This window comes from Neoarius graeffei, chromosome 7, assembly GCF_027579695.1.
Source record: "Neoarius graeffei isolate fNeoGra1 chromosome 7, fNeoGra1.pri, whole genome shotgun sequence".
Taxonomy (NCBI): domain Eukaryota; kingdom Metazoa; phylum Chordata; class Actinopteri; order Siluriformes; family Ariidae; genus Neoarius; species Neoarius graeffei.
The window spans coordinates 58,490,207-58,634,385 of NC_083575.1; the positions used below are offsets into that span (position 1 = coordinate 58,490,207).

Consider the following 144,179-nt stretch of genomic DNA (forward strand, 5'->3'; position numbering starts at 1 on the left):
ACACAGAGAGAATAGAAACCCCTGAACACAGCCCAGCAAAGAGCTTAAAAAAAAAAAAATCTGCACTGAGCTCTATTCTGCATGGCTTCAGTATTCAGTATCTGATCCAATCAGTGTATCTATTGCAGTGGAGTCATCATTTTTAAAAGGATGTCATGGCAAGAGTCTTGACTGCCTAATGATAAAGTTCTCAATTCTCTATTTGGGACTGAAGCAAATTCAATTTGTAATGTGGACAAATTTTGGATAGTGACTCTCAAAACAGTACACAATCCAATGTTTTGCGTTTTTTTTTTTTTTTACCAAACATAATGTATTGTTCATCAAAGAACAAAACGAAGCAATTCTTACTTTTTAACAAAGCACATCTCATTGTTAGTCGTCTTGTCCAGGATTGAGTATATTAATCTCATTTAATCACTAACAGAATTATACTCTATGTTCAACATCAAAATGGCTTTAAAAGGTAGGAAAGGAGAAGTAAAGAGGGGAGAGAAGTAGAGAGGAAAAGAGAAGACAGGAGATGGTAAGGGACAAGAGGAGACATGAGGAGAAAGCTGCAGAGTCGATTAGCTCTATACTTTTTGGCTGGGCCCCTTAACCAGGATACACGGCCTATTTGGGCACACACATGTGCGCGCACACACACACACACACCTATGCTCACTGCTCTTTTTTATGTACACACACACACACACACACACACCATTCCTCTGTGACAGCAACTGCCTTTCGTCTCTGTGAGTTACTCTATATGGGAATTGTGATGTTACATCACACGTGTAGCCTCCATATTTGGTGGTTTTGATAACACTCTAGATGTAATTAGTTCAAATCCTGCCAAGATTAATCTTAAAATCATACAGATTATACTGATTATAGCAACAAAAAACAGTCCCAATAATAATAATAATAATAATACATTTCTCCAGCTCACCCCCTCACACATACTGTACACTTTACTCCTGTTTAGTAATATGGCTAATTAATATTTCTTTTGACCTGCCATAGCAGTAACACAGAGAGAAGATGGTAAGGTCCTTCCCACAAAACTGCTTTAAAACATCACAAGCACACATAATACCAGTGACCCAGTGTTATTAGCTGAACCCTGTTACATTATGATGTAAATGAGTTTAATAACCCGCTTAGGGTCTGACAGAAACATGAGACGTGTGTGCGATAGCTAGCGAATATGAAGAGGTTGTATAATTTGCACTGAAATGGCATCAACATTTTTTTTTAAACAAAGGGGTTAACTACACATAGCTGACCCGCTTACCACAACTATATATTCAAACCTACATCAATCTAATGTATGTGCTGGCTTCGAGAACCATGGCTAACCACAGTGTTCGATGAGAGTCACTGACTCTAAAACGTAAGTGAGAAGTGGAAACAGAAACAGCTGTACGACTGAATTATGGGGCTGATAAAAAGCCTGTAGTGACAGGCCCAAATCACTGGAGATGGGACTGAGCGGCCCAGGCATTTCCTAGAACCTGATCCTTGAAGCAGACCAGAGAATTGCCCGATGTTAGAGCGGGGCAGAAAAACAGGCTGGAGAGACTCACTCACAATTTTTTCCCTACTCTCTGCAAATGCTCCATCTAAATCAGCTCAAGCAGACACACACACACACACGCATTTGTGCAGTCATCTCTAATGCTACACAGATCACAAGAATGACATATACGCTAATGTTATTTAGTACTCAAGACATACGATCACCTTAGGTCATATTTTAACACTCTGGGTTCCAAACACTTCTTTTAGAAAGTTGACGACCATCAAAGTGATAAACTGCCTTGTAATTTATTTCCGGAGCAGTATTTAACGTTTTGTTGTGCCTTATTTACTGCAAGGAGATATTCAATGAAACATGCTCTAATTTAAATAAAAGGCTAAATAAATAACTATCAGTGTTACAAGAGTGTCCTATAACATCCAAGAATAACCGACTGGCCGACTGGTGGTCTTTGATTTTCAGTCAGAAATGCACAGGGTTACACTTATATGGATAAGAAAAAAACAAACAAACAATGAACTCAAGATGCATCGGAGCAAACCACATGAGAGAGTATGAGCTATACAGAGCAGGAATTCCCACAGGCCTGTGAACACACACTGAGGGGACAGGCTCTCCTGAAACACCAACGTCTTCACCAACCAGCCCTCAAGTGTCCCAACTACCCTTTTTGTCTTTCACTCTCTCTCATTTCCTCATTCTCTTGACGGGTATGTACCCTCCTCCTGACACACCCCAAGTGCTCGACTTGCCGATCACAAAATGGCAATTTAAAGTCAGGGTTGGATTTAATTACTGCAAAAAACACACCACTATGAAACCATGATGCATCAATACCTGAGCAGGTTTAACTGCTTAACTGCGCTGAAAGATAGACAACTGAAAGGACAGGAGGTAAAACTAGACATACTCATTTGCCAAAACAAGCATACAGCCAGTGGTTTCGACAAATGATATATGCTATAAGACTGAGTTTAATTTAAAAAAAAAAATTTAAAAAAATCCCCCCCAGTCAGAATTCAGGGTGAGAGCTATGCTGACTCAAAACTGCACTGATCTCTTGATGATAAATCACAACAAAGAATTTTTTCTTCATCTTTATGCTATAGTAGAGCCATTCAATATTATGATATGTAAGCCCCCATCCCTCCATCCCCACCCTCCCAACACTGAAAAGTGTCTCCAGAGTTGTGGACGAGAACTCCACAGAGAGAACATGTGTTTGCAATATGCGGACTACACATCCACAAGTGCATCGCAGACATCCTTAACACATACCTGCGAACAAACATGCATCTCAGTTACAGCATGCAACCCAAGCACATATCATTCCTGTCCCCATCACAGTCTTTTGGGATATATTTACCTGTTATGTTTTCCTGTTTGGGACAGATTCCTCGAGAAGACGTTGACAAGCAATCGTCGTCCTCTGGCGTGACCTGGACACCCACCTCCACGGGATTGGACGCTCTCCTCAGCTCGCCATGCGAGGGAGAAGGGGGCTTATCCACTGTCTTGTCCATGCACATGGTGCCATTGCATTGCTTCCTTTTGTGCTCAATAAAAATGAGGATATCCCCCAAAGGGAAGTTCATCTGACACTGGCCGCAGGTAAGCAGGTCCTGATCCCCTTCCGGAGAGACCTGTACCAGCCCGTGCTGTTCCTGCCTTTCCTCCGAGACCACGGACGACAGGGGCTCGGCTGCTCACAGGAGACAGTGGCGTTCAAGACACAACAAATAAGAGAGACAGACAGAGGGGGAGACAGGAAATCAGTGATTAGTGGTGTTCTGATGGATACAATATAAATGAGTATTCATAGCAAATTCATAGCAATGATAGGCTATATTATTAATCGTTCTAGACAGAACCAGCCCTCTGTAACGAGATCAAGTTAATTATTATTATTATGATTATTATTAGAATTGTTGCTGTTCACAAAGTAATAAAAATCCGCATGTTACAGTCCATTCTATTTGCTCTTCCACAATTTGGAAAACTTGCAGTGAAGATTTTTTTTTCTTTGACCAGGCAGATGAAAAGCCAATAGCTTGATTAATGTAATATTTTGGACAGGAAAGTGTATTTCTCAACCAGCATTGTTTTCATGGAGGTTACAGGAGGTATCATGACCCCTTAGCCTACTAAGGTGCCAGAATCATAAACTTCAAAACCACCCTCAAACAAGTATTATTATTATTATTATTATTATTATTATTATTATTATTATAGGAAATACATACAGGGACAGGTTGTTGATTTTTTTATTTATTTTTTAATAATTTTCAAGTGTCTGGATGTCGTGCAATAATTTAACCTACACTTTAAGAGCACACACAATATGCAGTGAGCACAACCTTCACCACAAGCTGCGGAAGATAAAACGCGGAATAAACGCAATGTGGCCACAGACTGACTGCTGCTTTAGAGCTTAGGTTCTTCAACAAAACCCTGAGCTTTTGGGTTCCTGGGTTACCTACCAGAGACATATGAGCTCTCTTTTGTACACAAATTCCACAACAGTTCAACATCAAGTTGTTTCTTTTTGAAAAATAATAATAATACATTTACTTCTCTTTTCCTTGACGTTATTCTCGTTTTCCTAGCAGCTTAAGTGCACAGTTCTTATCACTATAAATCTGTAAATACACTCGGTGCTATATTTAAGGAGTATATAGGCTACATACACAGGTTCACTGATCATCTCCAGAATGCAGGCCATCATGCTTTTATAGGAATCATGTGTGATGAACAATCAGAAACGTTGAATCAATAGCCTAGGTTCACTTCACTCTTCATTATTAAGCTGTCCTGTATTCAATATGTACAATTATAGCTATAAAACACTGCCTTATCTCGTTTTTTATATATATATATATAAGGTTCTAGTGAGTGAAGAAACTAAAGCACTTGCCATACATGTGAATGAGCAGTTTAAGAGCAGTTTTAAAAACGATTTATCTGACCCCAGTGTATACCGGATATGGATTATAGTCTAATTATCTAAAACGTTCAGGACTGTTATGCTTTAAATGCTGTTTCATGCTTTTTCAGATCAAGTTAAAGCAGTGTGGGAAAAGACAGAAAATTTGATACTTTTTTTAAAATGATTTACAAAATCATATTTTACTGCTGATCGCGACTGATTGATGTGTTTGTTACTTAAGTGTCTGTTTCAAACAGGACGGAGTGTCTGTTTTTCTTTCTACAAGTTGTTTTAAAGAACTTGTGTCACTAAATATGTTTTACACAATACAAAACAGCCTTGTCAAGTCTGTCTAAATGCTCTCTAAATGCTGTCTAAATGGTTTGTTGACACTATTTAAATTAAAGCATAATGTGTGTATGCATGGTTTCAGTTTGGCTATATATATATATATATATATATATATATATATATATATATATATATATTTTTTTTTTTTTTTTTTTTTTAAGTGCAGTTTAAGAAACAGGCCAAAGCACATGAGTCCAGGAGAAGAAACAGATCGATTTTTTTTTAAAGCGGTTTGAGGTGTTGATAAAACCTCTACCTCTATCCTGTCGTTAAATATGTAGATAGAGGTGGCGGTAAAATTGCTCAGGTTCAAGTTCATTTCCAGTTTGTGATCGTAGTGTGCCTCCTAGCGACGGGTGTCACAGACACACACACACACACACACACACACACACCGATCACTGAGGCTCTACAGAACAGCTACGGGACGCCGCTGAAAACCAGCGCGCGCGAGTGTGTGTGTGTGTGTGTGTGTGTGTGTGTGTGTGTGTGTGTGTGTGTGTGTGTGTGTGTGTGTGTGTGTGTGTGTGTGAACCCAATAACGTTACACGAGATGTACCGATGTTACTTCCAACAACGCGGATTTGTGTCTATCAAGAGTGTTTATCCTTAAAAAAACAAAGTGTAAGACTTGTGAGCTCAGTGCCGTGTGAAAAACTCACACTCCCATCGTCCTGCATGGCGTTTTCTATCAGCACCACAGTCCCGAGCATGGTTATGGCTTTATTAGTCTTGAAATCACTTTGTGCGCCTTTTTTTTTTTTTTTTGGTGATCTGTTTTATCAAAAAGCACACGAGCTTCCAAAACATAGTGGGATTTTTAAGTCTAAAATTGTGTCGATCTATTCAAATAGTTGAAATTACAGTGCAATGGCGTGTTACCTTAAGGTCACCAGGTAAAACAATATGCAAAATAATAATAATAATAATAATAATAATAATAATAATAATAATAATAATAATAATAATCTATATAACCTATACCTGACTACTTCTATGGTAATGCGTTCAAATGGTTATGTGACAGTATAGTCGGATTCCTGTTGCTGTCAATACAAGCTCGATATTAACTCGGGTTAATCCGCTGAACCTTTACTTTCTGATCAATACTTCGCAGGCTTCAACTTTGGAAATAAAAACGCGTGATTGTAGGTGGCATGGATGTCACTGTGGCTCGTACAGGATGTGTGTAGTTTGGTAAAAGCGAGCCTCCGTCTTTACTCCCGGCTCCAGTGCTGCTTCTTACCGGTACGGCGCACGCGGCGCTTGTAAACAGTCAGACACGAGATATTTTTTTCCCAATCAAAATGCACTTCCACTTTTTTTTTTTTTTGAAAATCTTCCAAAAACAGCGCGCGAGGAGGATAAATTGTGCCAGTAGTCACTCTCGGACAGCTTTACGACAGAGTCGCAACAGTCAAACCGAAGCGTGCGTATATAGGCACCTACCAGGGTCCGACACCTAGGTGGCCGGAGACACCGTGGCACGTGCGTGCAAAGAAATTAGCGCTATAAAGGGGGGGGGGGGAACTTTGCACATTTAAGAAAGCAGGATTTGGAAGGAAAGTAGTTTTTTGTTCTGAGTTTGAGTAGAAAAAGCTACGCGTAAAGGTGTTCTGTTGAATGGAAAGGCTGCTGCACGCGCTCCTCGGTGAAGTCCACTTGACTGCGAATTGCACGCGCTGTCCGCCGTCCGGTGTGTGCCTTCGGAGTGTCACGCGCTCTGCTTCCCTTCTTTACGGAATATTACAAAACCGAACCAAGAAAAGATGAAGGTGGCACAGGAAAGTGCACAACACATAGAGTATATACTTACGCGAAAAATCCCGTTTGCTTAAGTGCTGGGGTTTGCCTTGCTTGCGGCGAGACATGGTGGTTGGCGGCGGCTTTCAGCTCGGTTCACATCGGGAGAGCCGGGTTAGCGGGGAGACTCCAGAGAAAATATCTTCATCAATGCCTTTGACATCCAAAATAAATTAGAAATAATACAAAGATGGCGCAGGGAAGATGGATTGTGGGATAGCCGTCATGGCTTTTTTTTTTTTTTTTGAAAGAGGGAGAGAGAGAGAAAGAGAGAGAGAGAGATGAAAAAAATGGCAAAAGCCCCCCTGAGCTGCAAGTTCAAGTGCGGACGTGACGTCCCTGCGAACTTGAACGTCAGGAGATGGATGGACACAGACATACAAAACATGGGCAGGGCAAAACCGGGGAGTGGGAGGAGGGAGTGGAAATAACAAAACCAATGGACACTCATTAGGGGCTGGACATGAAAAATAGACCCGGAGAAGCCAATGGACAGAGAGATCAGGGGGCCGGACAAGAGGCGAGAGAGAGAGAGAGAGAGAGAGAGGTGTTTAATGAAAGCAGCGTGCACACTCTGTCTGTGTGTGTGTGAGGGTTGGACGTAGGCATACAGACCACGAAAAGCCAATGGACATGGGGGGGCTGGACATGCGATATGCAAGGGAGGGGGGGGGACCTTTAATATAAACGGCTTCAGTGGACACCGATCGGGGCTACTGAGTAGGTACAGTGCAGCTGAAGCACACGTTCAGCTCCTGCTCGGGATGAAGTGCACACCAGACCGGGCACTTCCTTCAAAAGGAAAGGAAGCGAGAGAGATTGGAGCACACCAACACAAACAGTCAGCGCCAACAGGACAGACAGGTTATGCGCGTGTTATGACCCAGACAAGACGTGCTCTCCAGGAACCCCTCAAAAACAAAACACGAGTAGTAAATAAAGCGTAGACTGCCTAAAATCGAACTGAGTTGTTTTTGCGAACGGTGTAGGTGGGGGCAATACTACAAATACTACACAAGCAAAGTTTTAAAACGCACAACAGTGACGAATATATCACGGGAGCAGCCCACTAAAAAGGGGGGCCGCGGTAATAAGTTTCAGATGTGTTCGGGTCAAGACGCACTGGGGGGGGCTGGGGGGGTTTGAGGCGGGGGGGGGGGGGGGGGGGGGGGGGTTGGGTATGTAGGCTTTTCAACTCCGCGCGGATTTTTGGTTATAAGATGCTCAAAACAGCGCCAGAGCTTTCTAAATAATGATACGTAAAGAGCGTATTACAAAGGCGATGACTAGAAAGGCTTCCATACGAGGTGGGAGGAAGAGAGAGACGCATCCGTGCCGAAGTATTGCTCAAGTCAGAGTAAAAGCGAGCGCGCGCCACAGAGAATCGCAGGAACGAATAACCGAGGACAGTCTGCAGGGGAAGGGGAGAAAGAAATAGGTGATTCTGAGAAAAGCAAAGGACCTGCGCTGGAAGGGGAACCTCCGAGATAATGTGTGGCCAGTGAGTGAGTGAGTGACAATGTTTTACAGGTTATGTGTGGTGTCTTGCGTTGTGGACGGATATCGATCGGTAGAGCTTTGCGTTATCTACAGCAGCAATAAGTGTCAAGCCCCATCCGAAAGTGTCACGGGTTAGATCAGACCCTCGTCACGCAAGATAGACAGGTCATGCTCACTGATGGGCTTTAAAAAAATATATGTTATGCATTTTCCCTGCGGACTTGAACAAATTATGGCAGTCCAGCTGACATATCGATGGGTATAAAACTGTCGTGCAAACACGAGCAGGGCAGACCAAGAACTATGTTACCTAATGTTATCTTAATGATTCTCATGTTGGCTGCTCGTGTGCATGACCCAGCTGCAAGCTGCTTGTGATGGTCTGTCGGCAGCAAGCACTTGAGACGACTTTGCTTCCTGTAAGCATTCCGACTCCGACTGGCGCTCACTGATACGTAATGGAAACGAAACACATTTCTGTCTGACCCATGGACTGTATTTAAGGGTTATATAGGCTACTACAGACTTTATGGTCTGACCGTTGGCTACGTCGCGCGCTTTGCGATGCGAGTTGAAAAGCCGAGTTTACACTTTCAGGACATTTGGCATTTCCATTGCAAGTGTGTTATTGAATCCGATTAAGTATGCAGTAATGCAAAGTCGTTCCAGGATGCATATTGCACCGATTAAAAAAAAAAATGCTGTATTAAACTGAATTAATGATTTTTTCCCCCCACCAGCCGATCGCGTTGCGCAAAAAGGGCACCGAACGCAGAACCCTTACAGTGTTTAAACTACGGTATACCTTTTTGTGCTTTTCACATAAATGTTATAACTGATATTGTGCACCTCGGATCATCCTGCACTTGGAGCCGACTGGAGTAATTAGAAACATGTATTGTACTTCCTTCTCAAGCGAGATCACAGCTCATATGCAGCGACCACTGATCAAAGCAAATCAAACGCTACACCTCCTGCGGGGCTTTTGGAGGGTGTACGAGCAGGCAGCAAATCCTGCACGGGAGAGAAGAATCTCAGTATGTAAACGACAGCACGACTGATCCTAACACACATGAGCCAGCCGGTGTATTGAAATATCCGTCTCATGCCCGACACACGCACTTCAGAGCTGCTGCTTCCATTATAGACCTTAATAGTGTGTGTGTGTGTGTGTGTGTGTGTGTGTGTGTGTGTGTGTGTGTGTGTGTGTGTGTGTGTGAGAGAGAGAAAGAGAGAGAGAGATGAATATATTGAATTGACCGACGCTTATAAATAAACACTTAAAGCTCAATTCAAGGGGCTCTGAGAGTAAAATGTGAACTGCTGCAGCCAGATTGACAGCAACTTCCCACTTTCATGACAAGTTTAGTCTAAACGCACAAGGTTTACTTTTCATTATATTCTACAATATTCGGTTAGGGACAAATCAATTAATATTCAATTAAAAATCATGACAACACGTACAGGATAAGTTGCATGTCTTATGCACTCTGATCATGTTTCACTCCTTTTCATATGTATATTTCATCTAATGAATCTAAGATCCATTTCACTGAAATCTTTATCATGCCGTCAAACCCACAGGCGTGTTTTGTTTGAACATGACCTCCATGTGTCTATCTAATAGAAATGGAATGGATATGTAAATGTAAATTAGGTTGTGTATGGACGATGAAAAAAAAACATATTAAACCACATCCTAAAGCAACTCGATATATAATCAATGGAATAGAATGCTCAGTCATGTCAGTTCAGGTTCATTCATCTTTTATCACACTTCACAGGTGTGTTTCAGGAAACAAATACTGCTGTGATTGTAAATGTGAGTATAAAAGTTGGCACATCTCATCCTGCTATCAAATTAACTAGCCCAACTTTAAGGAGGGGAGGAGCCTAATGAGTGATATGATAGCCTACAGTAGCAGATATGCAAAGTTTTGGTAGTAGCTTTATGAATGGTTACGCCGGGTAGTCTGTTGTCAGAAAGCTATAAGCATATCTTCTTTTATTATAGCATATCTATATTTAACAACAATAACAACAAAACAACAACTATTATTATTATTATTATTATTATTATTATTATTATTATTATTGTTGTTGTTGTTGTTGTTGTTGTTAGGCTAACATTTTTTCTCGGCAGGCTACATAAAAGATTTGTGCTTAAATAACTGTTTTCATGCACTTCACACAACCTAATATGTATAAGTTAATGTACATCATGAGCCATAGTATGATTGATTGGTTGATTGGTTATTCATAACCAACATTATTGTTTACAAAAGGTACTTTCAATTTAATAAATGTATTACCCTGTTCCTTTTACCTCTTTCCATCTTTTTATCGTAAAAATCACAATGTGCATTTAACTCCTCTGACAAAAATTATTAGTTCATGCAAGTCGACGTAATTTTCACGTAAGGGCTTTTAGACCAAGTAGATAAACGCAGTACATTCCGTTGATACACAGTTGTCTTGTGTATCAGACGTCTTTAGTGTGGTCGGTCTTAAACACAAGAGCGCAAATTAAGAGTAGACTTAAAGACTGAGGTGGAGAATTTAACCAGATCCACTGACGCATTTAAAGTAACAAGGCCTCGGTGGTTGTCCTGAACACGTCACCAATTTTTCTTTGGGGACTTGAAGATGGTGAATAGGCCTACCTTTAGCAGCTTGTAAACCCGTGACAAATACCTTAATAGTCCTATTTTCAATCGCATAGGAATTAAGCAGAATATGTATTAAGATTAAGGGTCTACAAATATCCTGGGAGTTAAATGGGAGACGTGAAAATCATGAAAACGTGAAATTCTATATGGTACTCGTCTTAGACTGTGAGCAGAAAATGGAAACCTTTTAACCACCTTAAGCCAAAATATTGGATGTGATTCTCACTTCAAAGGAAGGGGAAAAAAGAGGTGGAATAGGAATTATCTTTAAAAATCCCGAGTAAGTCATGCCATGGCTTTTTGAAGAAATTTCAAGCCTTAGCAGTTCAGACATTTGCGGAGACTGAAAATTAATATTAATAGGTAGATTCCACAATGGTATTATCACAGGGAGCGATGTGTGGGCATGCCACCTGGGTTTTGGCAGGTATTAGATATAATCAAAGGGATTATGGGTCTGTGGGGAATATATATATATATATATATATATATATATATATATATATATATATATATATATATATATATATATATATATATAGTGAGCACTGGTTGTTGTATTTTTTAAATCAACGGTGTGTGTCTGTGGAATGAAAGACAACAGAGACACAAACAGATGGGAAGGTATAGGCGGAAAAAATACAACAGACAGAAAGAAAGAGCAACCGAATCCGCAGGACAGAGAGCGAAAGACAGAAGTAAAGGGAAGAAGAAATGGAGTTTTATCGTTCACTTTGAATTATCTTTCATTTGGAATTCTAAAATGCTTAAAAATAGCAGTTTGTTTTGACATTTAAACACTTCCATTTTCTCTCTCTCTCTCTCTCTCTCTCTCTCTCTCTCTCTCACACACACACACACGCACTTTTGTCCATCAGTTCTGGAATCTGTCTTGCTCTCAATAATGTCTCATACAAGCTAATACATGCCCATGTTTATATGCCGTAATCGTTAAATCGTTGTTAATTTTACACTAAACGGTAGTTATGATGATGAATATGGAGACCAAGATGGCACACACGGGACTCTGGTGTTTGTCTGTAGGCCTGCTGTGAAGGCTTGCCTTATTCTTTAAGCCTATTTTCTTTGGAGTAGTCTCATATTGAACAGCAAAAAAAATTGTGACTGTTTCTGGACAGGAATCAGGAATATTATTAAAACACTATCCACACGCTTGGGTACCTGAGCAGTAATTTAAACATATGCTTTCCAAATGACTGGAATCAGTGGTACAGGATAGATCTACATCTGTACAGTTCTCTCACTCACGCAGAAACTGTACTTTAATAAACCATATCTTAAAATCAAAACAATAATTTATTTCACGACAAAGGAGTAAGTGTAATTTTACTTTATGGTATAGAAATGCAGTGGCTGCTCGAAAACGAAACGGATTTGATGATACCTACATAGTGTTATAATACCGATCGGTCGTGATCCAAGCCCCCTCTAGCGCCTAAATATATTATGACAAGAGGTATTCTCTTTTTTCCCCCCCTTTGATCGCAGCCCATAATAAAGTAATACGGTGTTTGGTTTCACAGTAGCCCGTGTTAGCATTTAGCACATTCACAGTACTGACATTCAGGAACGATAAACTGAAGATAAAAGCATTTCTATAATCGGCTACGATACCCTTAATTTTAGCAGTTGCTGACCATATACAGCAGTTAGTCCAAGCTAGTCACGGTTTGAAATGTCTGCTAACTACTAGAGAGTAGATTAATTCCCTATACCAGTTTATCTGATGGAGCTTACTTATCCTTAACCTCCCCTGACCTTATTCTAAAGTTATGTATAATGTACTGCTTAAAGCACAAAGGACACTATTATTACTTAGTGTTTTACATTATTATTATTATTATTATTATTATTATTATTATTATTATATTGTGGTGGTGTTTTGTTTTGTTGACACTATGACAAAATAAATTTTCAGTTTCTTTGGAAAGAGTTGTAACCTATTAATAAAACTATAACTATTTCCAACAGATATGCGTGCTACTTCAACTATATAAATAAATAGAATAAATAGTTCCTCAAGATTAAACTTGAAATGTATTTATTTATTTATTTATTTATTTATTAAATTGCACTACCTTGCAGATTTTTTTTCAAACAGTATTCTAACTCTTTTATCAGAGCAACTAATTAAAACATTTGTATTTTCCTCTAAATGGGTCCTGGATATTTTTCACTGAATGGCTCTGGGTAAGAATGCGCTTGAAGTGACTGTGTAAGAGTGATTCAGAACCATGGATAGCGCCAATTCCACTCCGACTTCACCAAGCGCTTTTGCATTTCTGTTCAGACTAAACATGATCAATCAAGTACATACTATACAAAAGTTTAAAAAGATTAAAAAGAAGAACAATGGCCTGAATATCAATAAAATAACCCTTCGAAAAGATCTGCATATTTTCAACCACAATGCGAAACCAACTTCGTTCAGACTGAAGCTTTTCCTGAGGTTCGTTTAGACCGAGGCTATTCTGTGCAAAAACAAATGAATTCCACAAAATTCTTCTTTAAAATACACGATGAAGCAAGCTAATATTGGAAATGATTGGAGATGAATAGTGATTTAAGATTATCAATCCGATCCGATCAGTCAGACCTAATATACATTTTATCATTTTATCACCATTTTATCAACTCTTTCCATGCTCAGGTTTGAGTGAGACAGAGAACGATATTAGTTTTTTTTTAAACCTTGATCTAACAAAATTCAACGATCTCCTTATTCAAGAGAAAATTACTTGCTTGTACAAGGACATTGTGATACATCAACATGTCGGTCTCTAGGTCCTGAATGTTCTTTTGAAGCAATGACAGTCATGTTTTTGCGCAACAAAAATTAACCCGTAATCAGTGGGGAAAAAAAAGAAAAAAAGATGGTGCACTGTGCCATAATATAATAGCCTAAATTCACTTAACATAATGTTTCTGTTAGCCTACTCTGCATACTCTTTATTGCACGTTATCTTTCTTCGACTCGTAAGATTGCATCACTTCCATTTTGACTGACTCACCTGGGACCATCTCTCTCTCTCTCTCTCTCTCTCTCTCTCTCTCTCTCTCTCTCTCTCTCTCTCTCTCTCTCTTTCTCTCTCTCTCTCTCTCTCTCTCTCTCTAGTGCTTATTTCTGGTCAGTTAATGTGCCTAAACTTTATCTTTGTATCACTGTCAGCATCCTGAACAGATGGAATTGGATTCTGCATTAGGAACTTATAAGTCGATGCCAAAGGAACAGCACAGGCCAAATGTAATTAGAAGAGCAGCGTCTTGGTATTAGTATGGGTACACTTCGTGGAAACAATAGACAACAGTGATGCAAGAATATGCAATATTGGTGCAGCTCTGCTAGAAACAGTTATTAATTTGCAGGCAAACCATGTCAAAACAACTTCAGCAGTCAACCAAAGACAACAACCTTTCTTGTGCCTGTCTCAACGATCCGGACAACAATGTGACTGCATCAGCCTGAAATCCAGATGATAGGCCTACCTGATACATCGCTGCTTCTCAGCTCTAGCCACAGACGAATCTAGCTTCACACTAGTAATTAACCAAATAGCTAACACAGCCACAAACAGAAATTTGACTGGATTATGATATACAGTATATGGAGGTTAGGCTACTAAAGCTCCGAAGAGACTGCAGTACAGTCATTAACCACGTGATGGCGCTCCAAATCATTTAAAAAAATTAAAATCGTAACATGACATTTGTTCCTTTCATCTCAGCTTGCTTTGTGGAAATAATTCTGAGCTTTGTTCTAAAGTATATATTAGTATTGTTGTTGTTGATGATGATGTTGATAATAATAATAATAATAATAATAATAATAATAATAATAATAATAATAATAATAATAATAGGATAACCCTAACTTGACAATTTAATATTTACATTTCATGAAACATTTCACAGACTCAGTGATTTATTTATTAATATTTGTCATATGTTTTCAGTTTCTTGGAATAGGTTACATATCAGGAGTGTGCACTATCCTGTGTATTTTCCCATCTATATGTATCTCAGAAAGCCTTGCTGACAGCTAATGGTGTTATAAGTGGAGATGGCACAGATATAATACCCAGTATCAATAACAGACCAATATCAGCCAAAAAAAAATGTATATCAGATATTACAGAAATCATATCAGATATCAGATCCTGTAACAGATGGTAAATAGCAAAGATCAGAAATGGATTTAAAAAAGAAATGTATTTTTTGGAACTACTTGAAGACTTGACTGTTTTTTATTATTTATTTATTTATTTATTTATTTATTATAATGCATATCTAGTATATAAATATATAATAAATTATTATTATGTTTTCATATTTAATAACTATATGTTTATATTTATACCTCATACTTTATTACATTTATAATGTCAATGATTCATGTGTGAAAAGGGTTAATTTTTAAATAAAATAAAAACATTTTAAGGCTTAGTAGTTTTTAAAGAAAACAGTATCGGATGGATATCAGTATCAGCTGATACTCAAGGTTTCAGTATCAATATCGGAAAAGAAAAAGTGGTATCATGTCATTTCTGGTTATAAACCTTTTGTTGTTGTTGTTATTGTTGTTGACCATATTACACAGAGTATCTCAAGCTCCAAGTACACCCAAATCCAATATCTGTCTTTTCTCAGATAAAGACAGATTTGCATTGATATTTATATTTAGTTCTTTGGCTTATGCATTAATTTTACTGATGTGCAAAAAATGTGGTGAATAGTAATTAATAACTTAAAGGTTAGGATACTGCATATTTATTCTGCTTATTAATAATATTAACACATGATCTATACTTGTGGAGTTAAATTAAAAATATATTTACAATAATTACTAAAAAAATTACCTCAACATTGTTAGAGCATTTAAAAGACTGTTGGTTTGTGAATGATTATGAATTATTTTTTACAATAAAAGAATTTCTATTTCTTTTGTAGAAGTCATTTGTACAATAAAAGAACCAACCTGTTATTCTGAGAAAATATTTGCAGTATTGACAGATTATACTGTATTAAAGGAGTTTAATGTATACACAGTAACCCTGCTGTAGTTATATTGATAATATATGCAAAATGTACAGTATTATTAACTTTGCGTTCAAACTAGGCGCAAAAAAAAAAGCCATTAACATCATCAAAGCAGCCAAGGAACATCATCTGGCTAATTTTCCATTTTCGATTATGTTGTCATCCTAAGCTTTGATTTAAAAAATGTATAGCTTCAATTATTTTAGCAAAGCAGGGTAAGTACAATATTAAAAAACTGGAAGTTAAGCTTGGCAACACTAGATAATGTTAGTCTCACTGGGTAGCTAACATTTTCTAGCTAGCCTGATATTTTATATAGCTTGCTTTAATTTTTTTACGGACTGTAACCCACTGATTCTGTCTCTGCTGTTTGTACTGTCCATTTGAACTTTTTCTTATTTTAAATGTTGATTGTTCTTGCTGTATAATTTGATATGTTTATTATGTAAACTGAAATGGAATGATTGCTTTAATAAACAGATATTTTCCAATACATTTGTTATGATTTCAAATATTCATTTTTAAAATAAAATTACTTTAAGTTGCTGTAAATTTACAGGGTAATTTTCTACATTGCATAACAATGCAAATGCCAGTCCTTGCTTTCTGTAAAATATCATCGAGCTTACATCATTTCATACAACTCGCAAGCTACCTATTTCAGTGCATCCTACCAAATTCAGTCTAGGAGCTGTCTGGATCATTCAAAAGATGTCTCAAAGAAGTCCAGAATTATATCAAGGGATCTACAGGAAAGTTGCCAAGATCACTCTCAAAGAAAAAAGAAAGCAAGAAAGGGGGAAAAAAAAGAAGAAATGAAACCTCAAGAGTCAACCCAAAAAAAGAAGACCATACCAATGCAGCATACACCCAAGGTAACATAAGGAAGAAGCATCTAGTCTTCAAAGGAATAACTGCATGGCTGATGTTGGGAGGCTCTGAGTAAAGAACAGGACTTCTGTAATATTGTAATTAGGATAAATACAGCACAGTTACGTACAAATACTAAGTTAAGTTTCTTTGACTCTATACAGAACATGGTACTGGAAATGGTATCAACCATATAGGAATCATAGCTCTTTTATACAGAGTTTCCACTTTTCTGTCCAGTTACATACAGACTGTATTGTAACACAAAGGTAACATGCCAGGCAGTATCAAGATTTCAGTAAAGTCCTTGTAGCAAGCTGAAAGTATATAAAGTTGATCAGACAAAAAGAATGAGCACAAGTAGACCTTTCATTAACAGGAATATAAAATACTCATGCAAATGGTGAGTCAAAACATGATCTTATTTTATGCTTTTGGGTGACTTGAAGTTTGGTCTACATAGTGAAAATCTTGTGCATTCTGCATTTTAATATTTATATTAAGCATTTATAAGTGAAAAAGAGGGAAATTGGCTGGTTAGTTTTAAGCATCTTGGAGAAACTGCCACTTCCGGAAATTTTGACTGTCAGACAAAAAACCCAACAGCCTTCATTATGTTTCTTTCTTTACTGACATACATTTTCTCTAACATGTTGTTGTTGTTGTTGTTGTTGTTGTTGTTGTTATTGGAAAAAGCAACATTCAGAAATGTAAGATGTATTTGCACAATGCAGAAGTCCATCCATCCATCCATCCATCCATCCATCCATCCATCCATCCATCCATCTTATCCTGTGCAGGGTTGCAGGCAAGCTGAAGCCTACCCCAGCTGACTATGGGCAAGAGGCGGGGTACACCCTGGACAAGTCACCAGGTCATCACAGGGCTGACACAGAGAGACAAACAACTATTCACACTCACATTCACATCTACGGTCAATTTAGAGCCACCAGTTAGCCTAACTTGCATGTCTTTGGACTGTGGGGGAAACCGGAGCACCCGGAAAAAAAAACACACAGACACAGGGAGAACATGCAAACTCCACACAGAAAGGACCCCGTCGGCCACTGGGCTCAAACCCAGGATCTTCTTGCTGTGAGGTGACAGTGCTAACCACTACACCACCGTGCCACCTTCAGTGCAGAAGTCATAAATTAAAAATTTATAACAAAATTTATAACAAAAAAGTTTAAGGTGCCTATGACTTTTGCAGACTACTGTATATATTACAATTCAGTGAAAATGTCCCAATAATTATTATGTTTGTATTGTCTTCTTCTTTGTCCATCCAGTGTGTTCTGGGTTGGGCCTCTTGCCTAGGGATTCTTGGCTAAGTAAAAACAGCCAGCTAGCCATTCCTCTGCTGCACTGCTTTTGGTCATGGACAATTTAGAGTAGCCAGTTAACCTAACTGTATGTCTTTGGACTGTGGGGGAAACCAGAGCACTCGGAGGAAACCCACATATTGTAGACACGGGGAGAACATGCAAACGCCACATAGAAAGGCCCCCATTGGCCACTGAGCTCGAACCCAGAACCTTCTTGCTGTGAGGCAACAGTGCTAACCATGACACCACTGTGCCCCCATTTGCATTGTAGAAGAAACCATTAAAATGAACATACTTTAGCAATAGAAACACATGCCTTTTTATAATGCAGTGATCACAAGATGGCAGTGTGGGTATAATATTTCCAGCCAACAATTCCCTTCTTTTCTGTTTCATGGACCACTGGAGAGAATGAGAACAGTGCCAGTAAATATAAATGTACAAAATATGATTCACCAACTTATATGCTGATTGATAAATAAAGAATTGTGGTCACAAATATGTTTCCAATATGCACCCAAATTTAACATAAATGCTATACAATTTAAAAATATAGATTTTCATCTGTTTGTTAGTATTGTTCAGTTTAATTTCAAATTATTGTACGTGCATTTATACATTTGGACATTATTTCTGTCTAAAATAAAAGCCCATACTAATATTCATCACAAATGATCTTCAACAATTCTAATCTCTGAAGCATGATATAAACCTCATTATCATGAACATGTTAATATTCGAGGTTGTGGGATTTAATGTACTGAGACTGGGTTATCTGAAGAAAGATAAGATAGGGAAGTGAGTTTAAATGTCTTTGAAATACAAGAAGACTATGATATAGTCATGATTACATAGCCATTTTATTTATTTTTGCAATGTTTATGAAATTTGTCATAAAAAGGAATAAAATAAGGCATGGGATACCCAGTGAGAAATGACTCACAAGCAATGTCGATGTATGTCCATAACTCATCTCATCTCATCTCATCTCATTATCTGTAGCCGCTTTATCCTTCTACAGGGTCGCAGGCAAGCTGGAGCCTATCCCAGCTGACTACGGGCGAAAGGCGGGGTACACCCTGGACAAGTCGCCAGGTCATCACAGGGCTGACACATAGACACAGACAACCATTCACACTCACATTCACACCTACGGTCAATTTAGAGTCACCAGTTAACCTAACCTGCATGTCTTTGGACTGTGGGGGAAACCGGAGCACCCAGAGGAAACCCACGCGGACACGAGGAGAACATGCAAACTCCACACAGAAAGGCCCTCGCTGGCCACGGGGCTTGAACCCGGACCTTCTTGCTGTGAGGTGACAGAGCTAACCACTACACCACCATGCCACCCTTCCATAACTCATCATGGCTTTAATTAAATTGGGCCATAAAAGATAGTTCTGGTGGCATTGTTTTTATTTCATTTAAACATGTTTCCTAAAATATACTGTATATATTCTTTTGTGGTCTGGGTTTGGGATACAACTACATTATCTGCCTTTGACCTCACTAGATGTTCTAAAAACCTTGACTTCAACAGGAAATTAGACATTCCATGAAAATGTTGCTTTTGAATCTTTTAACAATCTTTTTTTGTGCTTACTCAGTATTGACCATTTATTAATTTATGCTGAAGGACATGTGTTCATGAAAATTGTCCATGAAGGACATTTGTTCATGAAAGCTTAAGAGTGCCTTGATATTTTAGGAGGAGAAACAACCTTTTTCACTCTTAATCTGCAGGGTGAGTACACTATCAATGAGTAAAAAAAGTACAAGACTGCCTACGAACTATAAAATTCTGTGCAATGACAATCATGTTCTGTCCTGTAATAGAGTTCTGTAGTAGTATAGTCTCCTCAAGAAAATTGATTGAATACAGCACAAAACAAATCTGGCAGTGATCTACCCATTACTTCATGAGTCCAGTGTATATGAACAATATAATATTTTCAGATATGTAATTATTCTACATTACTGCTGCATTACACACATTTTATACAACATGGAAACTGCACATCAACACTTCAGCGACTCTGCATTCAAAACACTCCAGTGTTAATCACTGTGGTCTTTTACTCTATACAGTGTGGTGATGTGTGGCTAATAATTTTTTTTTAACCCTCGTGTTGTCTTAAGGGTCAAAAATGACCCACTACTATGTTTGAGAGCAGAATAAAAAACTCTAAATGATATCTTTTCAACTTGAAATTTAATGACTTTTCCTAGAGTGACCCCAACATTAGAAAAAAAAGAAACATTATCTCTGTTCGTATTTCCATGACAGCTATACACAACTATGGTACAAAGATTGTCTTAGGGGTCAATTTTGACCTGGCACAGATGTACACACACACACACACACACACACACACACACACACACACACACACACACACACAAACACACACTAGAAACTAGGATTGTGTGCTACTGATTGAGCTCTCTCATCTTTCCTCCATGACCTCAGACATGACTCAAGTTCAGACAAAATAAACATTTCTTACTTGTCTAGGGTGTACCCCGCTTCTCGCCCATAGTCAGCTGGGATAGGCTCCAGCTTGCCTGCGACCTTGTAGAACAGGATAAGCGGCTACAGATAATGGATGGATGGATAAACATTTCTTGTGAAAGCTGTTCAGGGAGCTGAATCTTGTTCTGCTCCATGTGAGGCTGCAGGTGGGGCAGGGAAGAGGACTAGATGCCAATTCTGCGCCCCCCCCCCCCCCCCCCCATAAAAAAAGGATTGTAGTACAAATAGTACGTGCTCGACATGTAAAAAATAAACATATCTGCAAAGTGCACGCACACACACACACTGTTCTATTGTCCCACATGTGATAATTTGTTTTGATATGTTACCAAAAGGTTGATAGTTATTTTAGGGGAATGGGGGAAGTCATGGCCTAAAGGTTAGAGAAGCAGCTTTGGGACCAAAAGGTCACTGGTTTGATTCCCTGGACCAGCAGGAATGGCTGAAGTGCCCTTGAGCAAGGCACCTAACCCCAGGCTGCTCTGGGTACATTGTATGTCGCTCTGGATAACAGTGTGTGCTCAATGCCATTAATGTAATGTATCATAGTTGTATTGATAGTTATTGTTATTGTAGTTAGTTATTATTTCCCTTCAATAAAATGCATTCAAAACTACTTTCTGCACCTTTCTACAGCATTGTTAAGCTTTACAAGTGCTATGTCTTGCTAATAAATTATTTTTACACCTCTGCAGGTACTTTTAGCAGTAGTAATAAAAATAAACCTCTACTTTAGAAAAGAAAACTATTATGACAGGTATGTTGCATCATAAAAACGAGTGGTGTCCACTGATTAAATTTAGTGCAGTCTTTCTGCACTGTGAGGAGGGAAAAGCCACAAAGTTTGTGATGAAAAACAGGTTGTTTCTTCTTGCAAAATAAATTTGAGATGTGAAATTAAATTAAGCTAGTTTATTTTAGGGGCTGAGTGAAGGCAGGTCATTTTTTTACCCTTAGGACAAGGGAAGTACACAGAATCCTAAGACAACACAAGGGTTAACTGGGTTCTAATTTCTGGCTGGAAATGCTACAAAATGCAATATTCGTGATGCATCGTGCAGTCTCAGCAAATAGTCACAAAAGTGTATTGGCTATATTTCAGTTTATACTACAGCCTCACATCAGTTATATTACAAATTTAATGAAAGCTCTACCTGCCAGTGTAGCAGTATAAATCTGAACTGCATTTGATCAAATGTAGTGATTACATACTTAATGTTTATAAGAATAAAACAAGAGACATGTCTAATATTCCAGACACAACCGCAGAAATAAATACTTATTTCAGCTCCTGCAATGTGCAGTTCAGTATTCCCTGGCATGTTATATTTTTTTAGCCTGTAAATTATTTAAATTATATAAACTAACACCACAGCTGCCATTGTGCTCCTTTGCCATACAAACATACACACCCTGTCATTGTTAATAAGAAAATAGAGACAAAAGTTCCTGAAGAACATCAAATGAAAAAAAAGCATGTTATATTAATATGGTACTCCTCAGGATATATATATATATATATATATATATATATATATATATATATATATATATATATATATATATATTACCGTTCAAAAGTTTGGGGCCACCCAGACAATTTTGTGTTTTCCATGAAAAGTCACACTTTTATTTACCACCATAAGTTGTATAATGAATAGAAAATATAGTCAAGACATTTTTCTGGCCATTTTGAGCATTTAATCGACCCCACAAATGTGATGCTCCAGAAACTCAATCTGCTCAAAGGAAGGTCAGTTTTATAGCTTCTCTAAAGAGCTAAACTGTTTTCAGCTGTGCTAACATGATTGTACAAGGGTTTTCTAATCATCCATTAGCCTTCTGAGGCAATGAGCAAACACATTGTACCATTAGAACACTGGAGTGATAGTTGCTGGAAATGGGCCTCTATACACCTATGGAGATATTGCACCAAAAACCAGACATTTAGTAGAATTTAGCTAGAATAGTCATTTACCACATTGGTAATGTATAGAGTGTATTTCTGATTAGTTTAAAGTGATCTTCATTGAAAAGAACAGTGCTTTTCTTTCAAAAATAAGGAAATTTCAAAGTGACCCCAAACTTTTGAACGGTAGTGTGTGTGTATATATATATATATGTGTGTGTGTGTATATGTATATATATAAAACCCTCTCACTTGTGAGCTTTTCCTACAGCATTTTTGTCATACTTGATTGTATCTTATGACTGGGGTGTATTAAAATATTTATCTCAGTGTACATCCCACATAGTGCACGAGCAGCTGAGGATGAACGCGGGGTGTCCTTTCAGTATGCTAGGCTTGATAGAGTTCATGTCTTCCATGTTCACACTGGAATTGCCAACAGAAAGATCAACACAATTCTTCTCTGGTATATTGTGCCCCTGTATCAGAGAATCCATCTTGCTGAATATGGTTTCTGCAGTGCCACGAGCTTGCCCTGTTGTTATTCCCACATCAAGAAACCTATAGACAGCCCCATCAGCATCCCAGATCTTTACTGTCATGGAGTTCATCTTCTCCTTTCCTGAAGAAAGCATCATAGTGTGTAACAGAGTCCATTTTTGTCGCCATAGACACATTTCACAAGCAAGTGCTAACACAAAAAGCATAGGTAGTATTGGTCATAATATAGGCCAATATAAATTATTACTTTTAGCCTGAAAGTCTAGCAAGACTTGCGATTTTCTACGCCAATGCCATGTTAGATTGAAGTCAAACCTCAGTCTATGCAAAAGCCTAAGATGCTAACTGAGTGAATGAATTAAATCTCACCTGCGTCATTGGACCCATCTATTGACAGAGAGAATGGTAGCATCTTCATGTTATCAACAAACTCCTTCAGCAAATATGGACTAACAGCCCTGTTGATGATCGCTGATGTCTTTGTTCTTGCAGAAGAATACTGTACAATTTTAAAATCCATGAAGCACTTTTTAAAAAGAGGACTGAGGTGGTCGGTATAAATCTGATCAATTTCCGACTGGATTACTTGTGAACATCAATCAGATAACTTTCATAGGGATGTTTTCTAGCTCTCACTGTTTCTGATGAAGTATTCAGCAAAATTTTCTGTCAGCTAGTTTTGATGTTATGATTCACGGGAGACTTTGAAGTGAGTTTTCATAGCTTTACAGACTTATTTTCTCAAATCAAACTGATTCATGTCAATAAATAACTCTTTTAGAATATAATGGTAGTTGTTTTGATGAAAAATATTCAGCTCTTAGTGGTCGGAATGAAATTAAAAAAAAAACTGGAAGTCAGAAACCCAAGTGTCAATTTCAATTAAATTAAATGGAATTGTTTATTGGATGTGGATCACACAGTTTTTTTGAGGTAAGCCTTGAAAGCTGTGAATATTATCATTTATATTCTTTAATATGAACACGAGTAGGCCCTACTTTTGAGAAATACAAAGGCCAACAGAGCGCAAAGAGGGTATTAGAAATTATCTTTTATTACTTTTTTAATAAGTGTACTGATTTAACATTTTTACCTAATTCGCGTAATTAATACTAATTTGGGGCAGCACAGTGGTGTAGTGGTTCGCACTGTCATCTCACAGCAAGAAGGTTCTAGGTTCGAGCCCAGCGGTTGATGGGGTCCTTTCTGTGTGGAGTTTGCATGTTCTCCCTGTGTCTACGTGGGTTTTATTCAGGTTTCCCCCACAGTCCAAAGACATGCAAGTTAGGTTAACTGGTGGCTCTAAATTGACCATAGGTGTGAATGTGAGTGTGAATGGTTTTATTGTCTCTGTGTGTCAGCCCTACGATGACCTCATGACTTGTCCAGGGTGTACCCTGCCTCTCACCCATAGTCAGCTGGGATAAGCTCCAGCTTGCCTGCGACCCTGCACAGGATAAGTGGTTACGAATAATGGATGGATGGATAATACTTCTTCTTCTTCTTTGGCTGCTCCCAATTAGGGGTCACCACAGGGGATCTTTCGTCTCCATTGCTCCCTGTTTTCCGCATCCTTCTCTACCACACCTGCCACTTTCATGTCTTCTCTCACCACATCCATGTATCTCCTCTTTGGCCTTCCTCATTTTCGTTTGCCTGGCAGCTCCATCCTCAACATTCTCCTTCCAACATGCTCTGCATCTCTTCTCAGGATGTGCCCATACCATCTCAGTCTCATCTCTCTTAGCTTAATTCCCAAGCTCTCCACATGTGCTGTCCCTCTGATGTGCTCGTTCCTTATCCTGTCCAACCTTGTCACTCCCATCGCAAACCTTAACATCCTCAACTCCGCCACCTCCAACTTTGCCTCCTGTCTCTTCATTAAGGGTACGGTCTCCAATCCATACATCACAGCTGGTCTCACTACTGTCTTATACATCTTACCTTTCACTTTTGCTGGGATTTTCCTATCACAAATGACTCCCGAAATCCTTCTCCAACTGCTCCAACCTGCCTGCACTCTCTTCCTCACCTCACTATCGCAGCCCCCATTTTCCTGCACAGTTGACCCCAGGTACTTGAATTCACCAACTTTCTTTACGTCTACTCCTTGCATCTTCACTACACTCTCATTGCCATTCTCATTGATGCACATGTGTTCTGTTTTGCTACTGCTCACCTTCATTCCTCTTTGTTCCAATGCATACCTCCATCTCTCTAAACCCAGCTCAACCTCTTTTCTACTTTCACCACATATCACATCACCCGCAAATATTATGTTCCATGGTGACTCTTGCCTCACTTCGTCCGTCAGGCTATTCATCGCTATGGCAAACAAAAAGGACTCAAAGCAGATCCTTGATGGAGTCCCACCTTCACCTTGAACCATTCAGTTGTTCCAGCTGTACACCTCACTGCTGTTTCACTGTTCTCATACATGTCTTGCACCACTCTAATATACTTCTCATTCACTCCACTCTTTCTCATACAATACCATAACTCATCTCTCGGCACTCTATCGTATCCCTTCTCCAGGTCTGCAAACACACAATGTAGCTTTCTCTGGCCTTCTCTGTACTTCTCCATTAACATTCTTAAAGCAAAAATTGCATCCAACATGCTCTTCCTTGGCATAAACCCGTACTGCTGTTCACAGAATGCTACCTCTCTTCTCAATCTTGCCTCCAATACCCTTTCCCATAGCTTCATGGTGTGGCTCATCAATTTTATCTCTCTGTAATTACTGCAGCTCTGTACATCTCCCTTATTCTTGTATATTGGGACTAGCACACTCTTTCTCCATTCATTTGGCATTTTTTCATTCTCTAGGATCTTATTAAACAATTTCGTTAGGAACTCCACAGCCATCTCACCCAAACATCTCCAAGCCTCAATCGGGATACCATCTGGTCCGACTGCTTTCCCAGTCTTCATTCTTTTCATGTCTGCCCTCACCTCATCCTTACTAACCAACTCTGCTTCCTGATTTGCTGTGTCCAATGAATCTGACCTTTTCTCTCTTGGATTCTCCTCATTTAATTAATCCTCAAAGTACTCTTTCCACCTTCTTAATACACTCTCTTTGTTTGTCAGCACATTTCCATTTACATCTTTCATCACTCTTATGTACCTGCTGTACATCCCTCGCTTCCCTGTTTCTCTGCCTAGCTAGTCTGTACAGGTCTTTCTCTCCTTTGGTCTCCAGTCTTTCATACAACTCCTCCTGGTATGCATCTGCTTTCGCCTTCGCTACCGCTCTTTTTGCCTTCTGTCTCGTCTCTCTGTATAACCGCCTGCTTTCCTCGTCTCTCTGATCGTCCCAATTCTTCTTTGCTAGCCTCTTCTCTTTTATAATTTCCTGCACTTCTTTGTTCCACCACCATGTCTCCTTGTCTTCCTTCCTCCTTCCTGATGACCACCCTAGCACCTTCCTTGCTGCCTCTCTTACTAGTACAGCAGTAGTATTCCAATCTTCTGGCAGACATCCATGACCACTCAATGCTCGTCTCATTTCTTCCCTAAACTCCTTCTGATGTTCAACCTCTTTTAGTTTCCACCACTTAATCTTTGGCTCCACTATTTCGCGCTTCCTCTTTTTCACTTTCAAGCTCGTCCTGCACACGACCACTTGATGTTGTCTAGCTACACTCTCCCCTGCCATCACTTTACAGTCTCTAATCTCCTTCAGGTTACCCCTTCTGCAGAGTATGTAGTCCACCTGTGTAGAGCTTCCTCCACTCTTAAACATCACCCTGTGCTGCTCTTTCTTTTCAAAGTATGTATTGACTATTGCCAAATTCGCCCTCTTTGAAAAATCAACCACCATTTGCCCTTCTACATTTCTCTCTCTTACACCATATCTGCCCATCACATCCTCCTCTCCTCTGTTTCCCTCGCCAACATGTCCGTTGAAATCTGCTTCTATCAGCATGTGCTCCTCCCTCGGTATACTTTCTACCACTTAATCCATCTTTTCCCAAAAAGACTCTTTCTCTTCATTCTCACATCCAACCTGTAGGGCGTACGCACACACAACATTGATTACCACTTCTTGAATCTCCAACTTCATGCCTATCACTCTATCTGACACCCTCTTCACATCAATCACACTGTTGACCAACTTTCCCCTCAAAACAATATCAACACCATTTCTCTTTCCATTGACTCCATAATAAAGCAACTTGCATCCATCTCCAGTGTTCTTGGCCTTGCTTCCTTTCCACCTCATCTCCTGCACACACAAAATGTCCAACTTCCTTCTTTCCATCATACCTGTTAACTCTCTCGCTCTGCCAATGTTCCCACATTCAGTGTTCCTACCCTCAATTCTAAGCTCCTTCCCTTCCATCTTTCACGCTCTCTCCTAACACGCCTCCCCCCTCTCTTTCTCCTTCTTCATTTTGGCGCAACAGTAGCACACTTTCCACCGGCACCTTGTTGACCAACAGTACCAGAGGTGGTCGTTGTTAACCCAGGCCCTGACCAATCCGGTATGGCATTTTTCTTTTCATTCTGCATGTAAGATTTGGTACAGTTTTACGCCGGATGCCCTTCCTGACGCAACCCTCTCTGATTTATCCGGGCTTGGGACCGGCACCAAGAGCTGTGCTTATGCACCCCCAGTGGCTGGATTGGATGGATGGATAATACTAATTTAATACCTAATTAATTAATTAATTAATTAATTAATTAATTAATTAATTAATTAACATGGTCCCATTTGGGACCATGTTATCCTAATACATAATATTATGTCAGTTTTCTAAAAAATTAAGCCATTTTTTCAATATTTGATTTGTCATATCATAAGAATGGATAAATATATTTTAATTCTGTAAAAAGTATGTTATTCTGCATTCAGTTCTGAATTCAATGAGAACAGTTTCAACCAATTTGGACTGAATTTGAATTTTTACCTGATATGCCTACTATATGAGTATTGAGTATTGAGTACCATGTGCATTCCTTCATGGCCACAATTAACCATCTTCTAATGTACCATGTCACAAAGCAAAAGTCATCTCAAACTGGTTTCATGAACATGACAATGAGTTCAGTGTCTGAATCCAGTAGAACACCTGAAAAGTGCTAGAACAGGAGATTTGTATCATGAAAGTACACCTGTAAAATTTGTACGAATTGTGTGATGCAATCATGTCAACATGGACCAGAAGCTCAAAGGAATGTTTCCACCACTTGTGGAATCAATGCCATGAATAATTGAGGCTGTTTTGGGAGCAAAGGGAGGTCCAACCCAGTATCAGTATAGTGTTCTTAATAAAGTGCTTGGTGAGTGTATATTAGAACTAAGAAATGAACTGGAAGTTAAATGAGGGAACTGGGTTAGCATTCAGGAGAAGATGACCTTTGCTGGAGGAGAAGGGTAGTATTTAGCTATGATGTTGCTTGAAATATTCTTGAAAAAAAATACAGTAAAAACAAATTAATTAAAATTTTCAGGGCTGGCAGATCTACCTCAGATATGATCTTTACTCTGACACAATTCCAAGAGAAAGCCATTGAGCAACATCAATCTCTGTACAGTGTCTTGCAAAAGTATTCATCCCCTTGGTGTTTGTCCCGTTTTGTTGCATTACAAGATGGAATTAAAATGGATTTTTGGAGGGTTAGCACCATTTGATTTACACAACATGTCAACCACTTTAAAGGTGAAAATTGTTGTTTTATTGTGACACAAACAATAAATAATATGAAAAAAACAGAAATCTGGAGTGTGCATAGGTATTCACCCCCTTTCATATGAAACCCCTAAATAAGAGCTGGTCCAATCAATTCACTTCATAAGTCACATAATTAGTTGATTAAGATCCACCTGTGTGCAATCAAAGCATCACATGATCTGTCACATGATGTCTGTATAAATTCACCTGTTCTGGAAGGACCCTGACTCTGCAACACTACTAAGCAAGCAACATGGAAATCAAGGAGCGCTCCAAACAGGTCAGAGACAAAGTTGTGGAGAATTATAGATCAGGGTTGGGTTATAAAAAAATATCCCAAACTTTGAATATCCCAGGGAGCGCCATTAAATTCATTATAGTAAAATGGAAAGAATATATCACCACTACAAACCTGACAAGAGAAGGCCGCTGACCAAAACTCTCAGACTGGGCAAGGAGGGCATTAATCAGAGATACAACAAAGACACCAAAGATAACACTGAAGGAGCTGCAAAGATCCATAGCGAGGATTGGAGTATCTGCCCATAGAACCACTTTAAGCTGTACACTCCACAGAGTGGGGCTTTATGGAAGAGTGGCCAGAAAAAAAAGCCATTGCTTAAGAAAACACGTTTGGAGTTTGCCCAACAGCATGTGGCAGACTCCCCAAACACATGGAAGAAGATTCTCTGGTCAAATGAGACTAAAATTGACCTTTTTGGCCATCATGGGAAATGCCATGTGTGGCACAAAATCAACACCCTGAGAATGCTATTCCTACAGTGAAGCATGGTGGTGGCAGCATCACGATGTGAGGATATTGTTCATCTGCAGGGACAAGAAAGCTGGTCAGGACTGAAGGAAAGATGGATGGCACTAAATACAGGGCAATTCTGGAGAAAAACCTGTTTGAGTAAGTCAGAGGTTTGAGACTGGGACAAAGGCTCATGTTCCAGCAGGACAATGACCCTAAACATACTGCTGAAGCTACACTGGAGCAATTTAAAGGGAAATATTTAAATGTCTTGGAATGGCCTAATCAAAGCCCAGACCTTAATCCAATTGAGAATCTCATCTCATCTCATTATCTCTAGCTGCTTTATCCTGTTCTACAGGGTCGCAGGCAAGCTGGAGCCTATCCCAGCTGACTATGGGCGAAAGGCGGGGTACACCCTGGACAAGTCACCAGGTCATCACAGGGCCCAATTGAGAATCTGTGGCATAACTTGAAGATTGTGATTGCTTAGTGTGTGTGTGAAGAGGAGTTGTGTGTTTTCATTTTGTCTATGTCCTTGTTATCTTCTCACATTTATACATGTGCAATGAGTGCTTGTATTTGCAAGAACACATGATTCTGATGCCCAAGTTTGCAATGAAGAGCAATGTGAGAAAATGAACTCCTAGCTGTTCTACAGTAAATAATATGGCATGGGCACATAAAATCCTTTGCAGTTCTTGAGCAATTTGCCATTATTCACTTTTCTGTGCTTTCTAAAGATGATTTCTGTTTACTGTTTGTGTTCTAGTTTCGCCTACACACCAGTTCCCCACAGTGATGATCTGTCCTTCTATGTTATCTCAGTTATGTTTTGTTTCACTCAGTGCTCAAGGACTAAAATTAAGGCAAGCATTATGTGAAAGGCCATATTTCCCTGTATTCAGAATCTTGATACAGACCAATCCATGTCTTTTTCAGGAGCCTCTCTCTGGTCCAAACTGCTAATTTTAAAATATATGTTTAGCAATAAAGTTATCTCTTCATTTATTGATCCAATACGGACACTATGTCCTGTTGGTCATAGTGATGAGCAGTTCACTGTTATGTCGAACATAAAACAAACATGAAAATAACATTTGAATTACATTTTAAACATACAATTGATTATCTTCGTGCAAATATTATGGAAAAGGACCTTCAACAAACTTAAATATTATACAGTAAATAGGGGCATGATTGTTTATATGCATGTCTGAGACAGATCTTACTGATCTTATCAAAGACAATAAATGTGGTAGCCTACTTTAGAATCCTGAAGGAATCTACACTACAAAACTCATACTCATAACTCTACGACCAAAAATATTATATTTCAAAAAATGATGAGAGACTGGTCAAACACAGATCTCTCCACATTAAACATTTGGTATTTGGTAGACCACTTTTAAATGGCCATGGTCTTTTGTTTCCCAATAAGTGACATAAGCATGTCATCAAAGTTAGAATTTTATTGTTGTATTGTCAGCTTTGAAGCTAAATCACTGCATAGATGTTTCTTAGTTAACTCGATTTCCGACATATTCAAAAGGACAAGAAGACCTCATGAACTTTCTGTTGCAGCTCTGCAGAGTGCATGGTTCATTTATTTTGGTTACTGTTAAGGTTAATTTAAAAAAAAATTAGAAATAAAGCAATGACCTGTTTGTTAAATTTACAATGAGGAATTTCAAAAATGATAGATTAATCCCAGGCAGCATGGTGGTGTAGTGGTTCACACTGTTGCCTCACAGCAAGAAGGTTCTGGGTTTGAGCCCAGTGGCTGACAGGGGCCTTTCTATGTGGAGTTTGCATGTTCTCCCCGTCTCTGTGTGGATTTCCTCTGGGTGCTCCGGTTTCCTCCACAGTCCAAAGACATGTCGGTTAGGCTAATTGGTAGCTCTAAATTGACTGTAGGTGTGAATGGTTGTTTGTCTCTATGTGTCAGCCCTGCAATGATCTGGCGACTTGTCCAGGGTGTACCCCGCCTCTTGCCTAGCCTGGGAAATCCCATGCTGCTTTGCACAATCGTTCTGATCTGAAAAGACAGCATGGAAACTGTGGTCTAAAGGCTCGCCTGAGTTAGGGAGCCAATCAGAGAGTGGGGAGGGGTGGAAAGACGGTGACGCGTACTACTCGACAAACGGAAGCTTGTAGTTTATTTGGGACTGTTTACGGATCACATTTAACATGGCGACGAGCGATACGAACCAAACTTTCGATCAAGCTTTAGACACTGTTCTGAATAGTTTAGAGTGAAAGTTTGTTTTAAAAAAAGAACAGCGTTTGGTGTTAGAGTCTTTCTTCGCCTCTTCGTCTTCTTCGTCGCTCTAACTACGTCACCGGGTACAACTGCCATGATTGGTCATGGGCTATGTATATGCCAAATGATAGACATTCGCAACGTCCAATAAACGGCTGTTGACAATCGTAAACCACACCTCCCCTACGAGAAATTCAATAGGCGGATTCCAGACCATATTTCACTTGTGATATGGTCTGGTGTTAACCAGACTACCTCTTGCCCATAGTCAGCTGGGATAAGCTCCAGCTTGCCCGCAACCCTGCACAGGATAAACGGTTACAGATAATGGATAGATTAATCCCATATATTACTTAGGAAGGAAGAAGAAGAAGCCTTAGTCACACACAGACTTAAGCACACAGTAAAATTCCTCCTCTACATTTAACCCATCTGAAGCAGTGAACACACACGCACACACAAGTGAGCAATGAGCACACACACATACCCAGAGCAGTTGAGGGTTAGATGTTTTGCTTAAGGGCACGTCAGCCCAACCTCAGGCCATGGCTGCCCCATGTTAACCTAACCACGTCTTTGAGCTGTGGGGGAAACCGGAGCACCAGGAGGAAAGACACAGACACAGGGAGAGCATGCAAACTCCACACAGAAAAGCCACCGCTGGGCTCGAACCTAAAACCTTCTTGCTGTGAGATGACAGTGATAACCACCCAGAAGGAAAGAAGGAAGGAAGGAAACAAATTAGTGGCAAGATGACTTTAAGATTCATTAGTACAGTTTTATAAAACCTTCACTCAGTCACTTTCTCACAAAGGACTGCATTGGACAAGCTCAATGGATAGAAAAACAACAAGTGGGTGGATGTATCAGTGCATGGTGCCCTGCAACATACTGGTGTCCCATCTAGGGTGTATTCCTGCCTCATGTCCACTGTTTCTGGGAAAGGCTCTACAAAGTGATTCTGACCAGGAATCACAGTTACTTAAGTTGAATGAATGACTATTATTATTATTATTATTATTATTAAACTCTCATTTTGTGTATAATGCTTCAAGTACCTCGGTGTTCACCTCTCAGAGGACCTGACATGGGGAGTGAATACCAGAGAGGTGGTGAAGAAGGCCCAGCAGAGACTCTTCTTCCTGCGATCCCTAAGGAAAACTGGGCTCTCACAGAAGCTTCTTACCAACTTCTACCAGTGCACCACACAAAGTGTTCTGAGCTATGGATGCATAGTGTGGTTCTCCAGCTGCACCTCAGAGGAGAGGAAAGATCTGCAGGGGATCATCAGGACTGCATCAAAAATTATTGGTACCCCTCTCCAATCCCTGGAACAGATCTACTCTGCCAGGCTGAGAAACAGAGCCACAAAGATTAGGACTGACTGCACTCACCCCGGACACCCTTCCCTCTGATAGGCTTAGGATCAAAAAGTCACAAACAGCAAGAAACCAAAATAGCTTCTTCCCCAGGGCTGTAAAAGCTCTGCTGGAGGCCTGATCTGGACTTGGACTCTCACTCTGCACCTTACTGTGTTTCGTTGAATAATCACTGTAGTAATCAGAGCGGGTGGGTGGAGCACAGAAGCACGGCAGGCCAGAACTGAGTTCCAAAAACTCTTTTAATTTGCACTTTTCAGTTGCCAAGCACACTCTCCCAGCCACACGCATACACACACATAAGTCATTTGGTTGGGGAGAGCTCACTTCCTCTGCTCTCTCTCTCTCCTTATATAGGGCGTGGTTGCTGGGAAGACACACAAACACAGGTTAATTGACATCAGGTGTAGTTATTCTGCCACTTACCTTCCCTGACTCCGCCCTCCGGTCACAGACCGACACTTGACCACGCCCCCACTGCCACATACCCCCACCGCCCGACTCAGGCCAAGCAGCCGTCCGGCCCGCAGCCGACTTCCCCCCCCCGACGGGAGAGGAAGTCTGCCACGACCATGTGGACCACCTTGAAGTTAAAGGGTTGGAGTGCCAGATACCAACGGGTGATCCGCGCATTGGCATCCTTTATGCAGTGGAGCCATTGGAGGGGTGCGTGGTCTGAACAGAGGGTGAAAGGGCATCCCAGCAGGTAGTAACGGAGGGCGAGGACTGCCCACGTGATGGCCAGGCACTCCTTCTCTATGGTGCTGTAGCGCCCCACACGCACTGACAGCTTCCGACTTATGTACAGCACTGGGCGATCCTCCCCCTCCACCTCCTGGGACAAAACAGCCCCCAGCCCTCTGTCCGACGCGTCCGTCTGCAATATAAAAGGGAGAGAAAAGTCAGAGGAGTGTAACAGTGGCCCCCCACACAGTGCAGCCTTTACCTCAGAAAAAGCCCGCTGGCATTGCTGCGTCCACTGGACCAGATCTGGTGCCCCCTTTTTAGTGAGATCAGTCAGCGGGCTGGTGCCGTCCGAATAATTAGGTATAAACCTATGATAGTAGCCAGCCAGCCGCAGGAACTGTCTCACCCCCTTTTTGGTCTTGGGCCTCAGGCAGGCCGCAATCGCTGCCATCTTGTTAATTTGGGGATGCACCTGCCAATTGCCCAAGTGGAAGCCCAGATACCGTACTTCCACCCACCCAATCGCACACTTCTTTGGGTTGGCTGTGAGACCCACCCGCCTCAGCAACCTAAGGACGGCCCTCAGGTGTTGTAGGTGCCGTGGCCAGTCATTACTATAAATAATTATGTCATCAAGGTACGCGGCCGCATAGGTGGCATGGAGGCGGAGGACCCTATCCATCAGCCACTGAAACATAGCGGGCGCCCCAAACAGCCCAAAAGGAAGTGTAACAAACTGGTGTAAGCCGAACGGTGTGGAAAAGGCCGTCTTTTCTCGGGATAATGGAGTCAAGGGGATCTGCCAATAACCCTTTGTCAAATCCAGTGTCGAGTAAAAGCGAGCCGTGCCTAGTCGATCAAGCAACTCATCAATACGAGGCATTGGGTACGCGTCGAATTTAGACACCACGGTGACTTTTCTATAGTCTACACAGAACCGGACCGACCTGTCGGCCTTGGGGACCAAGACCACCGGGCTGCTCCAGTCGCTGTGGGACTCCTCGACGATGCCCATTTCGAGCATGGCCTCGAGTTCTTCCCGAACCACTTTTTTCTTGTGTTCGGGTAGCCTGTAAGGGTGGCTACACACTACCACCCCCGGGGGCATCTCAATGTGGTGTTCTATGAGGTCGGTGCGGCAAGGCAGGGGCGAGAACACAGCCGAAAATTCAGTCTGCAACTGGGCAACCTCCGCGAGTTGGGTCGGGGAGAGGTGGTCTCCACAGGGGACCGGAGAGGTACACAATGCCAATGCTCCCTTTTGAACCTCTGGCCCCAGCTCCGCTTTCTCCAGAACCACCGACACCAACGCCACAGGGACCTCCTCGTTCCAGAGTTTGAGCAGATTGAGGTGGTAAATCTGTCGTGCCCCACCCCTGTCTGTTCGCCTCACCTCATAGTCAACGTCCCCGACTCGCCATGTGACCTCAAAGGGTCCTTGCCACTTGGCGACCACTTTGGAGTTCGATGTGGGCAACAGTACGAGTACTTTATCTCCCGGTGCGAACTCCCTACGGCGCATACCCTTGTCATACAGGCGGGTTTGCCGTTCTTGGGCCTGCCGCAAATTCTCCTGGGTTAGGTGTGTGAGTGTGTGGAGTTTTGCACACAGGTCAATAACATATTGAATTTCATTTTTACTTGGTGAAGGTCCCTCCTCCCAATTTTCTCGCAGCACATCTAAAATGCCATGCGGCTTATGCCCATATAACAATTCGAACGGGGAGAACCCCGTGGAGGCTTGTGGGACCTCTTGCACTGCAAACAACAAGGGTTCAAGCCATTTATCCCAATAACGTGTGTCTTCACTTACGAATTTCTTAATTATATTTTTGAGGGTGCGATTGAATCGTTCGACTAAACCCTCCGTTTGTGGGTGATAAACGCTGGTGCGGATCGGCTTAATACCTAATAACCCATACAGTTCGTTCAGTGTTCATGACATAAACGAGGTGCCTTGATGACTCAGAATCTCTTTGGGGATTCAAACTCGGGAGATAACGCAGAAGAGCGCTTCCGCAATACTGCATGCTGAAATATTGCGAAGAGGCACTGCTTCCGGGTATCGTGTTGTGTAGTCCACTAGAACTAATATAAAGCGGTACCCTCATGTTGACCGATCTAATGGCCCGACGAGATCCATCCCAATTCTTTCGAACGGGGTCTCAATTAATGGGAGAGGGCGCAAAGGCGCTTTTGGAATGGCCACTGGATTTACTAACTGGCATTCATGGCACGCCGTACACCACCTACGGACATCGCCGCAAATCCCTGGCCAATAGAACCAGGCCATTATTTGGGCTAGTGTTTTATCCTGCCCTAAGTGTCCAGCCATGGGATTAAAGTGAGCCACCTGGAATGCCAATTCCAGGTGGCTTTTTGGAATCAAAAGCTGCGTGATTTGTTCTTTAGTCTGAGTGTCCTGCGTCACTCGGTATAATCTATCCTTCATAATAGAAAAATAGGGGAAGGATGGGGTGGCGTTTGGCTGGAGCGTTTGACCATCGATTACTCTCACTTGGTCAAACGTATGCCGCAGAGTCTCGTCTCGCGACTGCTCTAACGGAAAATCTGCGAGGGATTCGCCGAGAGAGGAAGGAGGAGCCAGCGGCTCCTCACTCTGACTCGGAGATGACGTAGATGGCTCTGTGACAGCTGCTCCCGCCAATGTGACACCGGGACCTCCCCCTGCTGAACTATGGCAGGACCCACTCTTCACTAAATAACTCATTAACTCCCCGAATCCCGGCCAATCAGTCCCCAAAATTATCGAGTGGGTGAGGTGAGGATTAACCACCGCCTTTACTCTAAATTTTTCCCCTCTGAAAAAAATGTGGACCGACACTAAAGGGTAGCTGTGAACATCCCCGTGCACACACACAACACCTTCACCCCCTGTGCTCCCCCCAATGCCTCGTCTTGCACCAGGCTTTGGTGAATTGAGGTCTGATTACAGCCAGAGTCCACCAACGCCTGATATGTATCCCCTTGGATACTCACCGGTATACGATACGCTCCGGCCCGATCGAGGGCGGCTCCTGGCGTGTCGGGGATCCGGACCACCGCGCCCACCTCCTTTGCCAAGCATTGATGCTGGAGGTGCCCCGGCTCCCTGCAGCGCCAGCAAACCAGCCCAGGCTTTCTCTCTGCACTCACCTGAGGGGGGGAGAGACAGACACGGAAGCGGGAAATGGGAGGGCACCGTGGGTGCGGCGGACCGGCTGTGAGGGAGCCGGACCCTGCCTCTGCGGTGGGGGAACAGGGCGAAGACAAGACACAGAAGGGGAGAGAGAGAGAGAGAGAGAGAGAGAGAGAGAAGAGAAGCGAAGAGGGGATCTGTGATCCTGCCGCGGGAACAGCCGCCGAATGATCCTCGGCCAGCTCGATGGCCCGATCCAGCAACGCCGGGTGATGGCACTGGACCCACTCCGCCGTTCCTTTGGGAAGTTGCGTGATGAACTGCTCCAGTGCCACCAGGTCAACGACTCCCTCGGCGTCGCGGTTGTCAGCCTTCAGCCACTGCCTGCAGGCGTCCCGCAGTTGCTGGCCAAACGCGAACGGGTGGCCGACCTCCTCTAGGCAAAGAGCACGGAAGCGCTGACGATGCTGTTCGGGGGTGCGCCCCACATGCTGGAGGACGGCCCGGCGCAGGTCCGCATAGACCAGCCGGCTGTCGGCAGGGAGCTGTAGCGCGGCCAGCTGCGCCTCACCCACTAGCAGGGGGAGGAGGCGCGCCATGCGCTGTTCCACCGGCCACCCCGAGACCTCTGCTGCTTGTTCAAATAGCGTGAGGAAGGCCTCGGGGTCATCATGTGGGCCCATCTTCGTTAGGGTGAGGTGAAGTGGGCTCGCAGCGGTGGAGATGGTGGACCCCGCCGCCGCGAGGAGGTGCCGGAACGCCTGACGATCTTCCTGTTGTGCCAGCACCACGGCCTCGAACCGTTGTTCTTGCTCCTTTCAGAGGGCAAGCAGCGCCTGGTGCTGGCTCTGTTGGGCCGTGGTAAGGGCGTGGATCAGGTCTGCAAAGGTGGAGGACTCCATGGGGCTGTTCTTCTCTGTGCTCGGGTCCCGGGTTTCGGCACCACTGTAGTAATCAGAGCGGGTGGGTGGAGCACAGAAGCATGGCAGGCCAGAACTGAGTTCCAAAAACTCTTTTTATTTGCACTTTTCAGTTGCCAAGCACACTCTCCCAGCCACACACATACACATAAGTCATCTGGTTGGGGAGAGCTCACTTCCTCTGCTCGCTCTCTCTCCTTATATAGGGTGTGGTTGCTGGGAAGACACACAAACACAGGTTAATTGACATCAGGTGTAGTGATTCTGCCACTTACCTTCCCTGACTCCGCCCTCCGGTCACAGACTGACGCTTGACCACACCCCACTGCCACAATCACATACTGCAATTTATACTGCTGCTTATATGCCACTATGCTGCTTTTTAAAAGGTTGTGTGTGTGTGTGTGTGTGTGTGTGTGTAATATCTCATCTCATCTCATTATCTCTAGCCGCTTTATCCTGTTCTACAGGGTTGCAGACGAGCTGGAGCCTAACCCAGCTGACTACGGGCGAAAGGCGGGGTACACCCTGGACAAGTCGCCAGGTCATCACAGGGCTGACACATAGACACAGACAACCATTCACACTTACGGTCAATTTAGAGTCACCATTTAACCTAACCTGCATGTCTTTGGACTGTGGGGGAAACAGGAGCATCCGGAGGAAACCCACCCGGACACGGGGAGAACATGCAAACTCCGCACAGAAAGGCCCTCGCCAGCCACGGGGCTCGAACCCGGACCTTCTTGCTGTGAGGCAACAGAGCTAACCACTACACCACTGTGCCGCCCGTGTGTGTAATATACACACAACCCTGATTCCAAAAAAGTTCGGACAAAGTACAAATTGTAAATAAAAACAGAATACAATAATTTACAAATCTCAAAAACTGATATTGTATTCACAATAGAACATAGACAAAACATATCGAATGTCAAAAGTGAGACATTTTGAAATTTCATGCCAAATATTGGCTCATTTGAAATTTCATGACAGCAACACATCTCAAAAAAGTTGGGACGGGGGCAATAAGAGGCTGGAAAAGTTAAAGGTACAAAAAAGGAACAGCTGGAGGACCAAATTGCAACTCATTAGGTCAATTGGCAATAGGTCATTAACATGACTGGGTATAAAAAGAGCATCTTGGAGTGGCAGCGGCTCTCAGAAGTAAAGATGGGAAGAGGATCACTAATCCCCCTAATTCTGCACCGACAAATAGTGGCGCAATATCAGAAAGGAGTTTGACAGTGTAAAATTGCAGAGAGTTTGAACATATCATCATCTACAGTGCATAATATCATCAAAAGATTCAGAGAATCTGGAAGAATCTCTGTGCGTAAGGGTCAAGACCCGAAAACCATACTGGGTGCCCGTGATCTTCGGGCCCTTAGACGGCACTGCATCACATACAGGCATGCTTCTGTATTGGAAATCACAAAATGGGCTCAGGAATATTTCCAGAGAACATTATCTGTGAACACAATTCACCGTGCCATCCGCCGTTGCCAGCTAAAACTCTACAGTTCAAAGAAGAAGCCGTATCTAAACACGATCCAGAAGCGCAGACGTCTTCTCTGGGCCAAGGCTCATTTAAAATGGACTGTGGCAAAGTGGAAAACTGTTCTGTGGTCAGACAAATCAAAATTTGAAGTTCTTTATGGAAATCATGGACGCCGTGTCATTCAGACTAAAGAGGAGAAGGACGACCCAAGTTGTTATCAGCGCTCAGTTCAGAAGCCTGCATCTCTGATGGTATGGGGTTGCATTAGTGCATGTGGCATGGGCAGCTTACACATCTGGAACGACACCATCAATGCTGAAAGGTATATCCAGGTTCTAGAGCAACATATGCTCCCATCCAGATGACATCTCTTTCAGGGAAGACCTTGCATTTTTCAACATGACAATGCCAAACCACATACTGCATCAATTACAGCATCATGGCTACGTAGAAGAAGGGTCCAGGTACTGAACTGGCCAGGCTGCAGTCCAGATCTTTCACCCATAGAAAACATTTGGCGCGTCATAAAACGGAAGATACGACAAAAAAGACCTAAGACAGTTGAGCAACTAGAATCCTACATTAGACAAGAATGGGTTAACATTCCTATCCCTAAACTTGAGCAACTTGTCTCTTCAGTCCCCAGACATTTACAGACTGTTGTAAAGAGAAAAGGGGATGTCTCACAGTGGTAAACATGGCCTTGTCCCAACTTTTTTGAGATGTGTTGTTGTCATGAAATTTAAAATGCCCTAATTTTTCTCTTTAAATGATACATTTTCTCAGTTTAAACATTTGATATGTCATCTATGTTCTATTCTGAATAAAATATGGAATTTTGAAACTTCCACATCATTGCATTCCGTTTTTATTTACAATTTGTTCTTTGTCCCAACTTTTTTTGAATCGGGGTTGTATACACAGTATATATTTTTGCCATATCTGACTTACTGTGTGGAAGTTTGGGGCAACACCTATAAAAGTACCCTGCAGTCAATATACATTATGCAAAAGAAGGTAATAAGAATAGTGAATAATGTAGAATACCATGAACATACTAATGCACTGTTTCTAAAGTCAAAAATACTGAAATTTAGAGATTTAGCTGATTTCAAAACTGCATAATTTCTGTATAAAGTAAGACATAATTTACTTTCTGGCAATATTCAAAAAATGTTTATAGATAGAGAAGGGGGGTATCACTTAAGAGGGAGAGGGAACTTGAAACAGCCAATAGTTCATACCATGCTGAAAAGTATGTGTATATCTGTCTGTGGAGTGAAGCTGTGGAATAGTTTACCTGTTGAAATTAAAGAGAGTAAAAGTGTTGCACATTTCAAGATAAAGCTTAAAAACATTATACCTGAGAAGTATAGAGAGAAATGTATGGATAGTTAAAGGATTAAATAAATGTTGCTTTATATATTTTCTTTCTTTTTTTTCTTCCATCTTTATGTTTTTTATATAAATTTATATTTATTTAAATGACAGTTATTTCTTTTTCGTTATTGTATTTTATTTGTATGGCTCTTTGGACCATCCTGTAGGGTAAGTGATTTGTGGGTTAGGCACTTACCTATATAAGCTTTGCTTCAGCCTGAACCCTTTTCGGTCAGACACAGAACACAGGGTGTTTGTGGTGACTAAATTGGCTTGTATTGTACATATACTGCTGTTGTTGACTGAAATAAATGAATTCATTCATATATATATATATATATATATATATATATATATATATATATATATATATATACACACACACACACACACACACATATATATATATATATATATATATATATATATATATATATATATATATATATATATATATATATACATACACACTATATATATATTTTATATATACAGTACCAGTCAAAAGTTTGGAAACACCTTCAAATTCGATGTTTTTATTTTTTTATCCTACATTGTAAATTAATACTGAAGTCATCCAGACTATGCAGCAACACGTAAGGAATCATTTAGTAAACTTTAAAATGTTAATCAAACCAAAATATGTTTTAGATTTTAGAGTCTTCAAAGTAGGCACCTTTTGCTTTGATTACAGCTTTGCACACTCTTGACATTCCCTCAATCAGCTTCATGATGTAATCACTAGAAATGATTTTCCAACAGTCTTCAAGGAGTTCCCAGAGGTGCTGAGCACTTGTTGGCTGCTTTGCCTTCACTCTGCGGTCCAACTCATCGCAAACCATCTCAATTGGGTTTAGATCAGGTGACTGTGGAGGCCACGTCATCTGACAAAGCACTCCATCACCCTCTTTCTTGGTCAAATAGCCCTTACATAGCCTAGAGGTGTGTTTTGGATCATTGTCCTGTTGAAAGACAAATGATGGGCCCACTAAGTGCAAACCAGATGGGATGGCATGTCGAGAACATTTCACACTACAGACCTGGATTCAAAGTGAAGGGTTATCAAAATTGTCAATAAAACATTTCTCAGTCAAAATAAGTAAAATATAGGGAAAGTGTCACTGAATGAAATGTGTGGCACCCAGCTCTATGTTTGGCTCCCCAAGGTCAGTGCTTGTGCCTATTCCAGAACACTCTGCTGTTATTGCTGAGGTTCCTGACAAAGAGCTGCTTTCAATAATGATCAATTTTTAAACAACATGCCACAATTTTAAAATATAAAATGTTAAAATATACCCCCCCAACACCACCATCATGTATATGGAACAGTAGGCTAATGGGCCAAAAGAACCTGTTATTTCACAGTTTGTGACCCTGCCAACAATCAGCCAGATCAGAGGCAAGAGTATGGACAAAATTGATGTGTTTTTTCTTTTTTCTTTTAAAATCTGGAAATATCGTAACCGACCAGCCTCCCCATTTGAAAGACTACCAGCCGCCACTGGATGAGTCCAAATTTGAGATTTTTGGTTCCAATCGCCATGTCTTTGTAAGATGCAGAAAAGGTGAGTGGATGGTTCCTACATGCGTGGTTCCCACAGTGAAATATGGAGGAGGAAGTGTGATGGTATGGGGGTGCTTTGCTGGTGACACTGTTGGCGATTTATTCAAAATCGAAGGCACACTTAACCAGCATGGCTACCACAGCAATGTGCAAAGCTGTCATCTAAGCAAAAGGTGCCTACTTTGAAGAATCTAAAATATAAAACATATTCTGGTTTGATTAACACTTTTTTGTTTACCAAATAATTCCATATATATTTCTTCATAATGTCGATGACTTTAGTATTAATCTACAATTCAGAAAATTTTAAAATAATGAAGAACCACTGAATTAGAGGGCGTTTCCAAACTTTTGACTGGTGCTCATATATACATTATATCTATACTATACACACACACACACATATATATATATATATATATATATATATATAAAGTGTATACTGTGTGTGTGTGTATATATATATATATATATATATATATATATAGTGTATACTGTGTGTATATATATATATATATATATATATATATATTACACTATATACACACACATATGTATACTATATAGTGTATACCATGTGTGTATATGAGTGATTCCACGCTTATGGGTACTGAAATGGGGACATGAACTTATTTTTAAAAATTCACCTAAAACCATTTCTTTTTTTTACCATCAGGTCACAAAACATGTAATCTTTAATGAATGATATGTTAAAAGATAACTTTAATTTTCTGAGATGTAATAAAAACATATTTATATGCCAAAGTCAGAACGTAACAGAAGTGTTGTGGACATATATATTCTCAATTTTAACAATGTAGAATTACTTTTTGAAACATAGGAAGGTGATGTTTTAGCAAATATAATTAATAAACATGTGTAGTAGAATAAACATACACATTCTTCAATAAGATTAACATGGTATATAGCTAGATTGTAATTAATTTGTAACAGACGCGAGATGGACAATCATAACAGAAGTAATGTAACAGACATCATTTTGGAACTCATAGGCTTGACTTTGGCATATAAATATGTTTTTATTACATCTCAGAAAATTAAAGTTATCGTTTAACATATCATTCATTAAAGATTACATGTTTTGTGACCTGATGGTAAAAAAAGAAATGGTTTTAGGTGAATAAGTTCATGTCCCCATTTCAGTACCCATAAGCGTGGAATCACACACACACACACATATATATATATATATATATATATATATATATATATAAATAAAACACTATACACACACATATATATAGTATACATATATATAGTGTATACTGTGTATATATATATATATATATATATATATATATATATATATATATTACACTATACACACACACATAAATTTTTCTTTATTTATTGATATGCTGCTGTGATCTGAGCCCTCAAACAGTATTTCGTCGTCATGTGTAATGACAATAAAGAATCTATCTATCTATCTATCTATCTATCTATCTATTGGAATGGTGCTGGAAACAGTGAAATACAACATTCCACTTGACACTGCAAGTCAATTTTTTTTAGACGAACTGTAGTTTGAAAATTAGAGGGAAAAAAGCCAAGAGAGGCAGTTATATATACTACAGTTCCGACAGACAGCAGAATACAACACAGCAACAAAACCTATCAGCCATGAAGTCGAAGGCGTGTATCGTGACCTATCGGTATGTTGTTTTTCCCCAGGAAAAACATTTTCTGTTGTTTCTAAATTTCTAAAATACTACAGACACACGAATCGAGCATAACTGTCAAAATCACCGCCATCTCTTCGTCCCTAAACACATGAGCACAGGCTTCTGCCTTGAAGGCGTTTCCGGTTTAGCCAGCGCTTAGAGGATTCGGATATTGCGCAAAGCCTGTCGGGATGCCGTTGGCCGGTGGGCGCCATATTGGAGTAGAACTATTGTTATAAAAAGAGACAGGGCTGCTGTTAGCTGAGTTTATGTTTTCTTCAAGTGTGATTTGAACGAGAAGGTATTTTCTACGAAGGGTCATGAAAGAAATGTCAGCGTAAGTTAGCACCGTACAGCAGCGGGCTTCCTGTCCTAAATGACTATTTGAGATGCTGTAGAAGTCGTTGCTAAGCTAACTAGCCTGCTAGCGTATTTTGTATTAGCTAGCGTGCTTAGCAGGTAGAGCATCAACAGTCAAAATGTCCTTTACGAGATTGGTGTTCTTCATGGAATTCACAGATTCTCCAGTCATGAAAAACGAAATTGTCTCAGCATAAAATACGGGATGACATTTGCGTTGTTGACTTTGTGTTTAGGTAATATTTATTTGTTTACCAGGCGAAGTGCTGTCTTCGGAGGAACGTTAGATCGGATAAAGGAACTGAGGTTAGCACTGCTGGAGTAGCTCTACAGTGTTTGTAGTTAGCTCGCTAATCAACACAGCCCGCTTCTCGGGTAGTTTTTGTCAGTTTTTCACATCTGTTAATTGATAACTTTGCACTGCAGTGACTTACGTGTCAGTGTGAGAACAGTTTTAGCTTGAACGCACTCACGTTAACTTGGTGGTCACAGCAAGCGACCACTGACTGAGTATGGACTTGGGTTAGCATCCTTATTCCACAATGTCAAAGTCATTTTGACAGAAGAGTTGCCTATTGGACGTGCGATTATTATTATTATTATTATAGTAGTGTTATTCCAATAGAAGAAGCATACATTAGTGAACTGGTGTTCTTGGTTTATCTTACTCTGTCCCAGTATGTGTCAGCCATCTGAGCAGTTAATAAAACTCTATTGTAATTCATCAGTTCATAGGTGGTCTGTGTTTTTTGCTTTGTTTTTCCCCCAACAAGTGCATGAAGTACACTACCGTTCAAAAGTTTGGGGTCACTTTGAAATGTCCTTATTTTTGAAAGAAAAGCACTGTTGTTTTCAATGAAGATCACTTTAAACTAATCAGAAATCCACTCTATACATTGCTAATGTGGTAAATGACTATTCTAGCTGCAAATGTGTGGTTTTTGGTGCAATATCTCCATAGGTGTATAGAGGCCCATTTCCAGCAACTCTCCCTCCAGTGTTCTAATGGTACAATGTGTTTGCTCATTGCCTCAGGCTACGTTTACACTAGACCGTATCTGTCTCGTTTTCTTCGCGGACGCACTGTCCGTTTACATTAACCCCCCTGAAAAAGCGGGGAAACGGGAATCCGCCAGCGTCCACGTATTCAATCTAGATCGTATCAGCTCCGGTGCTGTGTAAACATTGAGAATACGCGAATACGCTGTGCTGAGCTCTAGCTGGCGTCTCATTGGACAACGTCACTGTGACATCCACCTTCCTGATTCGCTGGCGTTGGTCATGTGACGCGACTGCTGAAAAACGGCGCAGACTTCCGCCTTGTATCACCTTTCATTAAAGAGTATAAAAGTATGAAAATACTGCAAATACTGTTGCAAATACTGCCCATTGTGTAGTTATGATTGTCTTTAGGCTTGCCATCCTTCCACTTGCAAGTAATAAGTGATATGCGCTGGGATCTCACACACAGCGGCTCAGTCCCGAATCGTGGCTTGTTCACTTCACTCGCGCGCTCTGTGAGCTGCGCAGGGCCGGAGTGCGCACCCTCCAGAGGGCACTCGCTGTTCAGGGCGGAGTGATTTGGAGCGCAGGATGCCTGCGGAGCCGAGCGTATCCGCGTATTGGTGTTGCTGTGTGCACGGCTAACGGTTTTAGTGTCAACGCGAATCGTTTTAAGAACGTTAATCTGATGATCCGCTGATTCGACGTAATGTAAACGTAGCCTCAGAAGGCTAATGGATGATTAGAAAACCCTTGTACAATCATGTTAGCACAGCTGAAAACAGTTGAGCTCTTTAGAGAAGCTATAAAACTGACCTTCCTTTGAGCAGATTGAGTTTCTGGAGCATCACATTTGTGGGGTCGATTAAATGCTCAAAATGGCCAGAAAAATGTCTTGACTATATTTTCTATTCATTTTACAACTTATGGTGGTAAATAAAAGTGTGACTTTTCATGGAAAACACAAAATTGTCTGGGTGACCCCAAACTTTTGGCCGGTAGTGTATGTTTTTAGGAAACTCTGGAATTATAACAGCATTACTTAGTTTTAGGTAACAAAAGTTTACTGTTCATTTTGTATATAGTACTTCTGATAACCAAGCTTCTAATTATATTTCCTGAGTTTTACAGTTCAAGATATGATAACCTAGTTTAAAAGTATTGCAGTATTAATGAGCCGTTTAAAACGCACAAGCTGGTGGTGAAAGTAAAAAGAAATTTGCTGCAAAATCCTTGTACGTGGGTCTCTGTACACAGGTAACAATTAAATTTTAACAATACTTATAACCGCAGCGGATGATGCAGCCAAAGGGTTTTCAGTGCAGTTGATCTCTTCTGTGCTGAGAAATGGATGTTGCAGTTGTATAAATGTTCGGAGAGAGAGAGTTGTAAAATCCATCAAACCATGGCACTGTAACAAACCTAATTTCCGAATGAATGTGTGTGTAGGAAGGGATGACTTCAAAAGGTTTACAGAAACTGGTAGTCATGTCTCTTCTTTCATAGCTAAATAAAATATCCATATATATTGTGTACTATGAAAAGATCCTCCATTATCAAGAAATATTTGTCCCTCAATTTCACTCTTCTCCCTCTCAACAGTTCGGGAAATAATATGCTTGGCGGGCAGCAGCCTCAGAAACACTATGGCATCACGTCTTCAATCAGCCTGGCCTTTCCCAGGGATATTGACCACATGTACACTCAGAAACTCATGGAGGCCATGAAACCTTTTGGAGTGTTTGAGGATGAAGATGAGCTTAATCACAGGTGAGTGTTGTAAGCCTGGGAGAAGGGAAAAAAAAAAATATATATATATATATATATATATATATATATATATATATATATATATATATATATATATATATCTCAGGGCGGCACAGTGGTGTAGTGGTTAGCGCTGTCGCCTCACAGCAAGAAGGTCCTGGGTTCGAGCCCCGTGGCCGACGAGGGCCTTTCTGTGTGGAGTTTGCATGTTCTCCCCATGTCCGCGTGGGTTTCCTCCGGGTGCTCCGGTTTCCCCCACAGTCCAAAGACATGCAGGTTAGGTTAACTGGTGACTCTAAATTGACCATAGGTGTGAATGTGAGTGTGAATGGTTGTCTGTGTCAGCCCTGTGATGACCTGGCGACTTGTCCAGGGTGTACCCCGCCTCTCGCCCGTAGTCAGCTGGGATAGGCTCCAGCTTGCCTGCGACCCTGTAGAACAGGATAAAGCGGCTAGAGATAATGAGATGAGATAATCATCTCAATGGCCAAAGGGGGCGGGGAAATCACCTTTCGTATGTTTAAGATCCCAGAATTAAGTTATTCGCCAAAGGTGACGTGAATATTGGTGAATAATAACTGAGACAAAGTGGAGGTTATTATTCACTGAGCCTAAGGTAGATAACTGTTTTAGTATAAATACACAGGTGATTTTTTAATTTTTTTAAAAAATCATTTATTTCAAACTTCAAAAATGACATGCAAATGTTATGCCTGCAGACTTGTGTGACTTATCTATGCTGAGTCACATAAAATGTTTTTGTTTTGAAATGGATGAAATAAATAAAAAATCCACCGTACCTTTTAAGTTTTAGACCAAACTTCAAAGCATTTTTAGTGCTTTTAGGAACGGCGTTTTCTTTCATAATTTGTATTTCTTCCTCACTTACGGTGACAATGTGATTGGCAGCCGTTTTGCCGAGTCGTTCGAGGTGATTGGTCGAGAAATTCAGACTATTTCTCAATCAGTTCGTGCAATTTTCTATAACTGCCTACGTATTTATACTAAACTTCCTTTAATCACCCAACATGAGTACATTTTGGCCTAATCACCAATATCACTTCATGTAAAGAGATCAGTTCAGAATAAATGACTTGAATAGAGAAACTGTATTTTTCAGTTGCATATACTGATTAATGCCCAAGTCCTAAAAAGTGATATTTTATATAATAAGCATTTCAGTGACATTCTATTGAATGTGTATTGCACTATGTAGTTTCTACAAGACTATTATTATCCCTATTGTTGTACATGTGTGATACCAAAAAAAATCAACCTGGTGTATCTAAAATGTTTCAGTTCCCCCATATCACATCTTTGCTTGTGATGTGCAAAACAGTTAGAAGATTAAAATAATTTTCGTCTTCTATGATTTTATGAAGTTTGATTTTACTTTGGTGCTGCTGTTTGATCTGTGGCTGTATAAAATCATAGGATAACTTCAAATTAATTATCTAGTCATTTTGTAATGTAAATTCATGTGATTATCAATTTTCCACCTTTCATTATTGTAATGATTGGTGTGATTTTAATAGCCCAGATATCAAATTAATATTTTAGAATTATCTTTATGTACTTGTTTGAAACCTGTTGCTTTGCTGTTTTGAAATGCATTCATATTTTCTCGCTTATGATCCTTAGTTTTTCATTGTAGACTCATAACAGACATGAGTGAGAGAGTGAGTGTCAGTGTATAGTACCATTTTCCAGTAATGTATATTAAAATGCTTGGGCCTAAAGAATTAACAGCTTCATCCAGTTGCGCATTTGTAGTGTACTGAGATTTTTCTTTCTTTCCCTGTTGAGTGACCAACTAAACTTCAGAGGGTTTTTTTTTTTTAATTATCATTACAGGCTTGCAGTGCTTGGTAAACTGAATTCATTTGTTAAAGAGTGGATTGCAGAAATCAGTGAATCAAAGGTAAACCTACCTACCTATATTCTCTCTCTTTGTCTTTGGATGAATGTACCTCTCTCCTGAATTAAGGTTTCCTGTTTCAGAATCTGCCACCTTCAGCTGTAGCAAACGTTGGGGGCAAAATCTTTACCTTTGGATCTTATAGACTGGGAGTGCATACAAAAGGTACACTTGGATTAGTAACTTGAAAAGCATCTTTTTAAGTCAGATATTCACACCACATGTAGCTTTTGACTAGAATGAATCTATACCTCAAATGTGATCTGCAGGTGCCGATATAGATGCCTTGTGTGTGGCACCTCGACATGTTGAAAGGAGTGACTTTTTTGCATCTTTTTTTGAAAAACTCAAACAGCATGATGAGATCAAAGACCTCCGGGTGACTCTTCCTCTTTACTCTTTGTCTATTTGATTGGACCTCAATTCCTAATAGTTAGATGTGTGGTTTTATTTATCTGAATATTTCTATTTCAGGCTGTGGAAGATGCATTTGTACCAGTGATCAAATTCAAATTTGATGGAATCGAGGTTAAGTGGATACACATTGACAATATTGTCAGCGGTGTCGAATGTGAACAGTACTTTTGATTTTAACCTACATTTCTTCCTTTACAGATTGATCTTCTTTTTGCAAGGCTTGCCCTGCAGTCTATCCCAGATAACCTGGACCTTAGAGGAGATTCTCTGCTCAGAAACCTGGATATTAGATGTATCCGTAGTTTAAATGGTAATCCTTTCCGTCCTGTTGAAGGTGCTTAACCATGTCTGTTTTCATTGCTCTATTTTTAGTTGTTCTTCTGTCCAACATGTCTTTTCTCTGAATGCCATGTGGTGCAGGTTGTCGTGTTACTGATGAAATCCTATATTTGGTGCCCAACAAAGAGAACTTCAGACTTACTCTACGGGCCATCAAACTGTGGGCTAAGCGTAAGTCTTTACTGGAACATTTCTTCTTTTGCAAATTCTGTTTATGTAGGTTTTCTTCAGACTTGCTGTAACGTTAACATCAGATTGATGTGGTGTTGAAAAGTATATTCCATAAGAGTGCTGCTTGTCTGCTTTGTCACAATGCATCCCACTAAATACCATTCATCAGCACTTGGGGGTGTGATGATGCATCAGTGTGACTGTGTGCTTGCATTCTGTTAATTGTGCAACGAATGCAATTGCTCTGTTTGAGCACTAGATGTCCCAATCTGCATAATACAGGGTGTTTTAAAAAAATTTCATATTATTTGAGATGTAAATATCCCAGAAACTACATAGTCTAGGCAAATGAAACCGAGCAGGCTTAATGTTGAGCAATATAAGATTTATTCCCTAAAATTTGAATGAGAGATTCAAATGTATGTGGATTCCATGAACGATTTCACAAATTTTCAATATTCGCAAACCCGCTCAACCGTCTCTTCCGATGCTGGTGGCCGTCCAGATCCTTTTGCCCTGCGCAGACAGCCTTCCTCTTTGAACTTTTTGTGCCGTGTCCAAATCTGCATTGCAGTTGGTGCATTTTTAGAGAATTCTCTCATAATGCACGCTGCACGGTTTTGTTCGACTGTGTTCAAACGTACTCTAACGCACAAAACGCCTTTTCTTTTCCAGTGAATGGCATTTCTATATCTAAAAAGAGGAAAAAAAATTAAACACAATTTTGACCCGTTTCCACACATGCTGTTAAAATTTGAGGTCAACTGAACGAGAATTGGCAAAGTTATTAGATTGTGAAATATCAAATTTTTTGAAATACCCTGTATATAGAGTATACTAGTCACATGATCACATTATTTTGTGGAGATCCTGCACCTTTACAGAGCTGTTTGGCACTTGGTTACATCACCACATTTCCATCAGGCTTTTGAACCACGGATTATAATCACCATCTACCTCTATATTTCCATCAGGCTTTGAACCATATTAGCAATTTTGCACAAGACATTGCACAGTATATCTACCTCTGTTTGCACGTTGTTTGTTTGCCTCTTTTTTTTTTTTTTTTTTTTTTTTTTTTTTTTTTAAATGTTCATTTTTTTCATTCTACTTTTTATATTTTGCATTCCATATGCACTTTATTTTATTTCATTTTTTTTATATTTCTTTGTATATTGGTAAGCATAGTTTGGTCGGGCAGTTGCAAAATAAGAATTATTACCCAATAATAAACCGCTGTGTCTCATTGTGTATATGACAAACATCTTGAATCTTATAACTTCTTAAAACGGGCTTTTCGGTAGCTTTCAAACGACAACCACTTTTTCTTCTCTCCCCCCCATGTTGTTTTCTATTTATTGGGTTATCAGAATAAAAAATTCCAATACATTGTGTATATATTATTTGATACTTTGCCAAACTTTTTACAAAAAAAAGGCGTTTTCTGAAATAATGCTGTTAAGGTCCACGAGGGGGCGCCAGAACACTGCTTATGTAGAGCTCATCAGCGATCCAAATCTGTACTGAAATTCTCAATTGCTTTCTATTTCTTGCAATTTTGAAATATTAGGTACTTATAGTAGATAATTAGTTGATCTTAAGTGTCCAACAGTTAGCCAATTGTTAACATCTGTGCACTGTGTGAAACATGAATGTTTTAAATGACCTACACCTACTTGGAGTTTAAGCAAGATTTTCAAGATTTCATCCCACCCCTTCTTAAATCTGTTTCCAGGTCGTGGAATCTACTCCAACATGCTTGGCTTCCTGGGTGGTGTGTCCTGGGCTATGCTGGTGGCCAGAACCTGTCAGCTTTACCCAAACGCTGTGGCTGCCACACTTGTCCATAAATTCTTCCTTGTTTTCTCCAAATGGTATGGCCCTTAAAATTCAAATAAGCCACAAGTTTACCACTTAGTAATTACACACCGAGCATATGTATTGAATTGTTCTCTCTCTCACACACACGGTTGCACAAAGTGTGTGTGTGTATACAGTCGTGTTCAAAATAATAGCAGTGTGTTTAAAAATGTGAGTAAAACTCAAAGTCCTTATAATTAGTTTTTATTTCCATGCACTGGGAACACAACGTTATATTCTACATCAAAACATGAAGAAAAATGCATCAATATTTTAATTACTTGAGAGAAAATGGAAAAAAAAGAATATTGGACTGTTCAGAAATATAGCAGTGTCTGCATTTTTCAGTACAAACTCAAATATTTACTGTATAAACTGAAAAAAAAATCTTTAGGATTTAGCGTTCCTCTGAATCACTAAACTAATATTTAGTTGTATAACCACGGTTTCTGAGAACTGCTTCACATCTGTGTTGCATGGAGTCGACCAACTTCTGGCACCTGTGAACAGGTATTCCAGCCCAGGATAATTTGACAACATTCCACAATTCCTCTGCATTTCTTGATTTTGCCTCAGAAACAGCATTTTTGATGTCACCCTACAAGTATTCTATTGGATTAAGGTCCAGGGATTGGGCTGGCCACTCCATAACTTTCATTTTGTTGGTCTTGAACCCTGATGCTGCTCGCTTACTGGTGTGTTTGGGGTCGTTGTCTTGTTGAAACGCCCATTTCAAGGGCATTTCCTCTTCAGCATAAGGCAACATGACCTCTTCAAGTGTTTGAATGTATGAAAACTGATCCATGATCCCTGGTATGCGATAAATAGGCCCGACACCATAGTAAGAGAAACATTCCCATATCATGATGCTTGCACCACCATGCTTCACTGTCTTCAGAGTGTACTGTGGCTTGAATTCAGTGTTTGGGGGTCGTCTGAAAAACTGTCTGCGGCTCTTGGACCCAAAAAGAACAATCTTACTTTCAGCAGTCCACAAAATGTTTCTCCATTTCTCTTTAGGCCAGTCGATGTGTTCTTTGGCAAATTGGATCCTCTTGAGCACGTCTTTTTTTTTTTTTTTTAAACAGTGGAACTTTGCGGGGGCTTCTTGCCGATAGATTAACTTCACACAGGCATCTTCTAATTGTCACAGTACTCACAGGTAACTTCAGACCGTCTTTGATCACCCTGGAGCTGATCATTGGCTGAGTCTTTGCCACTCTGGCTATTCTTCGATCCATTCGAATGGTAGTCTTCCGTTTTCTTCCACGTCTCTCTGGTTTTGCTGTCCATTTTAAAGCACTGGAGATCATTTTAGCTGAGCAGCCCATTTTCTGCACTTTCTACGTTTTCCCCTCTCCAACATTTTAATCAAAGCATGCTGTTCTTCTGAACAGTGTCTGGAACGATCCATTTTTCTCAGGTTTTCAGAGAGAAATGCGTGTACAACATGTGCTGGCTTCATCCTTAAATTCAGGCCACCTGATTGACATCTGTTTTTTCACAGAATGAATGACCTCACTAATTGAACTCCACACTGCTATTATTTTGAACACGTCCCTTTCACTTAATTATTCGATTACACAGACTCGGGAGCATGCATATCATGAATGTTGGGTCTGTTGGTTTTCTATGACTCTACTACACCTACTGGTAAATTATCTGCCATGTAGTAATATAATTTCTACCAAAAACAGTGATTGATCTGGTTAGTCATGTTGGACTGCTATTATTTTGAACACAACTGTGTGTGTATGTGTGTGTGTGTATATATATATATATATATATATATATATATATATATATATATATATATATATATATATAAAATGAAGTTTCTCTTTGAGTGGTGAATATTTTCAACACCAAAAACTTCATGTCTTTGTGCCACCGTGCAATGTTCTTTATATTATATTGACACATCCACAAAAAAAAAACAAGTTAATCAAAATAATTTGAGTTTTGATTCATTTTGCCATTTTGACAATGCGCGTCTAGTCCGCGGGAAAACATTGGGATTGACGTCATCGGAGTGAAATATTGGGGAATATGTCACTTGGCTCCATGATGCATTTTGTATGGAAAATGTGAGTTTTTCAACACAAGTTAAACTTCATGTCTTCAAGCCAAAGTGAGATTTTATTATATAGACACATTCACAAAGTACCTAAACTTATTAGAAAACTTGAGGAAATTGATGAATTGACAAAGATTCAGGTCATGATTTTGGAGCTCCATGTCCAAGCTGTAGCTTGTATGAAAGATATAAATGGCATGTTTCCTAGTAAAACGTGTGTGTGTTTACATATAAATACATGCGTGCGCGCACACACCGAATTTCTATATATAATAATAGGTTGTTTAACAATTTGAGTTGTCCATCTGGTAGTGGCCCTGTCATTCTACATGTTACCCACAGGCTATCATGGTCGATTTATATATATATATATATATATATATATATATATATATATATATATATATATATATATATATAAAATATAAAGTCCATTTCCGATGCGGGCTTCTGTGCAACATACTTTTCCAAACAGGGTTTATTCATGAAATAATTTTGATTACTTTCTTAGAGCACAAATTTGTGATGCAATGCAGGCAAAAACACATTCAGTGTCAGTTTTCTGCTTGGCACGCTTTCCACGTCGGCACCAGATAACTGCTGAATCCTTTGAACTGTTTTCAGGGCTCAACATTAACTTTTAAACCCATTTGCCCCCTGTTTTGTGAGGGGTTTTTTTTTTTAAGGAAAACCAGAGAATAGTTGTGAATTGTGACATAAAATGAAGATCACACACTGAGTTGAAGTTTGATTATTGATTGTGTTTTATTAAATTTGGTTATTGGTTACTTTTTACTTGTAATGGACAATAACAATTTTATCCAAAATAGTTTTTCCTGCCTTAGCCAATTTATTTCCATTTCACATGCATGCAGCTGTTGCAAAGTTGTTTGTGTAGAACTCTCTCAGACTCTAGGTTCATTATTTGATAATGTAGAAATCATAAAATGGAAATCTATAACAGTTTGTATGAAGAAAGTAATAGGGTGCCAAGACTTATGAACAATACTGTTTGAGAACATTTATATAGGGTTTTTTTTTTTTGTTAGGTTTATTTTTATCTGGAGGTGGATGATCTATATAATTGCACAAGACTGTGTTCCTCTGATAACAGAAACAAAGCTCCAGCTCTCTCTGCTCTTAAAGGAACAGTCCACCGTACTTCCATAATGAAATATGTTCTTCTCTGAATTGAGACGAGCTGCTCCGTACCTCTCCGAGCTTTGCGCGACCTCCCAGTCAGTCAGACGCGCTGTCACTCCTGTTAGCAATGTAGCTAGGCTCAGTATGGCCAATGGTATTTTTGGGGGCTGTAGTTAGATGCGACCAAACTCTTCCGCGTTTTTCCTGTTTACATAGGTTTATATGAGCAGTGACATGAAACAAAGTTCAGTTACACAAATTGAAACGTAGCGATTTTCTATGCTATGGAAAGTCTGCACTATAATGACAGGCGTACTAACACCTTCTGCGCGCTTCGACAGCGCATTGATACCTTCACTCAGGAGTTGTACCCTTTTTTTTTTTTTTAAAGACGGTGGACGGACCAGGGCATTCGCCCGCCTGGCCGTGCCCGACGAGGAGTGCTCTTGGCCGGCTTGGGAGGCAGACGGCAGCCCCTCCTGGAAGTGTGGTTTTACCATGGGCCTCATGCGGAAAAATGACAAAGTCCCAATTTTACCATGGGGCTCGAGTTGTACCATTTTTTTAGACAGGGCGGACGGACCAGGGCATTCGCCCGCCTGGCCGTGCCCGAAGAGGAATGAAGGTATCAATGCGCTGTCGAAGCGCGCAGAAGGTGTTAGTACGCCTGTCATTATAGTGCGGACTTTCCATAGCATAGAAAATCGCTACGTTTCAATTTGTGTAACTGAACTTTGTTTCATGTCACTGGTCATATAAACCTATGTAAACAGGAAAAACGCGGAAGAGTTTGGTCGCATCTAACTACAGCCCCAAAAAATACCATTGGCCATACTGAGCCTAGCTACATTGCTAACAGGAGTGACAGCACGTCTGACTGACTGGGAGGTCGCGCAAAGCTCGGAGAGGTACGGAGCAGCTCGTCTCAATTCAGAGAAGAACATATTTCATTATGGAAGTACAGTGGACTGTTCTTTTAATCTGTTCTGTTCTTTCAGGATTTATCGCACATGCCACTCCTTGTTGGGTTTTTTTTTTTTTTTTTTTTTTTTTTTTTTAAATGCCAGAGTTGTTTGAAACCAGTCTGGGTTTTCGGTGTCGAATCAGGAAGTGACTTCTTCACCTTTAAGAAAATCAAACACTTTCATGAAGGAGCTAACTCGAATGCGAGCAGAAAAAAACCAAAACGAAATTCTTAAGCAAACTCTTCCGTCCTTCCAACTTTGTTTTTGTAAAACATTTTAAATACAATCGTGAATTTCTCTAGAGTTTTCAGGCTGAGCTCCTCTTGTATTCTTTAACCACTCGTTTCCTCATTGTTCTTGAAGCCTTTGCTTCTATTTAATGTTTTTGCTTGATAGCGGGGAGACAGTAATACCTTTATCTGTTTCTCTGTTTGAACAAATTAACTATATCGAAGACCAATTAAGCCTTGCTTGCTTGAAAGACTGTCTGTCTGACCCCAGCTGTAATTCTCACGTGATGCGTGACTTCATGCACAAGGGGTCTGTAGACAGTATGCATACCACACTACAACAGCAGGAGTGCATAAAATAACTTGCAAAGCAGTAAATAAAACCGAGACTAAGGCCTCTGCATGCTCTTGCGACAAGGCTTTCGCAGATAGCTTTTCACAGACAGTTGTAATTTATCGTTGAGCGGGGAGTAATAGGCGTGCGCGATGTTATTCACTGCCACAACGCAAGGGGGCACGAAGTCGCGAAATCGCTAGGAGTAGTTGGTGGGTGTGGTTAGTGGAGTGTTTATCCTCCGGTTACTTATAATGACTAGAACTGGAGTCGTATAGATGTACGTACTTCCTCACTTCCTTGATCAACCGCTCTTCGTGCTGCTCCATCTTCGCTCGTGTTTTTAAAAATGGCGGTCGTGAAAACAAACCAAACTGGGAAAGTAGGGAAGCGGAAGTGCGTGTACAGCGGATGTAGAGTGGACCAATCGGAGCCCTCTTGTCTGCGACGCTGTCTGCGAGGCTTCTGCGGTGGTCACAATTTTTGGGAGGTGCGCGCAGAGCGTCTGCGAAGGTGAGGGGGGGGGCTACGCAGACACTGTCTGCGATGCTATCTGCGAGGACTGGGTTGTCAGCATAAATTGGCCTTAGAAAACAGCCAAGACATAATGGTGGATGTGGAGGGAAAGTAATCTCATCGCCCCCTACTGGATGCGTTCCAACCTCTATGGCAAAATGAATGGGAAGATCTTTAAAAAAAAAAAAAATTACATTTCGGGTTACACGTCAAAGTTAAGACAATGGCTTCCATATGTTGTGCATGTCGGGCAGCTCTATCGATTCTGGTGATCATACTTTTATTTTTTCCACCGATTTGAATTGTTTTGAATTTTTTTTAATAAGCTGATCAAAGACTACACGGACCCGACGTCGCGCATGTGACGTCACCGCGAGTCTAGTGCCTTTCCAGATCTGTAGCAGGTAGCGGCTGGTGAGTAGCCTACATCAACATGCCGATTTGTATAGCGTGGTTGGCAGAGTATTTCTGTACCAATAAGAAATGCATCCCTCGTGGGGATAACCATTACAGATCAGGGCATGTAGTCAACTGCCGCTATTCACAGGGAGAGCTGTCAGCACTCGTAAGGGCTAGTATGAAGAACAAAACTTATCAAGCCTACTGCTGACGTAATATGAGCGACTCTGACTAGACAGTTTGGTTGTAGTCCATTTCTGACAGGTTAGGCACAATTTCAATCTTTTAAAAGACAGTGAAATTTCACCTGATACTTTCACAGTTAGTAGATAATCCCAACATATACAGTGGTGCTTGAAAGTTTGTGAACCCTTTAGAATTTTCTATATTTCTGAATAAATATGACCTAAAACAACATCAGATTTTCACACAAGTCCTAAAAGTACATAAAGAGAACCCAGTTAAACAAATGAGACAAAAATATTATACTTGGTCATTTATTTATTGAGGAAAATGATCCAGTATTACATATCTGTGAGTGGCAAAATTATGTGAACCTCTAGGATTAGCAGTTAATTTGAAGGTGAAATTAGTCAGGTGTTTTCAATCAATGGGATGACAATCAGGTGTGAGTGGGCACCCTGTTTTATTTAAAGAACAGGGATCTATCAAAGTCTGATCTTCACAACACATGTTTGTGGAAGTCTATCATGGCATGAACAAAGGAGATTTAAGCAATTCCAGCGTTATGGACGTGACACTTGAACTCAAAATGGCAACAAATGACCCAGTGCATGTTTTATTGTCTCCCATTATTTAAACAGGTGTTGCATATTTTAAGGCTGTACCATACTGGAGAAGTGATAGAACAAGAACAATTCCCATAGTACATCTAGGGCATGCCAGAAAACGCCAATAAAAGATGCGTTATGGATGTGACAGAAAAAGTATCGCTTTTCTTGGGTGACTGTACATTTTTATCAAACTCTGTGAAATTGTAAACCTAATGTCGAAATGGAGATATCCATTTGATAGAGGGGTCCAAGGTAAATATTAAAAAATCTTTGTTTAAAATATTTTGTATTTCATGCAGAGTTTCGGAAGGAAAAGTCAGCGTTATGGATGTGATGAAATTCCGTTATGGATGTGACGCGTCTGAAATAGACATGGCATATGTTTAGAAAATCAGCAATTTAACCACCATAACCCTTTGGAAAAACTCTCTAAATATCAGCTAAAACTATCAAAGTTCTTAAATAATATTTAGGATGGCTCTTGTTTTGCTGTTTTGTGGATTTTAGCATACATTTTTGTGGCAATAATATAGAATTGTACATGATCAAAGTTGATTTTAGCTTGGGTTTTACATTATAAGAAAGACTGACAGTGACATATATTAGGTTGGTTACAAATTGGTTCAACTTGTTCACATCTGTAAAATACAGGCCTAGGTGATATCTCTGGGAGTGGTTTTGATGTATTACATGTTGCTTTTTTTTTGCATGGTGAGGTTGACATTTACATGGAATTGCCCATTTCTGAGGACCTCAGAAAAAGCATTGTTGATGCTCATCAGGCTGGAAAAGGTTACAAAACCATCTCTAAAGAGTTTGGACTCCACCAATCCACAGTCAGACAGATTGTGTACAAATGGAAGAAATTCAAGACCATTGTTACCCTCCCCAGGAGTGGCTGACCAACAAAGATCACTCTAAGAGCAAGGCATGTAATAGTCGGCGAGGTCACAAAGGACCCCAGGGTAATTTCTAAGCAACTGAAGGCCTCTCTCACATTGGCTAACGTTAATGTTCATGAGTCCACCATCAGGAGAACACTGAACAATGGTGTGCATGGCAGGGTTGCAAGGAGAAAGCCACTGCTCTCCAAAAAGAACACTGCTGCTTGTCTGCAGTTTGCTAAAGATCACAAGGACAAGCCAGAAGGCTATTGGAAAAATGTTTTGTGGACAGATGAGACCAAAATAGAACTTTTTGGTTTAAATGAGAAGCGTTATGTTTGGAGAAAGGAAAACACTGCATTCCAGCATAAGAACCTTATCCCATCTGTGAAACATGGTGGTGGTAGTATCATGGTTTGGGCCTGTTTTGCTGCATCTGGGCCAAGACGACTTGCCATCATTGATGGAACAATGAATTCTGAATTATACCAGTGAATTCTAAAGGAAAATGTCAGGACATCTGTCCATGAACTGAATCTCAAGAGAAGGTGGGTCATGCAGCAAGACAACGACCCTAAGTACACAAGTCGTTCTACCAAGGAATGGTTAAAGAAGAATAAAGTTAATGTTTTGGAATGGCCAAGTCAAAGTCCTGACCTTAATCCAATCGAAATGTTGTGGAAGGACCTGAAGCGAGCAGTTCATGTGAGGAAACCCACCAACATCCCAGAGTTGAAGCTGTTCTGTACGGAGGAATGGGCTAAAATTCCTCCAAGCTGGTGTGCAGGACTGATCAACAGTTACCAGAAACGTTTAGTTGCAGTTATTGCTGCACAAGGGGGTCACACCAGATACTGAAAGCAAAGGTTCACATACTTTTGCCACTCACAGATATGTAATATTGGATCATTTTCCTCAATTAGTAAATGACCAAGTATAATATTTTTGTCTCATTTGTTTAACTGGGTTCTCTTTATCTACTTTTAGGATTTGTGTGAAAATCTGACTCTTTTAGGTCATGTTTATGCAGAAATATAGAAAATTTTAAAGGGTTCACAAACTTTCAAGCACCACTGTACAACACATTTTTGGGGGGTGTACAAGTTCCATGTCAACTTTGTGTGTGGTTTTTGTTTTTTGTTGTTGTTGTTGTTGTTTTAAATCAGGTCCATGGGATTTTCAGTAGTATGGCTCTCAGCTTAGGATCGCTGTGTTTCACTTTCCCTCCCTATACATAGTGGGAGAAGCTTTTAGGAACTGAAATAAAATCAAAAAGCCTAATTTTTGTGGTGCTAGTTCGTAATACAGGGGGCTGCAAAAGTAGGTATACAGTAATGAAAAACATTTTTATTGATTACACAAACGTAGACCAGTAATAAACATAATAATCCCTCAAATGTTCAAACTGTTTGCCCCCGGCATTCACACACTCCACTAGTCGAGTGTGGACACCATGCACACTCTGGTACAGAGGTCTTTATCAGCATCAATTTCCTGGCAAGTCTCCCATATGAAGTGAATCATGGCATCAACAGAACATGGCTTGTGTACAAAAACCCTATCTTTTACACATCCCCAGAAAAAGAAGTCCATAGGGGTGAGATCCAGCGAACGTGGTGGCCAGTCAACGGCTCCCCGACATCCAATCCACCTGTTGGAAAATTCTTTGTCAAGTAGTGCATGCACACTGAGTGCGACGTGCAGTGGCGCCCCATCCTGCTGAAAATAGAAGTTGTTCTGCTGATATTGTTTGCGTATAATCCTTACTGTATACCTACTTTTGCAGCCCTCTGTATATGCTCATTCCAACTTGCGCTGGTCAGGCATGTCAGGGACATATCCCACTTGTCCTGGGCAGTCAGGCAGTGCTTAATGTCAAGCCCTGGTTTTCCCAACTTTGTACTTGGAAAACACCACCAATTTCATCATTAGAATTATCTGATTATTCACTGCTGAAATTGTTTACCAGATGTGGATGGTCCTTTTTCTGAGGTTTGTACAGATATCAAGGTCAAGGCTTTTTTTGTTTCAGTTCAACCATATAGAGTTGGTACAGTACACAGTTAAAACGAAACCTTTCTCCCGGACCGTGGTGTGACAAACATCACAGGACTACAAAACTATATATAACAAAGGGCACGAGTGCAGCGAGTGCAAACGTTGCAAACTGTCAACCACATACAGCATAAAGTGCAAAAACCACTAGCACAGACAGTACAGTACCAACCAGCACCCATCACTGATGTACAGAAAGTTTGAGTGTCCATTTTGAGGTAGTACATGTAAGCATAGTAAAAAGTGATAGTGCATTATTGTTCACTGTGCGAAGACCTGTGGTGGGAGTGGTGTGTTCAACAGTCCATGTCCATCAGTCCGGTCCCTCAGAGTTGAGAAGTCTGATGGCATGTGGAAAGAAACTATTACGGAGCCTGGCTGTGAAGAATGCTTCAGTACCTTTTTCCAGATGGCAGGAGGGTGAAGAGATTATATGAGGGGTGCGTGGGGTCCTCCACAATGCTGGTGGCTTTCCAGATGCAGTCTGTGGTGTAAATGTCTTTGATGGAGGGAAGTGGAGGGGGGGTTCTTTGTTTGTTTTTCCAAAAGCAACATTGATTTGTCTGGGCATAGGTTCTGCAGAATGCTGGATGATGGTATGCATGGCTGAACCATGTGGAATAATTTGCAGTGCAACCACTGTTCAGTCTTGTTCTTTGCAGCTGTTTCCATCTCATCATAAAGATACTTAATAGGGTTGAGATTCATAGACTGTGCTGGCCATGAAGGCAAAAAAATTGTTTCTGGAATTGTGATCGAACTCCCAAGCCTTTTTTTTTTTTTTTTCCTTTTTTTTGTCTACTACGTCACCATTGAAGGTCATTGTTTATTCGTTTAGCTAGAAATGCTGGTCTCACTGATTTGCAGTCAAAGTATGCATGGCTTGAAATGTTTGTGGGAAGGTTGGTAATGGACTTTGAATAAACTTCCAGTTCTGTAGAACTTTTTTTTTAAAGAGGTTTTTTTTTTTTTTTGCTCATTAGGGAGTGGCCAAATCCTGTCCTTTTAAAGCAACCTGAAGACAGTAATTTGAATCTGCCAGTCTGGGACCCACGGGTAAGTGCGTTTTTGATAAACAAGAACCCCCGGAGGCTAAGAATGGAAACTTGAAAACACTTTCATATTCCACCCACTCAGATATTTACCTGTTCTTTCTTTAGGTAAACCCATCAGACAGGTACCATTTGATGCCAATTATCACACCTGCATATCCCCAGCAGAATTCTACCTATAATGTGTCCACCTCCACCCGCACCATCATGAACGAAGAGTTCAAATATGGTTTGTTTTAAGTGCATGACACTCTACTGCAACAGTTCTCAAATGTTTTGTCGCCAGGGACACTTAACTATAAATTCCATGGGCTCCTTAATACAGATTGATTTCATTAACATTATGCAAATGTGTACAGTTTTTTTTTTTTTTTTTTTTTTTTTTTTAATATAAATAGAGCCACACAGCTTTTTATTAAGGTGACTGTTTGTGGGCTGAATTATTGAGGGTTGGCTTTTAAAACATTAAATTCAAGGGAGCAGTCAAATAGGCTAATAACTAGAACAACTCAAACAAATTTGCTAGCTTTCCTAATGGGGAGTTGCTATATCACCGCTATAACTAAAGTTATGCTATGGCTAGACCCTATGGCTACGCATCACAGGCTCCTGGGGGTCCCCAGACCCCACTTTGAGAACAGTTGTACTGGAAGCACTAATCCTATTTACAAAACATTTTTTTGTTTTTTCTTCTTCTCCCAGGCCTTACAGTTACAGATGAAATTCTTCAGGGTAAGGCCGAATGGTCCAAGTTGTTCGAGCCACCAAACTTTTTTCAAAAGTACAAGTATGTATAATAACACATGGTTAATGGCGTGGTTAAATATTTCAATATTGATAAGTTGCATAAATACTGAGACCTCGTGATCTATTTGTGTTTTTGTTAGACATTATATCGTGCTTACTGCCAGTGCATCCACTGAGGAGAACCACCTAGAATGGTAAAAAGAAAATTATTAGTTAATGCATTTATTGATTTTTTTTTTTTGTGATATAATCAGATTGTGATGGTTTTCTGTTACTATTTATACTGGATTGGTTTGATGCTCAGTCTCTGAATTTCCTGTTTTAAGATTGAAAGCGAAACATTTGAGGGTAGTGATTTTTGGAAACTTTTTTGTTTATTGCAAGCAATTTAACAAGAAGCATTTTGCAATGCCCTATTAATGGATTACTCTGGTTGAGTGGCAAGTAGTGATTCACATCATTTAATGTGTATTATTTTCTGAGGCTGTAATTATCTGTGGCCTTTTGTGTAGTCTCCTCAGTACTACAAGGAGTCTTCTATAAAAATAATACTTTTTATTTTTAATGCGACTCAAGTCTTTGGACATTTTTGAAATATTTGTACATTCACAATCAGAAGAGGCTATAACACTGTGGATATTCATGTGGTCCTCTGCTTTCCTTAGGGTTGGGCTGGTTGAATCCAAGATTAGAGTTCTGGTTGGCAATTTGGAGCGAAATGAATACATCACTCTTGCTCATGTGAATCCGCAGTCTTTTCCCTGGTCAAAAGAGAGCCGTAATGAGTGAGTATCTTTTGCATAATATTCACATACCACATTCAAATGCTTGAGTGCCTCTTGTGTAGCAATACCTCAGAGCTTTGGATATATTAGCCATGAAGTGTAGACTTGGTTGTGAAGGATTTACTGTCAACTTGGTTTTTACAGCAATGACTTCGTTTCGATGTGGTTCATTGGAATAATTTTCAAAAAGTTGGAGAACGCTGACTGTGTGAACATTGATCTTACTTATGACATCCAGTCCTTTACAGACACTGGTAAATTATTATTATTGTAATAAATGTGTATATATCCTGTGTAGCTTCCATCGTTTGGATAAAGTTTTAATGTTAAAGGAATAAAGATTTTGCTTTCTGTGCAGTCTACAGGCAAGCCAGTAACATTAACATGCTAAAAGAAGGGATGACCATCGAAGCCACACATGTGAGGAAGAAACAGCTACATCAATACCTGCCCGCAGAACTTGTGCACAGGGGCAAGAAGAAGGTAGAGGCATTCTCTGAACATGAGCTGGACAATTATCACCTCATAAAAATGGATTTTTTTTTTTTTTTTTTTAATTTTATCAACAAAGTGTTCTCGAATATTGATGACTGGTTAGTCCTGCGCAGCTCACACTAGTGATGTGACTTTCAACAACCCTTCAGAGCTTGGGAGATCTGAATCGCAGTTCAAATGGTGGTGGGTCTAAACGCTGTTCACTGGACGGAAGTCAGCTGGACAGTTCCAGAGACACAGATACAGGCACCCCATTCAGCTCTCCTACCCCAATCAACAAAACCTGCAAGTCAACCTCCACACCTGACGACAGGTAATTCCAGTCAGAAGTGATTTTTATCTTGTAACGCTGTCCAAATATTCCTATGCTTTAGTTTTCCTGGCTTGACCTGTGGCTATTTTTTTCTGCTGTTTAAGTAGTATTACCCCACCCAAGCCTTCAGCTCCCATGTTTATGGATGGCTCCCCATCCTCTGAATCATCTCCAAAGAAAGGGCCAGGAATGTCCATTCCAGTAATTGGAGCAAGTGAGTGTTTCTTGTGCCCCTTTTTTTTACCCCCTTTTTAATTGTTGTCTAATGAAGATATGTACTTATTTAGTTTACATCAGCTCCTAGAGGAATTCTTCTAAAGGGTGATCATATTCATTACCAGTCAGTAGTTTGGACACCTAGTTCAGTGGTTTTTCTTTATTTTTATTAAGACACTTTAGGTCTCTTAATGTAATGATGGACGTTGTTTCTCCTTACTTAGTTGAGCGGTTCTTGACTTACTAGGGATTACTACAGTTGTGGAATAAGGCTATTTTTTTGTTTTTTTTTAATAATTTGATCTCAAACTCATTAAGAAGGCAAGAAATTCCACTGATTACCATTTGACGAGGCACACTTAATTGAAAAGCACTCCAGGTGACTACCTCATGAAGCTGGTTAAGATAATGCAAAATAGTGTGTAAAGTGTCAAGGTGGCTACTCTGAAGAATCTAAAATATGAAACCCTTTTTTTTTTTTTTTGGTAACATTTTGTTTACCACACAATTCCATATGTTCCATCTGTTATTTCATAGTTTTGAAGTTTTCAGTATTGTTCTACAATGTGGTATAGTCAAAATGTAGAAAAACCTATGAAATGAGTAGGTGTGTCCAGACTTTTTACTGGTACTATATATTTGGTCTTACCACTTTCTCACACATTCCCTCTCTCCCACCTCAGAGACATCGGTCACCCAGGTGGCCAAGCCCACAGTGCCAGTCACAGGGAGTACCATTCCCACGGTGGTGGGCCGAAATGTGATGCCGCGTATGAGCCCACCCAACACCAGCTCCTCTGACCTGACCAACGGCCTCAATGGAGCTGCACCTAAGAGGCCCCACTCACCTTCAATGGAGGATTCACACAAGAAACTGAAAGACACAGAACAGGTAAGTAGCCCATTTCCATCCAAATTGTTTACTGTGATTCAGGTGCACTAGTAAGCTTTATTATATGACATTTGGTTTAGCATTCTCCTTTCGTTTGTAAAGTGATCTGATGCATGCACTTAAGTTTCTATATTTACCTTCTCGCCTCAGTTATTCTTTTGAGCCTTATGACTGTCAAATATTTGCGCTTCACTATTTTCTGTGTCCCTTCAAGAGGCTTCTAATGTGAATTCTATTATTTTTGTACAGCAGGTGTTCTCAGATGATTATACATTTAAAGAACCATACCTGCCTTCCTCTAATGGCCAGGAAACAGTAAATGGCCCAACAGGGGTAAATTTTAACTTGCATGTTAATATCTCATATATGGGTTTTTGTTTCTGTAAACCTTTACTGCATGTGTAATATAATTGTGTGGGAAATCTCCGTTCATTAAAATCTTTTCTGAACAGGAGGGTCATGCAGTTACAAAGCCTATGCCCATTCCCACTATCGATACATCAAGGACACAGGTATTTGGAATGTCAGGATCCTTGTGATTCAAAATGAAGTAAAGTAGTTTTGTATGATGAGTGTCTTTTTTTCAGAGACTGCCCAGTAAAGAACTGCCAGATGCTTCCTCTCCAGTCCCTACGAGCAACCTGCGTGTCATTAAGAACTCCATCAGACTCACTCTTAACCGATAGCAGTGAAATCTCCATAGGTAATGGTAAATGTGGCAGCCATTCCAGGATTTTTTTTTTTTTTTTCTCCCGTCATCTTAATTTTACCATCATTCAGACGGTCTGCCTGGAGGCTACTTGAGAGAGCCAGATAACTCTGGACAGAGTCAATGCTTTTAATTTCAGGTTGCCACAGGTGCTCATCTGATCTTCCTTGAGACGTTGTAAAACATTGTCAAAAGTATTAGACTATGGTTTTTATATTATATATATATATTACATGTGTATACTGCCTCAATGTGTCAAAAATAATTGCTAAGTGAACACCTATCTGAGTGTTTTGAAATGTAACTTGTACAGTAGATGTAGTTTGTATATAATGTCTTTAAAGTCATTGTTAATCTTTCTATACCATTCTATTGTAGTTTTTACTAACAAAAAAGTTTAAAAAAAAAATTGTGTAAAGGAGAGTTTTTGTTGGATCCCCCCTTTTTCATTTCCCAGTCTTTTACTATGACCAGTCATGGTTTCGATTAGTATTTAGACCAGGACATTTTTGAAGGCTGACTGTGCCTGCCTTGTCCTAAACATGGCCTGCTGTCTGATATCAACCCACTGACCAAGCACATGTGTATTTACTGCCCCTGCAACAGACTGTGAAGGTTGAGGTTGGATATTGTTTGCAAGGGCAAGGGTGGACAGAGCCAGGTCATGTTAGGCTTGTGTTTTTGCTGAAATGGCTTGTATTATTGCAGTATGAGCTCAGAGTGAAGTGTGTGTGAGAGAGACATTATTCCCTGACTTTAGGGCTTCACCCCTGCGCCTCCCATGGAGGTTCCTTTGGCAGCAGCATATTACTTTCAACAACAAAACAAAAAGGACAAATGCAGAAAAATCCAGTACATTTTTGTTTGTCCACAAACCACTGCTCCCCCATAGCTGTACAGTTTAAAAAAAAAAAAAAAGTATTAAAAACGAGGCTTGCTACTCATTTTGGGGTTTCTTCATCTTTTATTTATTTGCTTATTTGTACCGAATAACTTTTTTATATTGCAGGCATTGCGGATTGAGATTTCTTCGAACCTCATTTCCACAAACGGGTTTTGACATTTCGTGTTGAACTTGTTTTGGGGAAAATACAAACCCTATATACACACACACACACACACGTTTGTTTTTGTAGAGTAAAAGCTCTTTCAATACGTATTTTTGTATATAATGTATTCTGCCTCATTGAAACTGAGACCATAAAAAAAGTTACAAAACCCCATAACGTCTGCTGTCTTCACTGCACATCTATTTGTTTATATACTCTGTAATTTCCATCGGGGTGCACACACGCATCCATTTCCTCATAGGAAGTTTGGTGGAATCGTCCTGTCTCGCTCCTTTCTAGGTCGGGCCAATTTTATTTATTTTAAACACCATTTTGTAAATTGAGGTTATGTACGACAAACTAAATAATTAGTGGGAATGTGGCGGCTTCTTTATAATTGCGCCACTTGTGTCTGTAATTCGGAGGAACACTGGAGGCGTCTTAACACCATGTGGTGCCTCTCTGGCAATTTAACCATCTACATTTCCCGAAGGTCCTTCTAATGATCAGAATAAAGGCTCGGTATTAGGAGTGACCTGTACAGTCATATCTGGGGCGAGTCTGGATCAGGACCCTCCCTTCTGAAGATGTAGTTCACGAATGCAATACAGGGCTTGTTTTTAAAATGCTCAAATACCTCATCCCTGCCTGTGCTTGAGTTCTACTTTGACTTGCCATTTGGTGTGAGTCTGACCTTTTGAAGTAGCAACTGCATTTAGGTTGTTCTTCATTTAGGTCAATTACATCACTTTGGCGAGTGTATATAGTAAACTGTTAAATTGTGTGCTTTTTATAGTCCTCGAATCCATATCTATTTTTTTTTTCGATTGTCTGAAGTAAACTTCCTTATTCTTGTTTTTCTGGGAGATTCCCATTTCTCCGTGTAGGCGAATGACGTCACAGGGGGATTACCCTTCAGATGACGGAGAGCGCCATTGAGTTCTGTAAATTTTGTACGATGTTTACAACGTCTACCTTAATTTGCATACATTTCAGTGAGTCATGTTGCCAAAATTATAGGCTACAAAGAAGTCTTGAATTCTTGGGTCACTTTTATTTATATACGTTATTTTAATGGGTTGATTGAGGCTTGTGTGTCCAAGCTGAGTTTTCAGACTTGCTTTTGAACATGCTAGGTGTGTCGAGGCAGTCCGTTATGATCCTTAGTAGCTTGTTTTCTGATATTTCGTGTAAACAAATAAGATAAAAGTTAAGCCTAAGGAGAGATGTTATCGGAAGGCGTGTTATTCCGGGGTAAGATTCTGATTGGTTAGAATGCGGAAGGTATACCGTGAGCTGGCCGAGTGTTCGCCTATCCGCCTCTCGACCGGGAGGTTGCGAGTTCAATTCGCAGTTGGGTCAGACTAAAGACCAAATGGTACTGACTGCCATCTGGCAAGAAACGATGCAAGTGGGGAATATCTTGCGGTTACCAGAGGATCCCCCGGGGATATAGAACTGAGACCCGGGCGCCTCAAGAGCTGGTTAAGCCTGGGACAGGAGACTGCCTGGGCGGACCAGATCCTGGCGTGGGAGGGGCTTTGACTCTTTGATTTATTGAAGAGGCGTGGCTTTAGCTGGGGAATTCCCTGCTGTAAGAGCCGACTCTTTTGTTTCACAAGACTCAGTGCCAGGTTCAACAAACTCATTAGTCTCTATATGATGATCAGACTTTTATTACACCAATTTAGGCTATACTAGTAGCCTAAATTGAAGGAAAAAAATTATATAATAGATAGATAGATAGATTACACTAGTAGCCTAAATTAAATATATTCAATTTTTTTTGTGTGTGAGTGGTGTAGTAGTTAGCACTGTCACAAGAAGAAGAATAAACCTTTATTTGTCACATACACACTTCAAGCACAGTGAAATTCATCCTCTGCATTTAACCCATCTGAAGCAGTGAACACAGGTGCGCACACACCCAGAGCAGTAGGCAGCCATACTAGAGCGCCCGGGGAGCAGTTGGGGGTCAGGTACCTTGCTCAAGGGCACATCAGCCCAAGGCCGCCCCACGTTAACCTAACTGCATGTCTTTGGACTGTGGGGGAAACCCATGCAGACACGGGAAGAACATGCAAACTCCACGCAGAAAGGCCCTCGCCGGCTGCTGGGTTCGAACCCGGAACCTTCTTGCTGTGAGGCGACTGTGCTAACCCCTGTGCCGCCTAGAAGGTCCTGGGTTCGAGCCCAGTGGCTGACGAGGGCCTTTCTCCCCGTGTCTGTGTGGGTTTCCCCCCACAGCAACATTCACACTCTAAATTGACTGTAGGTGTGGTTGGTTGGTTGGTTGTGTCTATGTGTCAGCCCTGCGATGACCTGGTGACTTATGTACCCCACCTCTCACCCATAGTCAGCTGGGACAGGCTCAGCTTGCCTGCGACCCTGTAGAACAGGATAAGCGGCTACAGATAAAATATATTATACTGTATATATCATTCTCATTATCTCTAGCCGCTTTATCCTGTTCTACAGTGTCACAAGCAAGCTGGAGCCTATCCCAGCTGACTCGGGCGAAAGGCGGGGTACACTCTGGACAAGTCGCCAGGTCATCGCAGGGCTGACACATAGACACAGACAACCATTCACACTCACATTCACACCTACAGTCAATTTAGAGTCACCAGTTAACCTAACCTGCATGTCTTTGGACTGTGGGGGAAACCGGAGCACCCGGAGGAAACCCACGCGGACACGGGGAGAACATGCAAACTCCACACAGAAAGGCCCTCGCCGGCCACGGGGCTCGAACCCGGACCTTCTTGCTGTGAGGCAACAGCGCTATACACACACATATATATACTAGTCGCCTAAATTGAATATAATTCCTGTATTTCATTCTGATAGGCTATTTGCCTCTCCATTACACACTAGCAGCAGTCCAGTCTGATCATGCAGAGGAAAAAGTCAAACATAAACCCTGTTAGAACTGGCTCTTACATCGTTTTTTTGTGAAAAAAACGTGTCAGGTTGAGATTTTGGATCCTTTTAGATTAATGCACTGTATGCAATTTACATATAATTATTGTCTCTTATATTTTTATTGTTGCCTGCTGTCATCAAGAGGATCACATTGGAAATGTGTATTTATGCGTCATCCTCGGTGCTATACTTGTTTTTTACATGCATGAATTTTACCAAATAAATCCATACCAAGGGCGTCAGAGTGCTGATGAATGATCAGTAAGAGCGTCACATGATCTGCTTGATTCGTCTTCTTCAGGAATGCGAGTCGGTTCACAGTGATTCACTTCAAAGAGTCGACTCGTGAGCGACACATCACTAGTATTATTTAACATCACTGCAGAGTTCATTCGTCACTCATTCAGTCGAATCCAGACACAGGTACTGTGAACTGCCTTCAGGGTGTCCACGGAAATGGATGGTAAGTATGAGGATTTTTTTTTTTTTTAAACCTGATAATGACGAATCAGTAGCTATAATTAGCTAACGTTAAGATTTACAGCATATCATATGAACAGATAATTTACTTGATTTCAGTTATCACGAATGAAATTGGCAATTTGAAACAACAATAGTGGTTGGATCCGAGCTCATAACTGAGAGGACGTTGTTTTTAATGTTTATAAGCATTAAAAAAAATACTATTTAACCGAACTGATTTCGAGAAGTGTGAAGTTGGCCCATATGAAGAATTTATGAAATTCATGGTAGACACTCTATCCGGAGAAGGAAATCAAAATGAGGAACATCTGTCAACTGTTTTCGACTTCAAGTTCTCATTAACATTATTATTATTATTATTATCCTTATCAAACTGTGCTCTTGTGTCTTTCACGTACTGATTTCTCTCGTCTTTTCTTGCACAGCTCATTTCCCTATACTGAACAGTAAGTTAATAACTGCTCCTGATATGCCAAGTTTCTCCTCTGCTTCTAACTCTTGCTAGTTTGCCAACTTCCCTTTTTTTTTTTTTTAAACTATGGGTGGCTGGCTGAGGTTGTAGTGCAGTGTAGGTCACTTCCTGTGTGTTGCATGCAGAGCAGGTAGATGTGACTGAGGTCACCTGTGTGTACTCACTGCTCTAGAACACTTTCTACATGTGCCTGATGGAGAGCTGGGCAGGAACACATCCGGCAAACAGACCTCAGCTCCCCTATGTAGTGCTGATATTCTATACTGTAGCTACACTTGGCTAAAAACAGACATGATGGTGGACTTGTTTTACAAGAAACCACTGGAACAGGAACTGAGCATCTCATGCACAGCTGTGCCTGAACAGCTGTGTGATAAAGCTTTGATAATCATAATTGTACCCTGTGGTCCATTGGCACGTCAGAGAGCTTTTGAGCAGTGTATACAGACAGGTGTAATAACGGGGAAATTATCTGATGTCGGCTGTGGTTACGATCAGGTTCTGAGGAAAAAGCACTGATGTGTACAAATGTTTAGATGATCTGCAGTGTTTCTCAGGACCTGTGAACATTCTGCTAATGTATCATGTTGCCTGCTTTCTGGCATGCTGGTTTCTCTAAAATTTGGTTATTTTTTGCTTCTTTTTTTTTAAGGGGATCTGTTCATGTGTTCATTGTGTGTTTTTTGAAAGTTTCTAAAGTTGCTGATATGGACTCAATTGATGGAGTCAGCATTCACTGTCTGGGCTCTTTTTTTTTCCTCTCTCTCTCTCTCTAATTAGTGGGAGAGCCCTGTGTTCAGATCTTTGAGCAACCCAAACAAAGAGGCATGCGCTTCAGGTACAAGTGCGAAGGTCGTTCAGCAGGGAGTATACCTGGAGAAAGAAGTTCTGACAATAATAGAACTTATCCAAGCATCCAGGTATACGGCATACAACTCATCTCATGTAGATTCCCATTACTTGGTCATCTTTATGAAGCAACAATCAGCTTTTCTAACTTGTTTCTTCCTTGTCATCAGATTCTGAACACTTGTGGAAGAGGAAAAGTGCGTGTGTCACTGGTAACCAAAAATGAACCATATAGACCACACCCACATGACCTGGTGGGGAAAGACTGCAAGGATGGATATTATGAGGCAGAATTTGGGCCTGAACGCAGAGTTATTGCGTAAGTCTGAACTACTTATTAACTTACTAAATTAAGTGCGTTCACAGATACTCTGTGTGAAGTTAAAGCTATTGTCGCTAAACACCAAGCATTCGTTTTATGCATTTTCAAATGCACATTAAAACAGAACAGTCAGAATAAAATATGGCTATTTTTTTTCTAGAAAATTTACTGCTTATTTTGTGTAGAATTTTTTTTTGTATGTATCAACCGATTTCCCCCGCCTGCTCTTTTTATTGATTTTTAATATTAAATTGGCCTGTGCCCAATTACTGCTCCACACACCATGATGCACATACTGCAATACTTCTCTTCTGAAGGTCTGTCCATCTTTTGTTTCGTATTAAAAATGTTTCCGAGAAGGACTGGAGTAAGGGGATTTCCCTGGTATGCAAAATGTTAAACTTGCAATGTTTTGTCCAACCACTGTCCACTACCCTGAATGTCTATCCCTGTTATATGACTCACTGAATGCACTTGACTATATCCTTGGTTTGACTGTGATTTTATTTTTTTTTTATAGCTTTCAGAACCTGGGTATCCAGTGTGTCAGGAGAAGAGAAGTCAGAGATGCCATAATGCAGAGAGTGAACCGAGGCCTAAACCCTTTCAATGGTGAGACTTTTTTAGATTTGTATGGTGTTACGGCACTTCTCTCCGTAGTCTTATATTTCGTTGCTATAAGGATATCAGGACATCATTTGTACAAATCAGAGGGACTTTGCAGATCTGCCACTGTAAATCACTACATCCTTTCTGTTACTGCTATACTGCTTGTGTTTAAGCAACTGTGGTATCATTAGGAAAGAAAAAAGGTTACTTCTTGTTTTAGTTTTAGTAATGCTGTTGCACAAGTGGCTGCGGTGTCACATGGCATGTGACAAGGGGAAATTTATTCAGTGTAGGAAAAGAGGACTCTATTTATGCTGCCTGAAATATCAAGAGAAAGTATAGCTGTATACATTTGTGCTTGTAAAATTTACATTTTGGGATTAACAATACAGCAAGCATAATTGCAAAAACAATTTAAATAAACTAGCACATTAATGAAGACATCGGCATCGCCATATTCAGTGTGTCGTTTATAGTATAGTCATAAACAAAAGTATTATGTGTAGGACCATTATGATGCTCATGGGTTTGTCCCTGTAGAGCATACATTCCCAACCCTGGTTCTGGAGTCCCCCCTGTCGTGCACATTTTAGTGTCTTCCCTGTGCTAATACACCCACTTCAATTCCTGAAGAGTTGTTAATTAGCTGAATTTAGCTGAATCAGATGTATCAGAAGCAGAGAAAATGCTAAAATGTGCAGGACACGGGGTACTCCAGGAGCAGGGTTAGAAACCTTCACTACAGAGAGTCCATTCATGTATCAGGTTGCACATTTTCACAAAGACGTCTTTAGGATAGCTTTGTTAACATGGTTTATTATAACAGCAAGGACGTCTAAGGAATTGACACAGAAAGCATTTTAGACCCAGGAGCCCAGAACACCACTTAGGAATTTTTAATTATGTGCATGACAGAAGCAACAGATTCTCATTTGGACAATATAGAAGCAACACTTCATGGTAGACTGGGCCATCCTGTTATTACTTCCTCTTATCCAGTTCTTTTGACTTGAAGATAACTCTCACTTCTGCTGAGAGCTCAGTGCTTCCTAAACTGATTACATGGCCCACCCTTTTACTTCCTAAAAGCAACAAAATCTTTTTTGTTCAAATACAGAATAGCAAGGAATCTGGTAAAGCACAATGTGCGTGAAACAAATGACTTGGCTAAGTCACGGTAATGAAATGACTTTTGATGTGAGTTGGAATGTTTAATCATGCGTGGAAGGGATTGCTTGCCACTAATGCTGTCGTAGGTTATTGGTCATTTGGACACAAGTGGTATGATGTATGGTTTGTGATTGGCATTCGTCTAATATCTGTATAATATTTGAATGACATTTATGCAGATGAAGGGGAAAAAAACTCAGTGAGGTGAGAAAAAGTGCCAACAGTAATGGTGCTGGAGATTTGTGTAGGTCTCCCTGTCCCTATTTTCTCCTCCCATCCGCCCACATTCACCCAAATGCTCGGTCTTGTCAACGCCCACATGTATTGTGCGTTTGTCAATGTGTTACTGTGTCCCTTTACACACACACACATACATACATATATGCAAAAACTGTGCACGCACATCACCTCCTCATTTTCACACTCTGCCTCTGCCTCTACACCCACTCACCCCTCCTACCTTCTCTCACATCACTGTGTCTACAAAGCCGTTTTTCTATCTGCTTCTCCTTCTGTGTGTTCTGCACTCTCCATTTCTATATCTATCCACCTCTCCCTCTCAATTTTTTCCTCTTTGAGGCCTTGTGGTTTGAGCAGAGGCAGAGCTCCAAACGTCAGGTTAGCAGCCTCTTCACTGCAGAGTCGTCATCTGGTCTCAGAGCTCTCTTGATTCTTAGTTCTCTGTGATATTTCCACCTGCGGTGACCTCACCTCGGTTGTCAACCACACATCACTCTGCCAGTGAGCGGGAGAGTCCACTGCAAACACTCTGAAAGAGAGAATGAGTGGGCATGTGTGTACGTATTGAGAAACATCTTCACACGCATTTTGTGTAGGATGAGTGTCTGCATCTCTCGATGTGAGCACAGTGTGTGGGCACATGATTTAACTGGGGATACCGCTGAGTAGCTTTTTGTAGGGGGCTGACGTAGAGAGAACGTCACTCTGAGATATTCAAGATAATTAGGCTCGAAATGAACTGAGTTTTTGGCCTGTCACATGACTGTGACAGATCAAAAACTCAGAGTATACCTATACAAACTCTAACAGCACTCTGATTCTGAGGATGTTGCACCCGCTGTGAGACTCTAGCACTGTACTTTTGCATCCTTCCACCGCCTCTGACTTTTAAAGTGGCGAGATAATACAACAGTGTAATAATGATGATGTATACTAACATCTGTTCGGTCTATGTGTGTATTTGGATGTGCAGTTCCTCGGGAGCAGCTCTTGCAGACGGAGGAATACGACCTGAACGTGGTGCGTCTATGTTTCCAGGTCTTTTTGCAAGATGAGACTGGATGCTACAGCATTGCGCTGACACCCATCATCTCCAATCCCATCTATGACAACCGTGAGTTGCCACAAAACACACTTCCTGTGGTCATTTTGATCATGGCAGATTTGATCAGTTTTCATTATGACATGTTAAATCAATTAGTCTGCTCTGAGATTTAAAAGGAAAAAAAATGTACCTCCATACACAGTTGCTTGCAGAAGTATTCCCCCCCCTTTAACTTTTCTACATTTTGTTAAGTTAGAACCTGGAAGTGAAATAGACCCCATCTCATCTCATTATCTATAGCCACTTTATCCTGTCCCACAGGGTCGCAGGCAAGCTGGAGCCTATCTCAGCTGACTATGGGCGAGAGGCGGGGTACACCCTGGACAAGTCGCCAGGTTATCGTGAAATAGACCTAATTAGGATTACATGTCATGAATCTACACACAAAACAACCCATAATATTGAAGTGAAGGGAAAAATCAATATACTTAATATGCAAAATTATTTGCTGATTTTAAAAATATAATAAGTATTCACTCACATTACTGTGAAACCCCTGAATTAGATCTGTTGTAACCAGTTGCCGTCAGAGGTCACGTGAGTTGAGCCGAGTTGAGTTGAATGGAGTGTGTGTGTAAGTAAAGAATTAAAGTGTCGCATCATCTCAATATATATTTATAAAAATATAAAGAATGGCAAAACCATAACTCTGCCAAGAGGAGTTAATTCGCCAAAAGTCACTGCCAGGGTAAGGAGGGCATTAGTGAGAGCAGCAACAAAGTGTTGTATGTGTATAAAATAAAGGTTAAAAATGGAGCAGGATGGATTTCGTTTGCATTTTTAATCACTTAATGACTGTGGATGCCAGTAAATGTACATAATCATGGAGAATATTGGCTCATCCATGACAAAGTTTACTTGGTTAGAATTCACAGATGTCACAGAGCTGTAAGTGGGACTTATCACATTACAGGAAGTGAGTATGGCCCCATTTAGTACTTCCTGAGTTGCTAGGTAGTGTGAGTATCATGTGTAAGCGGAAGCCACTCTTCAGAGGTCTTTATGGCCCAGTGTCACATTGGGTAACACAGCACAGGATAGAGTCAAGAAAAAAAGCGTTATGTGTGTGTAATACACGTGAGATGAGTTCTTTTTGTTGTGGTTGCTCATATCGCATGAACCGCTGTTACTGAGATACACTTCCCTAAAATGGATACTTTAATACACTTAAAGAGGAAGTGCAAAACAGCCCCACCCTCACATTCTAAAACAGGGCCTGCCAACCTGCTGTATACTTTAATAATTCACTCCCTTCTTTTCATAGCAGAAAGCTTGAGATTTCCGAAGCTCTGTTTAATTCAGATACGTTTTGAAGCGATGACCCCGACGCAAATCATTTGAAAAGGGGGCTCGTCCATAGCAGCGATTTGTACAGTCATTCCCAAGTGAAGGTATCATTTTTGAAGGGAACAAATAGTGGACATTTTGTACCTGAGACTCTTTGCATCGTTTTTATGCTAAACGAATAAAAGGTTGCAGCCACCAGTGAAATTATTTATAAATGTAGGTCAAGTTCATGTACATTACATTTAGTAATAGTAAATTATAACTAAACAAAACAGCTAAAAGTAGCGTAGCGTTGCATAAACACTCTAATGTAGGTTTCGTCTTTTCACAAGACTAAGTGAACCGAACACATAAATGAAATGGGTGTTCCTTAATAAATTTCAATACTTCTTTGCATAACTGCCAGTGACTGTGGGACAGGCTTCGTTTTTTAAAAATAATGTTATAGTGTGTTCAGTATGCCTGCTACTTTCGACCCATTCCAAAGGGGACCCTTCAGGGTTCTCACTGCAAAGGGTGGAGCTTTTAAGGGAGTAGGGCATTGTCATGATCACTTCAGAATAGAACACAGCCAGAGTGAGAAAGAAATTCCAAGTCGCATCACATCTCATGCTTGTATTTGATCTCATGGTCTTGTGTACCATTTGTGTTCTGAATAGCGATGTGAACTTTTACCCAATGATCTCATTGGCTGTTCTGCAGGTGCCCCAAATACAGCTGAGTTGCGAATCTGCCGCGTCAACAAAAACAGTGGCAGTGTGAAGGGTGGCGATGAGATCTTCCTGCTTTGTGACAAAGTCCAAAAAGGTAGAAAATGTTCTATGTTTTTTATGAACACTCAAAAGAATTTTCTCATGAACCAAACCACACTCTTCCCACAGTACTTAATTTCCCATTGGTTTCTTCACTTACTCATTCATCTGTCTCTCTTTCCATAATTCACTTGCGTACCTGTAACAGTCATTCACTGAAAATAATAGACTCATGCTTTCCTCATGCTACCATGTAACACTTAAATACATCTTTATACATCCGTCATCTTTCACCTCATCCTTCCATGCTTGCTTCATCACACTAGATGATATAGAAGTGCGCTTCTTCACCCAGACCTGGGAGGCCAGAGGCTCCTTCTCCCAGGCAGATGTGCACAGACAGGTGGCTATCGTTTTCCGTACTCCTGCCTACTGCGACACCTCCATCACATCTCCGGTCACTGTGCACATGCAGCTGCGCCGCCCCACTGACCAGGAAGTAAGCGAACCCATGGAGTTTAGGTACCTGCCTGATGACAAAGGTAAGACTTCATTTTTATCATGTCACACTTGATGCAGAATGTCAGTCCATTCTTCAGCTGTTACAAATGTACACAAAATGTATAAATCCTAGGCCTTAAAGTTGCTGCACTATGTACATTGAGCCTAGATGTCCAATCTTATAGATGTTGCATGCTTAGAATGAGTGTTTTTCTTTCAGATCCCTATGGTTGTCGTGAAAAGAAGCGAAAACATGAGAATCTAATGAAGTCCTTCTCCAGTTTCACACCTGGAGCTGCGGGCTCTATGGGCAGAAAAGCAGTGACGAACCCAAGGATTAAAAGTGGTGAGAGACTGAAACATTTGCAGCAACATTTTAAGATATTTTCATGTTTATCAAGCATCACTCTCCACTGTTTATCTTATTGTGCATTAATTTGTCTTCCACAGAACCAAATTCCTATGTAAAGCCCCCTCATCATGGTCTAATGAGACCACCTCAACAAATCATAGGCAACAATCTCTATCAGCCCCAGCATATGATGCCATCCACTTCAGCATCTCCAGCTGCATCATACAATCAAGGTCAATGGGTTCCTTCACTTCACTTTAGCCCAGCTAGCAGCAACCCTGGGGCCAGTAATGGAGTGGGTATGTCACAGGTTAACCCAGTTAACTCAGTTCCCTCCCTAAACACCACCGGGGAGAGTGGAAACAGCCTCCCCTTACTGACTACATTGGATCTGGAGTTTCTTGACACTCCAGGTGCTTCTGCCAACCAGCCTCGGCAGGAGCAGCTAGAGCACAGTGTCCAGCATTCACAGCAGCCTCTCCACAGGAAGGAAACCATGCCTGCTGGTGAAAACATCTGGCCTAACCTTGAGCTCCCACAAGCACCAGGAACACAGAATGGGCCTGCAAATACAGGGATGATGGGGATAAATTACACATATTCAAATAGTCCGGATGGAAATGAAATTTTTAATCGCCTAGTAGGCCCTTCAACAGGTCTTCATTTAAAACAAGAGCCTCAAGCGCAAAGTACTTTGGCAATGTTGGACCCTAACAACTCCACCCTCTTTGAGTGCACACGGTCCTACGCCATGCTCAACTATTCACCGACCAGCAGCAGCAATCAGGAGGCCATGAGACATGCAGCCAACGTTGGAGCCAGTGGATCAGGACAAAGGAACACACAGAACCCATCCTTCTCCCTCACCAGCATGGTCCAAGAAGCCACCCTCGATAACCTCAGCTGGCCCTACAATCAATATGGTGGAGAATAAGAGAAAAGTTCAACACTGTTTTAAACTATGGATAATAATATATTCTATGTTGTTTTGAGTGTGAGTACCTGGAACTATATTTTTTACTGTTTAAATAGCTTAGCTTTGGTTGTTGTCTGGAATAATCCTTCGTCTTTAGTATTTAGTTGAGTCAGTGATGAGGCACTGAGCTTATGGTTAGAGTGGATGATGATGTAGCTGGAACAGGCAGCCACTGATCAATTGCTACAATAAATATTTACTCTAACAGTAAGCTTATTGGGCCTCCAAAGCCATTACTGTTGGGCAACACTGTCATATTTAAAAAAAAAAAAAAGGCAGCAACAGTTTCAATGAACATGTACATAGATTTTTGACGAACATATTTTGGGAATTCTGGAAAACCTGTCCAAACTTTCTCAAGTGTGAGGAAGTAATTCTGTTCTCTGGAACTTGTAGGGACCCTCAGACCCTGTGTAATGGCTATGTCATATTAAAACACACATTCTGTCCAAAGTTCTCAAAATGCTGGGTTAAACCTTATCAAAAGTAATTGAAATTATGCCTTTAGAACATGATTGTTTTCTGATTATTTTTACAAATATTTACTGGAAAAAGATGATTATATGTTGATTGTGCTGTATGTGTGCTTGTTTCAGCTTCACAGTGAAATCAAGATGATTTTCCTATCTGTTGCAACTTTTTTGTTTTGTATTTTTATACAATAAAAAGCTTAATATTCTTTGTGTATCACTTTATGATTACCACACTGAGATTTTAATTGCTTCAGAAATTCATTTTTCTGCCGTGCAGACAGGAAAAAAGTGAGAAGTAGCTAGCTGTCATCAGAATCACATCGCTTGGTTTGTAGCTTTGACGTCCTCAAGAAATTGTATCGCCACAATCTACTGTGACTCCTCAACTGTTTTGAATACAGAGCTCTTTCAAAAAAAAATAGGCATGTTTGTGCTCATATTTAACATATGTCTAATGAGTAAATGTGTTCGGCAGCTTTTCTACTTCAGTAATTCCTTCGCAACAGTGTCTAGTGCTCTGTCATATAACGCATGATGCATTTTGGTTAATGCATTTGCTCAACCTCTTTTGCAATTCTGGATTGTTTGTATCACAACTTTAAAGTAATCGCAGTTCTTTTCCCTTTTTGTTTTTCCTCTGCTTGGTTTTACTTTTGCATTCTGAACATCTGCAAGGGAGAAGACACAACACAATTTTTCAAAGGGTATTTAAAAAAAAGAATTATTGAAAATATGAAAGCTTGTTACTGAAGTCTTCATATTGACCTGCCGTATAAACATGACTAGTTTACCATCAATGTCTGTTTTTGATATTTGATATGTTGTCTTTGTACTATTTTCAATGAAATATAGAGTTTCCATGATTTGCATATCATCATATTCTGTTTTTATTTATGCTTTACATGATGTCCCAACTTTGGAATTTGGGGTTGTAAGTTATCCTGATTATTGCAGTGCAGCCACAATCCAGTACAGTAATTCACGAAGACACAGACTGTGTTCTTTCCGTTGTATATTTGCTTTCAAGACAAGCAGTGTTAATGCTGTATAAAGTAAGACAGCAGTATATCTTCTCTGATGGACAAATGTAAGCTCAGTTAGAGACAGTAGAAGCCTCCAGACTTTGTGATTGTTCTTTTATGACACCCCATTCCTCAAACCCTCAGCAACAGGATCCGACATGTTATGTACCAGTGTTCCGTGCTGCACGTTTGGATATGTTGTTTAGTGAATCCCACTCACAATCCCTTCCTTTCTCGGTTTTAAATTAGTCTTTATTAAAAGGCCATCCCAAAACCTTGGCCGTCTTTCATACACCATATGGCCTTGTTTGGTAGAAAGTCAAAATAAAAAAAAAAAAACAACAATCGTTAAGAAGCCTTGCCTGAAGGGTTTACTGTGAAGTTAGACAGAGAATGACTATTTCAGAGGAGCAGAACAAGGAGCTGTTTCTTCATGCTTTAATATTGTGTGTTTTTAAGTTAAACCATTGTATTTACTGTACACACATGAATGGTTGGTATACTATTTCCATTATATTTACAAGTACATAGGCTTACAAGTGGGGCAATAACCCTTGAACCAACACTCACAGAACTGTGATTTGAACTCATAACCTTCTCATCACTAGCACAGAACCTTAATGAGCTACCACCACTCTGAGATTTTGTCGAGGTTCTATTATCCAGCACAGGGAGGTTCTAGAGCACTAGTCATGTAGAACAAATAGTATATAGTCTTCTGTATAACATGGTTCTTGCCATTCAAATAAATGAGAACGCACTTCTTTAAATAGATGTCAATACATGTGATGCATGTATTGACAGTCTCCTTTTTTTTTGTCTCATCAAGAACACTTGCAGTTTAAAATCAACACTTCCTGTCAGAGTATAGCACAGCAAACCACAAACAGCAAAACAATTCAGCCATGTGCAGAGCACAAACACACAAAGAAAGAGAGAGAGAGAGAGAGAGATTAGGGTGTTTTGGTGATGAGGATGCCACTATGGGATTTCCTTTCTTGTCTTTTGCCTACACAATTTAGGTGAATGAGCAGTTTGTAATATCTGCAGTAACTGTGTAGCCCAAATGAGGCAAGCTGATGAACTCTGATACAATCTAAGATTTTAAGATTTTGCACAGGTTGACTTGAAAGATATCAATTTACACTACCGTTCAAAAGTTTGGGGTCACCCAGACAATTTTGTGTTTTCCATGAAAAGTCACACTTTTATTTACCACCATAAGTTGTAAAATGAATAGAAAATATAGTCAAGACATTTTTCTGGCCATTTTGAGCATTTAATCGACCCCACAAATGTGATGCTCCAGAAACTCAATCTGCTCAAAGGAAGGTCAGTTTTATAGCTTCTCTAAAGAGCTAAACTGTTTTCAGCTGTGCTAACATGATTGTACAAGGGTTTTCTAATCATCCATTAGCCTTCTGAGGCAATGAGCAAACACATTGTACCATTAGAACACTGGCGTGATAGTTGCTGGAAATGGGCCTCTATACACCTATGGAGATATTGCACCAAAAACCATACATTTAGTAGAATTTAGCTAGAATAGTCATTTACCACATTAGCAATGTATAGAGTGTATTTGTGATTAGTTTAAAGTGATCTTCATTGAAAAGAGCAGTGCTTTTCTTTCAAAAATAAGGAAATTTCAAAGTGACCCCAAACTTTTGAACGGTAGTGTATTAGTCTAGATTTAAGGAGAAAAACTACAGGAAGGATTCAAAATTGGGAACTAAGTATGAAAAAAATATTATATTGTTCTTCAGCATTCTTGTGTTGTACATGTGTCTGAGAGAGGAATGAATTAGAAAAGCTCACTACCAGGGCTAAAAAAAAAAGATGCTGCATACTACTCATATTGCATGAGCCGACTTGCGAATGACCTACACCAGAGGTTTTTTGTGTGTCTTGTGTATGTTTAATGGTGTAAGTTTTGAATAACATGTCTGGCCTGGAAGATTGCCAGGGCAAAAACATCATCATAATCAGGTCTATCAGTTCCAGTCAAGCTCCTCCCATGTCCTTCATCACAAGCCCACACACACACACATCAGTATTTGATGGTACACCTCAAAAACCTGTTCGGTGTGTGCTACAACCTTCTCCAGTGGAATGAGGAAGTTACAGGATCAGGTTAAACATCTATTCGTAGTGATCACATGCAATAAATGTCTGAGAAAGAGCCTTCTATTTCCATATGTCAGTTCAGACATTAGAGATGTGACGTAGTGATACGCACAGGCTAGAAAAATGTAAATCTAATTTGGGACAACATTGAACTCATTTAATTCTAGAAACAGACTAGATTACATAGCCATCTGCATAGCCATGAGGAAGCCTATAATGAGCAAAATATGGCAATATGTTTGTTTGTTTTTTTAATTTCCCAGGAGATAGTGTAGTAAAATATAATGTTCCTTGAGCATTGCTTAATAACATACTGCCTGAGTGTTTGGCTGTTTGTGCTTACCTCATACAATGAATTTCAGATCAGAGAGCACAGGGAAAATCCCTATATAATGTAGGTGCAACAGAACATTCACTGAGCTCTGGCATTTTCCTATGAGTTACTAGATGAACACAGAATATGCAATTATATAATTAAAGTGGAACTCTGAATTTTACACTTCCAATTTTATTGTGAAACCTTAATACTGTGTATATGAGGATTATATCCGCTTATTACATATCAGTAAGCGTGAAGAAAAAGAGTAAGCTTAAATAAACCTACTTGTAGTTGCTCAGGTGATCTTTAGATAGTTAAGGGTTCTCATTCATTCATTCATTCATTCATTCATTCATTCATCTTTAGTAACTGTTTCATCCTAGTAAATATGTTTTAATAGGATACACTGTATTGTAGGGCTCTGTAGAGAATCTTTAAAGGTTTCCCCAAGAAACACAATCTGAAGAACCTTTAGAAGTTCTAGCTTTAACCTTCCCCTCCCAAAGAGTGTGAATCATAACACTTTAGCTCAGGACCTAGCTCAGTATATTGAATTTGAAATAGAAAGACTATAAAGCACCAAGGATCAGTATTCAATTCAGACTAATTAGATCTATACTGAATATTTTAAGAAACTATTTGCAGCCAGGGATCCCTTAAACTATAAAACAGTTATTGCGATTTGGATTAAATTCGTATGATCAGTCATAGAAGGTAATAACTATAAGAACTCATTAATAGTATCATAATTCTGATAATAGTGGGTTGACATGTTGATCACGAGATAAACACACCCCATAGCTATGCCTCATACATCCTCGGACCCCTGGGAACGACAAGATGGGCTACTCTCTTTTCAGTTAACGTCTTCAAATTAGCATAATTTTAAGTGTGATGATGCAAATTGCTGCAAGTGACGATCTGAGCTCTGTGGTCCATAGAAACCTGGGTCTATGGGGCTGACCAGATCTGTATTGCTGCTGCAATTTTCAGTTTGTGCATTTACTTTGGGTTTTTTTTTTTCATAGATACTGCCTACTGTGACACCTCTATCATCAATGGAAAAAAAGTAAACCAGTTTCATTGGCAGCCATATGTGCCCATACAGTCATGTTTCAAAGATGAAGTGGGTTGGTCTGAATCATGAGCAGTTCACTTTTTTCACTCTACTTTGGTACAGAGCGATCATTTTAGTTTATAATCCATCAGTCCATTTAGTTTCTAGGTAGATTTTTACACATATCTTTTAACATAGTTTGATTTAACATTTGACATTAGTGAAGCAGTTATGTTCTTTTCTTTATACTAGGTCTTGCATATATCCTTCATAGTACTCTTGGTTTGTTTAAAAGTTTGTTTTTATTATTTTTTTTTAATTATTATTCATTATATTATTCATTATACATTATAGATTATTCATTATCAGATAGCTCAATTTCAGACCGTTATCCAATAATTACATTTAGCAGTCACACACACAGGTGCCTAAGAAACAAGTAAAGAAAAACTTTTCCAGGTATTTTTTAGTTCACTGTAATGGAAGGGTTGTAGAAAAAAGGATTCCTATATGGATTCAATTTAAGCCCCAGCTTATTAAGTCCCAGCATGTTCTTAATTTATTCATTAATTTTTCAGTCACCATTATGAATTATTAGGTAACTACAGTGAAACTATAGGGAATGTTTCTAGCTGCAAAACTGGAGAATGTAAATCTGGACCTGCTGGGGTTCTGACATTTTAAGGCGTTAAACTTTTCCTAAAGTGATGTATTTTGAAAAATATCGCTTAACATTAACATTTAACAGGTCTTGTGACATATAATGTGTATCAAAAAAAAATTTTCGATTTTACTCCAAATTTTAATTCATATTTCATTGCAGTTCCTTCCCTCCAAATGTAAACAAATCAGTTAATTGTAGTATAATAATAATAATAATAATAATTCTGGGGCGGCACGGTGGTGTAGTGGTTAGCGCTGTCGCCTCACAGCAAGAAGGTCCGGGTTCGAGCCCCGTGGCCGGCGAGGGCCTTTCTGTGCGGAGTTTGCATGTTCTCCCCGTGTCCGCGTGGGTTTCCTCCGGGTGCTCCGGTTTCCCCCACAGTCCAAAGACATGCAGGTTAGGTTAACTGGTGACTCTAAATTGACCGTAGGTGTGAATGTGAGTGTGAATGGTTGTCTGTGTCTATGTGTCAGCCCTGTGATGACCTGGCGACTTGTCCAGGGTGTACCCCGCCTTTCGCCTGTAGTCAGCTGGGATAGGCTCCAGCTTGCCTGCGACCCTGTAGAACAGGATAAAGCGGTTAGAGATAATGAGATGAGATGAGATAATAATTCTGGTGGCACGGTGGTTAGCGCTGTCGCCTCACAGCAAGAAGGTCCTGGGTTCGAGCTGTGTGGAGTTTGCATGTTCTCCCCGTGTCTGTATGGGTTTCCTCCGGGTGCTCTGGTTTCCCCCACAGTCCAAAGACATGCAGGTTAGGCTAATTGGTGGCTCTAAATTGACCATAGGTGTGAGTGTGAATGGTTGTCTGTGTCTATGTGTCGGTCCTGTGATGACCTGGTGACTTGTCCAGGGTGTACCCTGCCTCTCACCCATAGTCAGCTGGGATAGGTTCCAGCTTGTCTGTGACCCTGTAGAACAGGATAAGCAGCTATAGATGATGGATGGATGGATGGATGGATAATAATTCTATTGCTGACTCTGTTGGTTAATTACAGAGGGGTGGGGCGGGATGGGATACGGTGGTGAATATGTAGAGGCAGTGAATACCCACTGGCAGACCCTGCTTTCAATTCTAGGTTAGATAATATCTCAACATTTGATTTGAAAATGCACACCCGCTACACCTGCTAACACCATGGTCAAGCACATGTGCGTCAGAGACATCTAATGGGGGAGGTTAGGTGGGAGTGAGAGGGTGTAAACATAACTCAGAACGTCACTGACAGCCCTATAAAACCACAAGCACTGATCTCACTCTTACACTCTGACATCAATATGATACATCAAAAAGGATCCCTGTCTGTGACTGTGGACACACTTTCTGAGGTTGCCAGTGACATAAGAGAGCACCAGTGAGTTTTGCCTGATCAAATTCCAAACAGAACACAGGCTACTTCTGAACAACCTCCTACTCTTTACATGAGTCACATGGCTCACTTCTGCTTTTCATCTGTGCACATTTTCACAGCGGAAGCACAGGTACACCTGGTTAACTAAACAAAACTGTCAAAGGCTACACAGTCCAGACCTCTCTCATATACCTAAAAGAAAATATTGCTACTGCTTGTCTTAAAACAACATATAAAATACTGTCATAAAATGAACACTCATCTATTAGTAGTTTGGATCAGTATTTTGCTTTGTATATGGATAAACAAATAAACCCAAACTGTAAAATTACACTAAAATGTAAAAATCTTAAATGATCATCATTAAGACACAACTGCAGTACTGAAGTCCCCCCCCCCCCCCCCCACACACACACACATGCTTTACACTGTAATGGAAAAGAGAATAGAAAATGAAACAGATTTAAGAGCTGCTTATGACTGTAAGCAGGATAAACCTGACCTCTGCTGGCTTAAAAAGGATATCACATCCACACATTATATTTATATCCTTTTTCCCCTTTTAGGAAAATAAATACTCTCTAAAACAATTTTGTCCTAAATCTGCTTCTAATAGGCTGGCAATAGCTAGCTGAATAAATATGATGTTTTGGTTGCTGGTGATGTTGTTAAAATTGTGTATAGGTGCACTGGTGGGGCGGCACGGTGGTGTAGTGGTTAGCGCTGTCGCCTCACAGCAAGAAGGTCCTGGGTTCGAGCCCCGGGGCCGGCGAGGGCCTTTCTGTGTGGAGTTTGCATGTTCTCCCCGTGTCCGCGTGGGTTTCCTCCGGGTGCTCCGGTTTCCCCCAAAGACATGCAGGTTAGGTTAACTGGTGACTCTAAATTGACCGTGAGTGTGAATGGTTGTCTGTGTCTATGTGTCAGCCCTGTGATGACCTGGCGACTTGTCCAGGGTGTACCCGGCCTTTCGCCCGTAGTCAGCTGGGATAGGCTCCAGCTTGCCTGCGACCCTGTAGAACAGGATAAAGCGGCTAGAGATAATGAGATAATGAGATGAGGTAGGAAGGGCAATTTAGCAATGGGACAGACCATTTATCACTACAGACATTTTATAATCTAATCCAAATGGAAATCTAACCCAATGCCATATTTAGGAAAAGTCAGAAACTACTGTATATGTGTTATTCAAGCCCCTTTTCTCTTTTCTTCTTTTTCTCAAAAGTTGTGTCACACTTATCAGGATTTTTCTACATCCACCACATTCAAAAGTTTAGGACTGTTTTATTTGTGGAAGCAGATGAAAAGGTGCTGCAAGTGAATAAGCAAGAGAAAAGGATATTTTCCTAGGCTACACTCAGTCAGGTAATCTTAACTATTTATTCTAAATCAGGAGTTCTCAGCTCCTGTCTTGGGAACTCACGGCTTTGAACAGTTTCAAATTTCCCTTATTCCAACACAGTTGTTCCAGCTTATAAGGGGCTTGTTAAATACTGTACCAGTCAAAAGTTTGGACATGCCTTCTAATGCAGTGTTTTTTCTTTATTTTTATTAAATAAAATGGAATTTCAAGTCTTAAAATAATGATGGATGTCATTTCTCTTTACTTAGTTGAGCGGTTCTTGACATAATATGGATTACTACAGTTGTGGAATAGGGCTATTTACTGTATTTGTATTATTTACGATGTATTGTTTGATCTCAAATGCATTAAGAAGGCAAGAAATTGCACTCATTAACTTTTGACGAGGCATAGCTGTTAATTGAAAAGCATTCCAGGTGACTACCTCATGAAGCTGGTTAAGATAATGCCAATAGTGTGTAAAGTGTGATCAAGGTAAACAGTGGCTACTTTGAAGAATCTAAAATATGTAACATATTTCATTCTTGAAACACTTTTTTGTTTACCACATACAGTAATTACATATTATTTTATAATTTTGATGTCTTCAGTATTGTTCTACAGTGGAGAAAATAGTCAAAATACAGGAAAACCTCTGAATGAGTAGGGGTGTCCAAACTTTTGACTGGTACTGTATGTAGTCCGCAATTTTGTTGAATGAACTACAGCTAGCTGTGTTGACACTTGAAAGAAAGAAAGAAAGAAAGAAAGAAAGAAAGAAAGAAAGAAAGAAAGAAAGAAAGAAAGAAAGAAAGAAAGAAAGAGTCCCTCCCTTCAATGTGCATGTAGTGTTCCTTTAAAAGTCAAGTCAAGTCAAGTTTATTTGTATAGCGCTTTTAACAATAAAAATTGTCGCACAGCAGCTTTACAGAATTTGAACGACTTAAAACATGAGTTAATTTTGTCCCTAATCTATCCCCAATGAGCAAGCCTGTGACGATGGTGGCAAGGAAAAACTCCCTCAGACGACATGAGGAAGAAACCTCAAGAGGAACCAGACTCAAAAGGGAACCCATCCTCATTTGGGCAACAACAGACAGTATGACTATAACCAGGGCCGTTGACAGCTTTGGCTGGGTCCGGGACAAAATAATCTGAGTGGGCCCCCCCCCCAAATAATCTGAGTGCCCCCACACACACGCGCGCACGCACATCGCCACACAGCAACCACCCACACCCAACCCCTCTTTTCACAGTCTCCATTCACTCCAACCCTTAAATAACAGGTATTCCAAGCCCATTATAACAGTCAACCATTTTATTTCAACATTTCAACATATTTACAGTTTGAACATTTCCTTAGTCTGCAACTATTCAGGTGCGAAATGCAATGCGCCGGACTTTTGCTGTGGCAAAGTCGTCAATAAGGTCATTGAAGTCCAGCTTCTTTGCAAGTTCGCGCTCTATAGAGAGCATAGCCAGCCCATTGAGCCTCTCCTGTGACATGTTTGAGCGCAGGTAGTTGATAAACCAAAATGATTGTTTACGGGATGGAACTGGGCCTCAATGAGAACGGAGTTATGGCTTTCCCAAAATCTGAACATAAAAGCATCACCACTAGTCACACACGGACTGGCCATCGGGAGTAGCGGGAGTTTTCCCGGTGGGCCAGTGGTTCAGTGTGGGCCGGCGGAGAAAAAAAAAAAAAACAGTTGCGCGCTGGCCTTTAATATGATAAGCAATGTTAACAGTTTCTTAAAGAAACTGTTAACATTGCTTATCATATTAAAGGCCAGCACGCAACTGTAATAAGCAATGTTAACAGTTTCTTAAAGAAACTGTTAACATTGCTTATCATATTAAAGGCCAGTGCGTAACTGTTTTTTTTTTTTCTCCGCCGGCCCACACTGAACCACCGGGAAAACTCCCGCTACTCCCGATGGCCAGTCCGTGTGTGCCACTAGTGATGTGTACAGTGAGTTTTTCAGTGTATTTTTTTTGTCTTGTTTTTCATAAACGTCCTTTCCGTACTCGATTTAGAATGTTACAAAAAAAATTGACACCCTCCCAACCACGTAACATTAGCCTATCTGACCTGGGGGCTGACACGTTTATTACGGATAAACCAAAAGGATTACAACGTTCCCTGGATATAGAACTGGACCGAGAAGATTTCAAAATCTTAACGTGTAAGCAACAACAATAAAACAGAGGTTGTTTTATTCATTTAGGGCTTATTAGGCTACTTTCATTAATTGCGCTTTTCATACAGGCCTATCATTTTTCACTTGAGCAAGGGAATTGTTTGAAGAGTATCCAGTCTAAGCGAAAGTTTAATGTTTTGCAACAGACTAACCTCAAAACACCCCATTTATAGCCCATTCGTTACATTAAACTCTATCTAGCTGGCAATTTCACATGCCGTCGTATCTACACGGGATGATTTCCAACAAAATAAGGTTTAATTAACAAGAGGCAGCGTTCCACGGGCTTTCAGCTAACTGGAGTCCAGCTCAGCGCAGCTCAGCAAGCGTGCCTAAAACATTTGGATATGATTGCGGGCCAATGTGCTATTCTTTGCTTCATTGAGATATATGCAACACAGTGTTATTAAACCGATATGTTTATGAAATAATTCAATGCCCTGTGCATTTCAGTGTTCACTCAGTGTACCCTGCTATCCCCTACTTTATAATTATGAATGGCGCGTCGCGCGTGCTGGGGTTACATTACGGGGCTGGAAAAAAGTTATCTGTGTCTTACCTGGCTCAGCTGCCCCACTGCCTTCACCACCTGCTGCATCATCTGAATTTTTTCTAAAATATCTATGCAGTGAGCCCCTGAGGCTCTCGGCTTCTTCATCTCTTTTTCTCTTTTCTTTGCTCCTGACTTGTGCATGTTGGCAAACGGGCTCGCACGCTTATTGTCGAAGCGTTATGATGGAATAGTGCCATGTTATTTGGCGCCTTAATCAAAGACCAAACCATTTCTGCATTAGGGGTGGTAGGTGGGTTCTTGAATGTATTTTCGAAGACAATAAAGGCAAAAGAACCAGAAATCATTCATTGAATGCAAATATAGCACATTTTTCTCCCCCAAATCAACACATTTTGAAATGAAACAGAATGATTAATGGCATCTTCATGAGGGACCAGTTCTGGGCCCCCCCTCATGCCTGGGCCCGGGACAAAATACCCGGTTGTCCCCCCCTGTCGACGGCCCTGACTATAACATTAACATTTTTAACATGAAGACAGTTTCGTTGATGTTGTAACTCTTCATTGATGGAAACTTGAGTGCAAAACTGTTCATGACAACTGCAGTCCTAAAGTTAGCAAGTCAACTGTAGTCCTCAGCCATAAAAGCATTACTGTAAGAGTCCAGAGCGTCCTCCAGGTGTAACCTTCAACTGTCCTCATGGGGCCGTCCTCCACAGGAACGATGCGATAAAACTCCGACCAGACACAGGGCACCAGGATGGATCAAGCAGGTCTGAGGGGCAGAAGAGGCCAGCATCTCAACATGTAACTCAGAGGGACAGATGGGGGGGGGGGGGGGGGGGACAGGTTGTTAGGTATGCCCTAAAAATGGCAAGTATTAAATCTGTGTGGTAGGCTCGCAGAGATGAGAGTCTTGACATCAGGCATAATACACAACAATGGCATGTTAATATGGTTAAAAAATATCATGACCTGCTCTGGCTGGATGCTCGATTGGGTGATGGGAGCACACTCCTCAGCAATGATGGGATGCAGATGGGGCCCTTAGGGCTGGCCAAGACAATTCAGTTACATTTCACCGGGTCTGGGACATGCGACAGAATGTCTGACGGCTGATTCCCTGCAGGCTACAATAGCCAGTTGAGGTCTCCACCCTCTCCACCAAAAGATTTCCTGTTGACTCCATGTAACTCAGAGGGACAGATTTGGGGTGGTGGGGGGGGAAGAGAAAGAAAACACAGGTGGTTAGGTATGCCCAATGTCACCTGAATAAGTAGGAACAGTATACATATTGCACTGAGTACAAGCAGGGACTCTGGCAACTAACTATGACAGCATAACTAAAAGGGGAGAGCCAGAAGGTAACACAGGCATGAGGGAGCCCCGGGACATAAAGCAGCCAGCCACTACACCGTCAACAAACTCGAGTGAGCAAGCGAGTGGGGACTGACAGCATCCATACATCCCAGTTTACGAAACACTCTATGTCTGAGGACCCTCTAGATCTACACCTTTACCTCATAAACACCATTAACAAAAGGCTTGACTAAACAGATATGTTTTCAGTCTAGATTTAAATGCTGAGACTGTGTCTGATTCCCGAACATTACTTGGAAGGCTGTTCCATAACTGTGGAGCTTTGTAAGAAAAGGCTCTGCCCCCTGATGTAGCCTTCACTATACGAGGTACCAGCAGATAGCCTGCACCTTTTGATCTAAGTAGGCGTGGCGGGTCATAGAGAAGCAGAAGTTCACTCAGGTACTGTGGTGTGAGACCATTTAGTGCTTTAAAGGTCAATAGTAGTATTTTATAATCAATATGAAATTTGATTGGGAGCCAATGCAGTGTGGATAAGACAGGCGTGATGTGGTCATATTTTCTAGTTCTAGTAAGGACTCTTGCTGCTGTATTTTGAACTAACTGGAGCTTGTTTATGCACTTATTGGAACATCCAGACAGTAAGGCATTACAATAATCCAACCTGGAGGTAACGAAAGCAAGGACTAGTTTTTCCGCGTCATGTAATGACATTAAATTTCTTATCTTGGCAATATTTCTGAGATGAAAGAAAGCTATCCGGGTAATGTTATCAATGTGAGTTTCGAATGAAAGACTGGGGTCAATAATCACTCCGAGGTCTTTTACTGCTGCATGTGAAGAAACAGAAAGGTCATCCAGAGTCACTGTGTAATCAGAAAACTTACTTCTAGCTGTATGTGGTCCTAGTACAAGTACTTCAGTCTTGTCAGAGTTAAGCAGAAGGAAATTAATAAGCATCCAGTGTCTAATATCCTTAACAATTCCTCAATTCTATTAAGCTGGTGTCTCTCATCAGGTTTTGCAGAAACATACAACTGTGTGTCATCAGCATAACAGTGGAAACTAATACAATGTTTACGAATAATATCACCCAGAGGTAACATATATATAGAAAAAAGCAGTGGACCCAAGACAGAACCTTGTGGAACACCAAACTTTACCTCAGTACGTCTAGAAATATCACCATTTATATCAACATACTGATAACGATCAGTTAAATAAGACCTGAGCCAGGAGAGGGCTGTTCCCTTAACTCCCACAACATTTTCTAGTCTATCCAGAAGAATGGAATGATCAATGGTATCAAATGCTGCACTAAGGTCAAGCAACACAAGTAGCGAGACACAGCCCTGATCAGATGCCAACAGTAGGTCATTTACTATTTTAACCAGTGCTGTCTCTGTGCTATGATGAGGTCTAAATCCTGACTGATACATTTCATGGATGTTATTCCTATGTAAATATGAGCATAACTGCTGTGCCACAGCTTTTTCAAGGATCTTGGAGATAAAGGGGAGGTTTGATATTGGCCGATAATTGGACAGCTGACAGGGATCAAGGTCAGGTTTTTTAACCAGGGGTTTGATAACTGCTAGTTTAAAGGATTTGGGTACATAGCCAATCGTAAGAGAAGAATTTATTATTTTTAGAAGCGGTTCAATTACTTCAGGTATTATCTGTTTGAATAGATGTGTAGGTAAGGGATCTAGTATGCAAGTTGAGGCTTTTGATACCGAGATTAATGAAAGTAATTCAGTTTCTTTAAGGGAAGTAAAACATTCTAACTGATGATCTGATACAGTCATATAGTTAACTACAAGGTCACTTTCATTGTCTGACCTTAAATTAGTAGTTTGAATTTTTTGTCGGATATTCTCAATTTTGTCATTAAAAAAATTCATGAAGTCGTTGCTACTACATACTGCAGGTGTGCATGTGTCTATAGTGGACTTATTCCTGGTTAATTTTGCTACAGTATTAAATAGGAATCTAGGATTATTTTTGTTATCTTCTATTAGGGAGGAGAGATATGTTGATCTAGCAGCACTAAGAGCTTTTCTATACTTCAGGAAGCTCTCCTTCCATGCTAATTTGAACACTACCATTTTTGTTTGACGCCATTTACGTTCCAATTTTCGAGTGGTCTGTTTTAATGTGCAAGTGTCATCATTATACCAGGGTGCTAATTTTTTTGTCTCTGACCATTTTCCTTTTTAGAGGAGCTACATTATCTAAGGTATGGCGGAATGTTGACTCTAAGCATTCAGTTGCCTGATCAAGTTCTGCAGGGGCTGACAGTGACCCAGTCAAAGTTGATAACTCTGGGAGATCATTTATAAAGCTCTGTGCAGTAGTTGACGTGAATGTACGTTTAATACAGTAGCATGGTGAGGTGCATATATTATTACTCAGACATAGTTTGAATGAGATGAGACAATGATCTGAGATAACTTCAGACTGTGGAAGTATGACTTTATTGTCTACATTTAACCTGAATGTTAGTATTAGATCAAGGGTGTGACCACCATTATGGGTCAGTCCTATGACATTCTGATTAATCCCTACTGAATATAAAATGGACACAAATGCTGTTTTCAAAGGGTCTTCTGGGTTATCGAAGTGAATATTAAAATCTCCGACAACTAAAGCTTTGTCTAAGGAAATAACCAGATCTGAGATAAAATCTGCAAATTCAGAAAGAAACTCAGAATATGGCCCTGGGTCCTGTAAACAATAAGCAATGGAATTAACTGGGTAGACTTATTTTTTGAGGCTACATACATTATATGAGTATATATAAGCCAGTTTGATGAGGCTGGTGTATATAACTGTATCCAGGAGGACTTGCTTCATTTAATGTTATATATTCATTTGGCTTAATCCATGTTTCAGTTAAACAAAGTACATTAAACTCCTGATCAGTAATGAGTTCATTAACCATTAGCACTTTAGATGTAAGAGATCTAATATTTAGATCTAATATTTAAAACTATTCTCTATCAGGAACATGAGTTTGAATCTTGACAATGCCACAACAATGGGTGCGACTGGGAGCCAAGGAGTCAAAAGATGGCATACTCTTGCTCCTCTGTCAATAACAGTGACACTAGTGAGCTCATGTATGCAGAAGTAGGCAAATATTGCTTTGTAGAAGAAGCCTTTATTTGTCACATGCACAATCAAGCACAGTGAAATTCATCCTCTGCATTTAACCCATCTGAAGCAGTGAACACACACACAAGTGAGCACACACACATACCCAGAGCAGTGGGCAGCCATACTACAGCACCCAGGGAGCAGTTAGGAGTTAAGGCCCGGTCCCACTGGCCGATGGACACAAAACGTATGCAAAAAGGACACAGCGGACGAGCAAAATTTCGGGGGTGGCTCTATCCGTTTTCATCCGCTCCAGAAATGGACAAAATTGGCGAAAACAGAACGGAAAAGAACGGACGTGGGTAGTATATAGCGGGGATGTTAAACGCATGTTCATAGGAAGCCTAGCGGATGAAAGCGGATGGAAGTGGATGACAGCTCCGAAGGGGTTACCGGTGATAACTGAGAAGCGGACGCATAGCAGAAAGAGCGGATGCATAGCGGGTGAAGGGGATGCATCACGTACGCCTAACGGAAACAAAGGGGATGTTGCGCAGATGTATATCGGATGCAGACCGTTCACTGCGCTAGGTGTCCTTCTACATACTCTAGACATACTCCAGACATCCTAAATATACGAGATACATCCCAGATATAAACGCTTTGTCCGTTTTGAATACTTTATATACGAGATGCATACGCTTACATCCTTTCTATTTCCGTGCTACTAACGATGAATAGACGTTTCATGTACCTTATCTTTCCTCCCTCTTTCCGTTTTCAGCTGCAGCGGATGTGAGTTGCGAGGATGCCCAGAGGATGCAGAGAGGATACAGCAGACGTTTAACGGATGATAACGGACATAGAACGTTTGTTGCTCGTATATGTCGCGGATTTACATCGTACACGGCGGAAAGTTCATCCGTTCTAAAAGTTTTGTGCAGCTCAAAACTTTTTGTGTGGATGAAATCACAGTGGACGGATGCTCGATGGATAGAGCGTATGAAGCACGTATGCAATGAGTACACAACGGATGCATAGCGTTTTCCAACGGATGGCAAAGATTTTTTTACGTTTTACATCCTCTTTGCATCCGTAAGTGCAGTGGGACCGGGCCTTTAGGTACCTTGCTCAAGGGCACTTCAGCCCAAGGCTGCCCCATGTTAACCTAACTGCATGTCTTTGAATTGTGGGGGAAACTGGAGCACCCGGAGGAAACCCACGCAAACACGGGGAGAACATGCAAACTCCACACAGAAAAGCCCCTGCCAGCCGCTGGGCTCAAACCCAGAACCTTCTTGCTGTGACGCAACAGTGCTAACCACTACACCACCATGCCACCCATGACATGGTGCTGCTAGCAGTGTGCTAGCTGGCTTCACGTGTCTTGGAGGACAGATATGTTAAAACTTCACCCTCACCAGTTGGTAGCTGTATGATGGGGAGAGCTGGCTGAGCAAGCTGGTGAACAAATTGGGGAGAAAAATGTGGGGAGAATCTTTTACTCTAAAAACTAATTATTGTTTCATCTCATCTCTAAAATTCTAAAAATCTAAAATTGTTTCATCTCATCTCATTATCTCTAGCTGCTTTATCCTGTTCTACAGGGTCGCAGGCAAGCTGGAGCCTATCCCAGCTGACTATGGGCGAAAGGTGGGGTACACCCTAGACAAGTCACCAGGTCATCACAAATTATTCCAATTATCACTAATTATCGTCTGTTTTATTAATTCAACATCAGTTACTACCCTGAGAACATTGGGTACAAGTTCAGGAGAATTCAACCTGAACAGGATGCTCATCCTTCTCAGAGCAGCATGCACACAGGTTCAAAAATTCTTTCACACCTAGGAGCAATTTAGCATCGCCAGTCCTGCCTACCTACATGCTTTTTTGGACAGTAGGAGGAAACTGGAGAACCTAAAGGGAACCCATACAGACATGGGGATAACATATGAAACTCCACCCAGACAGTAACCTGAGATCAGGATCAAACCCAGAATCCTGCAGCTATGGGGTGGCAATGCTTAATCGTGCCAGCTATTGTACTTTAACTCATTTTAAAGGTATACTCTATCCATCTTTGCATATTAGTGTGCCAGCTAGACAGCCTGAATGCTAGTGGAAGAGATGGAGCTTTATGATTTGACGGGCAAGTAGCAATGCCTCCTTGTTCTGGTTGGTTAAGCGGTGATGGTCCAGCTCATTTGTTTGTTACATGTTTACAGAGCCTGAGGTGCAACAAAGAGAAGCTGCTGAAATGTGAGAATTTCAAACCTACATATTACACAAAACATGTTCTGACTTAAACTCATCTTTAAACATGAAACTGCTAGGAGTGGAATGGAGAAGCCCTGCGCTAATCAGCGTTTCCTCCGTGGTGTCAGAATCCAGTCTTGGTGGGCCAAAGAAATGTACTTCACTGAACACACCTGACTCAACTTATGAGCCGAGCATGAAGGCCTTCATGGTAAATTAGCACAGGGAAAATATACAAATTTCTGTGGGTTGAGGCCCTCTGCGACCAGAGTCGGACACTCTGCATTCCTGAGTATCATTTTCACATCCAGCATTAGGAAATAGGCATGCAGACCAGACAGCTCACATATTTCTCACATTTCACTGTCTTGTGCTTTCCTATAAACAAACTTTTGCCAGATCCAGGATATGACCCACAGTCTAACATGTTTATATCTGCCTTTGCCTATCACTGCCAGGAATTAGATGTTGGGAGTGGCACATTCCACATCCTGGGATTTGGGCTCTAACCATAAATGGTAAGCTTCAATAGGATTACGTAACGCCCCTCCCCTAAACAAACATAGGAAACTAGCTCTTATCAGCAACGAGACCTTTAGGCTGAATCCCAAATGGCGCCCCAGTGTCTATATATGTACACTACATGTGGTGTGAGATAATGACTTGTGGAGCCAATGTAGCGCACTACGTATCCAATAGGAAGCGATTTGAACTTCATCCGTAAACTCCATTGGGCTCTTGTTTGTAGAAGTCCCGCCCCCGTTCCCCTTTTACAAAGTTACCTCCCTGAGAGGCTGAAGTTAGACTGAAAGTTGTACATTTTGTTTCGTTCGAGAGGATTAGAGTGATTCTAATTTGTTGTTGAACATTTGTAATAATACAAAATGTCATTGCGGATTGTCATGCAGGGTCCTGGACCTTGGGGCTTCAGACTGGTTGGTGGGAAGGATTTCGAACAGCCGCTGACTGTTTCACGGGTGAGTGCCGGATCACAAAAGCATGCTCTTTATCGGGCTGGGTAAGGTAGTTATATTGTTGCTGAAAAGTTTTGTTTTCGGGGAAAGCCGTATGTGAAGTATTGCTGTATGTGAAGTATTGCTGATTTTACCACATTGGCCAACGTGACATGCCATGCAGCTTGTCTAGCTAACTAAATTAGACTTTTACTAAGAGCATGAATTGTTGTTGGTATGATTCTGGTCTTTAATAACAACAAATAAGTTATATACATGCTAGATCCATCTGTATGATCAATATGAACTAAAATATATGAAGATCACTGTAATGGTTTTGGCAGCTACATTTCTTGCATGATGGGGGTTTCAGAGATTACACAGCTCTCACTTTTTCCATGAGCTAATAGTGGCTGTTTCAGTGGAAATTTGCTATGATTTCCATGTTTTCTGTGTGTGTGTGTGTGTGTGTGTGAGAGAGAGAGAGAGAGAGTACACCTTCTTTAACAAGCCAACGTTTTAGGATGACTCGTGGTTTCGGACACTACTGATAAGGGTCTGTTTACTTCCTTTATCTTTTTAACCAAGGAAATCCTCTTGTGACATGTGAAAGAATAACAAAGAAGTTTGTAGCTTTTACGCTGATGATTTATTTATTTTTGCACCATTGAAGGCAAAGCTCTGTCTAAACAACAGTTGTAAGCTCATTGTTTAGGGGCCCTCATCCAGTCCATGTTTCTATTCAGCTTCAGCTCCAAAACCACCTGAGCTAGGTAATGCTGATGTGCGTTAGGAATTAAACTGTAGACTGGCTTGAAAAACATCTGGTCTAAATTTAGTGATCCACCAATCCCACTTTTTCCATTCTCAATACCAGACCAATAGCCAAAGCTCTGTGGAGAAGTTCTGTCATGGTTTTACATGTAACATCTGTGTCATATAAACCCAAGGGCCCGATAGGAATTAAAATTATACACCCAAGGAATACCTCGTCACGGACCTCAAAATCCATACAGGTCTGCTTGTATGTCAGCGTCACGTTGGTTTGCAACTTAAAGTATGCCAGTGGATGAATTCAGAAAGCTTACCAAATCTGATACCGAGCCAACATTTCAGATTATTATTATCAACTAGCCCCGATGCCAATACTTTGCCAAATGAGACAAATTAATAGTGCCTCCTGTATTCACCAGGTAACCCCAGGAAGTAAAGCAGCCCAGGCCAACCTCTGTATTGGTGACATGATTGTTGCCATTGATGGGGAGACGACGGAGGGCATGACTCACTTGGAAGCCCAGAATAAGATTAAGAGTTGTATTGAAGAAATGGTCCTCGCCATAGATAGGTACACAATGTATTTATTTTATCTCTAATAGCCACTGAGAGATTGTTGAGCCAGGCTATACAGTGGTGTTTGAAAGTTTGTGAACCCTTTAGAGTTTTCTATATTTCTGCATAAATACAACCTAAAACATCAGATTTTCACACAAGTTCTAAAAGTAGATAAAGAGAATCCAGTTAAACCAATGAGACAAAAATATTATATTTGGTAATTTATTTATTGAGGAAAATGATCCAATATTGCATATCTGTGAGTGGCAAAAGTATGTGAACCTTTGCTTTCGGTATCTGATGTGACCCCCTTCTGCAGCAATAACTGCAACTAAACATTTCTGGTAACTGTTGATCAGTCCTGCACGCCAGCTTGGAGGAATTTTAGCCCATTCCTCCGTACAGAACAGCTTCAACTCTGGGATGTTGGTGGGTTTCCTTACATGAACTGCTCGCTTCAGGTCCTTCCACAACATTTCGATTGGATTAAGGTCAGGACTTTGACTTGGCCATTCCAAAACATTAACTTTATTCTTCTTTAACCATTCTTTGGTAGAACGACTTGTGTGCTTAGGGTTGTTGTCTTGCTGCATGACCCACCTTCTCTTGAGATTCAGTTCATAGACAGATGTCCTGACATTTTCCTTCAGAATTCACTGGTATAATTCAGAATTCATTGTTCCATCAATGATGGCAAGCCGTCCTGGCCCACATGCAGCAAAACAGGCCCAAACCATGATGATGCCACCACCATGTTTCACAAATGGGATAAGGTTCTTATGCTGGAATGCAGTGTTTTCCTTTTTCCAAACATAACGCTTCTCATTTAAACCCAAAAGTTCTATTTTGGTCTCATCCATCCAGAAAATGTTTTTCCAATAGCCTTCTGGCTTGTCCATGTGATCTTTAGCAAACTGCAGACGAGCAGCAATGCTCTTTTTGGAGAGCAGTGGCTTTCTCCTTGCAACCCTGCCATGCACACCATTGTTGTTCAGTGTTCTCCTGATGGTGGACTCACGAACGTTAACATTAGCCAATGTGAGAGAGGCCTTCAGTTGCTTAGAAGTTACCCTGGGGTCCTTTGTGACCTCGCCGACTATTACACACGTTGCTCTTGGGGTGATTTTTTGTTGGTCGACCACTCCCGGGGAGGGTAACAATGGTCTTGAATTTCCTCCATTTGTACACAATCTGTCTGACTGTGGATTGGTGGAGTCCAAACTCTTGAGAGATGGTTTTGTAACCTTTTCCATCCTGATGAGCATCAACAACGCTTTTTCTGAGGTCCTCAGAAATCTCCTTTGTTCGTGCCATGATACACTTCCACAAACGTGTTGTGGAGATCAGACTTTGATAGATCCCTGTTCTTTAAATAAAACGGTGCCCACTCACACCTGATTTCAATTAATGGGATGACAAACAGCTGACTCGAATTTCACCTTCAAATGAACTGCTAATCCTAGAGGTTCACATACTTTTGCCACTCACAGATATGTAATATTGGATCATTTTCCTCAATAAATAAATGACCAAGTATAATATTTGTCTCATTTGTTTAACTGGGTTCTCTTTATCTACTTTTAGGACTTGTGTGAAAATCTGAATGTTTTAGGTTATATTTTCTACAACCCCGATTCTAAAAAAAAGTTGGGACAAAGTACAAATTGTAAATAGAAACGGAATGCAATGATGTGGAAGTTTCAAAATTCCATATTTTATTCAGAATAGAACATAGATGACATATCAAATGTTTAAACTGAGAAAATGTATCATTTAAAGAGAAAATTAGGTGGTTTTTTTTTTTTTTTAAATTTCATGACAACACATCTCAAAGTTGGGACAAGCGCTGATAACAACTTGGGTCGTCCTTCTCCTCTTTAGTCCGAATGACACGGCGTCCCTGATTTCCATAAAGAACTTCAAATTTTGATTCGTCTTACCACAGAACAGTTTTCAACTTTGCCACAGTCCATTTTAAATGAGCCTTGGCCTAGAGAAGACGTCTGCGCTTCTGGATCATGTTTAGATACGGCTTCTTCTTTGAACTATAGAGTTTTAGCTGGCGACGGCGGATGGCACGGTGAATTGTGTTCACAGATAATGTTCTCTGGAAATATTCCTGAGCCCATTTTGTGATTTCCAATACAGAAGCATGCCTGTATATGATGCAGTGCCGTCTAAGGGCCCGAAGATCACGGGCACCCAGTATGGTTTTCTGGCCTTGACCCTTACGCACAGAGAATCTTTTGATGATATTATGCACTGTAGATGATGATATGTTCAAACTCTTTGCAATTTTACACTGTCAAACTCCTTTCTGATATTGCTCCACTATTTGTCGGCGCAGAATTAGGGGGATTGGTGATCCTCTTCCCATCTTTACTTCTGAGAGCCGCTGCCACTCCAAGATGCTCTTTTTATACCCAGTCATGTTAATGACCTACTGCCAATTGACCTGATGAGTTGCAATTTGGTCCTTCAGCTGTTCCTTTTTTGTACCTTTTTAACTTTTCCAGCCTCTTATTGCCCCTGTCCCAACTTTTTTGAGATGTGTTGCTGTCATGAAATTTCAAATGAGCCAATATTTGGCATGAAATTTCAAAATGTCTCACTTTCGACATTTGATATGTTGTCTGTGTTCTATTGTGAATGCAATATCAGTTTTTGAGATTTGTAAATTATTGCATTCCGTTTTTATTTACAATTTGTACTTTGTCCCAACTTTTTTGGAATCAGGGTTGTATATTTCTGCATAAATTCTAAAGGGTTCACAAACTTTCAAGCACCACTGTATAATCTTTTGTTTGCTTGTGTGATTTTGTATTACTCAGGCACTTTATTTTAATTAGCTGAAATCTTTTTCTCCCAGTGACACAAGCTGGGTTTATTAATACATACTATGCTAGTAGTCTTCTTGAAGTTTAAACCAGATTGCAGTTGAATGATTGCTCAATGAAGTCATTTTTGCATCTTTATGGTATCTGGAGGTTTCCTGAATTAGTTTTATGCCATCCTGTGTTTCCTGTTTTATTGTAGAAAATTACTGAATTTTCTAACCTTTCCCCATTTGAGTCAGTACACAATTTTATTTTTTCTCCCTTAGATCGGAATCAAAAACATGGTCTCCCCTGGTCTCTGAAGATGGGAAGACTCATCCCTACAAGATGAATCTGGCATCAGAATCGCAGGTATGTCATCGTGGCTTGTAGTAGTTAATGGCCCTTTTCCACTACCCTTTTTCAGCTCGCTTCAGCTCACTTCAGCCCGACACGGCTCGCGTTTCGACTACCAAAAACCAGCACGACTCAGCTCGTTTCAGCCCTGCTTAGCCCCTAAAACTCGCACCGTTTTGGAGTGGGGCTGAAGCGAGCCAAGCCGTGCCGAGTGAGGCTGGGGGCGTGAGCAGACACTCCCCTGTGCACTGATTGGTGAGGAGGAGTGTCCTCACATGCCCACACACGCCCCGCGAGCGCGCTGGGATCTGTAAACACCGCAAACCCGTAAGGAGAATAATTACGAATTACGAGAATTTCTGAAGCCTTATGCGCCTCGCCTCATCTATACGCTCTTGCCAGTATCTGTCCGCGTTGTTGGTGACAACAAGCCACAGCACCAAGACCAGCAACACTAACGACTCCATGTCCTCCATGTTTATTGTTTACTATCCGGGTCGTGAGACTACCGCTTAAAAGCTCACTGATGTCACTGTTTGCGCTGCTTAACGACATCACCTGACGTTCACCCACTTTCGCTAACTCCACCCAATGTGTCCACCCACTTCCAGCCAGCACGGTTCAGCGCGGTTGTAGTCGAAATGCAACTCCAACAGCCCCGCTCAGCCCGACTCAGCACGGCACGGCTCAGCCCAACTCGGCCGCGTTTGTAGTGGAAAAGCGGCATAACATTCCATAGCGCTGCAAAGAACTTTGACCAGGCCTGCTCTTTTACAATGACCTGTGGAAAGAATGAGAGAATCATAGAGAGCAGAGCCTTTTTACATAGCAAGAAAAAAAAACAAAACAAACAAAGGCAGGGTATAAAATGAAGTCATTATTTACATCCTAACAAACCATATCCATGGAGACAAAAGTTTATGAGCCAGACCAGGACGTAATACAGAGTTTCTGCCAGTCCCTACAGGCAAACCTAAAATTAAAGGTCAAAGAGTGAGCAAATGCCGGAAGTATGCACTTGTGGGAGACTTTGTGTCATACTGGAAATGTTTTAAAAGTTAAATCATGCAGTCGGGTCCATAAGTATTTGGACAGTGGCAGTTTTTTTTTTTTTTTTTTAAATATAATTTTGCCTCTGTACTCCACTACAATGATGTGGTTGAAGTGTAGACTTTCAGCTTTAACTCAAATTAAAAAAAAAAAAAATTGCATTAACTATTTAAGAATTACAGCCATTGTTTAGATGCAGTAAACAATTACAGTAAGCAATTGCATGTTTACATGCAGTAAGCAATTACATGCAGTAAATGCCTCAGTTTTAACAGGCCTCAAGTAATTGGACAAACTAGGATAATTATAGATATCCATCTGTTATCAATACTGTGTATCTGTCAAGATTGCATGGGAAGCTGGCGCCAATCCTAGCTGAATTGGGGCAAGAAGCAGGTAGACCTTGGTCAGATCATCATATTATTGCAGGCCTCACACAGTGTGAGAAATAAGGAATTTTAAGCAGACTGTCGCAAGACATAAGTCTGAAATGTTGTCTGTCTGTCCAAATTTCAGCCTGTCCGAATGATGGGCTGAAAGCCCAGAACAATGCAACCGGACGTCTGGGGCTCGCCTTAGGGCCCTGGAAGCTGAAGGGCTTTAGGTGCCTGGGGATGGCTTCTCGGCTATTTTCAGGCACATTTTTATGATCTTCAAAGGCCAAATTACACTAGACAGTGGTTGCTAATTACATTACAAATTGAATATAATTTACAAGAAAATGTCAGAAAAACATGCTTAGTTATACCCAAGAAAATAGTAGTACACACAGATCAGTTCCATGTCTAGAGCAAAGTATGGGGGGCAAGGATGTTCCAGTTGGTTGCAACTTACTGGTACTCGTGTGTGTTTATATAATTTTTTTTTTTTTTAATTTGTGTGTATGTGTGTATCAGGGCTTTACTTTAACTTTTTTGCTCACCGGCCACTGTGGCTAGTGGTTTTCCTGAGTCACTAGCCATTCAGCCTTTTCACTAGCCACAATTTTGCCAGGAAATCGCAGTTTTTTTTTCTTCACCATGATATGTTAAAGTTCGGAAGATCTAGATTTAATTATGAATGGCAGCGTATCATGTATCTCTACAGTAGCACTCAGGTATTCAGTGCTGTTAAGGTAGCTCCCTATATGAAAACATGCAACCGATTCAGACAAAAATATAAACAGAGTATTCTGTTTATTGAACTCAAATTCAAGCCCCTTACAATATGAAATATCGTATAATATGAAAAATAACATTCAGTACAACTGAACTGATTCTAATATTAAAAGTCCAGTTCAAAACATTTATCATTGAAAAACATTTGATGTTTTGATATGCAAGTATTATCAAGTGTGTGTGTGTGTGAGAGAGAGAGAGAGAGAGAGACATTAAATGTCCTTATTACATTCATCAGATGAGTCTGAATGGTCCATGAAAAATGGTCTTTGTGACCTGAGGCTTCCAGCATGCCGTAAGTTGATAGCTGGGGCGTGATCAACTTTTTTCCAGTTGCGTGAACGTTTCTAAATAGCAGCTCCATCCTCTCCAGCTCAGCCGACTTCATGACAGCCAGGGACTTGAAAGCAATGCTGTCCTGTAGTGACCAGCCGTCTTCGCCTGTTTTGATGTTATACTACCGGTGTGTGCATTTGACTTTTCGTGGTCCTTTATAGTTTTTTTTTTTTTTTTTTTAATTTCTGGTGCCTGTCTTTGCCAGACTTTCTACAGTCTTCACAGTACAGGGTATTTTCGGTTTTGCTATGAACTAGCCAATCTCACCCGAACTTCCATTTGTCATTGAACTGTCTTATCTTCCTATTAGTGTCTTGTTCATCTCCATGGCCGCAGCCAGCTCTGAGGCCCCCGCGGTCCGGACCTCAGTCACTTTTAAGAGCTGAAAATACATTTGTATGCTAAATATTCAACTGGATTAAAAAAATAAAGAACATCTCCGTAAAAAGTGCATGTTATTTTAAACGTTGATTCTGTCTTCTGTGTGTGTTTGGTGCGCGCGGCTCTGAGACAAAGAACACAAAAGCGAATGAGCGCACGACTCGGCAGAGGAACGCAGTGCAGGAGACGCGGGGTTTCCATGGTAACCATCAGCGCACTTTCATCAAGCTGTTAAATTTACATTTTCGAAGCAGCGCAGTTGTAGCCTGCCTTGTTTGTGATTTTTAAAAATAAATCATTCGATAAGCCAAAGCAATAGAGGGGAAAGTTTCAGCTTATGTTTGCCTTGGATAACTTTGCCTAAAACATGGTGGTGTAGACGGATTTTTTTTTTTTCCCAGATTTTTTTTTTTTTTTGTGTGTGTAGGTGTAACGGATGCCGGATTGTTAATGTATCTCAGTTCCATAGGCTACATGGTTAGAGTATCTTTTTGTCCTCATTGCTTGGGCCAGATCAAACCATTAAACAAGCTTAAATTATTCTTACTCTTGCCACATACATGTTGTTGGTTTTTTTGTTTTGTGTTTTTTTCCAAAACTGATGATATTCAGTTCAAACACCATTAAAAGTAATTTCAGGAATAGATCTCTTGTGTGGCGTGTAATTCACCCCTCTCATTTAAGTATGTGATTTTTAAAATGCTGCTACGGCCCTGCTCATCTCTGCCCCTTTTTTCCCGAGCAGCAGGGTTTGAAACTCCAGCTATATGCTGCCACAGTGCGCTTGTCAGTTGTCAGCAACTTTGCTGCTTCGTTCATTAACCGCAGGTTACTGTATCACTGATTTTATCTGAGACATTAACGAATGTTCTAAACAATTCTAACATGTCAATGTTTATGCAGGTGCTCATGGGAGTTGTAGGCACGTAATATGACATTGCAATGCATTTATTATATCAGATGCCTTCAGAGAAAACTACAATTAAAATGTATTGTCATATCACAGAATAAACCACCCGCCAAAGTGGCTAGTGGGACTAAATTTATTACCCGCCAAAGCCGAATTTTACCCGCATTTGGCGGGTGCTAATGTAAAGCTGGTGTGTGTGTGTTTTATAATAGGTCTATAAGAAATTTAGTAATTAACAATACAACTATTCTTTCATAGAGTTAAAATTGAGTACAAGAGTCCAAGCAACTTTGTAACAAAATGACCTTTAAAATGGCAAAAACTAGACTTGGTAATATCATTTGGCATCCAGACTAAAATCTGCTGGACTAGAACTTAGAAAATAGAAAAAAAAAAAAACTCTAAAATATAAATGTACATCCTCATTGGCTGTCCATCACTAGTGGTGATTACTGCTTCATTAGGATATGCAGTTGGGCTGCGAGGCTCGCTACAGAGTCACCCGCAGCAGCAGTACGAATGGCCTGGCTGAGCCGCCACGGAATGTCTGGCCTCATGAGCTCTCGCATACCTTCTCCTCTCCTAACGAAGCGCCTTGCACAGTAAGGTAAGACAAAACATGTTGTGCCCCCATCGTGTTGTCTCTCTGGACTGCCAGACCTGATGCCAAGTGGTGCACAAAAGTGCCACAGACCTGATGAGTATGGAAGTTGCACTGCAGTGACGACTGACTTGCCGAGTGATGCCATCCGTTGGCCATTTGAGTGGCTTTTCCGCATTCCATTTGGTGGCGTGCCATTGACCCTGTTGGGTTCATCTGCCACACTGCACCAAAAAGCACCCTGCTGCCAGTGCCTAATTGGTGATGTACTATTGAACCCAGGCAGGTGCTACCACTCCGGGTCAGAGTGGACCTGGGAGCAGTGGTGATTAAGGGGTAACTCTACTTTCCCCAATACTCCAATCCTCTCAGACCTGAGACTCCCCACCGGCTGCAGTTTAAAGTCATACCCAGGACATACTCAGAAATCTACATTCTGCAAAGCATATGACTGACTGCCATTCTTTTTATGAATGAGGGGGAAAAAATGCACATAACCATTGATTGGCAGTTTGGCTCTTATAATATTGTACTGCAAAGTTTCATGTAAAGCTGACTGGATCAATCAGATACCGTCAACCCTAAAACACTAGTTCAACTGTATCATGCAATTTAAAAAAAAAAAGTGAATACTGGGTGTCTGTTTTAGTGTGCCACAGTCCACGTGTCTTCATCCAATACAGGTTTGGTTGTTTGACGTTAACATAGCGTCGCTTGGTGTCATGCCAGAATGCACTCCTACTCGCTGATGAGGGGCGACTTCTCATTCATCGAGAGCGACCACAATTGACTAATCGCAGGCCATGTTATAACAATGTACTCGTCCAGTGTGACATTTGGAAGAAAATCAGAAATAGATTAGACCCATATCTTTACAATTTTTCATGGGCCATCCGGTTTGATGCTTTTGAAATACAAACACCACCACCACCACTTTTTTTATATTTTTTATTTATTTTTTTTAAATATAAATCAGCCATCCAGTCCAATGCTTTTGAAATACAGATGGACAAATGTGAAAATTACTGGTCAATGTCCACCAGTCTGGCCTTATTTCCCCACATTGGACAACCATTCATACCTATGGACATTTTAGAGTAGTCAGTTAACCTAATCTGGACTGTGGGGGAGGGAGGCCATGCAAACTCCACACAGAAAGGCCCCAGTCGTCCAAGTGGTTCAAATCCAGAACCTTCTTGCTGTGAGATGACGTTCTAATTGCTGTACCAACATACTGATCCAATTATAAGAAGTATTTTTAACATGTGGATGCAAATCCTTTGCAGTTAACGTCTGCTTGAAATCCAGAACCCGTGGACATCACTGAATGCTGAGTTTTCTCTCTTGAGATGCTTTGCCAAGCCTTGACTACAGCTGCCTTCAGTTGCTGCTTGCTTGTGGGTCTTTCTGCTTTCAGTTTTGTCTTCAGGAAGTGAAAAGCATGCTCATTTGGGTTGATGTCAGGTGATTGACATGACCATTTAAGGATGTGTTCAATTTCTTTGCCTTAAGAATCTCTTTGGTTGCTATCGCTGTATGTTTTGGGCTATTATCCATCTGTAATGTAAAGTGCTGTCTGATCAGTTTTGCAGCATTTGACTGAATCTGAGCAGAAAGTATAGAATTATCAGGATGAATTCTGAAGTGTACGGAGCTTATAGGCTTATTCATCCTGCTACTTCTACCAGCAGTCACATCAAACACCAGTGACCCAGTTCCATTGGCAGCCGTACGTGCCCATGTCCACCATGTTCGACAGATGATGTGGTATGCTTTGGATGATGAGCCCTTCTTTTCCTTCTCCATCCTGTTCTCTTCCCATCATTCTGCTACATGTTAATTTTGGTGTCATTTGTCAGGCTTTTTTGTTTTCAAGCAAAGTCTAATCTGGCCTTTTATTTCTTGTGTGTTGCCAGTGGTTTCTTGAGGTAAACCCTCTGTTCATGAAGGTGTCTATTGATTGTAGACTTTGATAATGAAATGCCTACCGCCTAGAGTGTTCTTGACTTGGCTAGGTGTTGGTTTTTCTTCACCAAGAAAATAATTCTGCGATCATCCACTTTAGTTGTCTTTGTGGTCTTCTGGGTCTTTTGGTGTACTGAGTTCACTGGTGCATTCCTTCTTTTTAAGAATGTACCAAGCTGTTGATTTTGTCCACTTCTAAAAATTCTGCTATCTCTCTCTGATGGGTCTGGTTTTGATTTTTCAGCCTGATCATAACTTCCTTCACTTGCATTGACTCCTCTTTGGACCATATATTGAGTTCCCATGAACAGATACCAAATACAAAACACTTGGAATAAACTCCAGACCTTTATCTCCTTAATTTGTCATGACATAACGAGGAAATGAGCTACATCCAGCCATGAAATTAGTAAGTTGCCCAATTATTTAAAGCCTGTGAAAATGGAGAGGCGATATTACCCCTCTGCTTGCTGCCCTTCACTGGCTACTTATTACAGCTCGCATCAAATTTAAGATGTTGGTGCCAGGCAGTCAAGAGGTTGGGTCCAACATGCCTCTAGAGACTGATCTGATCCTACATGCCAGCCAGACCCCCTACACTCTGCTGCTACTGGTCACCTGGCCTCTCCTGCCCAGTCTTCTCAAGACTGTGGTCTGTCCTGGCTCCCTGATGGTGGAATGACCTTCCCATTGAGATCAGAGCTGCTGACCCCCTGACCACCTTCAAGCACAGACTGAAGACCCATCTCTTCAGGCTGCACCTCTCCCCTTCTTTTCTGCCCACTGCGTAATTGCGTAGCTGTCTTGACCAACCCAGGCTGTATACTGTTTAGCCTGGTCATGATGACTCGGTGTTTAGCCATTGGGGTTTTTATTTTTCATTTTTCTCTATTTAGTTGGACTTTGTTGGCTCATTTGTATGGTTGGCTTGTTTTCCTTGGCTGTTTGTTACTTCAGCAGAATATTACACTAAGTATTTTGTCACTTGTTCAGTTGGCACTAGAAGTTCAGCACTTGTACCTGACTTTTGAACTTGTACGGATAAGTGTGCGCACGCGTGTGGTTTTTGTTTGTTTTTTTTCTTTGTTTTTAAGACTGTAATTCTTAATACCATATTTGTTAAACCCCTTTGAAGTGTCAACTTTCATCTTGAATTCAATCACTTCCGGTTTGCTTCATTTCAAATCCATTGTGGTGATGTACAGAAGCAAAATAACATTGTCCTACAGTCTTGTACATATGATGTGCATGAAGGATGCATTTGTTCCTTGAATGCTTTTTTTTTCTTCTTTTTCCCTTTGTTATTCGACAGCCTTTAATTTAAGGCAGAGATACTGACCAAGTCATGAGTAGATGGATATTTTTTTATTTATTTTTTTATTTTGTATATGTTGTGGGTATGAGGACTATATTTAAACAAAACTATTTACTTTAGAGGCATTAAACGCATTTGGTGTTTCAGTTTCACAGATGTACCTTTTATCACCCGTAACCAAAAATGTGTATAAGATGGTAATACATTTTTCATTCAGTTCAAAATAATGTGCATTTTCTCCTTCCTTGTTTGCAGGAAATTAAGAAACACAAAATTTAACTTTTTTTTTTCTCCCTTTCTATATTATGGATTATTGACTTAGTACAGGATACACAGCCATTTTTATTATCTTTTCAGTTGTAGATACAACATTCTCAACCAGAAACCATGGGGGATGCGCTTTAACTGTAACTTCATATTATGTTATGTTTAATGCAGTTGCCTTATCTTTATTTTATTTAATGGATGAAGTAGTTGTAGCTGAACCACTTGTTTTGTCATGCAATTGTTGTAATTTCACTTGGGACACTCTCTCACCTTTTCCTATAGGAAGTGAAACACATAGGTTCTGCTCACAACAGGAGTGCTCTCCCGTTCAGTTCGCCAGGTTCCAAGGTGGTTACAAGCCAGTATAATAATCCAGCGGGCTTGTACTCTTCTGATAACATCAAGACCTTTAACAGTGCTGTTGGTGGTGCCAGGACCACTGCGGCATCCAACGAATCAACTGATAAGTAAGAATTGCTCAGATTTAAGTCCCAATGATCACATCAGTAATTAGTTTAGTGGAAACGTTTAGTGTCAGTTGAAATTTTAACTAGGTTTCTATAAATCTTTAATTTTTTAATTTGTGTGTGTGTTTTTTGGTGTCTCTGGTTACATTGTCAATTACACAATTTTTGCTCAGTTTCAGTCCAGATATCACCAAACCTGTCCAGCCAATATCATCAATTGCTGTTGACTCAGAGGTTTATAAAATGCTGAATGAGAACCAAGAGTCGTGTGAGCCTCCACGCCAGTCTGCATCATTTAAAGTCCTGCAGGAGATCCTTGAGACTGGTACTGCACCTTTTACACCATGTACCATCACTCTGCACACACCCAGTGATTTCATGTTATTCCTTGTACACAACTGATGTACCTTTTTGGGAAAGCAAAAGATGTTTGCAGGTGGAGGCTTACTTTTCTGACTCTTTGCACAGGTGATTCTGACAAACCCTCTGGGTTTAGAAGTGTGAAAGCGCCCACGACAAAAATTGCTTCTTCTGTGGGCAGTAATGAGAAACTCTCCATCTGTGACAAATGTGGCTCAGGGATTGTGTAAGTTATCTTTTGTAAATTAAGAGTTCTCCCTCAAACACGATCATGTAATCTGAAATAAGGAGGACCTTTAATGTAAAATAAGAAATCTCTTGCTTGTGGTGTTATTGCCACCTTGTGGAAGGTTGTGGAACTCTCCACAGCTTTTTATAATTCAGCTTTCCATGTGAGCTTGTTTCCTTGATATACAGTATCCTCTCTACTCAATGTAATATTTTGTCTGAAAATGCATGTAGTTTAAAGGTTAAATTGTCTGATTTAATACCTTTTTTTTTATTCTTAAACATAGGGGCATGTTTGTCAAACTGCGTGACAAGTTCCGGCACCCTGAGTGCTACATCTGTACTGACTGCGGAACAAATCTGAGACAGAAAGGACACTTTTTCGTCGAGGACAAGATTTATTGTGAGAAGCATGCACGTGAACGAGTGGTACCTCCTGAGGGTTATGATATCGTCACCGTCTTCCCAAAATAGATCTTTTTCCATTGACGCTTTAAAAACTGCACATTTTCCTGCTTTGAGGAATTCTGAACAAATTGTAAACACTTCATGTGGATGGATTTTCATTGTGTTCTGTCAGAGTTTTTGAAAAAGTGAACGGTTTCATCTATTCAAGTTAATACACTAGATATGTCCATTAAAATATTTGTTTACTCATTGAATCTAGGATACTATCCTCATGAAGTGTTTCTATGACAAGACATCCCAGGTTTGTAAACATTCCATATGTGAGGTAGTGAAACATGACTGCATTGGTGCTATAATTCTGTCCAAGTCCTTGTGAACATAAATATTGGAAAGGACAAAGTGCCATATTGCCTAAAATTTTGCACTTGCATATAAAGGAAAGTGGGACTATGTTACAGTGGTAAACTTGGACGTTTCTGGCACATTTACTGTAACTAGTATAAAGGATTTCACTTCTGGGACTCTCGGAGATTTAGGGACCAATGAGTTCATCTCACTGAAAAAGTGAAAAATCTCAATGCTTCAGCTTTTCTTTCATAGCTTCATATATGAGCAATGATACCAGATAATTTTCATAATTGTTTTTCTTATGGACTGTTTATTTCAAATAAAATATGTCCTTGTTTCCAATAGCTTTTCTGCAACTTTGTAATAAATATGTCTTTGTCGAAGATTTAATGCCAACCTGTTTTTATGTTCTGTGCAAGTTGTTTTAACTCCCAGTACAATGCATTAAATAAAATGATCAATGTCTCAACAGTTCAGGCTAATGTGGGGACTGTTTTCTGGCACCCATTGGGACTTTTCTTTGAGTGATGGTCTGTCTGAGTACTGTTGCTGAGTGTGCATCACTTTATGGCCACAATTCACCCATCTTCTGTATGTCCAGCATGATAATGTGCCTAATGTTATCTCAAACTAGTTCCATAAAGATGACGAGTTCATTTACACCATGGTAAGTTTTTATAGGAAAAAAAAAACAATTTAACTTACCATAGAGAGATATTATAAGAGAAAATGGTGGAATATCTAATATTTTGTCACATGGCCTATATGTGAACAAAAAATATAGTTCTTTACTGAAACCTCTGGACTTTGTCTCTGTGACAGATATCATAGTGGTCTAGGAAGACACAGCCTCCTCTATTGAAGAAGAAGCCTTTGTTACATGTACAGTCAAGCACAGACTTAAAACACATGCGCATATATATATATATATAAGAGCAATGAGCACGTGTGTGTGTGTGTGTGTGTGTGCGCGCGCGCACACATACCCAGAGCAGGGGGCAGTTGGGGATTAGGTGCCTTACTCAAGGGCATTTCAGCCCAACCTCAGGTCAAGGCTGCCCCACGTTAACCTAACCACATGTCTTTGAACTGGGAAAAACTGGAGCACCCAGAGGAAGCCCATGCAGAGACAGGGAGAACATGCAAACTCCACACAGAAAGACCCCCGTCAGCCACTGGGCTTGAACCCAGAACCTTCCTGCTGTGAGGCAACAGTGCTAACCACATAGCACACCACGTGCCTGAACAAGCTGCTCCAAGGAAATTCTCCAGTTCATTTTGCCACTGATCTGATCACTGAGGATTTCAAATCAAATGAGAAAAGCAGTGATGATGCTGAAAAAACATCATGGAGCAAGTATTTTGTTGGTCGCTATATGTGGTCACAATGACTTTGCATAAAGACTCCAACTTTGGTCTGACATTTTTTTTTTTTTTTGTCTTGTATGTCACTCACAGTTTCAACTTTTTGCATTGTGCTAATCAAAAGAATAGTTTTTCTTGGGGCAGTAGGACATGGGTGCATGGTGTCCATGACAGCAAAGACAGGTAAAGTCACATTCCTGGTCTCCATTCCAGTGAGCTCTTTGGGAAGCTCTGGCTTGTTTTCTTTTAAAAAATCATGAACTTTTCTTCCCAGCAGTTCCTCCCCAATAGTGACATGAAATTGTCATAAAATGAAAAAGTCATAATGTGACCCCATAATCCAGAAGTCAAAATCGGGATGACCCTTATGCCCTAGGGTTTTTTGTTTTGTTTTTAAAATCGGGAGTATTACTTGGAGGTTTTTTCTTGTATAAATTTGCCTTCTTGATTTGCATGGCTTCATTTTGCATTCTGCAAATTTTGCAGACTTGTTGGGCATATATGGTGGAAAGGGATTTCTTGATCTAAAAGCAACAAGACATTCATCAACAGTAATGTATGGGCTTAAATTGCTGAACACTTCCATCCCAAAAGATCCCATACAGCTGTTCTGGTATCGCTGTTTTCTAATAGTATGTTATAGGTGAGTAAATGAAAAGTCTCACAAGTCACTGTAGCAGGAAATATTGCCCTACCGGTATCAGCATTCAAAAGACTTGCTGTTGCTTCACATTTTAAAACTGTATACTCCTGCCAGAATTAGCAGTACAAGGTAAGCTTGCAGGAGGGTCATAACACTCATCTCATCTCATCTCATCTCATTATCTCTAGCTGCTTTATCCTGTTCTACAGGGTTGCAGACAAGCTGGAGCCTGTCCCAGCTGACTACGGGTGAAAGGCGGGGTACACCCTGGACAAGTCGCCAGGTCATCACAGGGCTGACACATAGACACAGACAACCATTCACACTCACATTCACACCTACGGTCAATTTAGAGTCACCAGTTAACCTAACCTGCATGTCTTTGGACTGTGGGGGAAACCGGAGCACCCGGAGGAAACCCACGCGGACACGGGGAGAACATGCAAACTCCGCACAGAAACGCCCTCACCGGCCACGGGGCTCGAACCCGGACCTTCTTGCTGTGAGGCGACAGTGCTAACCACTACACCACTGTGCCGCCCGTCATACAGTAACACTCTCTCATATATAAAACACTGACAGGGAAAGTGAATTACATTGTTATTACAATGGTACCTGTCAAGGAGTGGGATAACAGTCAGTTCTCATAGTTGATGTGTTGGAAGCAGGAAAAATGGGCAAACATAAGGATCTGAGCAACTTTGACAAGGGCCAAATTGTGATGGCTAGATGGCTGAGTCTGAGCATCTCTAAAATGGCACATTTTGTGGGGTGTTCCCGGTATGCAGTGGTTAGTACCGACCAAAAGTGGGCCAAGAAAGGACAACCAGTGAACCAGCAACAAGGTCATGGGTGTTGAAGGCTCATTGATTCACATGGGGCATTAAGGCTGGCTCATATGGTCCAGTCCCACAGAAGAGCTACTGTAGCACAAACTGCTGATAAAGTTCATGCTGACACCTTTCTGTTTTCGCCAGCATTAACTTTTTCAGCAGTTTGGGCTACAGTAGCTCTTCTGTGCGATTGGACAATATGGTCTAGCCTTCGTGCCCCGTCCGAATCAATGAGCCTTGGCTGCCCATGACCCTGTCACCAGTTCACCGGTTGTTCAGGTTCAGATAAAGTCATGGCTTGAATGATGAAAGATTTTTTTTTTGTCTTAATTTGACAGTTTCAATCTCTGTGCTCTCATAAAGGAAACTTGAATAGATTCAAATAGCATTAATATCTTTACAACTTGAAAAAATGGCTAAAGCTATCTTATTTACTTGGTAGGAGGGGACAATATTGTATGGTTACAAACCTGCAAAGAATAGTGAGAATGTGATGTTCTTGCAAGGGATGACGAGGTTAAACTCTTGATTGTATCTATTGACCAAATTACCCTAAATCAACTCAATCCTTGTTATTCCATCGAAATTATTCACAGATAAACATATTTTACTTTTCATCCTCATAACATGAAGTGATCGTTAGTGTCCCAAAATTAATTTTAAATTAACAATAGAAAGAGGAAAAATATCCCACTTTCTGTACTCACTTTTTTTTATTTAAAATAATTGTATCATTACACTTGGAGCAAAATGGAAGGTTATGTATGTGTTTCTGATACAAAGCTGTCTACAGATAGTGACATTTTGAAGTTTAAATCACATAATCTGCTGTATCAGACGTGGACAGACACAAACTACCTTGTCTTGATGTGCCAAAGAAACTATTTCTCACTGTTGTGCAGTCCACAACATTAATCATTTACTATGTCACTGAGAGGCAAAATATGATGCAGCAAGGATGTCAGCAGCGATAATTAGAAAGCAATGATGCATTGATGACAGTGGTCCTGCACTTTTTTGCCTTAAATTGATACATTTATTTGTAAAACTGCATATAAAAAAATAAACTGTTTATTGGGTTGCAAACTTGCTGTTAATCTCATCTCATTATCTCTAGCCGCTTTATCCTGTTCTACAGGGTCGCAGGCAAGCTGGAGCCTATCCCAGCTGACTACGGGCGAAAGGCGGGGTACACCCTGGACAAGTCGCCAGGTCATCACAGGGCTGACACATAGACACAGACAACCATTCACACTCACATTCACACCTACGGTCAATTTAGAGTCACCAGTTAACCTAACCTGCATGTCTTTGGACTGTGGGGGAAACCGGAGCACCCGGAGGAAACCCACGCGGACACGGGAAGAACATGCAAACTCCACACAGAAAGGCCCTCGCCGGCCACGGGGCTCGAACCCAGACCTTCTTGCTGTGAGGCAGCAGTGCTAACCACTACACCACTGTGCCGCCTGCTGTTAACCTACAAAGTTAAAACATTTAAACCCATAAGGGGTCTTTGGTTTTCCTTCTGGATGAAACTTTAAATGTTCTATGTAAAAACTCTGCAGTGAAGTGTTTTCCTATCAAAGGTGAAGAACCCTTAATTATCCAATGAATTATCCAATGAGCATATGTATTACCTGGGTAATTACCTGTCAGACATTTAAAAGGTTTGGGTACTTGGTACAAGAGTTCTTTAAATGTTATTGGATAAATAAAGGTTCTCAATCTCCTTAAAAAATATAGAACCCTTAAGGCTTCTGATATTTTAGGAGTGTCCAATGAGTGTCTCATAGTGAGAGATGGTTTTGAGCTATAATATACCAAAACATTTTCACAATATTTAGGGCAGGCACGGTGGTGTAGTGGTTAGCGCTGTCGCCTCACAGCAAGAAGGTCCTGGGTTCGAGCCCCGGGGCCGGCAAGGGCCTTTCTGTGCGGAGTTTGCATGTTCTCCCCGTGTCCGCGTGGGTTTCCTCCGGGTGCTCCGGTTTCCCCCACAGTCCAAAGACATGCAGGTTAGGTTAACTGGTGACTCTAAATTGACCGTAGGTGTGAGTGTGAATGGTTGTCTGTGTCTATGTGTCAGCCCTGTGATGACCTGGCGACTTGTCCAGGGTGTACCCCGCCTTTCGCCCGTAGTCAGCTGGGATAGGCTCCAGCTTGCCTGCGACCCTGTAGAAGGATAAAGCGGCTAGAGATAATGAGATGAGATGAGCAATATATTTAACAATTATTCCATGAAATCGAGTTGTACATGAGCTGATAGCCGAAAATGGCATGTAGCACCGAGTTGGCTATAAGCCATGTATGACAAGATCAAGTGGAATAACTGTTTTATTATATCCACATTCGCTGGATTTTGAGAAACATCCATGCATTATCCGTGACCACTTATTCTGTACAGGGTCACAGGCAAGCTGGAGCCTATCCCAGCTGACTACAGGTGAAAGGCGGGGTACACCCTGGACAAGTCGCCAGATCATCGCAGAGCTGACACATAGATACAAGCAACCATTCACACTCACATTCACACCTACGGTCAATTTAGAGTCACCAGTTAACCTAACCTGCATGTCTTTGGACTGTGGGGGAAACCGGAGCACCCGAAGGAAACCCACGTGGACACGGGGAGAACATGCAAACTCCACACAGAAAGGCCCCTGTCAGCCACTGGGCTCGAACCCGGACCTTCTTGCTGTGAGGTGACAGTGCTAACCACTACACCACCATGCCTCCATTTTGAGAAACAGAACATTTTTATTTTTTGCAAATTCGATAAAAACTTTATACAAAACATCTGGCAAAATCATTTCTGCTTAGGTGGACTTCTTAAAAACCAATCAATGGCTGCACAAATTGACTTTAGTGTTGTTTTTTTGTAGAAAGTGCCATCTTGCTGTTGTGCCAAGGTATAGAATAGCTTTAGACATTCATTTAATTCTTCCTTGGACATTTCAGTTATGTCATTTTCAAACAACTTTGAGCTTTTGAACCAAATTTTAATGCTTAAAAATTAAGAATGTAAACAAACTGGCAAAATGACAGTAGCAATTTGTGAAAAATGCTGTAATTCTTGAAAAATAAAAAAAGATACATTCTTACTTTCATTCCATATTTTGTTGCTTTTTTTGTATTTTTGGGGGCTTTGTTTTCGAGTAGAGTTTTTATTTCATCCTCGGTTGGTTCAGCAAAATGCTCCACCATTTTGGTTTTTCTCTACTCATGGTATATGAGCTGATAGCCTAGTAGTAGAGTAGCTAATCAGAGCATACAATTGCTCATATCCAGTGAATGTGGATAGAATAATCACTGATGTTCATTTTTCTTTTTTTTTCCTTGAAAACATGCAGACAACATAATCACATTTCTCTGAGAATAGGACAGACCCTCTATGTCTGTGATGACTTTGTCCACACTTGGAAGCAGTACAGAGCTCTCTGTATCTACTTCTCCACTTATAGATTATACATTATGGGACATAGCAGATGTCAAAAACCCTGATCCTGCTGTGCCTGAATGGCCCTGAGATACCACTTTGTCAGATGCCTTTTCTAGAACAGAAGACACCACACTCTGACTTGATTTTCTGTATGCTGTAAACATATAATATATTTTCTATCTAAACGTCCTTACAAACATTTCATTCAAAAACAGTCAATACTGTATGTACATTCATAACAATGGCCAGATCTACAATTGAGGCCAAAGTTTACATCCACCTCGACTAAAGACATTCAAACACATTTTATATTACCATACAGTCCTGTGTTAAGGTACTTACTTTATTTCCATAAAGGGTCCTTTCAAAGCAATAGCTAAGAGACAGATTTATTTTAGTTTTTATTTACTATATCAGATTTTGGGCGGCACGGTGGTGTAGTGGTTAGCGCTGTCGCCTCACAGCAAGAAGGTCTGGGTTCGAGCCCCGTGGCTGATGATGGCCTTTCTGTGCGGAGTTTGCATGTTGTCTGTGTGGGTTTCCTCCGGGTACTCCGGTTTCCCCCACAGTCCAAAGACATGCAGGTTAGGTTAACTGGTGACTCTAAATTGAGTGTGAATGGTTGTCTGTGTCTATGTGTCAGCCCTGTGATGACCTGGCGACTTGTCCAGGGTGTATCCCGCCTTTCGCCTGTAGTCAGCTGGGATAGGCTCCAGCTTGCCTGCGACCCTGTAGAACAGGATAAAGCGGCTAGAGATAATGAGATGAGATGAGATATCAGATTTTCAGAGGGTCCAAACTTTACATACACTTTATTAGTATTTGGTGGAATTGCCTTTTAGTTTTGCTTCTCTTGAATGAAATACTTGGGGTTGCCTTCCACAAGCTTCTCACAATACTTGTCAATTCCTCCTGATAGAACTGGTATAACTGAGTCAGGTTTGTTTGCCTTGCTTGGACATGCTTTTTCAATTCAGACCACACATTTTGAATGTTAATCAGGTCAAGGCTTCCTGATGAATTCTCCAATACTTTCACTTTGTTGTCTTTAATCATTATCCTGCTGGAAGACTCAGTTGAGGGTGACACGGTGGTGTAGTGGTTAGTGCTGTTGCCTCACAGCAAGAAGGTCCTGGGTTTGAGCCCAGCAGCCGGCGAGAGCCTTTCTGTGTGGAGTTTGCATGTTCTCCCCATGTCTGCATGGGTTTCCTCTGGGTGCTCTGGTTTCCACCCACAGTCCACAGGCTACTTGGTGGCTCTAAATTGACCGTAGGTGTGAGTGTGAATGGTTGTTTGTCTCTGTCAGCCCTGCAATGACCTGGCGACTTGTCCAGGGTGTACCCCGCCTCTTGCCCATAGTCAGCTGGGATAGGCTCCAGCTTGCGTGTGACCCTGTAGAACAGGAGAAGTGGCTACAGACGATGGATGGAAGGAAGACTCAGTTGAACCCAAGTTTGAAATGTCTGGTTTATGTTTTGAGGTGTCTTCAGGCCATGAAGTTATCGGTCTCTCTTAATGGTGGATGTACATATCGTGGTACCTGATGCCTCCAACTCCTTCACCAGTTCCTTTGTTGTTGTCTTGGGGTCCAGTTGAACCTTTTGGACCAAAGTTCGTTCATCCATGGGAGTTCATTCAGGTTGCCAATCTATCTCAGGGCTAACACAGAGATGAACAACCATTCATGCTCATATCACACCTATGGGCAATTTTGAATAGCCAGTTGACCTAATCTGCATGTCTTTGGACTGTGGGAGGAAACCAGAGCATCCAGAGGAAACACACACAGACACAAGGAGAACATGCAAACTCCGCTTCTAAAAGACATTATATCAATTTCTGGAATCTTCCAGATTGTTTAAAGGGACAGGCAGCTGAGTGCATATAAAGTTTTTACCCACTGAAATTCTGATGCAGTGAATTAAAGCTGAAATAAATCTGTCTCCAATTAATTGTTGTACAATGACCTCTGTAGTTCATGGCCTATTGAACTTGCCAAAAGAAATTTATGCTTCTTTACTTTTGCTAAATGTTGCAGGGGAAAGTAGATTGAATATCTTCAGCCTAGGTTTATGTAAACATTTGACCTCAACTGTATGCAACATTTACTTAACTAGAAATATAATTGGCTGATGGCTTGGAGAGGGCCCAGGAGGTGTTACCACTTGCTCCATGCCCAGCTCCACTATTGCAACTGACCTCACAATGTCAGCCATAATGAAAACTGATGTGCTAAGTACTTCAGCGCTGACAAAGTCAATAATACTAACTAATAGTCAAATAGATCATGGTCAAAGTTAAGAGTGACTTATGGGGAAAGATTGTGTTCTTTTGCCACAGACATTGCACCAAACTGAGCATGCACACAGTAAACGAGGCCACTGTAGCTTGTTGCTGATGGAGCACATTAATCTCCTCTAAGACATTTAAAATAGATTACAAATTGTGGAGCATACTTAACTGTTAAGCCCTGTGATGACCTGGCGACTTGTCCAGGGTGTACCCCGCCTTTCGCCCGTAGTCAGCTGGGATAGGCTCCAGCTTGCCTACGACCCTGTAGAACAGGATAAAGCGGCTAGAGATAATGAGATGAGATGAGATGAGATGAGATGAGATGAGATGAGATGAGATGAGATGAGACTTAACTGTTACAGGAGGATACCATCTAAATCAAATAAAAAATCTTATATAGCAGGCAATTGTGTTAGTAGTTTTCTTGTTCACTGTGGTGCTAAGCTAGAGGCTATAGTGTATATCTATGTGCAATTATTTTTATTACTTTTTAATAATTTTTATTATTAATTATTTTAATTATTAATTTTTAACTGAGCTGTGAATTCTCTTCCATTGTGAAAGGTGTAAAGTATAAAGGACAAACTATAAAAAGATGTTGGGAGAGCAGGGAGACTTGGGACAGGGAAACTTGGGACAGTTTGTATTCCTATAAATTAATTTCAACCAATCAGTTTTTAGATTACATTTCTACTTTGCAATCCACCTCCATTCTATGGTGTAATATACACTGATGAATTTGGGATTTGTTAGGAATTAAAGTATGTAGCCTAGAGTAGTATTATTTATTAAACCTAAATGGGGGGGGGGGGTCAAAATGGCCAGATGGGGAGAGTTGGATTAGTTCATGTTACGGTTTTTTTCTTGTGGTTTACAAATATAAAATTGTTTAAAAAATATTTGTTAAAATGGATTAAGCTTATTTCATTCCTTCTTGAGAATGGAACTGTTTTGTCTCATCATGTTTTGGGTAAACTGACATTTTCTATCCCTCGACCAGCACTGTATGTTCATACAGTTCATATGTTACAAGTTTAGATAATAAATAAAAATTAAACATGTAGGCCTAGGTATTTTATTTTTCTTCCATGTCTCCCCACTATGTCCCAAGGCTTCCAACATAATGTCTCATGTCTCCCTGCAAAAAAAAAGCAGAAAAAAGTGAAGGCCAGTATATGGTGACAAGCTGAGAAACTAATGTTGTGGTAAGAGTTTATAGTAAATACTTTCTAATGCAATATGAATGTGACACTGCCTGCAAAGAATGTCACACAATCTACAAAAGCTTAAAACTTGTCCCATGTCTCCCTGCTCTCCCCATGTGACAGAAGGAGAAGAACTTTATTCATCACACGCTTGTGAAATTCCTCTCTGCATTTAACCCATCTGAAGCAGTGAACACACACATAAGCAATGAGCACACACACACACACACACACACACACACACACACACACACACACACACACACACACACACACACACACACACACACACACAGCAGTGGGCAGCTATGCTAACAGCGCCTGGGGAGCAGTTTGGAGTTAGGTGCCTCGCTCAAGGGCACCTCAGCCCAAGGCCATCCCATATTAACCTAACCTGCATGTCTTTGGACTGTAGGGGAAACTGGAGCACCTGAAGGAAACCCACACAGACACGGGGAGAACATCCAAACTCCACACAGAAAGGCCCCCGCCGGCCACTGGGCTCCAACCCAGAACCTTCTTGCTGTGAGGCGACTGTGCTAACCACTCACACCACCACAGGGAGTAAAACGTCCCTCTGCGTCAAACAACAAACTAAAGTATTATCATTTCACCTCAAAATTTATTGGAATGTGGATAGAGAATGTATACACTTCTAATCTTTGCAAAATGTTTTAGAGGGGTGGGCTATGTTTTCTCGTAGTCATTAATCTGTCGTGGAATGATCTATTACCAGAATAAGCACAAGAAACTGAATATTAGGCATCTTGGAACCAGTGCAGCACAAATGTTCATTTAAGGATTGAATAATTCCTGTCAAATCATTGCAGCTTCACATGTGCTGTTACTAATGCTAGAGCTGTGTGGGTGTGAAACACGATCAAATCCTTTACTCATAAAAATGCATCATCTGCATGGCATCCAAATGTCAGGTGTTGTATAAAAGTGCAGTCAAATTGTTCCAGGAGCAGATCTGTGTAGTAAGTTTGTGCTCCGGTGCAGCTGGCTGAAGAGCTGCTTGCTGAGCTGCAGTGGAAGGTGACGGTGCCGGATGCATGAGGATGCCCAGCAGTAATATCCAGACCTGGTGTGTGTCCCACGTGCTCGGGAATTCGGAGCGTTTCCGTCAGTGCCCAGATATAGTTGTGTGCGAATCGTAAGGTCTCGATTTTTGTGAGTTTGGCGTCATCGGGGAAAGTAGGGAGCACTCTTCTCAGCGCGTCTAGGGCGGAATTTAAGTTGTGCATGCGATGCCTTTCCCTGTCGTTCGCTTTCGCCCTGCGATTTCCACACGCTGATAGCTTTGATTTCACCTGACTCTTTACTGATTTTCTTCTGCATGATGTAAGGGGAAATGTATTGCTCCTTGGTGCGCTCCCCTGCTCTCCAGGTTCACTGATGGTCGTGATGATTGAGCTGTCTTTGGTCATGGTTCGAGTGTGAAGTTCAAACCCGTGCTCCGGTTCTCTCCACTGGCGCGCGCGCGGACTCGGGAAAACAACCTGTAAAGTTAAACAATTCGTCAATATGATGGGGAAAAGACAAACAAAATACCATCCATCCATCATCCTGTTCTACAGGAGCCTATCCCAGCTGACTACGGGGTACACCCTGGACAAGTCACCAGGTCATCACAGGGCTGACACATAGACAACCATTCATACTCACATTCGCACCTCCGGTCAATTTAGAGCCACCAATTATCCTAACCTGCATGCCTTTGGACTGTAAGGGAAACCCACGCAGACAGCATGCAAACTGTACACAGAAAAGGCCCTCGCCGGCCTCGAACCCAGCACCTTCTTGCTGTGAGGTAACGGTGCTAACCACTACACCACTGTGCCGCCCCAAACAAGCCCCCTAACATCAAAAATAAGAATCTATCCAAGCACAGCTCTAGCTTACCTTATTTCGAGTAGCAAGTCCGCTTTAAATGTGTTTTCTTTCGCACTTTAAGTCTGAGTGATGGAGCTATAAATGCACAAGGACAAAAAGGATGAGCCGCGCCCTCTGGTTCATTTCTGCTCCTTTTATCCAACTGGATTGTGTGTAGAAACGTGGTGACCAATCAGACTTGAGCAAGCACTTTGTTGTATTATCTTGCTACTAATTTCAAGTTCATTTAATTGCCAACGTGCCTCATGGCAAACAGCCTTCACTCTAAATGATAGACTATGATAACCATTTTTGCTCATTAGTCCGTTATTTTCTCAGATTATATAGCCTATTTATGCTAAATATATATGTCATTACGATCAATAAAGCTGGCTTTAGGCTGATTATAGTCTCTGAGCATAATAGTCTCCAAATCAGAGCGCAATGGAGACCTGCATGGTTTTACACTTTTACTTCAGGATAAGTTCTCATCTACAGACATCAGCATTCAGTGAATTAGCGTCTAATGAAAATGGTTCTACTTTAAGATTATCATAAAAATAAATGTTTTATGTACACACACACACACACACACACACACACACATATATATATATATATATATATATATATATATATATATATATATATATATATATATATATATATCATTGTGCGCGTAGTCTGTTTTCTGGGAAACAAAAAAGTTGTAGAAATATTTTTTGGGGAAGATGTTTTTAGAGAGTGTGTCCATCACTCAATACCATTGCTGATTAATACAAGAAATACACTTAATTTCCAAATGGGTTGTGTAAATTGGCGTGCGCTCTGTGGTCTCCAAAATGCACCAAATTGTTTGCTAAGGCCAGTGCGCAGCTTTTCTCTATCCGCAGTTGAGGATCAAAGACCTTTAAATGTGAATGATTGGCCTAAGTTTACTCTCTCCTACAAGTCTTGATAAATCTCAGTTTATTGGAGAGACGTCAGTGTGTTACTGTGGACAAAAAATATTTGCCATTGTAGACGACATCTCCGGCAAAAGCACTCCTCGACAGTCTAACTAAATATGTATTTTGTGGGGTATCTGATAACCATATGCTTTCAATAAACTGGACAAATAAGTCAGGGAGATAGGGGATGTTGTCATGCTGTTATAAAAAGCCTTGAAATACTCCAAAGTAAACCAAATCTCACCGCTTTACAAATAGCAATTGATGCCAGATCCATGTTCGGATAACGCAGACAGGTGTGAGTTTGGGGCTGTCAGATTTGTCGTCCGATTTTTTATCAGTGTCGTGTAATACCCTGCTTGTTATGCAAAGTATAGGCAAACACAGGCGAGCAGTTGCTGTGGAAATCGGAGATATCGGCAAAGAGTTGGTCCGAACGCGATTTAACAATATTTAACAATAAACGAGACTTGGTCGAGAGCAGGTGATACCTGCCCTCAGCTCCTTGATTAATACTTCCTCAACTACTCCACTTTGCAATCTGTTGTAATTCTATATTAAATCTATTTATTATTATTTTAGCAAACAGAAGTACCAGGTGGGGCTTTATTTTCATCCTCAGCTTTTGTTTGAAGGAGGCCAATGAAGAGGCTAATGAAAGACTGAAAACTCGCTGACCAGCTTTTTGCCATCCATTTGTCCTAAACTGGCAGACAAGCTATTGAAATCTTCCCTCTTGTTCAGACACGGGGAAAGGCTGCATATAAAGAAGAAAAGGAAACTTCGCTGTGGAGGGGAAAAAAACCCACACAACTTAAAACATTTAATTGCAACCCGGATGCCATATGTACACCACTTGTACAAAAAACTCAAACAATGTCAACTCTTTTGTGAGGCAAAACGTGCGCTTTTGGAGACGTGTGCGCTTTTGGAAAGGTGTGCGCATGGAGATCAGAATGACCTTGAGTACACTTCTTGGAAGAACTAATGCTAGTTTAATGTGCTGTCGGGGTTCCTTTTAGAGTCGGTCTATTGTACTATAACGCATATGCTTGTGATGACCGAATACACCAATTATAAATGAATAGCTAAGAGCACTTTGGTAAACCTCTGTTTCGTTTAAGCACTTGGGGCTGCACAGATTAATCAAGCCTTAACGCTGCGAATGATTATTTATTCAGGGAGCTTCGACATCTGGGCCCATATGAGCAACACATTTACTGTACCTCTAATTAATTTGTATTTTCAAAATATTGATATTCTTGTTAGGATTTGCTTTTGGGTGTACGAATGTTGTGCTACAGCATGCAGGGGGCACAGAGGAACTCAGGAACACACCATGGACGGAAATTAAAAACAATTATAATAAAAAGCAATTCACTTGAATCATTGATTCCATTTGTTAGTTTATGCTTTTCACGTTTAGCTTTAAATGTTCGTGGGGAAGATAAACAGATAAATTGACACAGCAATCACCGTCGTCTTTTTATAATAATAATATGCTACTTTGGAACATGTTAGAAAAGAAAGTGCATAATCTTATTACATATACAGTTCTTCACATTTATTTTTAAATAGGCTAATAGATATTATTCTTCGGATAACCTAATGGAAAGTGGAAAAATGAAGGAAGTTAACAACTTAAGAAGCTCTAAGGTCCATTCGAGGCTGTTTTTGTCATACATTCATCTTCAGTAACCGCTTTATCCTAGTCAGGGTCGCAGTGGATCTGGAGCCTATGCCAGGAACACACCCTGGATGGGACACCAGTGTATCACAGGGCACCATGCACACACAGACGTATACACATAGAACCAAGAAGTGGCCATGTCAGCTTACCTACATGCATGATTTTGGGAGATGGAAAGAAACAGGAGAATCTAGTGAAACCTACATGGACATGAGGAGCACATGTACAGCACAGAAACTCAATGACCTGAGGTCATGTACTGGAGATCCTGCAGCTGTGCAGGCAAATGCAGGGCAATTCTATACAACAGGGGCAGGCCACCAGGATATTTTGTGATACTTCTCATTTTGAATTCTCATTACACTGAATAGTTATATAATTCTCATACAGCTATTCAGCTGCAACATGCATCATGTTCTGATGATGTTTCTTTAGTGCTGTTGCCTACTATAGACCAACAATAACCGATGAGTGCTCATTATCACCAATTATCATCCTGCAAGCTTCCCATTGTAATCACTTGCTTCACACTAAGTCATAAAACACCAGAATGAATACCAGTTAAAACAGGTGTCAAGACCACAAGAATGAGAAAATGAAATGCAGACATATATGAATAAGGCATGGGTTGGTCTTTTTAAAGAGACAGACATATTAACAAGATATAGTTTACATGCATAATATATTATTAATTACTCTATGTCACATCTCTCTTTTCAAGAATAGAATGCTCTCTTGGTGTATCTTTAATTAAAACGATTGATTTTAGCCAAGGGCGGCACGGTGGTGTAGTGGTTAGCGCTGTCGCCTCACAGCAAGAAGGTCCAGGTTCAAGCCCCGTGGCCAGCGAGGGCCTTTCTGTGCGGAGTTTGCATGTTCTCCCCGTGTCCGTGTGGGTTTCCTCCGGGTGCTCCGGTTTCCCCCACAGTCCAAAGACATGCAGGTTAGGTTAACTGGTGACTCTAAATTGACCGTAGGTGTGAATGTGAGTGTGAATGGTTGTCTGTGTCTATGTGTCAGCCCTGTGATGACCTGGTGACTTGTCCAGGGTGTACTCCACCTTTCGCTCGTAGTCAGCTGGGATAGGCTCCAGCTTGCCTGCGACCCTGTAGAACAGGATAAAGCGGCTAGAGATAATGAGATGAGATTTTAGCTATACTTCCCTCTCACTCCCCGTGTATGTGTGTGTGTGTGTGTGTGGGGGGGGGGGGGGTCCTCGAGTTCGGGTCCTCTACCAGAGACCTGGGAGTCTGAAGGTTCTGCACAGTATCTTAGCTGTTCCTCAGACTGTGCTCTTCTGGACAGAGACCTCAGATGTTGTACCTGGAATCTATTGGAGCCACACTCTTAATTGGCATGTCACATCACCACTGGGACCACTTTGGACTTCACCTTCCACATCTGTTCTGGGTGTTCTTTCAGGTCCTGGTACTTCTCAATCTTCATGTGCTCCTTCTGCCTGATGTTACTGTTAGCTGGGATTGCCACATCTATCACAACTACACTCCTTGTTTACCACCACTATGTTTGGTTGATTAACCAGCACCTGCTTGTCAGTCTCGAACTTTATATACTGAACTTCTATATATAAAAAGACCTCAGTTCTATAATTTACAATAACTAAAATAGACAATGTAAGAACTCTAGTCAGTTGTTATTAAAGGAGCTATCCAGAACCTTTATTTTTAAATACAATTCTGAGTGGATAGTATTTCCATCCTTGACTCTTGTATGCTGCATAAATGGGAATAAAAAAATATATTTTTGAGAGTTAAAATTGACCGCAAAGTTGGCATTCGAGCTGCCCCGCTGAGCCAGCCAGCCCTGAGTGTGTAACGTCACAGCAGGAACTGGTTTTAAGGCTGAGACCTTTGACAGCTATAGACCAAAGTCATATAAATAAAAATTTATGGTGAAAATAAGAAATACCGTTACTGACTTGCTCAACTAAGACTGATCTGACTTCATTGATTGTGGGCTGACTCTCATTAAAACAGGATAAGTGTTATAAATTATGCAACATACATGTACACGCATGCATTTTCACTGATAAAATGTAAAAGGCTAATTAAATAATCAGATGAACTGAGACAATCACATTCTGAAGTAAATTAAATAATCTTATACCGGTAACTTAAACACACAATACAAGTTACATATATTAAGCTAAATGCAGGTAAACAACGAGTGTTGCTCTTGTTGTTTTGTATCCAAATGAGAGTCAGAGCTTACCCGTCTGTGTTCTCGCTTCTTGAAGGCCGATCTTGTGGCTGATTGTTTTGAAACAATCTGACTTTCAGTTGTTCGTTCAGTTCTCCGTTCATTCGCTTCTTCCACGTAAAGGTGAGATATTGCTACTGAGACAAGCATATCCAGCGGAGAAATCAGACGGCTGGTCCACTCATTCTCCATTTTCTCCATACTGAATACTCCGCCATTAATGTTTGGCTCAGGCAATTACTAAAACCAGGGACAGGACAGGACGGGACGTCACCGGTTTTAGCAACAACCGTGGGGAGGTCACTGCCCAAGCAATAATATGTCCTGTCCCGTCCCGGGTTTTAGCAACAACCCTCGGCTCACACTCCAGGAGAACTGGTGCAACTGAACTTACTTTCCTTTTCTTGTAGTTTTCTTTTCCTTTAATTGTTGGTACTGCACCCTCTTTCAATACGGGCTTATAGCCAACGCTCGTCAACAGATCAGAGGTCTCTTACGAGTCTTCAGTAAAATGTGCAGAGCAGAGGAGAGACCACTTCATAGGCGCCCAATGTGTCTGTGAACTTCTCGCGAAACGCATTCAAATCTTTGCAATTTGAACATTCTTGGGCCATGAATGCAACGTAAATCCACCTTCTGTCATGTTGCTGCACTCACCAGCAATACATCTACGTAGCATGGCGATAAATTAGCTGAAAATGGAAGAACGAATTTGCAGTCAGCTCTGTGGTTTAGTATAACGAAAATGGCGACGAGACCAATAGACTTCCTGCGGTGAGGTCACAGATGTCAAAGTCATTCACTCAAACCATTACCTATATGAATCACTTTAATCGTAAAAATTACTATATTAGATTTATTGTTAACGGTTAAAACTATTCCTGTGTCATTCTTGAGGTCTCAAAGCATTTATAAACAAAAAGTGAGGCCATGGTTCTGCATGGCTCCTTTAAATACAGTATGAAGTCCAATAGGGTGGCACGGTGGTGTAGTGGTTAGCGCTGTCACCTCACAGCAAGAAGGTCTGGGTTCGAGCCCCATGGCCGGCGAGGACCTTTCTGTGTGGAGTTTGCATGTTCTCCCTGTGTCCGCGTGGGTTTCCTCCTGGTGCTCCGGTTTCCCCCACAGTCCAAAGACATGCAGGTTAAGTTAACTGGTGACTCTAAATTGACCGTAGGTGTGAATGTGAGTGTGAATGGTTGTCTGTGTCTATGTGTCAGCCCTGTGATGACCTGGCGACTTGTCCAGGGTGTACCCCGCCTTTCGCCCGTAGTCAGCTGGGATAGGCTCCAGCTTGCCTGCGACCCTGTAGAACAAGTGGCTAGAGATAATGAGATGAAGTCCTATGCAGAGCTGTGCCACAGCAACCTCACACGTTCCTCATGCACTACTGCACTGCGTGCGTGAGATTCTCTCATCTCATCTCATCTCATCTCATCTCACACCACCGAAACGCTGCTAAAGTCTCCATCTATCTGCTGCGGATTAATGAAAAAAAAAGTCAGACCAGCTTCTAACAATGATTCAGAAACATGTCGACTGACTACAAAAGCCAGAATATATCACCCAATGAAAAGACTTTCAACTATTTTGAAAAAGGAAAATCAATGGAGTGTGAGGACTAAAGACAGAGACTGAACATGCAGGCTATAGTCCAGTCCGCGTGAGTTCTTCAATGCTTCCCATGATATCTCATCTCATTATCTCTAGCCAATTTATCCTGTTCTACAGGGTCGCAGGCAAGCTGGAGCCTATCCCAGCTGACTACGGGCGAAAGGCGGGGTACACCCTGGTCAAGTCGCCAGGTCATCACAGGGCTGACACATAGACACAGACAACCATTCACACTCACATTCACACCTACGGTCAATTTAGAGTCACCAGTTAACCTAACCTGCATGTCTTTGGACTGTGGGGGAAACCGGAGCACCCGGAGGAAACCCACACGGACACGGGGAGAACATGCAAACTCCGCACAGAAAGGCCCTCGCCGGCCACAGGGCTCGAACCCGGACCTTCTTGCTGTGAGGCGACCGTGCTAACCACTACACCACCGTGCCGCCCACTTCCCGTGATATATTTCCAATATTTTCAACGCACTAAATACTGCACTCCCCATTCTCCAGCATCCCCACTGCAACTACCTGTTTGTACAAAGCACAGAGTCACTTAACAGATTAACTCAGGGTTTTTTTTTGGCACTTCCCTTACCTATTTAATTTTACTACATTTACTACTTTTTACTGGGTGGTGTAGTGGTTAGCGCTGTCACCTCATAGCAAGAAGGTCTTGGGTTCAAGCCCAGTGGCCGGCGAGGGCCTTTCTGTGTGGAGTTTGCATGTTCTACCCGTGTCTGTGTGGGCTTCCTCTAAGTGCTCTGGTTTCCTCCACAGTCCAAAGACATGCAGGTTAGGCTAATTGGTGGCTCTAAATTGACCGTAGGTGTGAATGTGAGTGTGAATGGTTGTTTATGTCTATGTGTCAGCCCTGTGATGACCTGGCGACTTGTCCAGGGTGTACCCCATAGTCAGCTGGGATAGGCTCCAGCTTGCCTGCGACCCTGTAGGACAGGATAAAGTTGCTCGAGATAATGAGATGAGATATCATGGGAAGCATTGAAGAACTCACACGGACTGGACATGAAAGAGAAAGATGCGATGAACACCCAAAAAGAATGTCTCTCTCTCTCTCATTATCTCTAGCCGCTTTATCCTTCTACAGGGTCGCAGGCAAGCTGGAGCCTATCCCAGCTGACTATGGGCGAAAGGCAGGGTACACCCTGGACGAGTCGCCAGGTCTTCACAGGGCTGCAAAAAGAATGTGTAATAATAATAATAATAATATTGGCTGGCTTTTTTTGTGATATGTCAGATATATTCCATTCAGCTAGTATGATACTGAACTCGTCTTCAACTCGTTCAGTATCATGCTCGCTGAGTGGAATATATCTGATATACCACTGATCCCCAGCCAATATTATTTAAATATGTCATTCAGATCCGTGATGTATTTTGTATAAAAAATGCAAGTTTTTCAACACAAGAAGATAAACTTCATATCTTCATGCCAACATGTGATTTTCTTTTTATTACATAGACACATTCACCAACAAAAAGTACCCAAATTTATCAAAACAGTTTGCTGATTTCCTCACGAGTGACATACAGAGATTTATGTCATGGTTTTGGTTCTCCATGTCCCGGATGTAGCTCATATGAAAAATATGAGTGGTGTATTTCCCAGTAAAACACTTGTGTCCCTATAATATGATAGAATAATTTGATATAATATGATAGAAAAAGCAATTCTTGTTCCCAGAATCATCCTAATCTCCTGTATTTACAAGTCCTATAATAGATAATAGTATGTAAAAAAAAAAGACTAGCTCATTTTAAGGTCCTTGAAATTCTCACAAAAATTCTGATGTAGCCCAGACCTCATCTCATCTCATCTCATCTCATTATCTCTAGCCGCTTTATCCTGTTCTACAGGGTCGCAGGCAAGCTGGAGCCTATCCCAGCTGACTACGGGCAAAAGGTGGGGTACACCCTGGACAAGTCGCCAGGTCATCACAGGGCTGACACATAGACACAGACAACCATTCACCCTCACACCTACGGTCAATTTAGAGTCACCAGTTAACCTAACCTGCATGTCTTTGGACTGTGGGGGAAACCGGAGCACCCAGAGGAAACCCACACGGACACAACATGCAAACTCCGCACAGAAAGACCCTCGCCGGCCACGGGGCTCGAACCCGGACCTTCTTGCTGTGAGGCGACAGCGCTAACCACTACACCACCGTGCCGCCTAGCCCAGACCTATTTTCAGTTTTTAACGCTTGGCTTAAAATGTATATACCAAGTAAGTCAGTTGGGTTCATAATCATGACACTATGATATACGATCTGCTATACATTGACCAACAGTAATGAGATATACTTGATAATTTTATTCTTTCTAACTGACATTGTAGGCCAGAAAGTGTGGCTTACTGTTTGCAGGACTTAAAGTCCCTAAACATGTTTGGCCTGAGGTTCTGTGGTAGAAAATCTTGACTTCCCAGAATTTCCCAGAACAATTCTTAAAAAAAAAGAGAGATTCATTTAAATTGTTTAAATTGATGACTTGATTCACCAGAGAGCCAGTCATTCATGTTATAGCTATGCACACATTCTCACTCATCACTTTTCTTGTATAATGGACAAAAACTCCTTCTGTTCAGGCAGCCCATTCTTTCTCTCTCTCTCTCTCTCTCTCTCTCTCTCTCTCTCTCACTCAAAGATTTTACTTTTGTCAGTTAAATAAAGGTTCACATGCATTAACAAATCACAGATTTTTTTTTTTTTTTGCATTTTGGAAAATATCCTAACTTTTCTGGAAACGGGGCTAGTATTTTGCCAAATTTAGATCTTTTATTTATTTTATGAATATATTTATTTTTAAGGGGACATATTGTGAGAAACTCACTTCTTCACTGCTTGTGCACATACATTTGGGTATCTGGATTGCCTTCTTCCCTGACTTCCCATGAATGTCAACACACTTCTCCCTCATTTGGCTTGTATGTTCTCTTATCTTTCCCATGTTGATGGATGACTAAGGGAATTTGGCCTCTGTATCACCTCATATTTGTACCCCAGTTAATCAGGAAGTCATGGATTACAGCTTGAAAGTACCTATGCACTCCAATGAACTCAAAAATGTACAATTCAAATGGGAAACATGCTTCAGTTACATTGTGTTCACTATAATTTCCAGGGGTGCCAATAATAGTAGCACATGTGTTTTTGTTGAAAATAATTATTTCTTGATGAGGGATTTGTTTTTCTCTGAATAAATTTATTTCAATTAAAGGGTGGATTTTTGTCATTTTCTTTCAGTGTGAGATGAAACTACTTCATCAGAAGGTTGTTTTTTTTCTTACCCTTTTGTTACTAATCATTACAAGGGGGCCTATAATCATGGCGGGCACTGTAATTACCAATCAGAGTAGGGTTACAGAGAATTGAATCGCATCTACAACAAGTGGTTCAGCTACAACTACTTATCCATCCATTAAATAAAATAACAACAAGATCAACTGTGAGCTACTGCTCACTTACGTATCCCCCTACTCTCGCTTATATCAGAATGCAAGCAATTGAAGGAATGGGACACTTATTATGAATGTTGACTTCAACAAATAATTAACCCTGAAATAAGTAAGTAAAGAGCAGTGTTCTCCCCAGGGATTTCATATAGCATCCTGGTAAACTGTCATTTTGAAATAGCATTTTGCTTCTTGAAATAGCATCAAAATCCACCCTATATGTTTCATAAATACATTCAGTTGGTAAACAGGAAGTTGATGTGGGACAGACCTGAAAACAGTATACATAGTATAGAACCCCAAGCTGAAGCTCAGTACCAAATATCAAACAGTTGTGGTTTGTAGTTGCTGAGAAAAGTGTGATGAAAATTTTGTAAATCCACCCTATATGTTTCATAAATACATTCAGTCAGTAAACAGGAAGTTGATGGGTGACAGACATGAAAATGGTATGCATGGTATAGAACCCCAAGCTAAAGTTTGGTACCAAGTACCAAGTGGCTATGATTTGTGGTTGCTGAGAAAAAGGGTGTTTCGGATGGATCAAAATATGGAGTTATGGACGGACAGATGGATGGACGGACAAAGGTAAAAACCCAGTATACCCCCCTTCATTCAGAGCAGGGGTATAATAATTATATAACCATAGTCAAATTAATGTTGGGGCTAGTTGGAGCAAGGTGTAAATACAAACCATTTTTACTTTCATAAATGTAATATTAACAGCTATAGTCTAATGTTCGTAGCACAGATGCTCATCAGCCACAGCACATCCTGCAAGAGTGTGTGGCAGTGTGCATTCATCTGCTTTGAAGAATCAAGATACTTTATAATTGTGTAAAAATTCATAGCTTCCTATAATGTACAGTTTCAACAGAGAACAGTTGAAATAATCATGGCTGCACTCCAGCGAATCCACTCCGATGCTCCACCTGTCTGGCCAGCAGGTCTAGTTTTGCCCGTTTAAGGCCTGTCTGCTCCTGATAGTGCCACTCCCTCTGGTCATGCAGGTTTCAGAGCAACTGGAGCCACTCCTTCTCAATGTTGAGCAGCTTCCGACTGCACTGACACTCAGTCAGCTGGACTCTGACTGCCTGCAGCCTGGGAAGTGGTCAGCCAAAAGGGTCCAGCAGAGGAGGAGGCAGAGGGGCCATGGGGAGGCACTGTGGTCTGGGGAGGTGATGGGATAGATACTGTACCTCCTTCATACACCAAATACCACTCAGCTGCATGCCAAGTTATAAGGGACATTAAGCTCTTGATTAGGTAAAAATGAAATGAGCAGGCACAGGGAAAACATTTACGAAATTATTTAGCTTATTATTTGCTCAATCTTTTGTGTAAACATTTGTTCATTTAACTAAAAAAAATGCTCGGAATAAAAATGTTATTGTCCAAAAATGTAAAATATTTGTAATTATTAATTACCACATTATATATGTAATACTTAACAACAATACAATATATTAACATATTTTAAACACTTTATATTTCATTGGTTTTTGATGGAAAACAAATGCCGTGTGACCTCATCAACTGGATAGCAACTACTAATGCCTTTAGTGAGGACGCGCGCTGCAAAGACGCTCTTAGCAAAGTTGCTCTTAAGAGACCTTCTTACAAGTGAGTTCAGGAAAATCACGTACAGAGGCAACAGCCATTGCTTAAGAGCATCTTTAAACTCATTCTTTAGTCCTAAAGTGCAACATTATCGGGGAAACCCACCCCAGCTTCTGGTCTCCTTACCAAGGCCCCACTTCCATCATGTATCTTCCCCTGAAGATTGAAATCTCCCTTCACAATCTTTTTTTCACTAAGGAAGTTACAGGGTTGGTTCGGAGCCGGTGCCTAATCTTGAACCAGTTCTTTGTGTTTCGATAACCAAAGAACTGTCTCTCAGCCACGAAAACTGGTTCCAGAGCAGCACCAACTCTTTGCTCACCAAGAATCAAGAACCACTTACAGTATGTCAGAGACGAAGGGTGGGATTATTGTGACCAACAAGACCAGCTAAAACTTTGTGACAGCCATTAAAAAAAGAGCTAGTGTAGCATCTAGTCTGATGAATCCAAAGAAGAAGAAGAAAAAAAGATGATGTAGTCAAGGGAGTAACTTTGATTTTGACATTGGTGGGGACACAAAAGTGATCCAAGGCAGAGCTTCCGAAAGTTTTTTTTTTCCATTAGCAATCATAATTTCATGTCATGCAGATCTTATAGGTTAATGAGGGCAGCTGTGGCCTAATGGTTAAGGAGTTGGTCTTTGGGTTGCAGGTTTAAATCCCACCCTTACCTCTCCCTACATCTCCATCCATGGCTGAGCCATCCCTTGAGCAAGGCACCTAACCCAATGTTGCTCCAGGGACTGTAACCAATACCCTATACCAAAATAGTAACAGTAAGTTGCTTTGGATAAAAGCGTCAGCTAAATGTCATGTAATGAAAGTCAAGGAAGGCAACTTCAGAGTTCTCAGCTTTACTCATGCAGGATAAGCTCAGGATATATAATTTAGTGATTGCCTATTATAGCATGATTATGATTACATTAGTATTGCATTTGTAGTATACCCCCATTTTTTTTGTCTTTTTGTTGCCCCTCCATTTTCCATATTATGTCTTTTTGTTGCCTGTTTCTGTGTTCGTAACGTGTATTATGATTTTCACTGCAGATGTGCTTGTGACTTCTTTTATGTTCATGTTGCAGTTACCAATATTAGTCTGTAGGTGGCAGTAAAGGACCATGGATTTGTTGTATCTAGCCTAGCCTATGTAAAACAGTGAACGCAGCAGACTCAGCAGCAGACTCAGCGGCTGTCACGCTGTTGATTCTGAAATGCAAGTCGCACATCTGCATGGCCATGCAGTAGCCTACATCTGACTACTTACATTCTGTAAAACCATTAGGTCTATAAATTTAACATTCATTCATCGAGGATATTATCTAACACTAAGTTACATTGCTCCAGCATTCCTTTTCTCTGCAGCTATGCAGTAGCCTAGCTCTGATGCGTCCTGTCACGTTGCTAAACCTGCCTAAGGAGCCGCAGCAATACTTTTATGAAGGGTTTCCATACATCAAAAGGATTTTGTTGAGTTTTTAAAGCTCGACGGAAACCCTGCACTTACATTCTTGACTTTGAAGAAGAATGAACAAATGTCTCGTTTCTTGGGAGGGGGGCCGTCATCCACGATACTCAAGTCAGCATGCGAGTCGTAGGGCAAGCATGCATGGACATTGAAGTCCAGCTCAATTTGTAGGCTGACGGAGAGTGGGGGGTGCGTGGGGTAGGTCAGGTGTGTACATGTGAGATACGGGGGGTTGATGGGCGGGTAGTCACGGCTGCTGTGGGAAGTGTGCTGCTTTTACAGCAGATGGAGTGACAGCTGGGATAGCCAACCATGTAAGTTAGCAAGAAACAGGTAGCTAATCAGAGAATGATATCTACGTTAGAGGGGGGATTATCAGCCGTGTCATACATTTAACCCTTTGTGTGCCATATAATCATTGCTCAGGTTAGGACATCGGTTTTATTGATTGTGATTACACAGTAGCGGCTGAATATTGGTAGGGACATGTCCCTAGCGTCCCTAGCCAAAATTATGCCCTAGGATGTAGTCCACCATTGTTGTTGTTGTGCTTGGTGCTAGCAGTGATAGTGTGGTGAGCTACAGTGGTGTGAAAAAGTGTTTGCCCCCTTCCTGATTTCTTTTTTTTTTTTGCAAGTTTGTCACACTTAAATATTCCAGATCATCAAACAAATTTAAATATTAGACAAAGATAACACAAGTAAACACAAAATGCAGTTTTTAAATGAAGGTTTTTATTATTAAGGGGAAAAAAATCCAAACCTACATGACCCTGTGTGAAAAAGTGATCCCCCCCCAAAAAAAAAATTAACTGTGGTTTATCACATCTTTGGAAAGCTGAGTTCAATTTCTCTAGCCACACCCAGGCCAGATTACTGCCACACCTGTTCTCAATCAATAAATCACTTAAATAGGACCTGCCTGACAAAGTGAAGTAGACCAAAAGATCCTCAAAAGCTAGACGTCATGTTGTGATCCAAAGAAATTCAGGAACAAATGAGAAGCAAAGTAATTGAGATCTATCAGTCTGGAAAAGGTTATAAAGCCATTTCTAAAGCTTTGGGACTCCAGCGAACCACAGTGAGAGCCATTATCCACAAATGGCGACAACATGGAACAGTGGTGAACCTTCCCAGGAGTGGCCGGCTGACCAAAATTACCCCAAGAGTGCAGCGACGACTCATCCAAGAGGTCACAAAAGACCCCACAACAACATCCAAAAAACTGCAGGCCTCACTTGCCTCAGTTAAGGTCAGTGTTCATGACTCCACCATAAGAAAGAGACTGGGCAAAAATGGCCTGCATGGCAGAGTTCCAAGATAAAATCCACTGCTGAGCAAAATGAACATAAAGGCTTGTCTCAGTTTTGCCAGAAAACATCTTGATGATCCCCAAGGCTTTTGGGAAAATATTCTGTGGACTGACGAGACAAAAGTTGAACTTTTTGGAAGGTGTACGTCCCATTACATCTGGAGTAAAAGTAGCACAGCATTTCAGAAAAGGAACATCATACCAACAGTAAAATATGGTGGTGCTAGTGTGATGGTCTGGGGCTGTTTTGCTGCTTCAGGACCTGGAAGACTTGCTGTGGTAAATGGAACCATGATTTCTGCTGTCTACTAAAAAATCCTGAAGGAGAATGCCCAGCCATCTGTTCGTAACCTCAAGCTGAAGCGCACTTGGGTTCTGCAGCAGGGCAATGATCCAAAACACACCAGCAAGTCCACCTCTGAATGGCTTAAGAAAAACAAAGTGAAGACTTTGGAGTGGCCTAGTCAAAGTCCTGACCTGAATCCGATTGAGATGCTGTGGCATGACCTTAAAAAGGCGGTTCATGCTCGAAAACCCTCCAATGTGGCTGAATTACAACAATTCTGCAAAGACGAGTGGGCCAAAATTCCTCCACAGCGCTGTAAAAGACTCACTGCCAGTTATCGCAAACGCTTGATTGCAGTTATTGCTGCTAAGGGTGACCCAACCAGTTATTAGGTTTAGGGGGCAATCACTTTTTCACACAGGGTCATGTAGGTTTGGATTTTTTTCCCCTTAATAATAAAAACCTTCATTTAAAAAACCTGCATTTTGTGTTTTCTTGTTTTATCTTTGTCTAATATTTAAATTTGTTTGATGATCTGAAACATTTAAGTGTGACAAACATGCAAAAAATAAGAAATCAGGAAGGGGCAAATACTTTTTCACACCACTGTAGCTATGCTAGCAGGGTGGGCTAGTGGCGCTCGAGTGGTAGGCTAGTTGTGCTAGTGGTTGAACAAGTTGAACCAGCCCAGAACTCACACCTGCTTCATGTTGTTGGAAAGGGGGTAACGCAGTATAGCTGTATGCATGTCAACACAGCACTTGGAGGAGGGGGATGGGGTCAGCAGTGGCTCATTATCATTTCAAAGAACAGGCACTCAAACTGGCCATTCTGAACAGGACTGTTTAGACAGGGTAAGAAGGGTGTTGTGGTGCTTTATCCTTGTGGTATTTTGACAAAAGCATGTCACAGACATTTCAGTAAGACCTCATAGAAATTTGCCAACTTGTGGAAAAGGGGTATAATATGTTACCTTTAAAATCAGAATAAAGACATTTTAATTCAGTGAAAGTGTGAGATCAGTCCAGTTTTATTGCTGAGAGGAATAAAAAGCTATATTATATGGACACGAGTGTTTTACTGGGAAATACACCACTCATATATTCATACGAACTACATCCAGGACATGGAGAACCAAAACTGTGACCTAAATCTCTATATATCACTCGTGAGGAAATTGATGAATTGTTTTGATAAATTTAGGTACTTTTTGTTTGTGAATATGTCTATATAATAAAAAGAACATCACACGTTGGCTTAAAGATATGAAGTTTATCTTCTTGTGTTGAAAAACTCCTATTTTGTGAATGAAACACATCACAGATCTTAGTGGCATATTAATCAAATATACCATGCATCGAGAGGCTCTGGTTGAAATTATGGATTCTCTGAGGTAACTGGCATCGTACTATTTTGTGAGAGCATGTCTGTGAAGATTCTCAGTCATCCAGGTCATGGTAAACTGTGGGTGGTAAAAGAAAGCAACTGGACTTGCTTGAAGATTCTTGAAGACTCATTGGATGACTCAATGACACCTTAGATGAGCTTTTCATCCATGAGAGGATAAATACCTGATGCTCCCTACCAGTCAGACAGAACTGAAGAAGCCTTTCGGATGAGAGGTGAAACGTCTTCAAGAATCTTCAAGCAAGTCCAGTTGCTCTCTTTTACCACCCACAGTTTATTTAGTGAGAGGCACAGCCAGTCACTGAAAAGAATCCATAATTACCAGTGTCTCTCAGTGCATGGTATATTTGATTTATATCCCTCATCAAAAAATTCCAAACTAAAAGTGCTAAGATTAAATCTCAACATAAACTCACTGAAGGCAGCCATGTCTGTTGTTTACGTCGGCATGACCTTCAACCTGTGCATGTGCAATGTCCCCAGCTATCACCTGCCTCGCTAGGCATGATCATGATATGTAAGTCTACACACACAGAAATGCTCACGGAACCACAACTGTGACTTGAGTTGGCTGTGTCACTTGAAATTGTGACATCAGTTCATGGTATATCCAGGATATACCATGACTGACTCACACCATATCCATTTTTAAAATTTTTGACGTCACGAGATACATTGCTTAATCAGTGGTGGAACTATTTTATGTCACGTGAGCCATCCTTGGCCAATCCCTGCGCAGAAATTTTTTGATGAGGGATATAAGTTCTGATATTTCACTCAGATGACATCACTCCCAGTGTTTTCCCACTGACTAGACATGCGTTGTAAAAATGCTGAACTGGTTCAAAATTAAAATTCTTTTGATTAACCTATAATATAAAGAACATTACACCGTGGCGCAAAGATATGAAGTTTATCTTTGCGTGTTGAAAGATATTTCACTTGTTTGCTTTGCTTGCTTGTGAAATATGTTCACCACTCAAAGATAAACTGCATATCTTTGCGCAATATCCTCTATATATACATGTCTCAGGTCATATACAGGCGGCATGGTGGTGTGGTGGTTAGCACTGTCGCCTCACAGCAAGAAAGTTCTGGGTTCAAGCCCAGTGGTGGATAGGGGCCTTTCTGTGTGGAGTTTGCATGTTCTCCCCGTGTCTGTGTGGGTTTCCTCTGGGTGTTCTGGTTTTCCCCGCAGTCCAAAGACATGCGGTTAGGTTAACATGGGGTGGCCTTGGGCTTAAGTGCCCTCAAGCTAGGTACCTAACCCCCAACTGGTTTTGGGTCTGCCCCAGGGTCTCCATCCAGTAAAGACACATCTGATGAATGCCTTACAGGAGCCCCCCCGAGTAGATAACTACATTGAAAGCTTAGATCCAAGATTCATTCATTTTTTTGGTCAGAGTCATGCTGGCTCCAAAGCCTGTCCTGGGAATACTGAGTGCAAGGCAGAAATACAAGAATCCAAGGAGATCAGTGGCATGCACAGATAGACACGAGGTGGTGCTCAAGCACCTGCCCCTCTGCCCTCTGTCCAAAAAAGTGCCCTTTTGAATTTTTTTTTTTTTACAGTTTACTGAGGCCAATGTTGACATGATCTTTTAGAAAAGCCGCGGTATTAAAAGCGTGTGTGAAAATAATGTCCCGATGTGTGCCCCCTCCGCACACACACCGGACCTCTGTCTCTCTTGCTGTGTCACGTGAACAAGCGTGCAGTGCATTCAATGTGAGGTTGCAGCAGCATAGCGTCCTGGAAGCCACAGCCTTGTCGTAGCGCAGACAACACATCGAGCAGTCAGTCAGCTCTTCCCTTGCCCCACCAGCCAGGTAACACATGAATCGAGTGAAAATGTATTGTTTGCCCTCTAAGCCCAAGCTGTAATTATTTTGTCGTGAAGTAGCCCGTCGCATACAGAAACAACTGCACATAAGTATTATATTTTTTGCTAGACCATTTTCAGATTTAGGAAAACAAAAATTTATTTTTCTATTTTGTTCAACTAGAGATTCCTGGCAAAGTCAAAAAGCCTTGATGTAATAAATTAACATTAAGTGGTTGTTTTACACCTTTAAAAACTAAAACGGGTCAGTGGCGACCCGAACACAAGAGGAGGGTTAAATCTCAGACTTTTATAATAAGGTGTTCCACATGCGCAAAAAAGGGCCCTTTTTTCCCCCCAGAGCACTTGCCCCCCAAAATGTCTGTGCACGCCACTGAAGGAGATCCTAGTTCAAGTCCATCATCTTAACCTCTGCAACTTACTCCTGATTGGTCTTCCGGCTTCTGTTATGAAGTCCTTGTAAGTCCTCCGCAATCATTTTCCAGGTTCATCCATGTCACTCCACAGCTATGCTTCATCCACTGGCTTTGATTTTATTTAAAACCCTGATGCTTGCCTATGGGGCTGCACAGTAGTGTAGTGGTTAGCACTGTTGCCTCACAGCAAGAAGGTTCTGGGTTCGAGCCCAGTGGCCGATAGGGGCCTTTCCATGTGGAGTTTGCATGTTCTACCTGTGTCTGTGTGGGTTTCCTCTAGGTGTTCTGGTTTCCCCCACAGTCCAAAGACATGCGGTTAGGTTAACTGGTGGCTCTAAATTGACCGTAGGTGTGAATGTGAGTGTGAATGGTTGTTTGTCTCTATGTGTCAGCCCTGCGATGACCTGGTGACTTGTCCAGGGTGTACCCAGCCTTTCGCCCATAGTCAGCTGGGATAGGCTCCAGCTTGGCTGCAACCCTGCACAGGATAAGCGGTTATGGATAATGGATGGATGGAGGTTATATACAGCAATACAGCTACCCTAATAAAAAGACTGAATAACACAAATGAAAGGAACCAGACAATATTCCACTGGGATATGAACAGACTTCTGCCACCGTTTAAAAAAGCCTCGTATATTGCAGTAAAAAACAATATTGATTACAGCTCGACCATACTCAAAACCCTACACAGAAGCAACTGGGCATCCTGAATCCAAAGCTTTTTGAGCTTATACACTGTCAGAAATAGTGGTACAGTAGGAGTCAATTTCTGTCCCCCAGGGCGCATTATTGATCCTTACGGTAACTATGTGCAGAGGTGGACAGTAACGAAGTACATTTACTTGAGTACTGTACTTAAGTACACTTTTTGAGTATCTGTACTTTACTTGAGTATTATTTTTGTTGGAAACTTATGACTTCACTACATTTGAAAGACAAATATTGTACTTTTTACTCCACTACATTTCTATCAAGGTCCTCGTTACTCATTACTATGAAGTGGCTTTGAAAGTGGATGGGTTTTTTTTTCTTTTTTAAAACGTGATTGGTTTTTTCACAGGTGACACAGCCTATCAGTAATCACTAGGGTCACATCCATAGACTGGATAAAAACAAGTTCAGTGATTTCTCAGCAACATTATTTAACACAATCAGTTGATGGCAGAATGGAAGGATGCGGTTCTTCTGGAGAATGCACACACTCATGGCCATACCTAGAACCCATGTTTCAATTTTCTGAAAGGATTAAAGATTCGTTTTAAATGTTTGCCAAAAACGAATCACATCACGGCCTACAAAAGCTCGCCATCCAACCTGCAGAAGCATATCGATGTATATAAATGTTTTATTCCAAGAGAAAGCTTGGAGTGAAGTTGTCTGTGCTTTTAGAGTGAGTGATAACACTGTTAGGGTTTGCTGGGATTTGAACCTGGTTCGCTGGTGTGATAATCCAGCAAAACCCCACTAGGCCACCAGGGGGATGACTCAAGTGCAGAGGTGTGAGGCGGAAGTAGAAAAGTATCAAAAAGTTTATTTACAAAAAATATACAATCCACGGCAAAAAACAAAAGTAATCCAAAAGCTCAGAAGATAAAGGGAAAATAAAAAATATCAAAAGATCAAAGTCCAAAAATAAGAAAAGAAAAGGCAAAAATGCAAACGCTCAGAAGATCTCAAAAATGGTACAAACAAAATTCAAAAAGGTCCAAAAAGAAAGCAAAGTACAAAAACCACAAAGACACAGGCAAGGAACATGG

At 40.8% G+C, this 144,179-nt stretch overlaps 4 protein-coding genes across 8 annotated transcripts in view; 3 read left to right on the forward strand and 1 right to left on the reverse strand.

The window, feature by feature from the left end:
* The window catches only part of bcl11aa (BCL11 transcription factor A a), a 57,121-nt gene extending 49,908 nt beyond the window's left edge, over positions 1 to 7,213 (reverse strand). Inside the window, exons 1-2 of the mRNA XM_060926069.1 lie at positions 6,622 to 7,213; positions 2,895 to 3,230 (exon numbers count right to left, since the gene is read on the reverse strand). Coding sequence (XP_060782052.1) covers positions 2,895 to 3,230; positions 6,622 to 6,676 — 391 coding nt within the window. The 5' untranslated portion in view covers positions 6,677 to 7,213. The remainder of the gene's footprint in view (positions 1 to 2,894; positions 3,231 to 6,621) is intronic.
* A 36,912-nt stretch (positions 7,214 to 44,125) lies between these two features.
* On the forward strand, positions 44,126 to 67,602 carry papolg (poly(A) polymerase gamma). Of its 4 annotated transcripts, none has more exons than XM_060926071.1 (22): positions 44,126 to 44,269; positions 46,897 to 47,064; positions 48,919 to 48,985; positions 49,066 to 49,147; positions 49,252 to 49,361; positions 49,457 to 49,510; positions 49,598 to 49,709; positions 49,820 to 49,909; positions 51,645 to 51,783; positions 62,150 to 62,222; positions 62,327 to 62,447; positions 62,921 to 63,005; positions 63,106 to 63,159; positions 63,631 to 63,750; positions 63,895 to 64,004; positions 64,109 to 64,233; positions 64,395 to 64,558; positions 64,663 to 64,772; positions 65,458 to 65,666; positions 65,916 to 65,999; positions 66,119 to 66,178; positions 66,254 to 67,602. In XM_060926071.1, the coding sequence occupies exons 1-22, from the start codon at positions 44,253 to 44,255 to the stop codon at positions 66,350 to 66,352; spliced, it is 2,253 nt and encodes a 750-aa protein (XP_060782054.1). In that variant the 5' UTR covers positions 44,126 to 44,252; the 3' UTR covers positions 66,353 to 67,602. The 4 variants fall into 4 exon arrangements, with proteins under 4 accessions (XP_060782054.1, XP_060782055.1, XP_060782056.1 ...); XM_060926072.1 differs by having other exon boundaries at positions 65,919 to 65,999; XM_060926073.1 differs by having other exon boundaries at positions 64,666 to 64,772; positions 65,919 to 65,999.
* A 3,133-nt stretch (positions 67,603 to 70,735) lies between these two features.
* Positions 70,736 to 80,146, forward strand: rel (v-rel avian reticuloendotheliosis viral oncogene homolog). Of its 2 annotated transcripts, XM_060926074.1 has the most exons (10): positions 70,738 to 70,812; positions 71,258 to 71,278; positions 72,085 to 72,224; positions 72,324 to 72,472; positions 72,996 to 73,087; positions 75,468 to 75,608; positions 77,589 to 77,693; positions 77,965 to 78,180; positions 78,360 to 78,485; positions 78,590 to 80,146. In XM_060926074.1, exons 1-10 carry the CDS (start codon positions 70,806 to 70,808, stop codon positions 79,423 to 79,425), a joined length of 1,833 nt encoding a protein of 610 aa, XP_060782057.1. In that variant the 5' UTR covers positions 70,738 to 70,805; the 3' UTR covers positions 79,426 to 80,146. The 2 variants fall into 2 exon arrangements, with proteins under 2 accessions (XP_060782058.1, XP_060782057.1); XM_060926075.1 differs by lacking the exon at positions 71,258 to 71,278 and having other exon boundaries at positions 70,736 to 70,812.
* Positions 80,147 to 97,978: 17,832 nt separating this feature from the next.
* pdlim1 (PDZ and LIM domain 1 (elfin)) lies at positions 97,979 to 112,937 on the forward strand. The gene is made up of 7 exons (XM_060926076.1): positions 97,979 to 98,192; positions 99,362 to 99,513; positions 102,604 to 102,688; positions 110,938 to 111,122; positions 111,296 to 111,447; positions 111,591 to 111,708; positions 111,998 to 112,937. Exons 1-7 carry the CDS (start codon positions 98,100 to 98,102, stop codon positions 112,182 to 112,184), a joined length of 972 nt encoding a protein of 323 aa, XP_060782059.1. The 5' UTR covers positions 97,979 to 98,099; the 3' UTR covers positions 112,185 to 112,937.
* The last annotated feature ends 31,242 nt before the right edge of the window (positions 112,938 to 144,179 follow it).

Coding starts and splice junctions, on each gene's coding strand:
- papolg (XM_060926070.1), top strand. CDS start 46,832: ATGAAAAGATCCTCCATTATCAAGAAATATTTGTCCCTCAATTTCACT. Junction 49,362..49,456: donor ATGAGATCAAAGACCTCCGG/GTGACTCTTCCT, acceptor TTTCTATTTCAG/GCTGTGGAAGATGCATTTGT. Junction 64,234..64,394: donor TGCACAGGGGCAAGAAGAAG/GTAGAGGCATTC, acceptor ACAACCCTTCAG/AGCTTGGGAGATCTGAATCG.
- rel (XM_060926074.1), top strand. Junction 72,225..72,323: donor GAACTTATCCAAGCATCCAG/GTATACGGCATA, acceptor CCTTGTCATCAG/ATTCTGAACACTTGTGGAAG. Junction 78,486..78,589: donor GAACCCAAGGATTAAAAGTG/GTGAGAGACTGA, acceptor TGTCTTCCACAG/AACCAAATTCCTATGTAAAG.
- pdlim1 (XM_060926076.1), top strand. CDS start 98,100: ATGTCATTGCGGATTGTCATGCAGGGTCCTGGACCTTGGGGCTTCAGA. Junction 111,123..111,295: donor TCCAACGAATCAACTGATAA/GTAAGAATTGCT, acceptor ATTTTTGCTCAG/TTTCAGTCCAGATATCACCA. Junction 111,709..111,997: donor AAATGTGGCTCAGGGATTGT/GTAAGTTATCTT, acceptor TCTTAAACATAG/GGGCATGTTTGTCAAACTGC.